Raw genomic sequence first — 144,179 nt, 5'->3', positions numbered from 1 at the left:
AAATGAGAGGGGAAAATGCCTAAGGGTTAGATAAATGAAAAATTGAGATTTTTGTTGCTAACTTGATTACAAATCTTGTTGCATACTTTATGAAGTTGCTTGTTACAAATAATCAGATTGATTTGCACAGAAACAAAAAGATTTCAGTCAGCAAAAAGAAAAGATGTGCGAGTGAAAACACTGTGACAGGGATTATTCCAATGGAACTGGTTTGATGGTGGGAAATAAAATAACCATTTCACTCAAATCACTGCAATCCAAATTATCTAGTAGTTCTGATTTTTACAAAAATGAAAAGGTATTCATTTTCCTATCAAGACAAAATGACTAAGATTGTGAGTCACCTAAGGACTTTTTGAAGATCTTCGATGTCAAGACTTCCTGAGGTGAATTTGGTCTCTGAATACTCTGATCTTGGAGTGCAGATTCCATGATGTTTAAACTAGAATAGAAAGAAGCTTTGTATTAAGCATTGAAACACTGGTGCGGGCCAGTGTGCAATCTCAGCCTGCTTACTTGGCAGTGGGGAGGCAGAGGTAGAATCAGAGAATGACCAAGCTGCTGTGGTTTTGTGAAGAAAATATTGAATCAAAGATGTAAATGGCGGAGAAAGGCATCACTCAGCACAACGTATTCAGGGCAGCTGAGGAGGTGCCTCACTACTTAGCTTTTGGTCCAGCAATGCTGCACTCACCAGTATCTCTACCATTTCCCACATATTGCACATTTGCCTTTATCCCATCCTACAGCCATCATAACAGGTTTCCCCTTGTTCTTACCTACCACCCCATGAGATCCGTATCCAGCAGATTATTCTCTCCAACTTCTGCCATCTCCAATGGGATCTTACTACTAATCACGACATGCCCTCTCCCTTCAACCCACTCCCCCAAAACGTTCCACACGGATCATTCTCGGCATAACTCTCTTGTCCACTCAGCCCTTCCCATCGATCTCATTCCTGGAATTTATTCCAGCAAACGTGACAAGTGCTACAACTGCTTTTACACCTCCACCCTCACCACCATTCAGGGAGCCTAACGGTTGTCCAGGTGAGGTGACACCTGTTACCCATTGCTCCTGGTGCAGCCAGGAGCAATCAATGAGACCAGATGCAGACTGTTAGACTTCTTTGCTCTGTTCAATGTTTCACTTCATCTACCCTTAACTCTTCCACCTTTCCTCTCTTGGTTTCATACTTCACCCTCCCCCCCCCCCACTGAAACACATTCCCCACTCACTTGGTCTCACCTATCACCTGCCAGCTTACTGATCTCACCTATCACCTGCCAGCTTACTGATCTCACCTATCACCTGCTAGTTTATCTTCTTCTCCCCACACCTTCTTATTCTGGCTTCGTCCTCCTTCCTCTCCAGTCCTGTTTAAGGGCCTCGACCCGAAATGTCAACTGTATTCTCCTACATGGCTATATTGGAAGCCTTCCCTGGTAATGCTTTCCAGTCCTTCTTCCACTATATTGATGATTGCATCCATGCTGAGCCCATCAATCTCATCAGTTTTGCTTCCAACTTCCATACTGCCCTTAAGTTCACTTAGTTTATTTCTGACACCTCTTTCCACTTTCTCAATCTCCCTGTCTCCATCCCTGGAGACAAACTGTCAACCAACATTTTTTATAAACCTGATTCCCACCGCTATCTAGACTGTACCTCTTCCCACCCTATCTTCTGTGAAAATGCTATTCCCCTTTCTCAGTTCCTTTGTTTCCACCACATCTGTTCCCAGGATGAGGCTTTCCTTTTCAGGACATGAGGGATGTTCCCCTTCCACCACCACTGATGTTGCCCTCACCTGCATCTCCTCCACTTCTTGGACATCTGTACTCACCCTATCTTCACCCCGCCTAAACAGTTCCTTTTGATTTTACCTACCACCCCATGAGCCTCCACATCCGACACATCGTTCTCCACAATTTCCACCATCTCCAAAGGGACCCTACTACCAAACACATCTTTATGAGACACCCCCCCCCCCCACCCTGTTCTCTACTTTTCACAGGGATTGATCTTTCTGTTTTACACTTGTCCATTCGGCCTTCCCTACGAATCTCCCTCCTGGCTCTTGTCCCTGTTAGCAGCCAAAGTGCTACACCTGTCCATTCACCTCCTCCCTCAGCTCTATTCAGGGCCTCAAACGGTCCTTCCAGATGAGGCAACACTTCACCTGCGAATCTGCTGGGATCATCTACTGTGCCCGGTACTCCCAATGCGGCTTCCACTACATTGGTGACACCTGTCATAAATTGGAGCACCACTTCATTCGGCAGCTCCAGCCAATCTGCCAAAAGCAGAAATTCCCAGTGGCCAAACATAAAATTCTGATTCCCATTTCCGTTCCAGCATGTTGGTACATGGCCTCCTCTTCTGCCATGATGAGGATTCTCTCAGGGTGGAGGAGCCTCATCTTATATTCCATCTAGATAGCCACCAACCTGTGGCAGGAATATCAATTTCTCCTTCCTGTAAAATAAATTCCCTCCCCCTCCCCTCTTCTTCTATTCCTCACTCTGGCCTCGTACCTCTTCTCACCTGCCTATTACCTACCCCTGGTGCCCCTTCTCCTTTCCTTTCTCTTATGATCTCTTCTCCCCTCCTGTCAGGCTCTTCCCCATCCAGCCTTTTACCTTTCCCACCCACCCGTCTTCACTTAACACCTTCTAGCTATCCTCCTTCCCCTTCCCCCATCTTTTTGCTCTGACATCTTCCCCCTTCCTTTCCAGTCCTGAAGAAGGGTCTCAGCCCAAAATATTGACTGTTTGTTCATATCCATGGATGCTGCCTGACCTACTTGAGTTCCTCCAGCATTTTGTGGAGTTCCAGCATCTGCAGCATTTCTCATGTTCACGATTTGTTCCTCCAGAGACGCTGACTTCCTCCAACATTTTGTGTCTGTTGCCCAACATTTCCAGCATCTCCAGAAATGAATTGAATTGAATTGACTTTATTTTCTTACAGTCTTCACATACGTGAGGAGTAAAAATCTTTATGTTATGCCTCTGTCTGAATGTGCAATGTGAAAATTATAGTAATTTGTGATAAATAGTATGTACAGTAAGATATACAACAGAACGGTCAATATAGCTTAGAAATACAATTGTGTCAGCGTGAATTAATCAGTCTGATGGCCTGGTGGAAGAAGCTGTCCCAGAGCCTGTTGGTCCAGTACCGTTTCCAGAATGGTAGCAGCTGGAACTGTTTGTGGTTGAGGTGACTCGGGTCCCCAATGATCTTTTTGGCCCTTTTTATGCACTGTCACTGTAAATATCCTGAATAGTGGGAAGTTCATGTCCACAGATGTGAGATGCGCTGGGCTGTCCGCACCACTCTCTGCAGAGTCCTGCGATTGAGGGAAGTACAGTTCCCATACCAGGCAGTGATGCAGCCGGTCAGGATGCTCTCAATTGTGCCCCTGTAGAAAATATTACAGAATCTCTTATGCTTGTACCCATCCTATCCTTTCCTCATCATTAAGCTCTTCCAGCCATGACATCTTCTTTTCTCATTCTCTTCTTCACTCCCGTCAGATCCTTTCTGCAAAACAGTGACCAGAACTGCACAGGATTACATAAGCTATATCCTAACTACTTGAAAAAACACTTTGAGTACTTCACGGATTTCAAAAATAAATTAAGAGATACAGCATCTCGGTTAGAAATTAGCTTGTGTTGTGCTCTTGTTTTATTGAGTGTCCAAACAATAAAATAGCTTAGGAGGAAAACCATTTCTCCTACTGTTACCTTTTCTGGCTCGTTAAATTATCATCCATATCAGAACCTATTCCTCCCCCTTCCCAGCACTGAGCCTCTGTGCCTTGGGTTGTGTTGTTCTATTCAGTGACCAGGAATTCTGCTGTTTTACAAGATTGTTGGATTAAAATTGTACTGCACAGCATGAATTATTAATATATTTGCATGATTTTTATTTTTGTGATCTTAATCAAGGCCTGAGTTAAATTAATGGCTAGAAGAATTTCTAACAAATTCCATAACTTGTTCATTATTAATATCAACAGCGCAGAATCAGTATGTCTCTTGGCACATGCAGTCCAGCTGACCAGGCAGAATTAATTCCCTTTTAATATCCTTGAAAATTATATATAAAGAATCGCAGCTAACTTTGAATGGCTTTATAGGTTCTGCTCAGTTGCTTTTATTAACCAGTACTATTCTATCTCCTTAACTGGAAGCCAAAATCTAATGTGAACAGTCAGAGAAAGCAGAGGGTTATCCAGCACTTCATCCTCTACCTGGAATAAGAGCCTCAGAATGGTAGCTCTGTTGACGAGTCAGAAGATTGGTATTAGCTTATTATTGTCAGATGATTACTATTGTCAGTGAAAAGCTTTTGTTTCTGTGCCACCATTTCCACCCCTAAGTACTTCAAAGTAAGAGGAAAACAGAATGCAGAGAACAGCACAGCAACGTGGCAGTCCGCACAACGCTTTACAGCACCAGCTGCAAGATTGGCGCTCAGTTCCTGCCGATGTAAGGAGTTAGGGTTAGGGTTAGCAGTCACATTCTCCCCGTGACTATGTGAGTTTCCTCCAGGTGACCCGGTTTCCGCCCGCGTTCCAAAGACGAACCGGTTAGGTTTAGTAAGCTGTGGGCAAGTGATGTTGGCGTCGGAAGCAGGACAACACTTGCAGGCTGCCCCCAACACATCCCAGTGCAAGCGATGCATTTCACTGTATATTTCAAGATCAAAGATTGTTCAGTGTCATTTCCAGTACACGAGTGTAAAGAAGAATGAAATAGCTGTTAATCTGCTCTGATGCCACACAGAAATAAACACAATAAGATAAAGAACACAATAATAATAAGTAAACATAATAAATACATATATCTAAGATAAATGTAGATAAATTGATAAAAAGATGTTGACGAGGATGGGGTGTGTATGTTTTGATGTACATTTGTCAAATAAATCTAAAATAATATAGTGTTATAGTTACAAAGTAAGTGCAGCGCAGGTAAGCAAGTAAATTTACAAGAGCTATGACCAAGCAGAATGGGAGATCAAGAGTTTAATTTTTAGTGTATGAAATGGTTTATTCAAGAGTCTGATAATGGCAGTATCTAAGCCATCCTTGAACCCGGTGGTATGATCTCTCAAATTTTCATATCTCTTGCCCTATGGGAGGGGAGAGAAAAGCAGAGAGGAGGGGTCTGAGATTATGTTGGCTACTTTGCCAAGGCAGTGAGAAGTAGATATAGAGTCTGTGAAGGAAACATTGATTTGGAACACAGGAAAAGACCATTTAGTATGATTGTCATTAAGGTCAACACAAGATTGTTGATTAAATGGCCTTTCCAGTGCTATACCGTTTCATGTGCTGTTGGAGCTGCATTTGTCCAGGCAACTGACGAGTATCACACTGTAGCCAGGGCTGATGTTCTACTATGTTTTGTAACAGTTTACACTCCTTTATCTTCATCATCCTTTTGTAATGGCCTCCATTTCCCATCTATGGCTACATTAGCATGGTGTAGCATTATGATAATGTTTCACCATGTCAGTATTGCAGTATCTACACTGGGACTCTACCCAATACTAAATCACCACTCATAAATTGGCAGATTAATTATACTCCAGGTTATGAAGGAAAGCATCCATTGTTACTGCCAATATTAGCACTTAGAAGCCACAGCTCCACACACAAAATGCTGGAGGAACTCAGCAGGTCAGGTAGCATCTAAGGAGGGGGAATGAACAATTAATATTTCATCTGTTCATTGACATTTGTCCAGAAAATTGTGTGTTACTCAAAATATCCATCATCTGGAGAATCTTCTGTGTGGCCATCCATGTTTACTACTGCGGACCCGTTAGATAGATAGATAGACAGATACTTTATTGATCCCAAAGGAAATTACAGTGTCACAGTAGTATTACAAGTGCACAGATATACAAATATTAGAAGAGAAGTAAGGAAGAATAAGAAATGAGTACTTCAAACAATCTCAACAGGAGGGGGTCATCCATTCCCTGGATACAGGTTGACTCATTATAGAGCCTAATGACTGAGGGTAAGAGTGGCCTAATATAGGGCTCTTTGAAGCAGCACAGTTGTCTTAGTCTATTACTAAAAGTGCTTCTCTGTAAGGCCAAGGTGGCATGCAGAAGGTGAGAAACATTGTCCAGAATTCCCAGAATTTTCTGTAGGGTCCTTTGTTCTACCACAGTCTCCAGTTTGACTCCAATAACAGAGCCAGCTTTTCCAATCAGTTTATTGAGTCTGTTGGCATCACCCACATTGATGCCACTGCCCCAGCACACCACCACATAGAAGATTGTACTGGCAACAACAGACCATTATCTCATAGGGTCATACACATGGAAACAGGCCCTTCTGACTTTGAACAATGGGCTATCATGCATTTGCCTCGATTTATACTAATTTAGTCAGACCAATATCATATCTTTCAATGGAATGCAGAAGAAGCTGAAAATCAAGGAAACTGCAAATGAGTTCTGTTGAACTGGTAACATTAGCTTTGTTTCTCTTCCCATAGATGCAGCCTGATCCACCGAATATTTCCAGTATTTCTGTTTTTAACACAGAAGAAGCTATTATGTGAAAGACATCATATAAATTTTGCAGTGAGCTGTGAAAGAATATAAGCATAGAAAGGTTTTTTGTAATCTATTGGGAAACGAATGTGAAAATAGGTTATATGATAGATTTCAACACATAACGATTAAGACAGTGCCTCACTAGAGTAAGGTGCCAGTATTAATTGTCTGTTTGCTATTGCTTATTTGACAGGGCTGATGCACCACTCTGTTCTCTCTTTCTCACCCAGAGGATGGTGGATTCAAGCACGATGACTGCATTCGTGATTGAAGCTGACAAGTACGAAGAGAACAGTGCACCAGTGTAGCATGCCCACAACTCACTAACCCTGACCCGTACATCTTTGAAATGTGGGAGGAAACTGGAGCGTCCATAGTGGTCACGGGGAGATTGTACAAACTTCTTACAGGCAGAGATGGGAAATGAACCCTGATCAGTGATTACTGAGGCATTGCACTAACCACTGTGCTGTATACTGCCCGGTAATCTATTTGCTTCCAGAGACCTGTCAACCTCTCTCTGAAGCTCCCACCACCACCAAGGCTAATGAAGTAATTCATCCTCGTAGCATGGTGGTAATATTGCTGGATAAGGTAAGCACAGGCCTGATTGATAATCCTGTGAAAAAGTGCTTGAAGAGCAGTTTGTGATTCAGCATCCAGTTAAATGGATTGGATTCTGTCATTCACGTTATGAGGTGTTTGTGGTTGATCCTTTTTTTGATGCTATTTTGGCCATTTTGAATCATGGCGGCCTGCAGATAATGAACACTGAGCCGAACGGAATATGCCTGGGCTCTTCCAATTTTACGCTTCATGTTCTCTGTTTTACACTTGTATATGTTTGTCGCCCTTTGCACGATGTGTTACTTTTTTGCATGAGGGGGCTGATGTTATTTTCTTTGAATGGGTTCTGTAGTCAGTCCTGCCGAAGAATCTTAGCCCAAAACGTCGATTGTACTCTTTTCTGCAGATGCTGCCTGGCCTGCTGAATTCTTCCAGCATTTTGTGAGTGTTGCTTCGATTTCCAGCATCTGCAGATTTTCTTTGTTTCCATGGTTTTTCTTAGTTTCTTGGCTGTCTGCGAGGATGATGAATCTCAAGGTTGTTTACTGCATACACACTTTGATAATAAGTGTACTTTGAACTAAACGGTCAGTGTGCAGTTTGTATATTCTTCCTGTGATAGTGTGGCTTTCTTCTGGGTGCTCTAGTCTCCTCCCACATCGCAAAAATGCATGGCTTGGTGGGTTAATTGGCCACTATATTATCCCTTAAATGTAGATGAGTGTAGAACATGAAGGCAGTTGATTAAGATATTGGGAGGACAAAATTAGTCACAGTAGGAATAATATTGAAATGGGTACTTGATGGTGGATTGACCACATCTACAAGGATTGTTGATGCGGGAAAGCAGCATTCATCATCAGGGACCCCATCATCCAGGCCATGTGCTCATCTGGCTGCTGTCACCAGGAAGGAGGTACAAGAGCCTTCGGCTGCACACCACCATGAATACTTATTACCTCTCAACTATCAGGCTCCTGAACCAGTGTGGATAACTTCACTCAGCCTAGGAATGGATTTATTCCACAATCTATCTACTCACTTTGAAGAACTGTTCTCAATTTATTATTTATTTATTTATTCATTTATTATTAATATTTTGTCATTCTTTAAAATATTTTGTTCAACTTGTTGTCTTTTTCACATTGGCTTTTTGTCCACATTTGATTGTGTGCAGCAATAGAAAGATCAACAGAAGGATGAATAGAAGGATTGATTTCATTGATTCAGTTGTGTTTCTTTGAACTGAGTGTGAATGCCTGCAAGAAAATTAAACCCGGGGTAGTATATGGTGGCATTGATAATACATTTACTTTTAACTTTGGAGTTTGATCTGTACTCAATGAGCTGAATGCTATATTCCTCCATGTTTGTGGAATGTGGAATGGATAAAATTATTGTAGGATGCATAAATGAATGTAGGATATATATTGTAGGATGCAAAAACTCGATGGGTCAAAGGATCTGTTTCGAGGGGTCGAAGGGACTCTAAGCTGTAAAGTCTATGACTCAAAGAAGCAACAGAACCGATAAGGTCCACAGGTCATGATGGACTTCTCTTAGATATGGGCTGTCTCTACCTGCGGAATCGAGGACAATGATTTAAGACCATATGACCATAAGACTTAGGAGCAGAATTAGGCCAGTCAGCCCACTCCATCGTTGCTGATTCATTATCCCTTTCAATCCAATTCTGATGCTTTCTCCTCATAACTTTCGACACCTTATTAATAAAGAACCTATTAAACTCTACTTTAAATATATCCAATGACTTGGCCTCCATAGCCGTCTGTGGCAATGAATTCCACAGATTCCCCTCCCTCTGGCTAAAGAAGTTCCTCCTTATCTTTGATCTAATGGCACATCCCTCTACTCTGAGGCTGTGCCCTCTGGTCCTCCGCTATTGGAAACATCCTCTTCATGTCAAATTTATCTCAGCCTTTCAATATTTGATAGGATTCAATGAGATTGCCCCTTATTTTTCTAACATGAGGAGTCCCGTGTGGGTTATTGATGATTCAGAGAGTCAGTAGTAACATGCTTCTGTAACGGTTGTTCATTCGGAAAGTGTACTTCAGTGACAAACACAGACATTGTGGGAACTCAGGAGACTCTTGTAACTGATAAGCAATCTCATAACTCTTCCATTGCCTGTGACCAAAAGGGATTCATCACCTTGTACAAGATTCTGAGAAAGCAGTTCCAATGTGCCTAAACCATTAACCTACTCTTACTTTCCTTGTGCTGATGGATCTGCTGTCTACTTTCAGCATTTTCTGTTTCTGCGACTGATTAGCTGCTCATTCAGCCCATTGCCATTTGTGAAATCTTGCTGTGTGATAAACAGCTGTCACAGTTTTCCATATGAGACGGAGACAGCACCTCAAATTGTTTCACGGTACATGAGAGACGGCTCTTGGAAATGTGACGAAGTGCCGTGCCAATGCACGTCTCTTGACTGCGAAAACAATCTTCTCTAAATCTGACCTGCAGAAAATTGGCATATTTTGTGTACAATATTTTGATGTCATTACCAAAGGGTATTTTTATTATATGGACTATAAGCATGTACCACATGGCATTCATAAACATATAAAATGGTCAGACAAATTTCCAAATGACATAGAAAGGGCAATTCAAATCTTTGAGTCTATGGCAGCTCATTGAGCAATCCTGGTCCTCTGCTGGAGTCATAGGGTCACAGAGAAATACAGTGTTAAGACAGGCCCTTGCCTGTCATCCATGCTGACCAAAGTGCCCACCTAAACTGATCTTATTTGCTTGTAATTAGCCCTTATCCCTCTAAATCTTTCCTATCCATCTACTTATCCAAACGTCTGTTAAATATTATTATTGTACCTGCCTCAATTACTTTCTCTGAAAGCCCATTCCATATATACGCAACTACCTATGTGAAGAACTAGTCCCTCAGCGCCCTTTTAACTTTTCTCCGCTCACTTTACACCTTTGCCCTCTAGTTTTTGGTTCCCTTTCCTTGGGAAAAAGACTTTGTGAATTCACTTGCCTATCCCTCTAATAGTTTTATATTCCTCTCTAATCTCATCCTTCAGTGTTCTATTTCCCAAGGGATAAAATACTAGCCTAACCAACTTCTCCCTGTAACCCACACTCTCAAGTTCCGGCAATGCTAATTCCCCTGGAAGTTTATCTCTTTTCCATATTTTCTTGATCTTTGCAACAATAGGAAGCTGCTGAACAAGAAAGGATGAGAATTCACCTTAAACTCCCTTCAAATTAGAATTTATCCCTTAGCGAAGTAAAAGCATGTCAAGGTGATTGGCAATCAGACTACATTTGAGTTAGGGAAAAGAAAACGGTTGACGTGAAAGGCAGTAAATGTTTGGTCAAAGATGTCAACTTCAGGGAGTGAAGTTGAGGGAGGGGATTCAAAGGCTTGAGTTTAATTCATCTGAACACATGGTTGCAAATGTAGAAGAAAGAGGAGAAGAAGAGACCAATACTGGGGGAAGGCAGAAATCTCAGAGAACTGTCGATAACAATTCGGAAAACCCTGACAGTGTGGTCATGAAAGGGTTTATGTGCAGTTGTTGGGAAGTTAATTTTGCTGAATCCAACAGCTTCCTCTTCACAATGTCTAACTAGGTTTATTTTCATGTCAAAACCTTGTCACAGTTCATGTTCTAAGAGATGGACGATCTGGAAGTTAAGCAGCGGCTCACAGCCAGATCTGTGTATGTCACTGAGAGGTGCTTCTGCTGTGTGTGGAAGTTATAACATCAATGTCATGCCCAAGAGCAGCATGAAGGAGATTCCCAAGAGCAGTACACATTCCTTGCTTGAATCTAGAGTCCTAATTTTATCCCAAATCCAAACATAAACTATAATTTCCAGCAATATTGAGCAGTATCAGTTTGCATGATTGATATTTTTTATTCAAGCATGGGATCTGGGCAACAAACGCAAGATGCTGGAGGAATTCAGCAGATCAGGCTGCATCTTTGGAAAGGAATAAACAATTAATGTTTTGGGCTGAGATCCTTCACCAAGACACAATGATGGGTCTTCGCCCAAAAACATTGACTGTTCATTCCTCTCCATAGATGCTGCCTGACGTGCTGAGTTCCTCTTGCACTTCATGTGTGTGTTACTCTGGATTTCCAACTCTATAGAATTTCTTGTGTTTATGGAACGTGGCCATCGTGGCTCTTGGTTTCAGAGAGTCGCAAGACTTTGTCCAATGTTTCTTAAAGAAATTGTGATATGTCTCCACGGCAGGTTGACGTGGAGAGTAAATTGTGGTTAGAATTTATCCCATAAATTTTCTGCCCAAAGATGAGAAAGAAGAGGCCACGGACCTGGGAATTCTATTTTAGGAGCCTTGGTGAGTTGCTGTACGACCTTCTGTAGAGAGCACAACTGTTGCATTTAGTATTGGAAGGTGTCAATAATTCTAGTGGAATGGAACGTCAATTATACAGGTTGCTTTGCTCTTGGTGGCGTCAAGATGTGACTGATAGCTAGAGGAAAGTCTTCTAGGCTATTCACATATTGGAGAATCTCAGGTTCTGACCTGGTCTTGAAACTGTAATAACCATATAACCATATAGTCCAGCAAAAACTTCTGTTCAGATCAAATGTGGCTGTGGTCTTCTGAAATGTGAGACAATTCCAAAATGTAAGCTATCCAATGTCACAGCGCTCCACAGCATCACATAAAACTTCAACCTAAATTCCAGTGCCTTGGAATCGACAATGAGACCTGAACCAGGAACACAGAAATGACCTCAGGAATGAAAGCCAGCAAATGAGCAGCATTGGATATCTGTGGGTCTGTACATGATGGAGCTTAGAAGGATAAGAGTGAAATCTACTGAATACTGAAAGTCCTAGATGAAGTTTTGAATTTTTGAATTTGAATGAAATGTTATTTCAGTCAGTACAAACATAACAAAAAGCATCATTTTCAATGATGATTTCATAAGACAAAATTAAATAATAAAAATCTTTAAAACAGACCGATAGGGTGTAGGCTGAAGCTACAGCTTATTACGCCTACCCCTCTTACTTATACAAAAAAATATCTGGCATCAATCATCACGTCAAAACAAAAAATTTCATAATCTTTTAACACAAAATCCAATTCCGAATATCATTTATTTACATTACTCCCATTCATTTTAAATCATGTATTTTACATTTGTTCATTAAATTATTTTTAAATAATTTTTTTAAACTTAAGTGTGGTGCATGTTTTTGAATTCTCACTACAACTGTTCCATAGATTCACCCCTCTGACAGAAATACAATGATTTTTTACATTTGTTCTTATCCTTTGTTTTTGAAATATACATGCTCCTCTCAAATCTTGTTGACTTTCTCTCATTTTAAACAATCTTTGGATACTTTGTAGTGTTATGAAGGTACCACAGCTCTGAGGGGCCGAAGGAGCGGGAGCAGCCCCCTCCTTCCGGAGAATCGCAAGATTGCTATTAATTCGGGACTCGGAAGTGAGAGACAATGCAACGGTTTTGACCATTTGTTCTTAGAGGCACCTGTGTCACGTGCAAGTCCCGGCTACGTGACAACTACCATGAACCTGAACACCCTCGGGCCATGTGGGGGTGGAGATTGCATCCCCCTACTTTGATGGACAGCTACAACTCTGCAAGTAAAGATAAAAGCGGACTGCAGAAGGCAGTAGCCTAGCGATGCACCAGAGGAACTTGCTTGCTCAACGCTCCCGGGAGAGCTGGAAGCCACTCAACGCCACGTGTGCTCCTAACTCCTTTGCCTGGGGAGTGGGTGGCTGATAATACCGAGAAGGACTTCGAACTAACAACAGGGAAACCAACGCTCCCCTGATTTTAACGGAGTGGTCAAAAAGATACGGGCAAGTCTTCTTTTCGTTCTCACCGATCCCTCTAAGACACGTGAAACCCAACAATTCCTCAAAAGACTTCTGAATGACTCTTTAGATTTCCAATGGACAAAAAATATTATCCCCTAGACAACAGCCAAGATTAATGATGATTATGACTATACCCGGGCTTTAGATTTCGTATTGGTGATGTGCATTATCTGAATGTTTGCATTAACCTTACTTTTGTGCCCCTGTATAAATAAAAACGTTTGAAAATAGTGACATCAGACTTCAACAGACCTCTCTATCTTTGCTGGTAAGTTATCCAGTTACGGGATACGTAACAGTAGTAACTGTCCATTTTTTAAATTTTATACATAATTTGTATTATTTTAAAATCTAGATAAAGTGGACGTGGAGAAGATGTATACATTAGTAAAAGGGTCTAGGAAAAGAAGGTACAACCTCAGAATACAAGGATGCCTCTTTAAAACAGAGATGAGGAGGAATTCCTTTAGTTGGAAGGTAGTGAATCTGTGTAATTCATTGCTACAGACAGCTGTGGAGGCCAAGCCATTCTGTAGAGATTGGTGTTCTTGATTAGTAAAGACTTCAAAAATTGGGGGAAATGGAAAATAAAACAGGCGTGATGGAATGATAGAGCAGACTCAATGGTCTGAATGGCCTAATTCTATGTATGTCCCTGGATGGCAGGATGGAGATATGGTACTACCCAAGTAGGTGTAAGGCACTCATTCCCTTTGCTAGCCTGCTGGTCAGTGTTGGGTAGGGTGTAGCCCTGCTTAGCCCCTGATCAGGGTCATGTAAAGCCATGGGAGCAGGTGGTGGATGGTCGATGGAGCATCTGGTGCATATTGCAGATCTTGGCTTTACGACCACTTTCACCGAGCAGACACTCTCTGAGAGTATTGATAATGGTTGGGGTCACCCATCTTTTAAAAACTGCACAGAAGAAGGCAATGGCAAACAACTTCTCAAGAAAAATTGACTGAGTGAGGTAGTTCTCTTTTGGAAGAGGACAGCGAGGCTTTGAGAGGAAGTGTGGTGGCGGCCATTTTCAAATTGTCCAATTGCGTCTCAGATCAGAATTCTGAGAGGCGGGACTGTGCAGGCGCATGAGGAGTCCTGGGAAGGAGGGAAGATATAAAAAGAACGCAGCCTTAAGAAGCGGGCAGCGGAGTGCACTGGGAGCAGAGTGTAGGGCTTGGGCTCAGGGGGCATAGGCGGAAGAGGGCACAGTAGGCTTATCTTTTAGTTCGTGTTATTTTTCAGTTATTCGGGAAGTATGAGTGTGAGGGCAGCTTGTTGTTCTCGGTGTCGGATGTGGGAGGTCCTGGAGTCTCCGAGCCTCCCGGACGTCCACATCTGCGCCAGGTGCTCCGAACTGCAGCTCCTGAGGGACCGAGTTAGGGAACTGGAGCTGCAGCTCGATGACCTTCGCCTGGTCAGGGAGAGTGAGGAGGTGATAGAGAGGAGTTACAGGCAGGCGGTCACTCCGGGGCCACAGGAGGCAGATAGGTGGGTCACGGTCAGGAAGGGGAAGAGGCAGGTACTACAGAGTACCCAGTGGCTGTACCCCTTGACAATAAGTACTCATGCTTGAGTACTGTTGGGGGGGGACAGCCTACCTGGTGGAAGTGACAGTGGCCGGGCCTCCGGCACAGAGGACGGCCCTGTATCTCAGAAGGGTAGGGATAGAAGAAAAAGGACCATAGTAATAGGGGACTCAATAGTCAGGGGTTCAGACAGGCGGTTCTGTGGAGGTGATTGGGAGTCCCGGATGGTAATTTGCCTTCCTGGTGCCAGGGTTCAGGACGTTTCTGATCACGTCCAAGATATCCTGAAGTGGGAGGGTGAGGAGCCAGAGGTCGTGGTACATGTAGGTACCAATGACATAGGTAGGAAAGGGGAAGAGGTCCTGAAACGAGAGTATAGGGAGTTAGGAAGGCAGTTAAGCAGAAGGACCGCAAAGGTAGTAATCTCGGGATTACTGCCTGTGCCACGCGACAGTGAGAGTAGGAATGGAATTAGGTGGAGGATGAATGCGTGGCTGTGGGATTGGAGCAGGGGGCAGGGATTCAAGTTTCTGGATCATTGGGACCTCTTCTGGGGCAGGCGTGACCTGTTCAAGAAGGACGGGTTACACTTGAATCCTGGGGGGACCAATATCCTAGTGGGGAGGTTTGCTAGGGCTACAGGGCAGACTTTAAACTAGTGAGATGGGGTGGGGGGGGGGACGGGAATCAATTTGAGGAAACTATGGGAGAGGAGGTTAGTTCACCAGTAGAGCAAGTAAATAGACAGTGTGTGAGGGAGGAAAGGCAGGTGATGGAGAAGGGATGCGCTCAGCCTGAAGATGTAGGGGAGAAGAAAGAAAAGGATAATAAATTTGAATGCATTGTTAGGGATGAAAAGAGAGGAGCAGGCGGAGAGTATCTTAAAGGTATCTATTTTAATGCTAGGAGCATTGTAAGAAAGGTGGATGAGCTTAAAGCGTGGATTGATACCTGGAATTATGATGTTGTAGCTATTAGTGAAACATGGTTGCAGGAAGGGTGTGATTGGCAACTAAATATTCCTGGATTTAGTTGCTTCAGGTGTGATAAAGTAGGAGGGGCCAGAGGAGGAGGTGTTGCATTGCTTGTCCGAGAAAATCTTATGGCGGTGCTTTGGAAGGATAGGTTAGAGGGCTCCTCTAGGGAGACTATTTGGGTGGAATTGAGGAATGGGAAGGGTGTAGTAACACTGATAGGAGTGTATTATAGGCCACCTAATGGGGAGCGTGAGTTGGGAGAGCAAATGTGTAAGGAGATAGCAGATATTTGTAGTAAACACAAGGTGGTGATTGTGGGAGATTTTAATTTTCCACACGTAGACTGGGAAGCTCATTCTGTAAAAGGGCTGGATGGTTTAGAGTTTGTGAAATGTGTGCAGGATAGTTTTTTGCAACAATACATAGAAGTACCGACTAGAGATGGGGCAGTGTTGGATCTCCTGTTAGGGAATGCAATAGGTCAGCTGACAGATGTATGTGTTGGGGAGCACTTCGGGTCCAGTGATCACAATAGCATTAGCTTCAATATAATTATGGAGAAGGACAGGACAGGACCTAGAGTTGAGATTATTGATTGGAGAAAGGCTAACTTTGAGGAGATGCGAAGGAATTTAGAGAGAGTGGATTGGGTCAAGTTGTTTTATGGGAAGGATGTAATAGAGAAATGGAGGTCATTTAAGGGTGAAATTATGAGGGTACAGAATCTTTATGTTCCTGTTAGGTTGAAAGGAAAGGTTAAAGGTTTGAAAGCACCATGGTTTTCAAGGGATATTAGAAATTTGGTTTGGAAAAAGAGGGATGTCTACAATAGATATAGGCAGCATGGAGTAAAGGAATTGCTCGAGGAATATAAAGAATGTAAAAGGAATCTTAAGAAAGAGATTAGAAAAGCTAAAATAAGATACAAGGTTGGTTTGGCAAATAAGGTGAAAGTAAATCCGAAAGGTTTCTACAGTTATATTAAAAGCAAGAGGATAGTGAGGGATAAAATTGGCCCCTTAGAGAATCAGAGTGGTCGGCTATGTGTGGAGCCGAGGGAGATGGGAGAGATTTTGAACGATTTCTTCTCTTCGGTATTCACTAAGGAGAAGGATATTGAATTGTGTAAGGTGTGGGAAACAAATAAGGAAGTTATGGAACCTATGACAATTAAAGAGGTGGAAGTATTGGCACTTTTAAGAAATTTAAAAGTGGATAAATCTCCAGGTCCTGACAGGATATTCCCCAGGACCTTGAGGGAAGTTTGTGTAGAAATAGCAGGAGCTCTTACGGAGATCTTTAAGATGTCATTAGAAATGGGGATTGTGCCGGAGGATTGGCGTATTGCTCATGTGGCTCCATTGTTTAAAAATGGTTCTAGAAGTAAGCCTAGCAATTATGGACCTGTCAATTTGACATCAGTGGTGGGTAAATTAATGGAAAGTATTCTTAGAGATAGTATTAATAATTATCTGGATAGACAGGATCTGATTAGGAGTAGCCAGCATGGATTTGTGCGTGGAAGGTCATGTTTGACAAACCTTATTGAATTTTTTGAAGAAGTTACAAGGAATGTTGATGAGGGTAAGGCAGTGGATGTAGTCTATATGGACTTCATCAAAGCCTTTGACAAAGTTCCACATGGAAGGTTAGTTAAGAAGGTTCAGTCGTTAGGTATTAATGCTGGAGTAATAAAATGGATTCAACAGTGGCTAGATGGGAGATGCCAGAGAGTAGTGGTGGATAATTGTTTATCGGGATGGAGGCCGGTGACTAGCGGGGTGCCTCAGGGATCTGTTTTGGGCCCAATGTTGTTTGTAATATACATAAATGATCTGGATGATGGGGTGGTAAATTGGATTAGTAAGTATGCCGATGATACTCAGGTAGGAGGTCTTGTGGATAATGAGGTGGGTTTTCAAAGCTTGCAGGGAGATTTATGCCGGTTAGAAGAATGGGCAGAACGTTGGCAGATAGAGTTTAATGCTGAGAAGTGTGAGGTTCTACATTTTGGCAGGAATATTCCAAATAGAACATACAGGGTAAATGGTAGGGCATTGAGGAATGCAGAGGAACAGAGAGATCTAGGAATAACAGTGCATAGTTCCCTGAAGGTGGAGTCTCATGTAGATAGGGTGGTGAAGAAGGCTTTTGGAATGCTGGCCTTTATAAATCAAAGCATTGAGTACAGAAGTTGGGATGTAATGTTAAAATTGTACAAGGCATTGGTAAGGCCAAATTTGGAATATTGCGTGCAGTTCTGGTCACCGAATTATAGGAAAGATATCAATAAATTAGAGAGAGTGCAGAGACGATTTACTAGGATGTTACCTGGGTTTCAGCACTTATGTTACAGAGAAAGGTTGAACAAGTTAGGTCTCTATTCATTGGAGCATAGAAGGTTGAGGGGGGATTTGATCGAGGTATTTAAAATTTTGAGAGGGATAGATAGAGTTGACGTGAATAGGCTGTTTCCATTGAGAGTAGGGGAGATTCAAATGAGAGGACATGATTTGAGAGTTAGGGGGCAGAAGTTTAAGGGAAACACGAGGGGGTATTTCTTTACTCAGAGAGTGATAGCTGTGTGGAATGAGCTTCCTGTAGAAGTAGTAGAGGCCAGTTCAGTTGTGTCATTTAAGGTAAAATTAGATAGGTATATAGACAGGAAAGGAGTGGAGGGTTATGGGCTGAGTGCGGGTAGGTGGGACTAGGTGAGTTTAAGAGTTCGGCACGGACTAGGAGGGCCGAGATGGCTTGTTTCCGTGCTGTGATTGTTATATGGTTATATGGTTAACTCGTGTGACTCACTGCAAAACTTCACCACTTTTAGGACCATTCAGCTAATATTACAAAATAGGTCACTGACCTGCAAATGAAGACACAATGATGCATGAAGTGAATGTATTTGATTTCCTATCTTGTTGCAGTGTGTTTTATTGCTTGTCAAATATGATCCAGAATGACATTCTGTATAGCTGCCCTATTTTTCATAACTCAAAAGCACCATGCCTTTGGTAACAGCTTGCCTTCTAAGTCTAGTAATGAAAGCTATTTCCCCAGATTGATAAAAGTCCATGCTAAATATCGTTAATCCATGAGTACAAATGGAGACCATGGAAAATGAGGTTAAGACGGATCTCAGGAGACAAGAGATTATTGATTTGAGGATGCTAATCAGAAATGTTGGATTTGTCCCCTTTTCCACGGACGTTGCCTGACCTACTGAGAGTTTCTAGCACTTATTTTTCACTTCAGACGGCACGAAGTCTTTCTGGCTGCATTTCTGACATTAACTTTAATTTATGCGGTATCTCTTGGAGCCTTGAAGCATTTTAGAATTAATGAATTACTTCTGAAATGTAAGCGCAAACAAAATGTCTTGAGACTTGGAAAACACAAATAGACATTTGTCAGCTCTGACTCACTGGGACCCTCTCGACCCTGAGGCAAAGCCTGTACTATAAAATCCAATTCCGTAGGCTTGAGAACAAAATCCAAGGATGACATTGTGGTGCAATGCTGAGGGAGTACTGTGCTGCTTGAGGTGCTGCCTTTCAAGAAAAAACATCTGCTTTCACAAGTTCCATGAAACAATTTCAAGAAAGAGCAGGAGGCTTTTCCCTAGTGCTTTAATCAATCAACATCACTAAAACAGATCATCTGGCCATCTCCATTTTGTCACCAGTAGGAACGACAATCAGCACAAAGATTAATCCTTTTGTTCCAGCTTGTCCATGATGACTTGTACAACTTGTCCTGTTTGTCTGTGTCTGGCCCATATCCCTCCAAACCTTTCCTGTCCGTGTTCTTGTCTGAATGCCTTTAAATGTTGTAATTGTACCTGCCACTACCACTTCCTCCGAGAGCTCATTTCCTTGACCCACCACCCTCTACATGACACAAAATTGCCCCTTAAGTCCCTTCAAATATTTCCCCTCTCTCTTTAAACCTACGCACTCTAGTTTTAGAACCCCTTGCACACGGATAAAGCCTGCTGCTATTCACTTTATTTATGCCTCTCATAATTTTCTAAACCTCTGAGGTCATCCCTCAGCCTCCTGCATTCCAGGAGAAGGAATGTCCCAGCCTATCCCATCTCTTCTTGTAGCTCAAGATCTCTTGGATCTTTTCAGCTTAATGACTCGCTTTCACCTAAAAGAAAAGAAATGCGAACAATAATCCGGGTAACTCGTTGTATACCAAATTGCTGCTGCGCATTACAAAAGTTACTGCAGTTCAAAGCTGTTTCAAAACCTGTGAATCAGTTTGGAACGTCGCATGATACAATGGAAATTCAAGTCTTCCTTTCTGTCTGAAAGTAGAACAAGTTCTAGAGATAGACAGGGATGAAGTTGTGAAGTGATTTAAGAATTAACTTATTTATACATTGGATGCATCAATGAAACTTACGAATAATATGTTTGAGTAGAGAGTCGTTCTGAAGCTCAATAAGCACACACTATATCCTGTTATAGTGATTGAGTGGCCGATGATCCAACCAATCAGAAGAAACAATGTCCTGAAGTGAACTACAGATCCCATAATGCAAAATGTTCTTCACCACTCATTCCAAGTTTGAATCTTGTGGTGATTTAGGATATTGTCAGATAACACCACCTTTACAATAATGAATGCACATAAGAATCAAAGGATTTATACACTTTTAGTTTTGTTGCCTGGTGCTTGAATAAAGGATTCCACAAACTTTTCTCCTTCATGCAGTTGCACAGAAAAATAAAAGAGAACTTTGCATTTCTATTACAATATTCAGCTACCTTAAAGTGCAGCCAGCATTGCAGTGTTGAGAATATAGTCACCAATTTGCTCAAGGATATGACAATAGGATAATGTTTAGGTGGCATTTGTTTGGGATAGATACCAGTTAAGATATTGGGGAGAGTTTTCTCACTGCTATCAAGGGATCTTTGGCAAGATAGCTTCATGTTTTTTTTGAAGAGCCCAAATTATTATTATTTATGGTTGAAGCCAGCTTGTATCATCCACTGGCAATGAGTTATTTCTGAGACCTTTGACTGTGAAACAGCTAAAGGCAATGAGGCCAGCTTTTAATCAAGCTGTCCATTTTTTAACTAGATCTTGCAGAGTAATAAGAATGTCTTTAAACATTTAAGTCAATTGATAAATTGGAGAAGATAACCATAATATCTTTACAAGGAGGTTTCTACTTTTAGTTCCTGAAGGTGATGGCTCTAAGCCAACAGCGATCAATGCAGCACGATACCATTGCGTTGTCATTCAAGCCAAACAGAATGTGAAGTATCAAGGGCATCAAAGCTCAAAAAGTTCTAAGTAAATTTAATATCAAAGTACATATATGTCATCATATACATTCCAGAGATTCATTTTCTTGCAAGCATACTCAATAAATCCATAATAGAATAATAACCATAACAAAATCAATGCAAGACTGCACCAACTTCAACTTCAACTGGCGTGCAAAAGACAACAAACTGTGCAAGTGCAAAGAGAAAGAAATAATAATATATTGAGAAAATGAGATGAAGAGTCCTTTAAAGTGAGTTGTGGGAACTTCTCAATGGTGGGCAAGTGAAGTTGTCCCCTTTGGTTCAAGAGCCTGATAGTTGAGGGGGAGTAACTGTTCCTGAACCTGGTGGTGTGAATCCTGATGGTGCGAGTATCTGTTGATGTGAGGCAGCAGCCTGAAGGGGGCATGTCTTGGGTGATGGGGGTCCCTGATGTTACTTTCCGGGATAACCTTTCATGCAGATATGCTCAATGATGGGTAAGGTTTACCTGTGATGGACCGAGCCATATCCATTAATTTTTGTAAGATTTTCCATTCAAGGACATTAGTGTGTCCATACCATGCTGTGATGCAGCCTGTCAACATATTCTCCACTGCACATATATAGAATTTTGTCAAATTTTAGATATCATGCCGAATCTTCACAAACTTCTAAGGAAGTCAAGGCGCTTCCGTGCTTTCTTCGTAATTGCACTTACTTGCTGGGCCCAGGACAGGACTTCTGAAATAATGACACTGAGGAATTTAAAGTTGCTGACCCTCTCCACCCCTGATCCTCCAATGCAGACCGGCTCATGGACCTCTGGTTTCCTTTTCTTTGAAGTTAATAATCAGTTCCTTGAACTTGCCAACATTGAGTAACAGGTTGTTGTTATCACACCACTCAGCCAGATTTTCCATCTCCCTCCTATATGCTGATTTGTCACCACCTTTGACTTAATGATCATTATTGCAAATAGCTGAATTGTTAGGATCTTTTTCAATCTGAATGGCAGAAATTACTCTGAGCTCAATCCATAACAACAAAACAATTCCATCTGTGAGTTAGCTTCATGTGGGGTTTAGTCCAAAAGGAGCTGGAAGGTGACCATGGATTTGTCCCTTTGCAAGAGGCAATCAGGTTATTGGTCAAATTAGAGACACAACAGACTGCAGATGCTGGAATCCAGCAACATTCAAGATGCTGGAGGAAATCAGAGGATCAGACAATATCTCTGGAAGGAAATGAACAATTGACATTGACCCCAAATGTCAACTGTCCATATCTCTCCACAAATATTGCCTGAGCTGCTGAGAGCTTCTCCTATACCCTGGTTGTTGCTATTCATCAAGTTTTGTAGATATGATGAACCATCAGGTAAGGTCTATAGCCTTTAACTTGGAGTCAAAATCAGCATCAGAATCAAGTTTATTGACACTGACATTTCTTCATCAGACTTCAGACAAGGGAATTAAATACAGCATCTCCAAGTTTGCGGATGACACGAAGCTGGGTGGCGGTGTTAGCTGTGAGGAGGATGCTAAGAGGATGCAGGGTGACTTGGATAGGTTAGGTGAGTGGGCAAATTCATGGCAGATGCAATTTAATGTGGATAAATGTGAGGTTATCCACTTTGGTGGCAAGAACAGGAAAACAGATTATTATCTGAATGGTGGCCGATTAGGAAAAGGGGAGATGCAACGAGACCTGGGTATCATTGTACACCAGTCATTGAAGGTGGGCATGCAGTTCCAGCAGGCGGTGAAAAAGGCAAATGGTATGTTGGCATTCATAGCAAGAGGATTCGAGTACAGGAGCAGGGAGGTTCTATTGCAGTTGTACAAGGCCTTGGTGAGACCACAGCTGGAGTATTGTGTGCAGTTTTGGTCCCCTAATCTGAGAAAAGACATTCTTGCCATAGAGGGAGTACAGAGAAGGTTCACCAGATTGATTCCTGGGATGGCAGGACCTTCATATGAAGAAAGACTGGATCGACTAGGCTTACACTCACTGGAATTTAGAAGATTGAGGGGGACCTTATTGAAATGTTTAAAATTCTAAAGGGATTGGACAGGCTAGATGCAGGAAGATTGTTTCCAATGTTGGGGGAGCCCAGAACGAGGGGTCACAGTTTAAGGATAAAGGGGAAGCCTTTTAGGACCGATATGAGGAAAAACTTCTTCACACAGAGAGTGGTGAATCTGTGTAATTCTCTGCCACAGGAAACAGTTGAGGCCAGTTCATTGGCTATATTTAAGAGGGAGTTAGATATGGCCCTTGTGGCTAAAGGGATCAGGGGGTATGGAGAGAAAGCAGGTACAGGGTTCTGAGTTGGATGATCAGCCATGCTCATACTGAATGGCGGTGCAGGCACAAAGGGCCAAATGGCCTACTCCTGCACCTATTTTCTATGTTTCTATGTTTCTTGTTTTGTAGCAATAAAGTGCAATACATAAAAGATACTATAATATGTAATAAGGATTACATAAAAATAAATAAGTAGGCGAAAAAGAGAGCAGAATAGTGAGGTAATGTTCATGGGTTTGTGGACCAATCATTAGTCTGATGGGGAAGGGGAAGAAACTTGTTGCATTAAGTATCTATCTTACCTGTTCCTCGAAAGCCACCACCCCTGTGCAGGTGATTGGCCTGTTTAAGGAGCATTGCAGCCCCTGACACCAGCTGCCATTTAAGTGATGACATCACGATACCGGTGGAACTTAAGTCACACTCTCTTTTCGCTCTCTGGGTCTTTATTGGGCTGTGGGTTGCAGTGCCATGGAAACAGTAAACAGTGAAGATATGCAGCAGTAAAGAGGGCCTGGGTGCACAGTCTAGATAAGTATTTGCCACTGTGTGTACATTCAGTGTGTTTGTCTTGTCCTGCCGCTTTGAGTGAACATACAGATTAGTATTGTACTGAGTGTAACTTGAAGTGTTTACTGAATATATAGTATCTGTATTGTCCTGTAAATAAGATGATGAGAGGCATTGATCGTGCGGATAGAGGCGTTTTTCCCAGGGCTGAAATGGTTGCCATAAGAAGACACAGGTTTAAGGTGCTGGGGAGTAGGTACAGAGGAGATGTCAGGGGTAAGTTTTTTTACTCAAAGAGTGGTGAGTGCGTGGAATGGGCTGCCAGCAATGGAGGTGGAGGCAGATATGATAGGGTCTTTTAAGAGACTTTTGGATAGATATATGGAGCTTAGAAAAATAGAGGGCTATGTGTAAGTCTAGTAATTTCTAAGGTAGGGACATGTTAGGTACAACTTTTTGGGCCAAAGGGCCTGTATTGTGCTGTAGGTTTTCTATGTTTCTATAAAAAGCTAACTTACTTACCAGTGGTGAATGTCTTCTATCGCCACTCCCTGAACTCACAAAGCTGATTTCACACATCAAAACTCTTCCTAAAATAATGAGTGTGTGCACACAGGCTCCTGTATCTCCTCCCTGATGGTAGTAATGAGAAAAGGATATTTCCTGGATGGTAAGAATCCTGAGTGATACTCTCTTGAGGCGTCACCTATTGAAGATGTCCTCGCTGTTGGTGGGGGGGGGGGGGGAGCTAGTGCCCATGACGGAGCTGGCTGACTTTGCAACCCTCTGCAGCTTTTACCAATCCTGTGCAATGTTGCCTTCTTACCAGTTGGTGATGAAACCAGTTAGGATACTCTATATGGTGCATCTGTAGAAATTTGCTGGAGTCTTTGGTGCCATATCAAATCTCCTGAAACTTCAAATGAAGTACAACTGTTGCTGTGCCTTCTTTGGAATGGCATCAATATATTTACCCCAGGACAGATCTTCAAAGATGTTGACACTCGGGTAATTGAGGCTGCTTACCTCTTCCACTGTCATCCTCTCAATGAGAGCTGTATTGTGGTCTCCCAACTTCCCCTTCTTGAAGTGCCCCATCAATTCCTTGGTCTTACTGTCACTGAATGTAAGGTTGTTATTGTGACACCACTTAGCTAGCTGATCTATCACACTCCCATATGCCTCCTCTCCACCATCTGAGATTCTGCCAACAACAGTTGTGTCACCTGCCTATTTATGGATGGTGTTTGAGTTGTACCTAACCACACAGTCACAACTGTAGAGAGAGTAGGGCAGTGGGCTAAGCACACATTCCTGAGGTGCTCTTCTGTTAATGTCAGTGAGGAGGAGGTATTGCTTCTGATCTGCGCTGACTGGAGTTTGTAGATGAGGAAGTCAAGGATCCAGTTGCAGAGGGACCCCACTGGATGAGTTACAGAGGCCTAGGTTTTGAAGCTTGCAGATTAATACTGAGGGGATGGTGGTGTTGAATGCTGAATTGCAATCAATAAACAGCAACCTGATGTAGAAATTGCATTTGTACAGGTGGTCCGAGGCCAACAGCAGAGTCAGTGAGATTGCATCCATTGTAGACTTATCATGGTGGCAGGAAAATTGCAACGGGTCCAGGTCTTTGCTTAGGCAGGAGTTAATTCTAGCCTTGACCAACCTCTCAACGTACTGCATCAGAGTAGGTGTGAGGCCATTGGGTGATAGTCTTTGAGGCAGCTCATCCTGCTCTTCTTGGATACCAGTATGATTGATGCTTTTCTGAAGTAGATAGGAACCTTCAAATGAAGCAGTGAGGGATTGAAAATGTCCTTAAGCATTCCAGCCAGTTGGTTGGCAGGTTTTCAGTGCTCTGCCTGGAACACTATCAGGGCCTGATCCCTTGCAAGGTTTACTCTCTTGAAAGATGTTCTGACGTTGTCCTCAGAGGGAGCTATTACAGGGTTGCTAGATGCAACAGGGATTCAGACAGGTAAGGTTTTATTCTCCCTTTCAAAGCATGCATAAAGGGCATTCAGCTCATCTATGATTCAGTTCTCTCCACTTGTCTGACAGAGCACCATGCTAGCAATTAGCAAGGTGTTCAATATCCTTCGGAGGAAGTAGCCAGCTTAATTGGCAGCCTGTCCAGCATGCTAAATGTTTGTTACTTTTGCTACCAGTGGCCCGTGGCTGTGGTATACATCATGTACCAAATACATGCTAGATCCCTCACCTTCACCTGTGATCTTCACCATCAAGAGGGAAAAGGGCAGCCGAAGCAAAGAAGCACCACCTTGTGTTCAGGTTGCACAACATCCTGATGGACAAATACCACCACTGAGTCCAAGGTGTAGAACTCCTGACCCAACAGTAGGATTACCTTCACATCAAAATATTACATAGAAATCTACAGCACATTACAGGCCCTTCGATCCCACAATGTTGTGCTGACCATGTAACCTACTCTAGAAACTACCTAGAATTTCCCTATCACATAGCCCTCTATTTTTTAAGCTCCATGTATCTGTCTAAGAGTCTCTTAAATGACCCTATTTTATCCGCCTCTGCCACCTTTGCTAGCAGTGCATTTCACACACCCACCACTCTCTGTGTGAAAAGCTTACCCCTGACATTTCCTCTGTACCTGCTTCCCAGGACCTTAACACTATGCCCCCTCATGTTAGCCTTTTCAGCCCTGAGAAAAGACCTCTGGCTATCCACACGATCGATGCTTCTCATCATCTTATAGACGTTGGAAGAGCTTGGCTAGAAGCTGAACTCATTCTGGAGTGCAGAGATTCAGTACTGGAACTGAGATGATGTCAGGTCCTATTGCCTTTGCTGCATCCAATTCCTTCAGCCATTTCTTGACATCACAGTGAGTAAATCAAATTGGCTAAAGATTGGCTTCGGTGACATGGCTCACAACCGCCTGCTCAAAAGCAATAACGGAAAGACAATAAATGGGCTGATGAGTGCCAGGCAGATCCAGATCCTGAAAAATAAATTTTTAAAAAACTTTGAAAGCTACAGAAAATACCTAGGGATGCTAAGTTAAAAATTAGATTGCCAAAAGTGTTGTACACACTCCATGAGAGCCAACCTATATCTTGTACCACTGCCAAGCAGTGCCATAAAACCCTCACTCACTTCGAATTTATACTTCAGCAGAGAACCTTGATGCTTTATAATTTGCACTTAATGGAACAGTGCTGACATCCTTTATTTTGAATTCATTCCAGAATATTTTACAAACTATGAAAGGACAAATGAGATAAACAATGCTAGTATTTCAGCAATGACAGATCGCAAAATTGCTGCCATTTTTCACCAAGCCTTTGCAAAGAAGGAAAAGGAAGATAGTATTGGTTCTCTTGTGTTTAAGATAGTATTGGTATTGGTTTATTATTGGCAAATGTACCAAGATAGAGTGAAAAGCTTGTCTTGCATACCATTTATAAAGATCAAATTCTTACGTGGTGCATTGAGCTAGAATAAAGTAAAACAATAACAACACAGAATAAAGTGTAAAAAGGCATCAAGAAGTACAGAACTACAAGATCATGATGGGGTAGATTGTGAGGCCCAGAGTCCATCTTATCATACAAGAGATCCATGTAAGAGTCTAATACAGTGGGATAGAAGCTGTCCTTGAGCCTGGTGGTACTTATAGGCTTTTGTATCTTCTGTCTGATGGGAGAGGGAAGGAGCGAGAATGCCTGGGGTGGGTGGAGTATTTGATTATACTGGCTACTTTACTGAGGCAGTGAGAACTCCAGACAATATATGGACAAACCAGCTAAACAGCGATCCATGCAAATGCCTTTAAATTTGCCTCCAGGGACTAAATGCAAGTAATCCCATCATTTCTCACAATATTGGCAATTTTAGTTTTTTGTGGCACAGCTGGTTGAACTACTGCCTCGTAGAGTCAGTGACCCAGGTTCAATCTTGACCTGAGGTATTCTCTGTGTTGTGCTTCTCATTACAACATGGGTTTCCTTTTCAGTGCTGCAGTGTCCTCACACAGCCCAAAGTGCCTATTGTAAACCATCATTAATGTATGAATGGGTGATAGAATCTGAGAGGAATTGATATGGGGAGGATAAAAAATGAGATGAGTTTTAATGGGTGATGGAAGATTGGGACAGACTCAATGGGCTGAAGGGCCTTGTTATATGTTGTATCTCTGTCTGGCTCTGGCTTTCCTAATAAAGTGGTTTGAAGCTCCAATGTAGGCTACATCATTTCAATGTCTCCAGCAGACAGTAGATCACACCACATGGATCTGACTGATGTTCCAGTAAGAAAGTTTCCAATTGACATCATAACACCATTGATTCTGAAAATTGCAAAGTTACATTTCATGATAATGAATAACACACTACTCTTTGTGCACTGGAATGCCTTGTCTTAAAGTACGAATTATGCCTTTTGACTATTTTTTATTTCAAATATTGTGCTTCACTGAATGTACACAAGGAATTACGGCACTTTGTATTTAAAAGATGGGTTGAGTGCCAAAGATTCCTGGTACGTGTATTCTTATTGCAATCACTGGTCTTTTATTCAAGTTTGGTGCTGGAAACAGTGCAATCTTACTTGCATCAATTCTAAACAAGGAGTCAGAAGGGTAGGGGTTGATGTATTAAATCCTTGTACCAGCCTTTTTTGTCAGCTGATGTTTGTTCCGGTAAGGGAATCCAGAACCAGTGGAAGTTTCTCAAGAAAATAAATCAGACATTCCATGAGGGATTTCTTCTCTATAAGGATTGTAAAGCTTTGATGTTCTCTACCCCCAGGTAGTCGTGGCTGCTGATTAACTGAGAACTTTCATGGCTGCATTAAGCAGATTTTTGAATTGTTGGGAAATGACTGACAGGTTATGAGGATCACCCAGGAATGTAAAGCTGAGGCTAAAGGCTAGATCAGCCTGGATTTTATGGAATGCCAGGTTAACTTTTGGGGGCCGCATGGCTAAATCCCGCTGCAGTCCTAATGTTCTTGTGCCTGAAAGAGTAGAAGAGACAGGAACTCCCATCATATTTGGAATGTACCTGAACGGGCAAATGACTGGGTGAAACCCACAGGGAGAGTTGGTAAGTAGCATTAATTTCAATAGCTTTCACTGGACTAGGAGGAGAATATTTACTACTGCCTGTTACACCACTGGTGGTCAGAGCACCAATGAAGTTCCTTCACCTCTGGCAGTTTTCACTGCTGTCAGTCATGCAGGTTGTAGATGGACAATCAGAAATTCTGTCGCACTCAGATGTAAAAAGCTTCTTCATTGCTGTTTCTGTGACAGTTCTGTTTTATTAGTCAGGGTTATCAATCAACTGGTGGACCTCTCCTAGTCTGGCCTCTTTCCTTTTTCCTTTGACCTGTTTGGCATGGGTGCATCTGCCAAGAGCCAAAGTAGAAATCCCTAACTCCAGCCGACATAGCTCTCTGGGTCATTACTGCACGCAAGCCTCCAAACCACGACAAAGTTGTGGTCCTCTTGGAAATGGGGCAAACATGAAGAGTCAATCATTCATAGGATTATAACATTATACAGTGGACTGATACACAAGACTATGTAAATATACTGTACATTTCACAAAGGTAAAGAAAAGTTATGGCTCCTACATATTTTAGTTAATAAATGCACTATCAATCATGTTTTGTGCACAAGTTCATATATCACTAGAGCACCTTTAAAACCTCTGTACAACAGCACTGACCACTTTAAACACCTTGTACAACAAATAACTTTTTCTTTGCTTTATTTGTGTATTTTTCTTTTCAGAGTTAGTAATTATGTTTAATATGCGGGCTGCACAACACAATCCTCGCTGCTTTGATTTGACGTAAATGACACATTGTTTCAATATACATGTGACAATAACGCTAATTGTTTTTATAGTTTCTGTTGTCTCTGTGGATGTTGTGAATCTGATGCTATGTGCCTGTGGTGCTGCACCTGTGCATGTACGTTTATTTGTGCATATGACAGTAAACCTGAGCTTTCAAGATTCAAGACTAAAGCTTATTTGTCACGTTTACACGCTGAGGGAGTGCTGGGGATAGCCTGCAAGTATCACCACACCTTACAGAGCCAGCACAGCATGCCCGCAATGCACAGCAGAACAACGCAGAACTCAGCAAGCAATCACGAACTTTGACTTTCAGATCAGCTCAGCGCACATCGAGGTGCAGTCACTGTTGTACTGAGAAAACACGGCAGCCGATTTTTACAGTCATGGGGGAGAGCAGATAATGTTACAGATTTACACCCTTCTGAGAACCAGCACCTCTGTCAGCACCACGTCCTCGTGAATGGTCCCAGAGTGTTGTCAGTAATTTTTGTTCTCAGTTTTCTGGAACAGGGACAGCTTGACTTTCCTTTCAATGATTTTATTGCACAGGGACATGAGGCATTACGAGTTAAGGTTTGTTAACAGGTTGATAATGATATTGCAACATTACATGGAAATATAAATGTTTTATTAGTGGCAGGGTTAGTCAATACAACAATGATTTCCCTTGCTATTAAGGAAGCATATTCCAGTAAATGAATCTTAATCTTTATGGTTTCCTTGTTTTCTCATTGCACCGTCTACCCCAGCTCGTAAAACATTAAGGAGAATGATTTGATGGCTGTGTGACTCTTAGGACTTGTCAGGTACTGGTTCCAGGGTTTTTTTTTCCTTTGGTCCATCTCGTTGGGAGGTGAATGTATAATTTGAAAGTTGCAAGTTCCATTATTCCACTCCCATTCAAAAGGCGAGGGTAAGAGTTTGAGTGGCTCCTACATTTGTGAGCTGGAGTTAGGAGTGAGTCGCTCGGCTGGGCGTACTTGTTCTCCTCAACTACAATAGTTAACGAACAGTTTAAGTTTTATTAGTCACTTGCACATCAAAACATAGACGCGTACGGTGAAATGCGTCACTTGTGCCAACGGTCAGCACTGTCCAAGTAGGTGCTGGGGATAGCCTACAGGCGTCACCATGCTTCTGGCACCAACATACAATACCCACAACTTACTAACCCTAACCCGTACGTCAACGGAATGTGTAAGCAAACCAGAGCACCCATGAATTCCTGGGAAGACTGTACAAAGTCCTTCTAGACGGTGGTCGGAATCGAACTTCAATTGCTGATCATTGGCGCAGTTATAGAGTTAGGCTAACTTCTATGCTACCATACCATTCCTAGTTACAGGATCATAGAATTATACAGCATTGAAAGAGATCGCTCGGTCTGGCGTCCATACCGTCCAAGGTGCCTTCCTGAGCTAGTGCCATTTACCTGCATTACACACCTTCTGAGCCTCTCCTATCAATATCAGGAGAGCTACTCTTTCATTTCGGGAGGAGAGATGAAACATCTGAGCTTGTTTCAAGCCAGTCTAACTTAATTTCAGCTGTGGCTCAGTGAGTGGCATTCCTGCTCCTGATTCAGATCTTGCAACGGGCAGTCAGAGGTGTCTTTAAAACCAGGACAGCTAGTGGAACTCCTGACTTACGACTCCACTGATCCAGGTTCAGTCCTGTGTGGGGTCTTTGCATTCTCCCTGTGACACTGGGCATTGAGAAAGCAATCTAAGTAGGCACAAGTGTGATGGGTAATGAGGACCTGGATCTTGGACAAAGATCAGCAGGTTTTTGGATTACTGCAAGTTTACGGAGGGTGGATCGAGGGAGGCATGAAACTCATAGATTGTCAGTGCAAAGGCAACAAAGCCTGGCTAAGGCTTTTAGCGGTAGGTGGGGTGACATAGGGGCAAAGTTACTGGAGTAGAACAGGCATGGGCTTAGATTTGGAATGGATTTCTAGTCCAAAGCCATCACAAGGTCTAATATATTACTGGTACTCACTGCACTGCACATAATGGCCAAGGTCCATACAACCAGCTTGTCACAGTCCAGTGGAGTTTATTCATGCAGATTTGAACATTGCTCGTAGCTGAACTGTTACAATGAAGCATTGACTTCAATGGCATGTTGCTTAGCATAATACTGTTACACCAGTGGCCCGGGTTTAATTCTGCCATTATCCATAAGGAGTTTGTATGTTCTCCCCATATCCACATTAGTTTCCTCTGGCTGCTATGGTATTGTCCCACATTAGCTTTCTTAAAAGCAAAAAGTGGCACAGCAGGTAGTGTAAGTGCCGCACTGCTTCAACGACCCAGGTTCAGTCCTAACCTTTGATGCTGTCTGTTATTTTAGTAGTAGGATGTCCCGTTAAAACAGAGATGAGGAGTCAGAAGGTGGTGAATTCATAGAATTCATTGCCACAGATGCTGCGGAGGCCAAGTCATTGGGTACATTTAAAATAGAGGTTGATAGGTTCTTTATTAGTGAGGACATCAAAGGTCATGAAGGAAAAGCAGGAGAATGAGGTTGAGAGGGATAATAAATCAGCCATGATGGAACGGTGATAGAGACTCAATGGGCCAAATGGCCCAATTCTTATTTTCCATAAATCTGAATCTTTTGGTCAATGAGAGTAAACCAAACACTTTATGCAATCAGTTTACTCCAAGCTCTGGAGTTTTAAAAATAGTAACTGTAGTCTGTCACTGGTGTACCTTAAGGTTAAATATTTCCCACTTGTTTGCAAGGTATGCAGGCTCAGTAATTCATTGGTTCTGACTGTTGCCTGTTTTCCCAGAACCAAGGTTTTTCTTCTTCACAGTTGACTGTTGGTCTCAAGAGTTGTTACTGCCAACGTAGTCAATATTTCTTCCTTTATGTGCTTATGTGCTGAGATTCCTCACTTTCCAACTGAGCCACTGAGATACAAAGTGGAGTGAAATTGATTGCTGCCTGACCGATTTCCCACGTGAGTCTTTTGACAGGTATTTCACTGCTTTAACCCAGGCATCTAGTTATCTCTTATTACCATAGCAACAGCTAGTTCTGCTGCCTGCTGATGAGGCCTTGGATGCCAAGGGAGATGTTCTAGAGTGGACCCATTGTTTCTTATCTCTCTCCCACAAATGGCTGCTGTCTTGTTGTTTTCAATTTATTAGGTCTCTCAGACCCTGGGTCCCTTAAAAGCCAGGCGTCTCCCTCCTGACAGAGAAACCTTCTTTGCAACTTTGTTTCTTAAATCTTAAGGAAATCCAGCTTCAGCTTGTACTTCTCAATTTAGTTGCCAGAGATAGATAGCTTCTCAAAACAATTCCTGATTGATAACTCTCTAATCTTAATACTGGAGAATATGCTTCTAATTAAGTTATTATCAATGTGTTTACTTATATTCTGCTAATGTTCTCAGAAAACTTCACAGACCATTAAGCATCATTAAGATTATTAATTTGTTTGTTTGTTTGTTTATTTAGTGATGTAGTGCAGAGTAGGCCATTCCAGCCCTTCGGGCCATGCCACACCAGCAACTCCACAACCCCGATTAACCTCAACCTAGCCATGGGACAATTTACAATGACCAATTAACCTACCCTGTACATTTGTGGACTGCAGATGGAAGCTGGAGCTTCTGGGGAAACCCACGCATTCCACGGGGAGGACATTCAGATACTCATTACAGATTGGTGCCAGAATTGAACTCCAAACTCCAGAGAGCTTGAGCTGTAATAGCTGTAATTAGACTATTCAAACTAAAAACCCTGTCATCCTTTCTGTTCTGGGATGGTCTCAATTAACCCTTTGCTAGCCACCTTAATATTATTTCATTTATTTTCTTTCAATAACCTGTGTACCAGAGACATTTTATTCCATTGTATTTCAAAGATCTTTAGCTGCAAGGCATACACTTAACATTATGGTTTACATTGTGGAATATGCGTGTTCTCCCTGTGACCATGTAGTTTTAACCTGGGTGCTATGGTTTTCTTCCATTCCTCAAAGACTTGCTGGAGGATTAATATCTGATGTGAAATATTCATGGTGTAGGGCAAAGGCAGGAGCGTCAGACAATGTGTGGGAGAATGGACAATGAGAAATCAATGGGGAATGATGGATTTGCTTTGAGGGCTAGCATAAACTCGATGAACCAAGTGGCTCCTTCCATCTCAAGTGTACGGCAAGAGGAATAGCAGAATAGTGATTCTTACTGGTGAAAGTCATGAATGATAAGCGACTGTTATGACATTCTATTTGTGTAACATCTGTGGGTTTCTTTAGATTCAACTGATTAAAAACAAGAGTAAAAGAATTGTAATGGGAACATCTCTTATTGACATGGTAACTCTCAGCCAAGCAGTCACATCTGACATAATACACCAGAGCTAAGTAATATTATTATGGTCTAAAATGCATACTCCTGTGCTGTGCCATTCTATTCTCTCTAAAAGATGTGGTTTGGCCAATGGTCAATCGCTGGGCTAACAATTGAGAAGCCTGGAGAAGCAGCCTAGGGACCCAAGTCCAATTTCAATCACAGCAACTGAGGAATTTAACTTCTCCTGACCTGCTGAATTCCTCTAGCTTTTTGTATGTTTTATTCTGGAATTTCCAGTATCTGCAGAATCTCTTGTGTTTATGATTTATTATTAAGAACCTCTCTGTTTCACTAATACCTTCTGGTGGAAGAAATTTTCTATCCACATCTTGTCTGGACTATGTAACTCCTCACCCACCTTCCATGCTTCACTTTCAAGATCAACTCTGAAAAGGCTTAACAAGTAACAACAGTCTCCTTCTCAAAAAGCAATCAGAGATGGCGATAAGTGCTGTTCTTGTCCTTGACACTTAGAAGAAATGAATTTGAAAAAAAAACAGTTTTCTCATAATCACACTGGTGTTTATCTGAATTCCCTGATCCTGTGGCCTTGGTCATTTTTGTATCTGAAGCCCTCAATAACCACTGAGGTCTGTCTACATTCTGCTCCTCAAGCTCTTAGTCAATGATAATGCTTCACCATAGGCCATTGGCTGCCAAGTCCCCTTGCTGAATTTTACTGCTTCTTTCTTCAACTTCAGAAAGATTATTCTTAAAACCCTCCTCATTTTTGGTTGCAACTCCAAAATCTATGAACTACCTTTGGATGTTTAAATGATATCAAAGGTGCTGTATGAATTTTCAATGCATTGTAAGGATTAGGTATCAAGGATGAAGGATTAACTTCATTCACCATATGCATTTACATGTGTTAGGAATTTGTTGTGGTGTGTTGGCATGACATGCAACAAAAAAAATAACTTTCGACAATTATAAAGAGTGAGGAATTATATAAAAATAACTTTAGAAATACAGCAATGGAATAAAATGTATTTAACTACATAAATACCAGCATATATTTACATTGTAAACATTATAAAAAGAGGTTTAATATGGAACACTGCAGTGCAGTGACTGAGGTAATAGACAGGGTATGGGGAGGAGTAGCTAACTAGAATGGTTGAGCACATGGGGAAGAAACTTTTAAGATGGTGTGATTCTTGTTTTATTAGCCCTATAACATTTCCCAGAATGGAGCTTTTGGAAAAAGCATTTTGCTGGATGGGTAGTACTTGCAATGATTTTCCTGCCCCCTTCTTTGTCCTGGATACATACCTGTAATGATAGTAGAATGACCTTTTCTGCTGCCTCATACCCAATTTTCAATAATATTTCCCAAACTTGCAAAGCGCATTTTCCACAGGTCTAGCGTTGAAGTAATGTTAGCATTAACATTTAATTCAGACATTCATATTTGAATAACGTGAATTCAGCCAGGCTGATTACATCATTGTTACTTGAGTTCAGGGCTTCTTTTAAGCTGGATCCTCAAGGAACCTCAGGCAAAGTAAAAGGGAAGTTCACAACTCAGAGGTGGCTAGATCTTTATGGGCAATTTTCCTTAAGGTCAGGGGTACTATCACGTACTACTGCTGCAGAAATCAGGCCACTTTTATATGTACTGTTTTTAAAAGGAGTCAGAGTAAGAAAGTGGGGGGTGGGGAGGAAGAACCACAAGGTGATTGATGAAACCGGTGGGGGTTGGGGAGGGGTGAAGTAAAGAGTTGGAAAGTTGATTGGTGAAAGAGATACAGTGCTGGAGAAAGTGGGTATCTGATATGAGAGGACAGAAGGCCATGGAAGAAAGAAAAAGGGGAGGGGCACCAGAGAAAGGAGGTAGGCAGGTAAGGAGATAAGGTGAGAGAGGGAAAAGGTTGGAGGCTACCCAAACAGAATATAAGGTGTTGCTCCTCCAACCTGAGTGTAGCCTCATCGCAACAGAAGAGGAGGCCATGGACTGACATGTTGGAATGGGAAAGGGAAGTGGAATTAAAATGGGTGGCTACTGGGAGATGCCGCTTTTGCTGGAGCGCGAAGCATAGGAGCTTGGCGAAGAAGTCTCCCAATCTACGTCGGGTCTCCCCGATATCCAGGAGCACCAGATACAGCATATGACCCCAGCAGACTAACAGGTGAAGTATGTATCGCTTCACGTGGAAGGACTATTGGGGGCCCTGAATGGTAGTGAGGGAGGAGGTGTAGAGGCAGATGTGGCACTTCTTCCACTTGTGAGGGTAAATGCTAGAAGGGAATCAAAGAGCCCTCCCAACCAAGACTTTCTCTGTCCTCCTCTCTCTCATTGGTCAGAAGATACAAAAGTCTGAAAGCGCATGTCACCAGACTCAAGCACAACGTTTATCCCATTGTTATCAGATTCTTGTACGATTAGATGGACTCTTGACCCCTCAATCTAACTTATTGTGACCTTGTACTCTATCACTTGGGTGCACTGCACTTTTTTGGTAGCTTTTACGCTTTATTCAGCTTTTTTATTGTTCAGTGTTGTTCTGCTTCAATGGGCTGCGTAATAATTTGACCTGTATGAGCAGTACGTAAGACAAACTTTTCATTGTATGTTGGTCATCATTAACATCATAATGTGCTGTGTCGTGTGACATGGGCAATCATGGTAATTTGTCTTTAACCTGAGCCTTGCCTGTGAAGACACCCTTCACGCTGTTGATCTTATTCTTTTCTCTATCCATGGCCATGATTGTTCTTGACAAATTTTTTGACAGAAGTAGTTTGCCATTGCCTTCTTCTGGGCAGTGTCTCTACAAGGCGGGTGACTCCACCATTATCAATACTCTTCAGAGATTGTCTCCCTGACGTCAGTGGTCACATAACCAGGACTTGTGAGTTGCACAAGCTTCTCATATGATAATCCACTACCTGTTCCCATGGCTTCATGTGACCCTGATTGAAGGGCTAAGCAGATGCTACACCTTGCCCAAGGGTGACCTGAAGACTAGTGGAGGGAAGGAGCACCTTACACCTCCTTTGGTAGAGATGTATCTCCACTCTGCCACCCATTTTAGTACATGTGATAATATTAAACCAATTAATTAATCCATCTCTGGGAAATTCATGGCCTGAATTCTGCAGGAATACCTAAGTGACAATGCTTCCCACTGATCATAAAGAAAATTGCTCAGGATGAAGTAGCCACCATTTTGATGTGGACTTCCCTTTCTCCTTGTCTGCTTCTTTAAGGATCTAGGTCAAAAGAAGCCTTGAACTCCAACAACAATGACATAATTAGCCTGGCTGAACAGTCAATCACACTGGAGAATTCTTCTAGACGGCAAAGCAGGAAAGAAAAACAAATAATTTAGTTAATTAGCAAGGCGCAAAAAAATTGGAACATGTACAAGAAGTTAAAATATCAAAAACTTCTTAAAGAATAAAAATGTATCTTGAAAGATGTGCAAGAAGGAATTACATACTGGTGCCTAAAGTTAATTTTTAGGTCCAGAGAGTATGGATTAAGATCCCAATTAGACCTCATAGAGCTCAATGGCTTCTGAGCAATGGTGTGCAGCCTTGTACATGATACCTGGGCATGGGAGCAAGGATTTTCTTTTTAAATTACAGTTTTTGATTGGTCAGCCAACAATTTGGGTAAGAAAATTTTCTTCTTAATAAAAACACGTAATGAGAACAAAATCAGAAAGCCAGTTCATTGCTTCCAGCCACCTTGAAAAAGAATTAAGTGAATCTCACCATGTGAACTTGGCTGAAAGATATGGGAATTGCTAAGAGTTGATGCCGTATAATTTTTACTTTAAATCCAATATTATCTTCTAAAAAAGTCTTTTAAAACCATCATAGAAATTTAATTTTAATGAAATATTAATCTCCTTGAGTGCTGATGGGTTGTGCACAGAGCCTAGGAGAATATTTCAATCTTCCCTAATGTACAACGTTTGATAAAATTAAATTTCCCATTTACTTATGTGGTTATCTCAATGCAATGACATTGAAACAAGCTTGATGAGTGAGTATTCTTTTCTGTAGGCAAAACTTAAACTAAATTAACTGCATATAATTGGTACCAGATGTTCTGTGTTATGAGGGAAGACAAGGAGAAAAGTACATTTATTGGGAGGCTTACTTTACCCCTAATGCACAATAATATATTATCAATTTATGTTTCAAAGGCTAGAGTAGTGACTCCACTCTCTACAGCTTTTATTGTATTATGCTTAACGACACCTTCTTTAAGACCTTTTAACATACAATCTGTCTAAATCACTGGCTGCAAAGGCAGGCCAGAGTTTGGATGCTCCGATGGCTGGATCATTTCCTAGCTCCCCAAAGCTTCTACAGAGGTGCATCTATCATCAATGATTGCCACGATCTTCTTGCAGCTACCATCAATCAACAGCTACAAAAGCTGTAAGTCCTAGACAACCAGATTTAAGTTCAAGAACATCTACTTCCCTTCAAACATTGGGTTATTAAACCCTGCTGCACAACAGTTACCATTTCCTCGGTGTAGCAACACAATAAACACTTCGATCACTACAATGAAGTTTTTTTGTTTTCTGTTTTCTCTTTCTTGTATAATTTCATATAATTTATGTTTAATTTATGTCTTCCTTGTGAATGCTGTGGCTTTAATGCCACGTGCCTATGTTGCTGCTGCAAGGAATATTTTCATCGCACCTGTGCATATATTTACTTGTGCTTGTGTCAAACTTCACTTTGACTCCAAATTTGAGTTTGGATCAAAGCCACTTCAATCTCCCATCATCCTTGGGGCATAGTCTCACTACTATATGGATAAAGATAGCATGATATTTTCTTTAGCCAGAGAGTGGTGAATCTCTGGAATTCATGCTACATGGCAATGGAGGTCAAGTCATTCGGCTTATTTATTTATTTATTGATACAGCAGGAATAGGCCCTTCCAGCTCTTCGATCCTCACTTCCCAGGAACCCCCAGCAACTCTGAATTAACCCTAATCTACTCATAGAACAATTTACTATGAGCAATTCATCTACCTGGTACGTCTTTGGGCTGTGGAATGAAACTGGAGGACTGGGATAAAATCCACAAATTACACAGGGACTCCTTACAGGGGATGCCTGGTTTGAACTCTGTACTCCAATGCACTGAGCTGTAATAATTGCTACACTACCATGGCACTCCATTTAAAGAAGAGATTGATAGGTTCTTGATTAGTAAGGATGTCAGAGATTATGGAGAGAAGACAGGAAAATGAGGTTGAGAGAGATAATAAATCGGCCATGATGGAATGGCGGAAAAGACTCGATGGGCCAAATGGCCTAATTCTGCTCCAATGTCTTGTGGTCTTATAGTCTTATAATGAGAAGTGTGATTCTGTAGCTTCACTTAATTTAGGCTTTTGATAACAACTCCTACACAACTCTATTTTATGCAAATCTCTGAACTTTTGAGAGCACCTAAAAGTGTCAGATCATGGGTTGAAATTTTGAAGAGAGGAAGGGCAGATGATTGAAATATAAAAGGTCCTGAAGGTTCCTGACAGTATGGATGTGGCGATGTTTAATTGTTGTGAAAATCTAGTACTTGGAATCACTTGGGAGGGGTCAATAGTAAAGCATGCAGATGAGGGATTAATTTTCTCTCAAAACTATTAAGTTTTGCCTTGACGTGGAGGACTGAGATATGGAGAGAGATTGAGGAGGCTAGGACCTCTGTCCATTTGGAACAATGGAGATTAGAGGGTAATCCTACAGAACTGTATAAAATTATGAAAGAAATAGATGGGAGGAAAGCATCCTTTTCTTGTGGCTGGGGAATCAAGAACCACTAGGAAAAGTTTTAAACTGCGATGAGAAAGATTGACTTGCACCTTGAGGGGCAACTTTTTCACCCAGAGGGTAGTCAGTATATGGAATGAGCTGCCTGAGGAAGTGGTTGAGGCAGGTACATTATATCATTAATCAAGTAAAAGGTACTTAAAAATAAGTACATGGTTTGGAAAAGTTTGGGGGATATAGGCCAAATGCAGACATATGGGACTAGCTTAGGTGAGAATCTTGGACTGCCTCTTACATAGCTGGGTGAGGAAGTTATAAATTTCTTGAAATTATGACTCAGAGATGTGAGTCTTGGCAACTTTTTTCCTCAAAGCTTGGAGTAATAGAGGACAACAGCACTGAAACAGGCCCTATGGACCATACCAAATTGTTGTTCTGTTAAATTGTATCAGTCTGCACCTGGACCATAGCCATCCATACCCTCCAACACATGCACTCACGCAAACTTCCCTTGAATGTTGAGATCAAGCCCGCACCCACCACTTCCACCAACAACTCACTCCACGTTCTCACCATTCGCAAGAGGTTCCCCTTAAGTATTTCACCTTTTGCTCTTAAACTATGACCTCATTCTGGAAGGTACTAGAAGAAGAAACCTTCAATATTTGTAAGAAAAAGATAGTTAAATTGTCCATAAGCAAGTGGGGGAATAGGCTAAAATATATTCGAGGTTGGATCCTCAGACCTGCTACAATGGCAGAACTAGTATGAAGATTCAACTGTTCTATGACTGTAAGCTGATATGCAGTGGATTCTGCCCTCCGTACAGCATGCCAGCACTGACCTGGATATGGTACACAGAGCAGACCTTGTTGGAGTCAAGAGGAAAGTACGGATGACAAGATGACCTGCTACAGTACAAAGGCACTGCTCCTCAACCCCCAACACACCCCTTGGGGCATTCTGACACCACTCCTCAACCCCCATCACACCCCTTGGGGCATTCTGACACCGCTCCTCAACCCCCAACACACCCCTTGGGGCATTCTGACACCACTCCTCAACCCCCATCACACCCCTTGGGGCATTCTGACACCGCTCCTCAACCCCCATCACACCCCTTGGGGCATTCTGACACCACTCCTCAACCCCCATCACACCCCTTGGGGTATTCTGACAACCTGCAAAAGGAGAAGTTGGCAGCAAAGATTTGTCTCCTATAAAGCTATGAGGCATGTAATAGCTAGCAAACACGACTATTTAAAATCTAATAGCTCTGAGATGAATAATTAAAACAAATGGAAATTATTAAGCTAAAAATTTCAACTGAGGTTACATGACAGATAATGGAAAACTAAAATAACGTCATTTAAGGCATTTCCCTTTTGTTTCCTAACCTACAAAGCCGGAACTCTTATTGCATTCAGTAGGTTCCAAGGATGTCAGATCTATTCCAGCACTGGGTTTATGTGGAGTTTCCAAGAAATGATGGAAAGGAACTCCCAGGGACTTTGTCCTCTGGGCTCCATGCGGAAGTCCAGGAATGAAAGAGAGTGTACTAGATGGTCCAGTAGCTAGCAAACCCACAAAGGTCCAGGGCTTGCTGAAGTTTAAATAACCTAATGTCTTTGAATATTATTTAAAGTGGAGGGAAATGGAGTCTTAATCAGCAAGCTGTGAGTTGTGGGGTGTGGCACTGTGGATAGATCAGCTACTCCTACTCAAGCTGTGGACGTGACTCGGCACATTGCAAAAATCAGCCTCCCTTCCGTAGGCTCTGGAAACATTTCCCACTGTCTTGGAATAACAGCCAACGTAGAACCCTTTGCACCCCGATCATTCTTTCTTCTCCCACCCCTCCTACTCGAAAGAAGATACAAAAACCTGGAAGTATATACTACCAGGCTCAAGGGCAACTTCACTCCTGCTGTAATAGGACTATTGAACAGATGTCTCGTACAATAAAATGGACCCTTGATGTTGCAATCTACTTCACCTTGGCCTTGCAGCTATTGTCTGCTTTCAGTGAATTTTCTTCGGTAGCTGTAAGTCTCTATTCTGCATTCTGGTATTGTGTTTCCCTTGAACTACCTCAATATATTGGTATGATGAAATAATCTGTATGGATGGCAAGCAAAAATTCACCGCATCTCAGTACAGGTGACAATAATAAACCGATTATGACTCCAAGCAGCAGGATTTCTCCAGAACTACATTTCTCTTATTAAATGCCCTATAACTTATCCACCTGGATAAGTTGTATGTTCAGCATTATAAGTAGAATCATTGGGTAGCATCAGAAGCCATTCAGACCTTTGACTCTGTGCTGGCTCTTTCGAAGAACAACCAAGATTGAACTGCTTTTACATTTTCCATGAAGTCTCTTGGGAATTTTTTTCTCCTGCAATCATTCATTCTTGCATGGAAATGTATAATATTATTTATTATTATTGAGAGCTTATCTAATTCCTCTTTGAAGGTTCCAATTGAATCTGTATACTAATGCAAGTGGCCCAGTGACAGAGGCCATCAGTTGCTTGAATTAGGAGCTGAATATCTACATTTTTATAGTGGAATTTCTATCAGAATGAGAGAGAATATGTCTCTCCTAATAAGATTTGCAGTAATAAAAATCCAATTGTATTCATGGGCACACTCCAGATCTCATTCATATGAAATCAGAGATTAGACTTTGTATTTGAACTTGTTTTATGGTTAATTGTAATCCAAGGCGGAATGAAAAAGGAACAATTTTATAAACAATATGAGGGTCAGCAAATAACAGTCTCCACTTCTAACCTTTATAATCACTCTGGGAAATTATGTGCACAAAAGGGACATCTCTAAATTGCAGGCAAGAATTTTGATATATTAAACTGAGGGAACATCTACAAAAGCGTACCTCTGCATCTCATAGAATGAAGATCTCAGGAAATTTTCCTCTGATGCTCATTTCCTCTTATAGAAGCAAATGAGTCTTAAAGAATTGCCACTTAGAGAGTTAAACAGCTTTATGAAATGTGTTTAGTATTTTTCCAGGGGTTTCTTGTTCGAACAAATTTCTTGCAGTAGCTAAATTTGCCTTTCTAAGTGAAAAAGCTAATTAGACACAGATCAAATTACAGTATGTAGCAAAAAAAATTCAATACGCTTTAAAACAAACATTTTTAGAATTCAATTAGAATGAAGTTTGCCTTCCCTGGGGTAACATTATGCCTGTGGTGGCAGATATAGTAGAACAGTGGTTAACTGACAAGGCCGGCATCCGTAGGCCTGATTTAACGATCCATACGCAACTGTTTAAGCCCCTCCATTGAAATAGGGGATTTTAATTTCAGTTAATTAAATAAATAATTCTGGTAGTAAAGATTAGGATCAATAATGGTGGCTGTGAGTGTGTTGGATTGTAGGGATCATGGCTGGGTCATTATTAAACCCTCCCAGCCAGTAATGAATCCAGGCCTTTGAATGCAATCTCACAGGTATGACCCACTGAGCAATTCTGATTTTCTTTAAACTATAGTCAAAGTGTGAATTTCCTTTCAAGGCAGAAGAGAAGAAATGGGAGCAGTGGTAGCCAATCAGACCTGAAGTCAGCTCCACCATCCAATAAGATCATGGCTAATCTGGACATCTTCTTTCTGTTAGTTCAAATATTCATTGGCTGTGCCTCCATTGCTCTGTAGAGTAGAGAATTCCACAGAAAACAAAAATCCTTTCCATCGGAATATATGCAGACGCTTTACAGCACCAGCAATCACTGATTGGGGTGTGATTCTTGCCACAGTCTGTAAGGAGTTTCTACATTCTCCTCTTGACCATGTAGGTTTCCTCTGGGTGCTTTAGTTTCTTTGCTCAGGCTGAAGACGTACAGGTGAGGGTCGGTAAGTTCCAGACACGCGTGGCAACATTTGTGGGCTACCCTGAGCACAAGCCTCTGTTGGTCATTGATGCAAAATGATACATTTCACTGTATGTTTCAATATTTCAGTGTATATGTGACAAATTGATCTAATCTTTAAATGCTGATTCTTTATTCTGAAGCTACAGTCCCACTAATGTCTGCGTAATGTTTTTGAAAGGGCTACTACATGCTAGCTCATTATATCAGGTTAGTGGAATGATGGAGGCAAACAGCTTTGTGTGATGAGCACCTTGCTGAAGATTTGGGGATTATAATAAACTGTTTCTTCTGACTTAATGAGGAAGCCTGTCAATGAAGATTTACTGCAAATACGTTGTGATCAATATTGCGCTTGTCTTTGGATAGTTTAAAGGAGGAAATACATTCTGTTGTGCCTGTGTTCTTGGTGAAGAATGCAGTCAGAATGGTGAATAAACACAGGAGAATGATAAGAATTCTGCATCTGCCCCATCCCTGGATATGACTGAGAATATATAAGAGGCTTGGAAAACAAAGCATCTATCTGTCAAATGATCAGATATGTTTCCAGATTCCTTTAACTCATAGCAAAACATTAAGCCACTCAGATAGATCAAGAAGCTTCATTGATTGGATCAAAGAATTCTTGTTCCCCTCTCTCAGGGGGAGCAGAGGTGATGACTGCAACAAAAATCAGGTTAGACCATTTAATAATGTTTCATGTCCTCCTTGTGACCTCTGCCACATCTATAAACTTGGGCTAGGACTGACAACACATGACAGGAAGAATCTAAGTGTGTCTTTGGCAGGAATAGGAGAGGGGTGCAGGTCAGACAAGTTATCAGTGTAGCTGGGATCATTTGAGAAAGCAGTTAAAGGCAGAATTGGATTAGTTTACCTCCTGGTGTTCGTGGCCTGTTTTACAGTTATCTGTCACAGGATTGACCATTTCTGCCCAATTTCTACTACTTCAATGCACACTTAGATCACAGTGTGACAGTACAAGTTACAATTAATCGTGACACCTTCTCCAACTTTCAGCAGGAAATTAGCACACCAAAAGCTGGAGGAATTCAGTCAGTCAAGCTGCATCTATGGAGGGAAATCGAGAGTTGACATTTCAGGTTGGGACCCTTCATTTGGATTGAAAGATGGAAAGGAGATAGCAGGTATAACAAGGTGTTGGAAGGAGTGGATCTCACCTGCCAGCTTGCCCTGAAACATCGACTGTCCATTTTCTTTCACAGGTTTGAGTTCAAAAGTCAGGAAGTTACGTTGCAGCTTTATAAAATTTCATTTAGGCTGCATCTGAAGTACTGCATCTAGTTCTGGTCCCCCCACCCCCATTATACGTAGGAAAGATGCCGAGGCTTTGGAGAGTTTACAGAAGAGGTTTACTAGGATGCTACCTAGGTCCAAGGGCATGTGCTATAACACAAGGTTGGACGTTGTTGGTGTTGTTTTCTCTCAAATAGTGAAGGCTGAGGGGAGAGCTGATTGAGGTTTATACGTTTATGAGAGACAAAGACAGAGTAGACAAACAGTGTTTTTTTTCCCAAAGTTTGAAATAGCTGATACCAAAAGGCATGTACTTAATGTGAGAGTATGGAATTTCAAAGGAGATGTGAGGGGCATTTTTTTTTACACTGAGAGCAATGGTGCTTGGAATGCACTGTCTGGGGTGGAGATAGAGTCAGATATATTAGTAGTTAATTTTGTTGGTCATTTGATTGCCAATTTAATTGATTTAACATAACATTGTGGGCTGAAGGGCCTATTACTGTCCTATACTGTTCTACATTCTATGATTCTGCCTGACCCACTGACTTCCTCCAGCTTCATATTCTGGCATCTGCCATCTCTTTTGTCTCCATTTCAACAGTGAAGGTTGAGTAATTCAACAATCTATCAGGAGCGATCTTCAGTTACTGTCAGATCTGAACTTTCCAGAAAGAAAAGCATCCTTCAATTGAAAATCAGAGAGAAGATGAGGCCCTGTTATGAGGAGGAGTGGTGGTGGAAATGGATGATTGCTCTGATTAGGAACTGGGTGGTCTTGGTCAACCAGGTGATTTTATGATGAAAAGGCCTCAAGATAATAGGAAGATGGATTAAAATAGATCTGAGGAATGAAAATGCACACAAAGAGTGATGAAGGAAATTCAGACTAAACTTCAAGGCATGGAAATGTTTACACCCTTTTGAGGATCCCAGGTAAATGCTGACCTTTTCCCAGGGTCTCCTGAACATTCTGACTCATTCCCAGGAATTCCCCATGAATATTACCTCTTCACGGGTCTCAGTTTAAAATTTATCACATTCATAGGGACTGCTATACAAAAAGGTGCCAGATAAAGGCCAGCAATATCTTGAAGGATCCCACCATCCTGCTCATGGACTGTTTGTCACACTCTCATCAGGGAAGATGCCATGTAGCATCCATACCATGACCACAAGACTCAAAAACAGGTACTTCCCTCAAGCCGTCAGGCAGACGAACACCTCCATCCATTAACCCATCCTACTACCATGACACCCACATCAGCCACCCCTCTCCACAGCTCAACAGCATCCTTCATTCCCTAAGCACTGACACTTTGCACTTATACTCCACACCTCACATCTACAGTATGCTGACACAGTCATTGTCCTACTTAGTTTTCACATGCCATGCTGCTACCCTAGAAGAGTTCCTCTTGCCAAGAGCGATTTTATCACTTTATCATTTCCTGTCAGTCACCTTATGTTCAGATATTCCTTCACCTAGTGGCAGTGTTTATGTACATAGTACATAATCAGTCTATGTAGAGAAGCTAATCTTATATATATCCTCAACAGCTATCTGTTCTTTGTGTTTTATAGCATTGTTTTTATATTTATAGTTATTATGTTTTATGCTTAGTTTGTTTATTGCATGCTGCATTGAATCTGGATCAGTCTTGTTATCCTTTACACTTGTGTACAAGAGAATGACAATAAACAATCTTGAATCTTGAACGTTCTAGCATCTGGGAAGATCAGCGTTAAACAGCGAGACAACCCCAGACCCACAGACAAGGAGCCTGTGTAAATACTAAACACTTGTAAGTTAGTTACTGCCTGGTACACTGTCAGTGTTAAGGGCAGCAGCAAAGGTCCTCCATTTCTGTCTGTCCTTGGCTATCTTCTCTGTTGTGCCCCAGGTGTGGTGCAGGGTCCTCACTTCTGCCACTACAGTATGGCACCAAGTTGTCTTTGTTCTCCTGTGTTTCCTCCACCCTTCAGGGGTCTAATGAAGTGCTATCTTGATGATGAAGTTGGCCTCTCTTTTCATCACATGCCCAAACCTTCTTCAACATTTCCTCATGATGATTGTGGCCACGTCCTCTTGGTGACAGTGAAGGAGTAGGGCATGTTTGGAGATCTTTCTTGGCCAGAAAATATGGAGGATGTACTGGAGGCTCATGATGTGGAGTAATGATTGCTTGGCTAGGTCATCAGGGCTCCCAGTAAATACCAACACATTCCCGAGGACCTCATGTAGTTACTGACAAACTGAAGATCCTTCATGTTACTAGAGACCCTATAACTACTGACAGTCTCCTTGAAATTCACTGACAAACTCCATGGACCCACTGTAAGTTTTGACACAGGTTCTCCTGAAGAAAATCACCTATAAATATGGTCACATTTTCAGTGACTGCCTATAAATATTGTCTAGCAAGGACCTATACTTCCATCCTATAAGTACTGGCACATTCCCACAGTCTCCCTGTATATATTGACTCATGCCCAGGGGTTTTCTGTATCTTCTCAAACACTCCAAAAGATCCACCATATACCGGCACGCCATCAAGAGCTCTCAATAAAGACTGGAAAATCTTAGGGACACTCCCCCACCCCTCCGTTTTAAATATGAATACATTTAAAGGGTCCCTCTTTCAATATTGACACACACACACACAAAGGGACATCTTTAAGTGCTGGAATAGTTCATAGTAAACACTGACATGTTCCTACAATACCTTCACAGGGACTCCACGTAAATATGGATGGCATGCCTGTAATTACAAATGCATTCTCAGGAACCTCTGTACAGACCATTGCAGTTACAGGGACCATCCCCATATGTACTGACATACTCCCAGTGTCCCAGTAATACCAGATGATTAAGGGCTCCTCTATAATTAATACTGCCTTCCCAAGGTACAGCTATGAGCAGCAAGTCATTGCTAGGGTCATGTGCTTAAAAGCAGGCACACCCCCAGAGACCCTCAGTAAAGAATGAAATGCTCACTAGTACCCCCTGTAACTGCTGAATCACTCCTTGGTCCCCTGTTAAAACTGATATACTGATAGGGAGAACCCATATTAACTGAAGTCTCACTTCATCTTTTTTTGCCTGTTACATCATTGGTACTTAGGGCAGCAGTGAAAGTCCTCCACCTCTGGGGGCGTTCATGGCTTCCTTCAGCATGTCAGTAGCTTCCTCTCGGTCTATTGTCAGTTATGCAAGTCCCATGGGGAGTCTCAGGAATCCCATCGCACTCAGATGTAGAAGGATTCTTCATTGCTGTTTCTGTAGCAGTTTTGTTTTACCAGTCAGGGTTGTTTGCCCTAAGCTGAACCCCCAAACCTGCAGGACCGGCGGACTGCTCTTAGTCTGGCCTCTAACCTTTGACCTGTTTGGCATGGGTGATCCTAACAAGAGCCAAAGCATAAAGCCCTGACTCCATCCAACATGACACTCCAGGTTATTGGGATACACAATCCTCCAAACCAGAACAAGGCTGTGGTTCTCTTGGAGGTCCAATATGGATACCCCGTAAAAAAAAAAATAAACTCTCAAATACACACACACACACACACACACACACACACACACACACACACTCACACACACACACACACACACACACACACACACACACACACACACACACACACACACACATATATATATATATATATATATATATCACCTGCAACAGTATCTGGGACCCACTGAAAGCTCTGGCACTTCTTGTGCCTCTCTCAAAGTACTACTCTACCATGGATTCCCCTGTAATTGATATTTCCTTGTTTTAGGGACAAACCTTAAATGCATACACACTGCCAGAGGAGCCCCAGTAAACACAGGGGCACTACTGTAAATATTGAGTTACTGTCAGGAATCCCCTGCAAACACAGGCACTCTCAGGTGTGACTCGTTCCCAGGTTCCTCTGTATATATCCTGACACACCCTGGTGGTTCAGTTATATATTCAGATATTTTCTCGAGTCCTGCTGTGCCTACGGCCCTATCTACAAGCACTATCTCTAAGTACTGACGCACTTCTAATGCTCCCTGTAAACTCTGGCAAATGTGAGGGAACCAAAATAGATACTGACTCACTCCCAAGATCCTCTGAGAATATGGCTCGGCACCATCCGTAAGTACATCGATATATTCAGGCTCCACCTAATAAAATAATGACTCTCTTGGAGTTTTCATACAAGTATCGTTGGACTCCCAAGTACACCAGCAAATTTAGACTTAATTTTGGGAAGCTGCCCGACAAGTACTGAAACTGTCCCAGACACTCCTTCCAAATATGGACAAAACCAGTGACTCCTTGTAAATATCAGCCATTTTAGATGAACGTTTCAGTGCCCTCACCCACTTCCCCTCTAAGTACTGACATTCTTCTAGTAAGGTCCTGTAAGCATTGATATGCTCCCAGAAGAACATCTGTAACTATTACACCCTGGAAATCTCTGAGGTATTTGTGCTTTCCTGAAACAGAATAACATCCAATGAATTTTGTCCAAAATTCAAAAACATTCAAGCAAACTTAATCTGATGAAATGGTTTGCTTTGATTTTGTAGATACACAGCACAATGTATAACTAGAAGTCAACTAAGTCTTCAGGGTAATTAATAACAATTGAATGATTGACATAATTGGTTAGGGGTCAGCAAATATCTAGCAAATCAAACGCTGAAGCTGTTGGCAACAAATGATTAATCTTATCAGGATATTGATTTAAACTTAATAGCTCGATGTTCCGTTTCGCTCATAATCAATGGGTCACCTAATTAATTGTGGACCTGCAGACCAATCCTGGCTTCAGGGTATCTCACTTCTCACTCAGCTGTAGAGAAGGAGGGAAAAAGAGTGTGCTGTTGGGATAATAATGGACCTGGAACAGCCCAAAATTATGCAACCACAGAGCAAAGATATTTAAGGTACCTTCCTCAACCAGATCAGAGCTCCCATTCTACAAGGTTTAGTGGTGAGTAAACAGATAATTAGGACTTTACTTATTTTATGTCCTGCAACCCCAATCCTCAAACCTCAATGTAGTCTTTGAAATGGCACCTTTTTTCCATATTAATTATCTCCAAACTTTCTGTACAGCTGTACCAGATCTCTTCTCCTGCTTCCCATTCCAAATCTTAATCCCATTTTAGGCCTCTCCTAACCTCCTTAAGATGAAAGTCTTGATCTTTTCCCACTACAATCTGTTCTTGAACACCCATGATCCACATTCCAATTGAAGATACTATCTGAAACGCAAAGTCTACTACACAGAATGCCTTGGATTCCTGTGAGGTAATTTTTCAGACCTGACTGTCATCATCAATCTAAGCCAGGAGTTGCTTTGGGTCAGGTCTGGCCTATCAACCATAGCTGGGCCTGGCTTTTTAAGAGATAATTGCTGGGAGATATCCAGGTAGGCTTATCAAGATCCTGCAGTGCATCTCATTAATAGCAAAACTGTAAATAGAAAGTATATGTTTCCCTCTGGTAAACAGAGTGAACACATAGGGTGACAAAACATCAGTCTAGTAATCAGCTTTGTCCTTCTTAGTATGGAAGTTTCTTAAATGATATTGGGGCTGCACCCATCCAGATAACTGGCAAATATTCCATAGTACTCATGACTCGTGACAGATTGGTATAGAGTTGGTAATCATAGGATATCCAACCCTTGCTCTGTTTCTCTTACAGGCATTTATGGAGCTGGTCTGGTTAATCTTCCAGTCAAAGGTGATTGCAATGACTAGGGATTGGTTGGGTATTGAAAACCTTGACACTCTCTGGCAAAGCAATATCTAAGAGAAGGTCAAGAATTCTACCCTATGTGGTCAAGTTGGTAGAACTCAGAAATAAGTGACGGTGATCACTTTGTTGGGCTAATACTGATGGCATTTCAACAAGATGATAATTAGAGGATCAAATATATGAACAAAGCACCAAAAGGTGTAAGAGGTAGAGTGTTATAGCAATAGGAGATCCCTCCATTCCCAACATTGACTGAGGCTGACTTAATGCAATACACCTAAATAAGACAGAATTTGGTAATTGCATTATAAACTGTCCTACTAGAGATGAGACTTGACCTTATCAGAGGTATGAAGCTGAGCTTGTGGTGGAAGCATTAGTGGGAGAACACTTTAGTAACAGTGGCCAGAACTCACTAAGTTTCAAAATAGCCATGGAAAGCAATAATATTGGTTCTTATATTAAGATCCTAAACTGAAGGGAGGTTGATTTCAATAGCATACAGAGAAACCTGGCAAAAGTAGTAGATGCTTAAAGTTAAAAAAAAAGTAACGGACAAATGGGTGCCTTTTAAAACAGAATTAGAAAGAGTTCGGAATTAAAATGTTCCCAGTAATAGTGAGAGGCAAGAATGGGTGACAGATAGGATTGATCAGGGAAATGTAAAGGAAACAAATAGCAGGTACAGAAAATGGAACTGAGGGAGTCTATTGAAGAAGATATGGGATGCAGGAGAGAAGAAATAAATTCGGAGGCAAAGGCAGGCAATGAAATATCCTTGGCAAGTAAGGTTAAGGTGAATCTCAAGACAGGAGTGACAGGGGAAAGACTGGTATCCTTTGGAACACCTTCGTCAGGAAGTAAGGGATGTCGGAGAGGTTGAAATGAATACTTCTCATCTGTATTCACCAAGGAGAATATTCTGGAAGACTACAAGCTTGTGGAGGGATACTTATGTTATTTGTATCAGGTCAATATTAAGAAGCAGGAGGTCTCAGAGGTCATGGAAGACGTGTGCCAAAAGACTGTTGTTCCTTTATTTAAGAAATGCAGCAAGGGTAATACAAGTCACTGAAACTTATCTCAGAGGCAGAGAAGTTATTGGGATAAATCCTATTGGAGAGATCAATGTACATTTGGAAAGATATCGGCTGATCAGGAATAGCCAGCATGCCTTTGTGTGAGGTTTCATTCGTTTAACTGACTTTTTTTTGAGGAGGTAACTAAGAAGGCAGGGCAGTAGACATTGCCTAAATAGATTTTAGTGAGGCATTTGTTGAGGTCCAAATAGTAGGCTGGTTCAGCAGGTTAAAACACATGGGATCCAAAGTGATCTGGCTAACTGAATCAAAAATTGGGTTGGTTAGAGAAGGAAGTAGGTGGTGGTGAATGGTTCATTTTCTGATTGGAAGTCTGTGACCAGTTGTGAACACAGAGATACATGCTGGCTTGTTAGTGGCTTGTTTGTGAATGTAGGAGGAATAATTAATTTGTTTGCAATTAAATGAAAGAAGGTGATGTTGAGGAAAGTGAGATATATTGTCCAAGGCAACAGCAGAAGATAGATCAAATGGAATGTTGGCCAGATGGAATTTACTCCAAATATGGTAGGGCATATACAGTAAATGGCAGAGTCCTAACGAAGATTGGTGAACATATGAATCTTGAGGTTCAGCGTCATGGTTCCTTGAAAGTGGCTATACTGGTAGACATGATGGTGAAGAAGGCATACGACATGTTCACCATCAAAGGACAGGGAAAATAAAAGTTGGGACATTATGTTGCAACTTTACAAAACACTGGTTACATAGAGCATAGAACAGTACAGCAAATTACAGGCCCTTTGGCCCACTATGTTGTGCCAATCCTTTAACCTACTTCAAAATCAATCTGACCCTTTTTTCCTACACAGCCCTCCATTTTTCTTACATCCATGTGCCTGTCTAAGAGTTGCTTAGATGTCCCTAATGTATCTCCCTCTACAACCATCCTTGGCAGCATGTTCCATGCACCTACCACTCTGTAAAAAAACTATCACTGATATACCTCCCATACTTTCCTCCACATACTTAAAGTTATAACCCTTATTTTTAGCCATACCTGCAATACTGTGTGCAGTCCTAGTCGCCAAGGTATAGAAAAGATGTGATTGAGTTTGAGATAGTGCAGAGAAGGTTCATCAGGATGTTCCCTGGTTTATATGACTTTAGTTATGGGGAGAGCTTGCATAGGATGGACTTATTTTCTCTGGACTCAAGGGGCTTGAGAGGTGAGTTGACAGAAAGGTGTAAAGTTACAAGAGGCCTAGACAGGCTAGATAGTCAAAAGCTTTGCATCATTGTAGGGTATCAAAATCAAAAAGTCACAGGTTTAAGGTGAGAGGAATGATTTTTTTTACAGGATATGAGGGTAAAGTTTTTTTTTAAACAGAGCAAGGTTGGTATCCAGAACACGCTGTCAGAAGAGGTGTCAGAATATCAATGCTTAAGAGACACTTAGGTAGGAACTTGAATTAGGCAAGGCATAGGAATATAGACCTAATGCAGGCAAATGAGTTTTGAGTAGATGGACAAATGCTCAGAATCCTTGAGTGGGCCAAAGGCCTGTTCCTGTGCTGTACGTCCATAACAAAGATGCTTCTTCCTTTTCCTGAACGTCATTTCAACCTAGCAAGGCCTGCTTGTTATCTAAGTGGTTTTCAAGTGGAGAGTCTGTGGAGGATCCAGCTCCATCACGTCAGATAAGATAAGATGGCGGCGCATTCAGATGCAGCAACCACTCCATCTCTGGGTCTAATACTTTGTCCATGTCCCGTACATCTTTATCATAACTGGGAAACACTGCTGGTTGTGAAGTATGCTGTGCGCAGCAGTTCTACCATGCCAGTGAACAGCAGGACTGCAGAGGAGCTCTGCAGCTCGGGTTTACTGTGCACAGCATTGCCAGCATCCACAGGAGACGCCTTCAAAAGCGTTGTGCAAGAAAGCGAAAGAGAGGGAAGTGTGCTGGGATTCAGGATCCTGGTCTGGAGAAATGTTGTCTCATTTGGCAGTATACATGTATATAGTTAAATGATAATAGACTTGATTTGAAATGAACAGTATTTGGCTACCAGTGAATTTGCAATAGGTTGACTGGGGATAATTAGGCCAGGTTGCAGCCCCGAGGAATATCTGCAGTGATGAAGAATAAGATTGATTATTTCAGCAGCCACTTTCCTTTAGGTGAGCTATGACCAGGCAATGATGTTTTATTCTAACTCCAATTGACCACAAATTTAACAGGGTTCTCTGATGCCACTCTTGTCAAATGGTGCCTTGGTGTCAAGACCAGCCTCTCATCTCACTTCAGCAAGTCAGCCCTTATAGACCAAGACTCCAATGACTTTTGGAACTAACTAATCTTGGCATTGGTGAGAAGTTGATTCAAGAGTTAATACTATTCCTTTACCAATAAAGATTAGCTTTATTTGTCAAATGTGCATCATACCATCAGAACACTGAAATTTGTTGTTGGCCTGAAGAAACTACAGTCTATTCAAGGACAGGGGAAGAAGACAAACCTGTTGTCTTTGTTTCCCCCCAGTTTGTGGACTCTGAACTGATTTTTGCTCTTGGACAATCTAATCAGAGGAAAATCGAGAAGCCTCAGGTAATGACCTGCTAAACCTGAGACAATTCCTTAAGGAGTAACTACTTATTATGTAAAATGTCAGACCTATCAAAGAAGCAACCTGTAATCTCATTAGACTCTGACTGGGTTGCCTCATTTAACTGGTTTGGACCGGTCAGAGTTGAAAGACACAAATGCACAAGGCTGGGGTGGGTGGAGCCATGAAACGATATTAGTTGTAGCCCTGTATAATGACCAGTAAGATGGTGACCCAGGTATGTCAGGTGACCTTGAGCCAATGGGATGGAGATCCACTAGTTCAATTGATGAGGAACACTGTAAGAGTCAGGTGCTCCAAATACATAGCGGCGATAACTCTCCAGCAACCAGAGACCAACCATCGCGGATAAGGAGGACCCCGTGGACACATGGAGATCAGGAGCACAAGGAGTGCCTGGCCAGTGTAGACTCCTTTCCTGGGTAATACTTTTTCTCTTCACTGACTGCTCATGGAGGGTTTGAGATTCTAGTAGGGTGCACACAGGTAGTTGGCTTGTGAACCCAGGTGCTTTATAGTTGAGCCAATAAAGGTTACTTATCGGAAAATACAGATTCTCTGTGCCTCACTGGTATTAATAGCAAGGGGTGATTCTTGTTACAGTATTGCTTTCCGTCAATAACTAACACAGTCTGAAGATGTGCTGGGGCAGCCTACAAGTGTATCCATGCTTCCAGTGCCAACGTAGCACGCCCACAACTCACTAACCTGGCTCGAATGTCTTTGGAAGGTGGGAGTAAACCAGAGCACCTGGAGGAAACCCACGTTCACAGGGAGAACGTCCAAACTCCTTACCAACAGTGGGGAGAATTGAACCCCGATCAACAATCACTGGTGCTATAAAGTTATTGTGCTAACCACTATGCTACCATGCCACCTATTTCCTCCCTCATTCCACTGTAAATAACAGGTTTGGGCTTCTCTTGCAGATGCCAGAATGTAGTTGCCAAAGTGGTTTAACTGAGTTGGACATCTCACACCCTCATCTTGCCGACATGGTGCTTTGTTTGGCCTTTGATTGTCATGGCCCGGTCCGTGGACTGCTCATTCCAGTTATTTCCTTTTCCCCGTGTTCCGTTGGATGCCTTGATTAAGGCATCTGATCTTCATTTCGAACCGGCAGCATAAAAGGCTCTGGGCTACAGCTACTGAGTTGTCTGGATCATCATCAGAAGTTCATCACTGGTAACCAGTAGCTGGTGTGGCTATGCTTGTTTTGAGCCGCTGGGAATAAGGGACCGTCTTCCGAGCCTGAGTCAAGTCATGTTCCTGGGGTCGAGTCGAGAGCCTGCTGTCCAGCTGAGTGTTGCAGGCCATTTTGTCACCACTCCGAGCCTAGATACGAATGGACCTTTGTCGTGTGGTTCTGTCTCCTTGTTGTCTGAGTCCTTCCACCTGAGTAGGTCCGGACATTTGCCACTACTTCGAGTTGGGTATTCTGTCTCCTCGTGGTCCTAGTCCAAGTCCAGGCTCGTGGTCCTAGTCTAGTTCCAGGCTCCATGTCAAGTTCCGAGTCCAAGTCAAGATCCAAGTTCCGAGTCCGAGTCAAGTCCAGGTCCGAGTCAAGTCTGAGTCCAAGTCCTAGTCCAGGTTTTACTGGTTTGTTATCCAAGGTTTACGTCCGTGTTGACATTTTTGTCCTTGCTTCCTTGCCTTCCCAAGTAACTATCAATAAACACTGCTCTGTTTATACTACCCCTGTGTCTGTGTCCTGCACTTGGGACTGCTCCCAACGTAACATTGATGTTAATGTCTCTGCTCATAAACTTGGGTGTATCAATGACATTATTAGTCCCATCACTGTTCTTGTCTATAAATGGTCTGCCGGGTTCAATACCTCTGTACCTTCCTGTAAAATTCTTTCTGAATCAAGTAAAGAAAATTAGTCAGCACATACTCTCCTCAATGTAGTTGTGCATTAGCCTGGGTCAGTGCGCCACTCTCCAGAGCCTGACTTCGATTAATTTGCTTAGTCCAATCGTGACAGAGGCAATTTGTCTGGCAATTGGGCAATAATACTGGTCACCCGATGTCAGGACACTTCTGCAGGTTTACTTTTAATGAGGCTGTGAAAGGCCTGTCACCATAGCTTCGGATGCAAGTCTAGGCACTCGCTGGGGAGATGGAGAAGGATGGAGAATGGAGCAATAGGTGGAGGGGGGAGAGGGAGGGAAAGAAGAAGGAAAGAGAGTAGGATACAGAACAGGAGGAGGGAAAGGAATATAAGGAACAGGACAGAAGGAGAAAACAAGGGGTGAGTCATTTAGTGCACTGCAGACTGTTATTGGACAGTGATTGCAGCCCTCAATCAATACAGAAATGACTAATTCGTGTAGAGTAGGTAAATTCATTTATTTCACGGTGCCAACCAATCAATATGTCAAACAGTGTGGCCCACAGCAGGGCTGGGCACTAACTAGTTTCTGAAAGCTGACACTGCAATGGCATGTGAAAAGGTCAATTGGTGTCAAATAAAGGCTTCTGTCCCGGGAGAATACACATCTCGTTTAAAAAACAGATGGGGAAAAAATGCACATGAACCCAATCACTTCCTAAATTTAGTTACATGGGAGATCATTCTGATAATCAGTTGGACACTGGGGAAATTATTTTTGTGAAATAAGTTGTAACAGATTCATGAATCAAGAGGCATCATGTTGGACTAATGTGAACCTATGAAAGTTGGGAAATGTGAGTTGACCCATCATGCACTGTGTTAATAACATGTGGACTGTGGACATCACAGAGTGTGGGAGAGAGAGAAAGAGAGAAAACAGAAAGATTTAGAAAGGGGAGAAAGAGGAGAGAGAAAGAAACAAATGTAAAAATGGATGGAGAGAGTAGGGAAAGGCAGAGATAGAGGAATTGTGTGTGTGTGTGAGAGAGACAGGTGGGAAGAGAGAGAGGAAGAGAATGTAAGACAGAGACAGAGGGGTTATTTTGAACTTTTGATTCCATGTGCCTCAGCTAGCTTTCTGAAAAACTTAGCCCCATAAAGCTAAGTTTATGTGGCTTATTTGTGACTTATGTGTGACTTAGTTTCATCTTCTTTCCTATTATAGCCACAATTGATACTGCTGTGTTAGCCATTTTACGTACAGTAGATCGTCACACGCAGCAAACGGTACAAACATTCAGTGATAGTATTTCTTTGTGAATACTGAATTCGAATCACTGGCCAAATTGTTTGAGAGAAAGAACAAAGTTAATAGGCATTTATTTAATGGATCAAAAGGTAGAGAACGGTGGAACAACAGAGGCAGGAAGTTAATTCAGAGTACGGGAGACTGGGATGTCCAGCTCAAAATTTTGGTTTGTCATTGTCTGGTAGGACATGTTAGGAATTTGATGAGGCATACTAAGAAGCATTACTTCATTACAATAAAAACGTAAATCAATAATGCAAAAGAGTAATAGGAACAAGACTCAGCTGATGACTCCAAAGGAATAGCTGAACAATACTGCTTGGTGCCTGTAGTTTTGCAGGAATTGCCAGTCAATGTTGAACTCAATATAGGAGTGCATTAGGGACTCTATTTCTAGATTTTTCCTTTGGGGTCACTCCCAAGCCTTCCCCATGAGTGGGTATAGCCATAAGACAGCAGAGATTTGAGATCAGAGTTTTCCTTCTCCTAGATGAGCTGCCAGTCAAGGCTGACCAGCCCCATTTGCCTGAGGCAATTGGGTTTAAGGTGCCTGTAAATGACCTTTGGTCCTTTTCATGTCTGTAGAAATGATTCCGCTGGGCTTAGTAGCTAAGCCACATGTGAAGGCCAGGAGCTGGACTCGGTTGTCAGGGGCTATTTGAGACGCTCGCCATGGGGAGTATTTAATAGGTAGTGGGAGCTTATCCCCACTACCACTTACGACTATAACAATCTTAAGGCACCACTATTGTGATCATAATATGATATGTGTGTACGGCCTAACCAATGTTCAACACAACTTTAAAATGTCTAGCCTTGATGAAGGGTCTCAGCCCGAAACATTGACTGTACCCTTTTCCATGGATGCTGCCTGGCCTGCTGAGTTCTTCCAGCATTTTGTATGTGTTGCTTTAACATGTTTCCTCTAAGTTGATTTCCTCTGAGAAATGATCAAATATGTGTGTTTTGTACTTAATTGGACTTAATAACCAGACTAATGCAAGGAAATATACAAATCTGTCTGGGTCCTGGATCAGAGAACAGAGGCAGAAGAACAACATGCAAGTATTCACTGGATTGATTTGTCCTGTGGGCAAAGAATTGAGCATAAACTTCTCAGTGAGAATGAACCAGTGAGATAAATTGTTTTCTGCAAAGATATTCCACAAAGAAGTGGGGGGTGGGGAGAGAAAGGAACAGAGATGTAAAGAAGGAGATAGAAAAGAGAGGCACAAAGAGATAGATAGATAGAGAGGTGGGGAGAAGTGAGTGAGAGGAGAGAGAGAGGGCATTAGACTTTTGACCCTTTGTACCTTAGTCAACTTTCTGAAAAAAATAACCCATAAAATTATACTAAGTTTAAAAGGATGGGGCATCGAAGAAGTATCCAGTGAAGCAAAGTCCTATCCTTTCAAAACTATTTATTCAATTCATCACATCACTCTTTGGACTTTTTCTACAACAGAATATTAGGTCCTTCTCTAGAGCTACTGAGATACATAACAATGAAAGGAAAGTAAAATCTTCGATCGCTGACACCGTACACATCTTTGCACTGCCGATAGCCTTACACTTTTCAATCATCTGATGACAGAAAGCATTAGGATAATCTTTAAGAAGTCATCTTCACTTCACAAAAAGCAACAACCCCAGATAGCTTCTGAATCACTTTCCAATCATTTTCGACTATAAACTCATTCACATCTTTGGCTGTGTAAGGAAATTGCTTCCCTTGCTGTCAATTTCCACCTACAGTGTGCAATTTTCAATTCAGCTAGGTTCCATAAACAGGAAAATTGCACAATGGGTTTCATTTGCACCACTTCCACAGAGTAGGTTCTTTTCTCATCATTAGCAACAAAGTATTTGTGTCCCTGTTTCTTTGAAGTGAGGTAGTGGGAAAAAAAGGCATTTTTTTTGGTTTAAAGAAAAGACTGGTGCATTATTGTTTGTACTTTACTGTGCAAGGATGTAAACATTGATTATATATGCAATCACGAACACTTTACAGCACAGAAAGGAGACCAGTTGGTCCATTGTACCCACAGTCGAACTTTGTTTCAATTGGACACACTTTCCCTAGAACCCTGCCAACTTTTCCATTCCAAATATTTATTAATTTCCTTTTTGAAATCTGCTGTTGAATCTGCTTCCATGAACTCTGCGGTTCACAACAACTTTGTATTCATAAAGTCCCTTAATCTCAGCTGCTATTTATAGTGTCTTAGAATCAGATAAACATCACAGCACAGAAACAACCCCCTGGCCCATCTAGCGCATGCTAAACTATTAGCTTGCTTAGTCCTATTGACCTGCACTTGGACAATAGCTGTCCATACCTCTCCCATCCCATGTTCCTATCCAAATTACTCTTAAATGCTAAAATTGAACCCATATACTCCACCTCCACTGGCAGCTTGTTCTACGCTCTCACCTCCCTCCAAGTGAAGAAGATCTCCTTCATGTTCCTCTTCAGTATTTCACCTTTCACACTTAACCCACGACTGCTAGTTCTAGTCTCACCCAATCTCAGTGGAAAAAGCCTGCTGAATTTACGTTACACCCTGGAGTTGTCCCTGCAATGATCTTAAACTTGTGTCCTCTTCTTATCGATATTCCTGTTCAGAGTAAACAGCTTGGTGTGGTTTCAAACCTCTTTATCAAAGCTCATTTCTGTTCCAAAGTGAATAGCTTCAGTTTCTCATCAGAAGTAAAGTTCAATATCCTCAACATCACACTGGCGAATCTCGTCTGCCAAGCATAAGCCAGTTAGGCCTGGTTAGAATAGCAATGATTAAGAAGGGGGAAGAAATAAAGATTTCTATTTTGGATGAGGCATTTTATGGCATAGATCTACATTAAGAATATCATGGCATCATTCAAATAGGGACAGTAATCTGACAATATAGACCTGAAGCAAACCACAAATTACTCTATCATTGACCAGTAGAATGGTCTTGACCCAAAACATTAACTGTCCACTTCTCTCCATAGTTGCTGCCTGGTCTTCTGAGTTCCTCCAGTTTCTTTGTGTATTGCATCAGATTTCCAACATCCACAGTCTTTTGTGTCTTTATTCTTCTCTGTGAGATCTCACTGTATTCAAAATGGTGCAATATGAATCTCCATGGAACTGATACTGAGGACTAGGGAAATAATAATGTACATGAAATAATTTTGAAAAACCTAGTCAAGCAACATCTGTAAAATGAGATAAGAGAGTTAATCTTATCTTACAGCAGGTTAGCGTAGTGGTTAGCACAATGTCTCTCAGAACCAGATGTAAAATTGACCGGGTTCGAATCCTGCGACTGTCTGTAAGGGGTTTGTATATTCTCCCCATAACCTCTTGGGTTTCATCCGGGTGCTCTGGTTTCCAAGCACATTCCAAAAATTTAGACTTAGGGTTAGTGAGTTATTGGCATGCTGTGTTGGTGCCGGGAGTGTGGTGAGTCTTGCTCAGCACAATCCTCACAGACTTGTGATGCATTTTGATGTACATATGACAAATTTCCAATTTAAAATGGTGCTGGTGAGACACAGAAACGACATATCAGTGGCAAATGAAACAAAGTATACATCTAAATTCTTTATTAATAACACTGTTTCTGCTAAAATTTATAGTAAGCGTTCACCACAAACAATGGAAAGGCAGTGGAGGCAAGGAAGAGTTGAGGGTCAAAGTGAGTCGAGGGTCGAAGCAACTGTGTGCGAGGTGATATCCAGGCAGATTCGAGATGAGCAGAGATGAGGCGAGGATAAGTTGAAGCCTGTGTACCTAAACTGAAAGTGAGGAAAGACCCAATGTTTGATTGACACCAGTCTAATTTGAAAAAAATGGGGTACAGGTCAAAATGTGGCAGTGGGTCCAGGCCCAGAGCATATTGAAGTGACAGGAGCCAGGCCCAAGAGTGAGGAACAACCAAAAGTTTTGACTATTTAAGCGCTGAAAAGGCAGGGTGTCGGAACTGGAGGCAAGGGTCGGGCTGGTTCTGCACACTGCTCCACAATGTTTACTCGGCTCTGCACTGACCTGAGGCCGAAGCTGTGGTCTGTTTTAGCTGCCCCAGGTTTTGTGTCTGTGGATTCACTTTGATTCTGAATGCTTTTTGCTTACTTTTATTGTTTCCATGATTTGAACATAGACATCTGCAGCACATTACAGGCCTTTCGGCCCACAATGTTGTGCCAACCACGAAACCAACTCTAGAAACGGCCTAGAATTTCCACACCACATAGTCCTCTATCTTTATAAGCTCCGTGTACCTATCTAAGAGTCTCTTAAAAGACCCTATTGTATCTGTCTCCACCACCATCACCAGCAGTGCATTCCATGCACTCACCACTCTATGTGTGAAAAACTTAACCCTGACATCCCTTCTCTACCTACTTACAAGATTTTTTTTCTCTGTACATTGGATGTTTGATAGTCTTTTTTTTAATGGGTTCCTATTGGGGTTCCTTGTTTTGTGGATGTGTGTAAGGAGACGAATCTCAAGGTGGTATAATGCATACGTACTTTGATCATAAATGTACTTTGAACATTGAAATGAAGTTAATCTTTATCTTATGGAATGCAAGGTAGTGCTGTGTAAATAAAAGTTACTTCTTGCGTAACTTTAAAATGAAAGTTTTGGTAACATTTCCATGAAAATACCTGTTAAATTTACAGTAGAAAAACCTGATTTTATTAGAGCAACCTTAAATGGATTTTTTGCGAGAGTATTCGGCCACTTGTGGGCAAGTACAGGATGAGAGGACTGTCCATGCGGGATGCGGCCAGATGCAGAATGAAGGGTCTTGTCCTGAAACATCAACTGCTCATTCATTTCTATGCGTGCTGACTGACCTACTGTGATCCTCCAGCGTTTTGTGTGTGCTGCTCTGGATTTCCAGCTTCTGCAGAATTTAAAATACAAGGAAGTCTGCAGATGAAATTCAAAGCAACACACGCAAAACGCTGGAAGAATTCAGCAGGTCAGGTGGCATCTACGAAAATGAAAAGAACAGTTCGACATACCTGGCTGAGACCTTTTCTTCAGGATTGAAAAGAAAGGAGAAAGGTACCAGAGTGAAAAGGTGGGGGGGGGGGGGGGGGGGGAGGGGAAGGATAGCGAGAATGTGATAGGTTGGAAAGATAAAAGGGCCGGAGAAGGAGGAATCTGATAGGAGAAGAGAGTGGAGCATGGAAGAAAGAGAAGGAGGAGAGGATCCAGGGATTATTGAGCAGAGCAAAGTACTGTACTCAGGCCATGGCTCTTAATCAAGAATGGAGTCCTGGTGAAGGATCTCACCTCAAAATGTCAACTGTTTATTCCCCCTGCTTAGATGCTGCCTGACTTGTTGGGTTCCTCCAGCATTTTGTGTGTATGACTCAAGATTTCTAGCATCTGTAGAATCTCTTCATGTGCAGAATGAAGTACATGTCTTGGAAATGCTGAGGTGATTGTATTTCATCCCTGATACAATTACTGTAAAGTGCTGCATCATTCAATTGCTTTATGATTGGCTGCGAATAATGAAATGACCATGCTCTCTGATTTACAGGTCATTAGGAAACAATTACAGCGCCATTGGCACAATACTTACACAGCTTTAACAACACAAAATGACTTTCACAGTAGATGAGTGGCCAGCAATCACTAACCTTAGCTCACATTAACTTCTGCTATAGTAGATACTGGTATTGGTTTATTATTGTCACATGTACCAAGATATAGCGAGAAGCTTTTCTTGCATACTGCTTATACAGATCAAGTCATTACAAGAGAAAATCTGCAGCAACACGCACAAAGTGCTAGAGGAACTCAGCAGGCCAGGCAGCAACTATGGTAAAGAATAAACAGTCGATGTTTCCGGCCGAGACGCTTCGTCAGGACTTGAGAATAAAGATACCATCCTTGGGCATGGTGGTAGGTGCTTTCAGGCCTTTTGTATCTTTTGCCTGACAGGAGAGGAGAGAAGAAAGAAGGTCCAGGGTGGGTAAGGTAATTGAATATGCTAACTACTTTTCTAAGGCAGCAAGATGTAGACAAAGGCCATAGACAGGAGGTTGATTCCGGTCACATGCAGATTCGTGGCCTCAACACTGCAATTTCTTCCGGTCACATGAAAACCTTTGTCATACCAAGCCATAATGCATCCAGACAGAATGATTTCTATGGTGCATTGATAATACTTGGTAAGTTTTGACAAGGAAATGCCAAATTTCTTCAGCCTTCTGAAGAAGTAGGTATATTGCTGAGCTTGTTTGGCTATGACATCAACATGCTTGGGCCAAGGCAGGCTATTGGTGATGTTTACACCTAGGAACTTGAAACCTCAACTCTCTCAATGTCAACGTAGACAGGTGCATGTGCACCATGCTCCTTTCTGATGTCAACGACCAGCTCTTTTATTATGTGATATTGAGGGAAAGTTTGCTGTCACAATGCCACACCATTAAGCTCTCTTCTCTATCTTCTTCCTGTACTTCGTCTCATCATTATTTGAGATGTTGCCTGCTCCGATGCTTTCATCTGCAGACCTGTTGGTGGAGCTAGAGCGGGATGTGACAACACAGTCACAGGTGTAAAGGGAGCAGGGTAGGGGTCAGAGGACATAATTTTGTGGAGGACCAGTGTTTAGGGTGATTGAGGCAGAGGTGTTGGTACCTAACGTTACTGATTGCTATCCATTGGTTAGGAAGTCGACAATCCAGTTACAGAAGGTGGCTTTGACTCCCAGAGTCTGGAGTTTGGTGATGAGTTTGTTTGGAATAGTACTATTGAAGGCAGAACAATAGTGAATAAACTTCTCAAGTGTTTAAGATGCCTATGAATTTCCTATGGTCAGAAGAAGCTGAACCTTTACCCAGAACTAGAACAAACCTTTGATCTGTGGGAGTTTGATGAGCTGAGATTGATATCATCTCTCTAAGGTGCCTCAATTTTAAAATTCTCACACGTTTTCAAATCCCATCATTATCTTTGAAATCTCCTCCAAGAATCCAAGGAATTGAAGCTCAAGGACATAACCAAATTTAAAAATTTAAAATTTAAAATAAAAATTTAAAGACACAATCAATAGCAGCCCAGTCTTCAGCAGGCTTAGCCCTAACCTATCTCTGCTTTAAGATTTAGTACTTCTTAGAGCCATAGAATAATATAGCATAATAGATCCTGAGGTCCAACTGCTCCATGACAATTTAAGCTTGTCCCATTTGCCCACAGTTATCTCACATCACTCTAAACCAGGGGTCCCCAACCATTTTTTTATAACATGGATCAATACCGTTAAGCAAGGGGCCAGTGGACCCCAGGTTGGGAACTCCTGCTCTGAAGCTTTCTTATCTATGTACCTGTCCAAGTATCTTTTAACTGTTGTTATTGTACCAGTCTCAACCATTTCCTCTTGATGCTCCCAGTACACACCACACCTACATGAAGAAGTTTCCCTTCAAATCCCTTTCCCCTCTCATCTTAAACCTTTTTGGTTCTCTTTCCCTGGGAAAGGACAGCATTCATTCACCCTTCATGGTTTTATACAGCTCAATAAGGCCACCTCTCAGTCTCCGACATTGCAGTAAATAAAATTGGAGCTTAACTAGCTTCTTCCAAAAACTCAGACCCTTGAGTCCTGGCAACATTCTTGTAAATCTTCCTCAATTTTTTTGGCTTAATCATGTCTTTCCTCTCAGAAGGTGATCAAAAATGTGCACAATTAGACTTAAATCCTACAAATGACAAAGCTTTGGGTCACTCACCTTACTGAGCAAAGCAGGCCTTTCTCCTTGCTCTTATGAAGCTTTATAATCACAATGCAAATGGAGGTTGTTGTCTCTTCGGCCTCAGCTACTGCTGCTAGGATAATTCCTGGCAGCTTTTCAGAGGAGATGGGAGATTCTACAGCTGCTGTAAATCTTGAGCACAGTGCTGGAGGAACTCAACAACCCAGGCAGCTTCTATAGAGGAGAATAAGCAGTCCATGTTTTGGGCTGAGAGCCTCCATCAGGACTGGAAAAGAAGGGGGAGGAAGCTAGAATAAGAAGGTGTGGGGAAGGAGAGGAATACCAGCTTGGAGATGATAAGTGAAATCAAGTTCAAGTTGAAGTTTATTGTCATTGAACCCTACACGTATATACCGCCAAATGAAACAATATTTCTCTGAACCAAGATGAACATGGTACATGTAGCACACATAGCACATGAAGTAATACTGTGGTAATATTACCTCAAAATAAACAAATAATAAAATGCATTTATGATACAATTTATGAAGTGAGTAGTACAAAGCTACTGGCACTTTGTACGTAATGAGACCCGGGTAGTGGCAGAGAGTTCGGTAGTTTCATGACCTGGGGGAAGTTGCTACTTCCCATCCTAACAGTCCTTGCGCTATAGCCTCCTGCCTGATGGTATGGGGTCAAAGAGATTGTTGGACAGTTGGGAAGTTAAGGGTCCTGCATACTCAGTGCTCCCAATAAACATCTGTGATGGGTGGAAGACAGACCCTAATGATTCCCTCAGCCGTCCTCAAAATCCTTCATAGTGACCTACCCTCAGATGTCTTGTAACTCCCACACTAGGCAGAGGTGCAGCTGGTCAGAACATTCTCAATGGTAATGCTGTAAAAATAGGTTTGAATGGTGGGGAGGGAGAACGGAGCAGCTCACTCACCACAGTCCCCTCAGGAAGCGGAGATGCTGCTCTGCTTTCCTGTCTAAATAGGTAGTGCTGAGAGACCAGGTGAGATTGCCCATTATGTACACTCCCAGAAGCTTGGTGCCTCAGTTCTCTCCACGGAGGAGTCATTTGTGTACAGTGAGGAGTGGTCAGCCTGCACCTTCCACCATCATCTCTTTGGCCTTGTCCACGTAGGGACTCAAGTTGTTGTGCTTGCATCATTCTACCAACTGCTCTACCACTCCTCTCATCATCGTTGTTTATGAGGCCAGCCACCGTTGTGTCATCAGCGAACTTGATGATTTGGTTTGATGCAGTGCAGCCGTCAGCAGTGTGAACAGCAGCATGTTGAGCACGCAGCCCTGGGAAGTGGGCGGTGTGTCAGTGCTCAGCATGATAACTAGAGATGCTTCTGTCAACATGGAATGTCTATGGCCTTTCTGTTAAGAAGTCCAAGATCCAGTTACAGAGAGAGGTGTTGAGGCCCAGTGAGAACAGTTTACCCACCAGCTTCAAAGGAATGATTGTATTAAATGCTGAGCTGTCATTGATAAACTGCATCCTTACATATGAGGCACCATCTTCCAGGTGAGAAAGGATGGAGTAGCATGCAGAGGCTATGGCATCATCAATGGACCAATTTGAGCGATAAGCGAACTGGACAAGGTCCAATGTAGCAAGAAGGTGGGATTTAATGTGATCCATAGCCAGTCGCTCAAAGCACTTCATTGTTGTTGAGGTCAGTGCCACTGGACAGTAGTCATTAAGGCAGGTTACTGTCACCATCTTGATCAAGTGCAAGTGGGTGGGGGAGTGAGTGGATAATGTGAGAAGATGAGAGATGATAGGTGGTAGAGGTAAAGAGCTGAATAAGAAGGAATCTAATAGACATGTTGGTGGACCATGGAATTAAAGGAAGGAGATGAAGAACCACAGAATTTTTTGATTTTTCTGTGGCATTCACTCCCAAACCTTCTCAAGGGAAACAGTATATCTAGGAGTGACATTTCAACCTGAAAGTATGGAGAGCAAAATCATGGATGCCCATTTTCCACAGTCAACCAGATGCCAACCATTCAATGTAAAGACTTTAATGACACCAGTTCTACTCAAGTGCTTTGTTCATATGGATACCAGCTTGAGCCTCAAATAACCATAATAGCCAGTTGTGATGTTGGTGGACAGCTAAACTGAAATTCCCTGCTCTTTGAAATAGTGCAAGTAGGAGCTATTCTATTTGCCTAAGGCAGGGGTTCCCAACCAGGGGTCCATGGCATAAAAAGGGTTGGGAACACCTGGCCTAAAGCAACAGTTTAATGTCTCACATGAAAGACAACATCTAAGACAGTGCAGCATTTCCTCAGTAAAAGAATTTTTTTTTTTGAAAAACAACACACTCCATCCAGGTTCTGTGAACTTTGTGGGAGCTTGATGTGCTTCTTGTATCATAGTAGTGACTCCATTTAAAAACTACCTCACTGACTCTAAGATCCTTTGGGATGTACCAAGGTAACAAATGGCGCTGAAGTAGTTACATAAAGTGAGGAGCTTCGTGAAGTGCGGAAGGTGATAACGTTGGTGTGTGTCACTGAAAATAAATGGAACTCTTCTGGAACCTTTATCCCAATCCTCATAGGGGGATCAGAATTGGAGAGCGTGAGCAATTTCAAGTTCCTAAGTGACAGTATCTCTCTGGATCGAACCTGGACGCAACATATTGATGCAGCTGTAAAGAAGGAAAGACAGTGGCGATATTTCATATGGAGTTTGAGGAGATTTGGTTTGTCAACTAAAGCACTTGAAAACTTCTGCAAATGTACCATGGAGAGCATTCTGACTGGCTGCATCACTGTCTGGTATAGGGTGGGGGCAGGGGCTACTGCACAAGACTAAAATAAGTTCCTAAAACTTGTTAAGTTGGTCAACTCCATCTTGGGTACCAGTCTCTGTAGTATCCAAGATATCTTCAAGGAGCGGTGCTTTAGGAAGCCGCGTCCAACATTAAGGATCCCCACCACCCAACACATGCCCTCTTCACACAGTTATTGTTGGGAAGAAGGTACAGAAGCCTGAAGGCACACATTCTGATATTCAGGAATAGCTTCTACCCCTCTGCAATCCGATTTCTAAATGATCATTGAACCCAATAACTCACTATTTTTTTATTTCTGTTATGTCTGCACTATTTATTTTAACTTAACTATTTAATAGACATATATATACTTAATGTAATTCAGTTTGTCTTTTTTCTCTAAATATATTTATACATTGTATAAATTATTGACTTAAATTTAACGAATGTGTAATCAGTATAAAAGCATGTTTATTTCAGATCTTAAACCTCTATTATTGTAAATTGGAAGCCCTTGGTTGGAAACTTGTAGAGAGGAGGGCTAGTTTTACTAAAGAAACCAGCATCAATTTCATATAAACACAAGAGATACTGCAAATACTGGAAATCATGACACACACATAAAATGCTGGAGGAACTCATCAAGTCAAGCAGAGTTTATGGGGGCACTAAACTATTAATGGTTTAGGCTGAAACCCAGCGTTAGGACTTCTTTCTGTCTCATGACTCCAATGATCAGAGTTTGATTCTAATTTCTGCTGCTGTCTGTGTGAAGTCCTTCTGTAACAGTATGGCTCTGCCCAGATATTCTAATTTATCTCAAGTGTAGATGAGTGATAGGAGAATGAGTGGGGTATTAATGGGCATGCATTAGAGAATAAGTTCTGTGGACGTACATGAGGGGATAGGATTGCTCTGGGAGACAGTCTAGACTTTTTGAGCCACGTAGCCTTCTGCTATGCTTTTGGTAGATAAGATATTGAGAAATGTATGGACATTGTTCTGACCCCTACTCAATATTTGTAATACATTATCAAATCATTGTCAGAATGCTATTTGTGGGATCCAACTGTGCACAATTTGGCCACTGGGTTACTTTTCCACTATTACCAAGGAACATAAATTTCAATGTAAAATGATCTAGTGCTTTCCCAATGTAATTGACGAATGAACTCTTCTCGGGTTCTCAGCCGAGTACAAGCTTTGATTTTAACCGATGTTTCAATGACAAACTCTGCTGTCTACAGCAAAGTTTCCGCTGCTCCATTTTGTTTACAATTGAATTCCAGATTTTACTTAGAGCAAAGTCTTCATCTTGGAAGTTTGGTTGATTTCTGAGCTTGGCAAAATGTTTGCAGACATTTTGGCCCCAATCAAGAAGCCATCATCAGAGCACAGTTGATTTCACAAATTTCAACGAGTTTTACATTGGGTGTAAAATCATTTAGAGTGTCTTAGGGTTCTGAACAATGGCACACATGGCATTCTACTTTTATTTTCAAAAGTATGTGAAAACACTGTAGACAGAGGTCCCTGCTGCATCACTGTTTGGAATATATATATATATATATATAGATACTTGACAAGAACCGGGATTACTCTGCTCAGCCAGTGGGTAATCTTCTGTCCTAGTACAACCTAGACAATATTTGCGAGAAAATAAGTAACCAGCACCCAACATAAGCAGAGTGCACTGTGCCAGTTACAGATTATCCCCAGATTGTATTAAGGTTCTGTTACTGTTAACTCTTCATAACCTGAACACTTGTTCGTAAGCACAAGTCGGTGTTCATAGCTGGAGAGGACCTGTAACTGGCTGCAGAATGGCATTGAAATACTGGGGTAAGTAAGATACAAGAACAAGGAGTTAATGGGTCCCTCAGAATCTACATCTCCTTCACAATCACCATCAGCACAGGTTCAGCACAGGGCTGGACTCCTGCTCTATTCTCGTTATTCTTATGACTGTGAGACTAAGTAAAGCTCCAATGCCATATTTAAGTTTGCTGACGACACCACTGGTGTTGGACAAATCAAAGGTGGTGATGAATCAGCACGTAGGAAGGAGATAGCAAATTTGGTTGAATGGAGCCACAATAACAACCTCTCACTCAATGTCAGCAAAACCAAAGAGATGATTATTGAATACGGTAGGAGGAACCTGGAAGCCCATGAGTCAGTCCTCATTAGGGAACTGGAGGTGGAGACGGTCAGTAACTTTAAGTTCCCTGGCATTATAATTTCAGAGGATCTCTAAGGAACCACACATAAGTGTCATTACAAAGAAAATGCATCTTTACTTTCTTAAAAGTTTGTGAAGATTTGGCATGTCATCTAAAACTTTGATAAACTTCTATAGATGCACAGAAAGTATCCTGACTAGTTGTATCAAGCTCTGGTACAGAAACATCAATGTCTGAGAATGGAAAAGCATTCAAAAAGTAATGGATACAGCCCAGTAACAGGCTGCAGAATGGAATTGAAATACTGGGAGTAAATAAGATACAAGAACAGGAAGTTAATGAGACTCTCAGAACAAAGGTCCTCCCCACCATTGAGTATATCTACAAGAAGAGCTGCCACAAGAAAGCAGCATCCATCATCAAGGACTCCCACCATCTAGGTCATGATCTCTTTTTGCTGCTGCTATTAGCCTTAGGTCTCACAGCACCAGGTTTGGGAACTATTACCACCCTTCAACCAACCATCATGCTTCTGATCCAGCATGGATAACTTCACTCACCTCAACACTGAACTTGTTCCACAATCTGTGAACACACCTTCAAGGGTACACAACTCATGCTCTGACTATTATTTATTTACTTGCAGTATTTAGTTATTATTTTTGTTCTTTCTTTGTATTTGCACAGTTTGTCTTCTTTTGCATGTTGGCTGTTTGTCAGTCTTTGTGTGTAGTTTTTCATTGATTCTATTGTATTCCTTTGTTTTATTGTGAATACCTGCAAGAAAATTAATCTCAGTATAGTATATGGTGACATAGACTCACTCAATAATACATTTACTTTGAACTTTGAATTTTGCACCCAGAATGAATAAAAATAATTGCCCGAGGTTTATTTGCCATTAAAACAAGAATTGGACAGGAGGCCTTATCAAACAAATAACAGAAGAAGGTGGAAAAACATGAAAGATTGTTTAGTTTGAATTATCCAGGAATTTTACTGGACTGCTGGTCATAATGAATAATAACCAAATTCAGAAGTGATGTTGGGATCTAAGGTAATTGTGAAATAATCTATGTCCCACTGTACATGACAAACTTTTCTTCCCTCCTTTTTCATCCCAAAGCTTATGGCTTAAGATGAGTTGAATATAAGAACACATAAAAATAAAGGCCATTTAGCCCCTCAAGAATGCCCAGCCTCTTAATATAATCGTGACTGATCTGTCCAAGGTCTCACTTCCTTTTGTGTGCTCATAGCCCTGAATTCCTGATCTGTCAATAATTTATCTATCTCCTCTTTAAATATCTCCAATGACCTGGCCTCTAGAAATGTCCAGGGTACAGAATTCCACAGATTCACCACTCTTTGAAATGGGTTCTTAAATACCTCAGTTTTGAACCTTCTCATCTTGTAACCATGACCCTCATTCAAGACTCTTCTAACAGTGGAAATATCTCAACATGTAACCTGACATGTCCCCTTGAGATCTGAAATCTTTAAATAAGATCATTTCTCTTTCATCTGAACTTTGAAGAATACATATACAACTTCCTCTGATAGGACAAGATCAGGACAAATTAGCTGATTGCCTTTGAAACTCTGAAGATCCTGAGTATCTATTTTCTACTGTTCATAGTTTTTTCCGCAGTGGAAGCTGAAATTATTATCCCCACTGTTCATCCCCAGCTTGTCCATTCTGCTGTAGGTCCTACACCCACCATTCCCACTACTTATGCCTTTCAATGCACACAAAATGCCAGAGGAACTCACCAAATCAAGCAGCATCTATGGAGAAGAGTAAACAGTCAACATTTCAGACTGAGACCCTTCCTCAGGACTCCGCTCGAATCGTTGACTGCTTATTCCTCTCCATAGATGTTGCCTGTCCTGCTGAGTTCCCCCAGTATTTGGGGGAGGGGGGGGGGGGGTTGCTCCGGATTTACAGCATCTTTACTTACTCCTAGGTTGGTATTTCCCATCATTTCTGAGTTTGTTATTCCCACTGAACATTGCAAGAAAAATTGAATGATTTCCAACAGGTCTCAGTTCAGTTGATATAGAAGTAAACCTAGGCTTGGTGAGCGGCCTAGTCAAGGGGAAGACAGCCTCTGACCTGGCCAAACTTAAGAAATCTTGTTTGGTTGGATGCTGCGTAATGTATTCCCCTGTTACAAATCAATACTACTGAATAACAAACAGTACACAATATGCAATTACATGATTGAGCTTTATAATTCTTAATTTGACTACAGGGTTAGTAAAGAAAACAAAAAAGAAAAAGAAACCCTCCTGATGAAGGGTTTCGGCCTGAAACGCTGTCACTACCTCCTCCCATAGATGCTGTCTGGCCTGCTGAGTTCTGCCAGCATTTTGTGTTTTGTATAAAAGAAAAAGAGTCTATTCTCATGGAACAGTCTAATGTGCAATGTTGGAGCTCGTTGTTTTCCTGCCTGTTTATTCTCCATCGGTTTTCCCCCAGGTTTCGACTCCCGACCCCATTCCAAGTCCACTTCATCCTGCAGTCTATGGCTTCCCCATTCTGGCATCTTCTCTCTCCATCTTCCGCTGAACCAAAAGCCTGTGAAACCTTCGGTCGGGCTCACATGAAGAAAAACTTCTCCCCTCATTGGCCAGCACACATTCCAAAGCCCCTGTTATCTCCAGTCATAACCCAAACACTGCACTACAGAGAAGCCATTACTTTAGCAGGGAATGGCATAGAAATTAAAGTAAAAGGCAGACTTGAATTTCTGTCACAGTCTCCATGGCTTCTGTATGCCCCAATACATTTCACAGCCAATGAGCTACCTTTGAAGTATTGTCTCTGTCGTAGTGGAGTGGTGTGTCAGCATGGAGTTTATAGAGGAGCTGGTGTCAAAGCAAATGATGCAATGTTCTGGATGGATTTTGGTGTGAGTGCTGCCACTTCTCTGTACTGTGACCTCCAAATTACCTCTTCAATTAACCAGCCAGAGACAATTTACCCGGAGCTTAACTTTGCATAATTAAGAAGAGGCACATTAATGCTCAAATTAAAGCTCAGCTGTTTTGCCTGGCCAAGGATGAAGCTGCAGGACAACACCCAAGGTGCCCAAGAAGTGATCCCAGATCCCTGGCTGAATGTTTTGGTCTTCACTCAATGGATGGAGTGGGATTGAATTCATTTCCCAGTCTCTAATTGACTGTGAACGAAGTGGTTTGCTGGGGACTTAGATTGTAGTTAAGAATCAGCCACATTGCTGTGTCCACAACCACACACAAAGACTGGGAAGGAGAAATACATTATCCAATTTGTGTATGCAAAAAATGTCACACTAAACATTTTATGGTAATGATATTTCCTGGATTAATAGAGATTCTATCCTTGCCCACAAAGTCTACATTAAAGCTTCTATATCATCATCAAAACATTCACCTCAAGTGATACATAACACTTGATAGCTCTTTGTATTAACATTTAAAACATTTATTCACTGGAACCCCTGTTGAGTCATGGCTCCAGGCACTTTGCTGTTAAGTGAGAAGTCGTGAATTGGATTGGCACAAAAAAAATTGCAGTAACTATCAGAAACAGGGACGGAGCTCTGGTTGTAAAGCTCAAAGAGTAAGATAACTCCAGTTACAGATTCTGATGACTCTTAATTTTCAGAGGTCACAACTCATCCCAGTCACACAGGCTCCTTTTACCCTTTGCAGCTAAGAAATCCAAACATCCTTGTGTCCCATGGCTGTCCCATGAGGCACCTGCAACCAAGGTTCCTTGCTATTGGTATTGGTATTGGAATTGGTTTATTGCTGTCACATGTCTATCAAGATACTGTGAAAAGCTTGGCTTGCTAGCTATCATAGAGATAAAATTGTTACACAGTACATTGAGCAAGAATAAGATAAAACAATGTTAATGCAGAATAAAAAACAAAAAACACAAAATACTGGCAGAACTCAGCAGGCCAGACAGCATCTATGGGAGGAGGTAATAACGACGTTTTGGGCCGAAACCCTTCACCAGGAGTGAAGTAACATGGGATGGTGCGGGGGGGGGGGGGGGGGGATAAGAAGTGGGGGGAGGGATAAAGTAGAGAACTGGGAAGTGATAGGCTGGAGAGAAATGGACTGGGGGAAGGTGGAGAATTATGGGAAATAAAAGAGAAAGAAAGGTAGGGCTGGGGGGAGAGATTATAGTGAGGGGGGAAAAAGAGAGAGAGAAAGAGAACCAGACTAAAATAATAGATAGGGATGGGGGTAAGGGTGGGGGGCAGGGGTATCAACGGAGGTCAGTGAGTTGGATGTTCATGCTGGCAGAAAGGAAGATACCTATTGTAAGTGAACCAGGCAAAGATGATGAGTACTCTCAAACTTGATGAAGCTCAACTTTTCTTTCGCATTCTGGACAAACATTGAAGGGAAAATGGTGATCAAATCTCAATTACTGGAACACTGGCCCCTATGGAAGCACCATTGTCAAAGACATGTAGGAGGCTACCTAGGCGGGAGATAACGTACTGCGGTAGCCTCCTTCCTGCCGGCATGAACATCCAACTCACTGACCTCCGTTGATACCCCTGCCCCCCACCCTTACCCCCATCACTATCTATTATTTTAGTCTGGTTCTCTTTCTCTCTCTTTTCCCCCCTCACTATAATCTCTCCCCCCATCCCTACCTTTCTTTCTCTTTTATTTCCCATAGTTCTCCACCTTCCCCCAGCCCATTTCCCTCCAGCCTATCACTTCCCAGCTCTCTACCTCCCCCCTCCCCCCACTTCTTATCCCCCCTCCGCCATCCCATGTTACTTCACTCCTAATAAAGGGTTTCAACCCGAAACGTCGTTATTACCTCCTCCCATAGATGCTGTTTGGCCTGCTGAGTTCTGCCAGTACTTTGTGTTTTTTGTCTTTTTATTTATTTCCAGCATCTGCTGATTCACTCGTGTTGCCTTTTAATGCAGAATAAAGTGTAAAAGCTGCCAAAAGCAAGGCTTTGGGCCTACTCCAGGCTGCTCTCTGGTTTGGATCTGAGGACTCATTTTTGATTCAGAATCCTGTTGTTCGCTTCAATGGTTTGCGAGATTTGTTTTTTTTTTGTTCCCTTTCACATCAAGTGTTGGTCTTTTATTTTTAATTTTTTATTCTTTTTTTCTTTTAATTGGGTTCTTTTGGATTTTTTGCTTTATGACTACCTGTAAGCAAGCAAATCTCAAGGTTGTGTAATTTATACATTCTTTGATAATTATTGTGCTTGAATCTTGCAAAATGTATAGTGCAGTTAAATAATAAAATGCAAGATCACAATGAGGTGGATTATGAGGTCAAGAATCCATCTTGTTATACAAGAGGTCCATTCAAGAGTCTAATAACAGTGACCAGTGTTCTCATAACAGAAGCTGTCCTTGAGCCTGGTGGCATGTGCTTTTCAGGCCTTTGTATCTTCTGTCTGAGGTGGCAAGAAAAGAGAATGCTGGGGTGGGTGGGATCTTTGATTATACTGTCTGCTTTACTGAGGCAGTGAGAACTATAGACACAGTTCATTGAGGGGAGGCTGATTCCTCTCATGTGCTGAGCTATATCCACTATGCCCTGCAGATTCTTATGGTCATGGGCAGAGTAGTTGCCATACTATGTTGTGATACATCTGGAGAGTATGCTTTCTGTGGTTTATCGATAAAAAGTGATAGAGTGGATGTTTCTAGTAGTCAAGGTTGGGTGTTACTCAGATTGAGGCTTCGATACTTTACGAATGTAGTAATTGACTAGGATGTGGACACCAAATTTGCTTATTACCAAGTAAATGGGTAAAAATCTAGAAAGTACAGTATAACATAGGAAAACATAGAACTGTCTATTTTAGCAGGTAAATAAAAGCAGAGTATATTATCAAATAGTGAGAGATTGCAATGCTCTGAGATGCAAAGGGATTTATTTGCAAAAGGCTCCTGTACAGGTACATAGGCAAATAGGAAACTAAGGGAAACTGAATACAAAGTAGAAAGATATTAGTGAACCACATCTGGAATGTGGTTTGCTGTAGTGGATTCATTTAAGAAGTATGGTAATATGTTGGAAAGAAATTTTACCAGGCTAATATCTGGAATAAACCAATTACCTAATAATGAAAGGTTGCACAGGCTAGATTTTATCATTGAAGTTAGTAGAGTGATGGGGGACTTTATCAAAACATATAAGATCCTCGGGTGTATTCAATGGGTGGATGTGAAGAGGATGTTTCCACTTGTAAGAGAACGTCCAAGTGTTCACTATTTAAAAATTGAGGGGCCGGCCACTTAAAACAGAGGTGAAGAAAAATTTCACAGAGGATCATCAGTCTTTGGAACTCTCTTCCTCAAAGGGTGTAAAGGCAGTGTTTGACTATTTTGAAGGCTGAGGTAGATAGTTACCAAGGTGGATACAAGTCTCAGTCAGATTGGACATGATTTTATTAACTGGTGTCTTCCTCCTGCTGAGAATTCATGCATTTGTAAATTTGCATGCTCTCTACTGCACAAAAATTGCTACACATTTAATGTTGTTCATTGGCTATAAAGTTGGGGCTATCAATGGTGAAGTAATATTTCTGTGTTTGCAAACTATGCCACTGAGTTTTAAAAAATGTGATCTATGTTACGGGCATTTACTGGTAAAGCTAGTATTTGATGTTCATGATTAATCAACTAAACTAGGATCTCATTGTGTTACGGTAATGAATAGGTGAAACACTTATAAACACATTCATAATTAGCCACAGGGTTGACAGCTCCAGTTATTTGTAGATTTCATCATGTTAGCTCTTACGTTGGACAAGCCCAACCTCCTTGTCTCCTGCTGGTCACTCAACAATATCTCTTGCATATCTCTGCCTTCCCTATCTAATTTGAAAGTGAATGGTAACTTCAGTAAATCACTGAATGATTCATGATTGGTTAGTTAAACAGCGTTTGGTTCTATGCCCAGTAATTTTATATCTGAATGATTAAAGTTTCCAAAGAATACGGGAACTGAAATATTGTTTCTCTGAAAATGTTCTCATTTTATCTGATAGTTTTTTCTTCCAGCCATGGCTAAATAATTAATGTATAATTCCTGGAGACTGTGGACTGTTCATGGTTGGGTTTGTAATCTTAGGCAGCCATGGTACCTTCTCTCCAACCATGCAAAGTTTGATCTAAAATAATTTGACTGCATCTCCAGTAATCCATCAGTTAAAATGATAAAGTTTGGAGATGACACTACTGTCAGAGGTGATAAATCAGAGTACCACCAGGAAGTAAACAAGTTGGTGTCTTGGTACAATCACAACTTGGAGATGTATGCCCTCAAGACTGCAGAAAAGCATATTGACTTCAGATGGAATGTCTCCTCTTCATTCACTCATCATCAACAGTACTACAGTTAGCATCGTTTCAACAATCATGTTCCTGGGCATCAGTATTTCACAGTATCTCATGTGGGAGACCCATATCTCCGTCATTAACAAAATGGCTCAGCAGAGGATGCACCTCTTGTGAACATTACTCACCTAGCAAGCTGGCTTTTCCAAAAGCTCCCTCTGGAATGTGCTTTCCCGCTATTAAAAGAAAAGCATCCCGCTATCTTAAAAGTTTTATCCCCCAGGCAGTTAATCTGATCAACCATTCTAGTTAGGACCCATACCTCTCTATTTATTACCACAGTCACTGCATTCCACTGTTGACACTTTAAACTACTTTTTATAATGCTGTTTCCATTGTAAGTACTTGCTGATATTTATGTGCAGTATTTATGCACATTTTATCACATAACTGCACTTCTAAATTACTTTTTATTAAATTCTTTATTTTGTATAACTGTTGAATGTTGTTGTTTTTTTGTATGTTGTGCCAACACACCACGGCAAATTTTCTAATACATGTAAACACATCTGTGGAATAAAGTTGATCCTTGATCCTTGGTCTTTGATGTTTCCACATTCTACCATAGAATACAACGTAAACCAATGGCAAGCCAAAGCCAGCTTGCTCTCCATGAGCCTTCCTCTGCAGCAATATCCTGCTTAAGGCATGGTATTAGAGCAGTTGAAGCATCTACTTTCAACACACATCAGAAAATGTAAGTTACAGCATGCTACATTTGATGATACGTACAATGAACAGTTGGCAGAGATAAAACAGCATGATCATAGTGTGAAACATATCAGGGCTGAAAATTATGTGATTTCTGTCCAATACCTTCTCACCACTCCAGGCTTCCTGCTTATTAATCTCATTTTTGGTATCTTGTTTCATTTGGCAAATGCTTCAGAAAGTGTTTCAAAAACAAATCTTCTTGTAAAGGAAGAAGACAAACTGAATTCCAAAATGTACAATACAGTCATTCACAGAAAACCTCTCATAAACTTTGAATGAAAGGTACCCAGCAATGGAGGGTTCTCCTTGATAGATCTCTGGTGTGGTTATTAGAAAAGTCAAATGGTTGTTCAACTGTGTCTAAACTCCTCATTCCAGAATACAGGCCCAGGAATTCATTATGGACATCAGAGAGATGACATGAGCTCTGAGAAAGTCTACTAATTGGAACTGTTTGAAATAAATTAATTTAGATGTTCTGTATGTGGGAAGAAGGGGGGAGAAAGAGAGAGAGAGAAAGAGAACAAAGGGTGTGTGGGAGAAAAAAGAGAGAGAAAATGAGAACAGAATAGAGAACAAGAGAGAGAATGAGAGCTGGAGAAAGAGATTCAGAAAGAGAGAAAAGGAAATTGTATCCTCCATTTTCCAGATGTGTATCAAAGGCACCTTTACTTTTGAACTAATTTCATAAGTGTGTACACTATAAACATGAAAAATTCTGCAAATGCTGGAAATCCAGAGCAACAACACACATAAAATGCTGGAGGATTTCTTCAACACAGGCAGCATCTATGCAAATAAATGAACAGTCGACGTTTTGGTCTGAGACCTTTTCTTCAAGACTGGCAGAAACTGATGCATTCAGGAACGTATAGACGAACTTATATCCAATGACAACTCATTGTCAGCACAATAGTAATCATAATTAACTGAATTCCAGTAGCCAGATTTCAGTCTGCTGGCTGAGAACGATCTTTAAAAGCTTATGATTGTTAAGCATCATCATTTAAAAAAAAACTAAGTGATTTGGATTATCTTCCACAAGGGCCTTCCGCTGTCAGCTATGGAATAGAAGGTAACTTCCAAGATCTTCACCTCATCCTGGTGGAGAAGCTCATGGGTTCCTGAGATCTGTCTGAGCTTGGACAATGAGTGATCCAACCAAAACCTCAACCTCAATGGCGGAAGCTGAAGCTGGAAGTCAAAGCAGAGGATGGCTGTCACAGTGAAGTTGCCTTGCGTTCCAGGCCCCGACCCTGACCTGTCAATAACTGTGTGGTGGCTGCCCATGCATCAGCCTCCCCACTTTCAACAAAGATGTTATCCATTCAGCGAACAGCCTCTTAGGAGAACAGCATACTCAATTCGAGTGAGTGCTCTACTACAAGAGAAGGTGGCCAGAAATCTGTGAGTTCAAGTTCCATGCCAAAAACTTGAGCTTACAAACATTGGCTGAAGCTTACGACAGAGCTGATGAAATGTTGCACTGCAGGAGGGCACTACTGAGGGAATGCTGGACAAGCAATTGTCTCTGACAATCCTCTGAAATACATGTGAAGGGTGCAGCAGAAGTACTCTACAGAAAAGCAGAGGAATTCTCCATGAAAACTATTTTAAAATAAGGAAATTATTTTAAGTAGGGATAAGGTGACTTTTTTTCTTAAGGGTCTATGAAACTCTCATCCACAAAGGACAATGGAAGCAGTGTCCTGAAATACTTTTAAGAGGTAAATATATTTATGATAAGCAAGGAGTTGAAAGGTTATCAGGAAAGTGGATCTCAGTTTACAGTCAGATTAGCCATGATCTTGTTGAATAACAGAGCAGAATCAACTATCTGATTGACCTGCTCCTGCTCCTAATTCTTATGTTTGTACCTTGGGTGAATGTGTATTTAATTTTTGCCATCTGTCCTGACCGGTTGTATCAGAATCAGAATCTGGTTTAATATCACCAACATATGTTGTGAAATGTGTTGCATTTATAGTTTGTTCTGGCAATTTAAATGCACACAAACATAAGAAGATGCAGGTGACCATTGAATATCATTTTTTCTTGTAAAAGTGCACTTATGTGTTCACACTAGTAATGCTAAAATAGCTGCCTGTGTCTTTTAGAGAAAATGGTGATGTCATTTTACACAGGTGGAGTAGGAAGAAGAGTTACCATGTTCTAAAGAGAATGATGTTTGAGTGCTTTTCCCAGGTTTGGTGAAGGAAGGTGAATAATATCTAATAATATCCATGTAAATTTGTTTGCACTTGTTTGTAAATCTAGACCATCGGTAATTTGACATGTTTTGCATGTGGATGCTTTAGATTTTCATGAGGAAGGTATCAGCGCTGGATAGCATGGTTGTGTGAAGTTCCCTTATCGGCCTTGTAAGAGTCTTTTTAGTAATTTAAACTTCAAGGCAATATATTGTAAAACTTATTGTAAAAGTTTATTTTTGTTGTTCTTTATTGTTTCATGACTGAGTGGGAATGCACTAATCTCTGTTTGCATAGCGAGAGCAAGAAGAACTCGTTTCAGGGTCTATGTGTTTGGAAGTTAAGCACATGTGTGCCAAAGTGAGTATATCTCTTAGCTGAAATGAGATGTATTTATTCATCTTTTTGATGTTTGTACAAGGTACAGGGTTGGGGGGATTCTAATGTCGTTTGTATTCGGTTTTTTTTAGAAATGCCACTACCGTATTGGTTTTGTATATTTTGTTCTATTTATTTCCATACTGCATACGCAACAAGGGTATGGCCTGAAATTAAACTGAGATTGTAACAGCAGGAACTATGATTTTTAAAAATAATTTTTGATACCCTCTTTCTGCATTAAAAGATCTAAAACAGATAAAGGAATTAAAGACCTGAAAAAGTATTTGTGTATTTTTCCCCAGGCTACGAAATAAATGTCACCACATACTATCCACAGGTTCACTTTCTTGTGGGCATTTGCAGTAATTACAAAGAAATGCAATAGAATAAATGAAAACACACACAACAAATACAAACAACCAATATGCAAAAGTCAACAACCAGCATATATGACAAAAAGAAAAAAGTAATAATAATAAATAAGCAATAAATATCGAGAACATAAGTTGTTGAGGCCTAAAAGTGAGTCCAAAGTTTGTAGAACCTGTTCAGTGTTGGGATGAGTGTAGTTATTCCCTTTCGTTCAAAAGCCTGATAGTTGAGGGGTGAAAACTTGTCCTGATTCTGGGACTTGAGGTTCCTGTACTTCCTTCCTGATGGCAGCAGCAAGAAGAGAAGAAGAGAACATCGCCTGGATGGTAGAGGTCCTTGATGATGGATGTTGTTTTCCTGAAACATTTACTCCTTGTAAATGTGCTTGATGGTGATACCCACAGGTATTAACAAGATTGGGATCCCTGAGTAGATAGAAAAGTCCCAGACATGTCGATCAGGCTAAATTGGCTAAATTGGCACAGGAACAGAGGACCTATTCATCTGAATGGTAAGAAATGGCTGTAAGGAGAAAGGAGAAAGTGATTTACACGTTTTAATTAATCCAATTTGTTTCATGTTTTTAATTATTTAAATTTGTTTTTGAGTTTTTAAAATTATTTAAAGGTTTGAATTTTTTATTGAATAAAATAGCTTTTTTTGAAGATTTTTGAATGTGAGACAAAGTCAGAAACGTTTAAGTCCTTGAAGCCTTTGACAGCTGACTTAGCTGAATTTGTGCCACTGTCAGTAGTCAGTTTTCTTTCTTTTGCCATTTTGTGTTTGCAATGAGCACAGGCTTCCCTATATGGCTGAATCATACAGTGCAATGCATGTTCTCTAAATAGTGCCTCACCATTTAGAATCTAGATCTAATTTATTGGCAAGAAAATGTTGGGAGATCTGCAGAATCTGACTAAAATGCCTGGCAACAGCATAGGTTTTAAGGTCTGATCATGTAATCTGTACCTGTGAAAATATTCTGTGAATTACTAATTTCATACTTTACCTTGATTTAGAAATCAAAGAGAAAATTAAAAGAGTAAAGTGTAATTAAATGAAATGTCAGACACTCTACAATAATTATAGAAAGCTAATGGATGCCAGGCAACGTTATTAATGGAAGATTCTTATCACTTACAGGGGAAAATCTATTCCACTAAAAGATATACAATACACAGACAGAAGCATTAAGAGATAATGTTTAACATCCAAATTCAAACCTTTAACATCTCAAATAAAAAACGAATGAGGACGTGTACAGTGTACTTACATAGCAACTAGAAGATTGAGATGTAATGAAGTTTCTTCTGTCTGTAAGTTTTTGGATTTCTCTATATCAGAAAGCTCTGGGTGCTCAGTGATGAAGTATCTTCAAGAATGAGACAAACAGATGGTTTGAGATTAATATAATAAAGGGACAGGAATTGAGTGAGATAGTGGAAGTTTAGACCAGAGGAGCAACCTGTATTCTGGAGCTTGAATGTTGTGCAATGATTTGTATTGGTCAAGTAGCCAATTTAGATCTCTCCCCTATCTATTCCATTCACCTTGATGTTAAAAGTGCAATCTCACCGGTTGTTGCATTTCGACCTTTTCTGTTCAAGCGATTCAACCGATTCAAGATCATTTAATATCATTTCCAATATACAAATATAAAGGAGAACCAAGTAATTGTTACTCTGGATCCATCAAAACAAAAACACTATGATAAAGATTAAAAATCACAATAAATATAAATACACAAGTTAGCTTATATACATAGATTATTGGTGTGCATAAGAAGTATTGCTGGCCACAGGAATGTCTGTAGTTAAGGTGACTGGCAGGAAATAATAAAGTAGCGATGGTAGAGGGTGAGATAGTGGGTGGAGGTGTTGATCGGCCTCACTGCTTGGAGAAAGTTAACTGCCTTTGAGTCTGGTTGTCCCTGCGTGGATATTTCTTAGCCTCCTCCCTGATGGGAGTAGGACATACAGTGAGCATTAGACATTTGGTAGAGACAAGAACTAACTTCCGTTTAGAATGCTGGGGTATTAAAGTACTGCACTGCCTAATGAGCATGGACAACCTGCATATTCCCATTTTCATTGTGGCAGCCATTGACAAATAGGTCATGAGGATACAAACTACCAGTTGGCATGACAAAGATGTTACTCTTGAAGTACCAATTCATGTCTCCAAATTTTGTCACTTTCATTTGATAATAGCTAGTCTGGGCTTTACCCATGCAGTCATTGGCAGTAAAGACACATTTGAAGAGGTTGTACTCTCTCTATCTTCTTTATCATCACTATATTAACATAATATGACATTGAAAAGCAATGAATCTTGAAGAATATACTGTATGTGTCCATTATATGACTAACGTTCACATGGCCAATGCCAAGGGGCAAAATTTTAAGGTAATTGGAGGAAAATATAGGAGGGTTCTTTACACAGAGTGGTTGATGAATGGAACACCATGTGAGACATGGTGGTGGAGGCAGATCAGATACGATACAGGCATTTAAGAATTCCTTTGATAGGCACATGGGTGATAGAAAAATGGAAGGTTATGGAGGAAAGAAGTGTTAAATTGATCTTGAGAAGTTTAAAAGATTGGCCTGACATGCTGAACTGAAGGGCCTGGAGTTTGCTGTAATGTTTTATATTCTGTGTTCTAGTCCCCATAGTAATACTGGGTGTTTTCTTCTCTAAAGAGGGAAAAGTCCAGAAAATATAATGAAATATCATAGAAGGCCAGTCCTTCCAGAACTAGCATTCTTGTGCGACACTGAGAACATGCCACATTGCTATCAGAGCACCACACACAAGATGCCGGAGGAACTCGGCAGGTCAGGCATCATCTATGGAAAGGAATAAACAGTTGATGTTTTGGGCTGGGACCCTCCGTCAGAACAGGAAAGAAAGAAGGAAATGCGTGAATAAAGAGGTGGGAAGAGGGGATGAAGAAGGATAGCTAGAAGGTGATAGGTGACGCCAGGTGGGTGGAAAGATAAAGGGCTGGAAAGGAAGGAATCTGATTGGAGAGGGGAGTGGAGAAAGAGAAGAAGGAGTTCTAATGCTGTTGATGAGCCTGCATGAAAGCAGAAATTCACTTGTTGCTGTGCCCACCAATATCTCCCCCACAGCCATTAAGTTTTCTCATTGACCTCATTACTAGATCAAGCCCTGCTTGAAAAGCAGCAGAGCTCAGCAATGAAAGTCCTCTGCCTTGAAATGATTTAATAGAATACGGAGCTGCATTTCAGTGAATCTTTTGCAAACTCATTTCTAGTAAATGTCTTGAAAAAAGTTTAATACCAGTGTATGATTTCTTTTTAACTGGTCCTATCAGTTCTGGCTTTACTGGTGAATAAAGATTTCAACCTGTGGTTGACAACTGCTGTTTGATATATCTGGCCACGTGCTTAATCATTATCGGGGATTCAGTAACATAGCCAAGTCCAGGTAACAACTCTCATCTTTTAGTTTTATGTTGGAACAAGCAGCAAAATCAACCAATTACATTTGGACTGTTTACCGCCTCAGTGTTTAAATGAATAGTTCCCATCAAACCACTAATACGTTTCTGATTGCCAGTTAAATCAAGAGTACAGAGTTATTGACTGCAAACTGGGAAAACAGCCCCTTGGGAATTGTGTTTCTGGGTCTTTATATTTTTAATTCCCAGAAAAGGATTTTTTTCAACAGCCCAACACTGCTGGATGGAGATATCCAGCTTTCTGTGCAGAGTGACCTTGCCAGATATTGTAATCAGACCGTCCCTGTTAACTGTGAACATTGGGACGTGGGGCAGAGGCAAGAACTAATTTTTGTTTGGGTTGCTGTGTAATTAAAGCATGGACCTCATCTCCTTGGTTTGATTCCCCACACATAAAAGCCAGATATCAAAACAAAGCTGGCATTAACATTATGAAGTAAACAGCTATAAACTTACGTCAAGAAACAAATCATAAACAAATTCTCATCCACCAATTACAGTGAAAATGTTGTGAAATTCAAGCTGCATTTTCAATGCAGAGCATTAATTGAAAGCTGATTCATCTTCCTCCAAATGTTGAAATTCGGATAGCACCCTTTAACAAAACACTGTCTGTCCTCAGCTTGTGCTGCCCAAGCGAAGTTCATTATAATGCCTTGGGAATTTCACAGCCCACAAGTATTTAACTTCAGATTAACCTGCTGCTCCCATTTTTATGGACAGCCCACACTGGCAATGATTCTACTGATGTTTTTTATACCTATTTTCCATCGGTTATCACATAACAAACTCCTTTTATCTTAATCCATCAGCACTGCCATGTCTTCCCTTTCTGCCCCTCTGAATCGATATCAGATCATCCTTTTAGATCCATCTCCACCAACTCGGATCAGCACTTTGCAAGGAGGATGAGGACGCTTTGGGGAGGGTCCGGATGAGGTTCAACAAGATGTTGCCCGGATGAGGAAGTATTTGTTATAAGGGTGAAGGTTGGATTGTCTTCTCTGGAGACATGGGGGGAGGAGCCCAAAGCCTTATTAGTTCATTATATTAGCAGACATGGAGCACAGCAGCTGGAGCAGTCTTCATAGCCTTAGCGCCATGGAGATGTCCACCACAGAGAAGGTGCAAAATTGCCCTGGAAGAGGATTGAAGATTGTGGAGAGCGAGCAAAATCATCTCTCGTCTCCGATCTGGGCCAGCGTTTAAATTGTTTAAACAGTGCGTTGTACCTTGCACTAGGATGCAGGCACCACTGTGGCAAAAGGCCGCGGGTCTAGACTGAGCCATGCAGTGGCCATGCTCCAGTCCCAAATTCCGTCGCCCAGCCTGAAGCCACTCTTAATCTTCTCAAATCAGATGGGCACCCAAAGCGATCTAACCTTGCTTCCGGGCCAGGTGTATGGGTATTGGAACTCCATTTGCAACATATCATCTTGGCTCATCCCCCAAACTCACCTCACTATTGCACACCCCTTCACTGTTTGCGCCAATAATTTAACACAATTTACCTCAGGAAAGGTATTTTAAATGACGTCTTTAGTCGAGTTTCTTAGGTTTTTTGACTACCAGAAGCTGTCTCATTTGTTGGGTAGCCTCATCTTAATCAGAAGCGAGCCCTGAGTTTCCTTTAGCTCATTGGGTCTAGCATTCCTTAAAAATCACCCAGGCCCTTTTCTCACATTCCCCTTAATCTCACTGAGTTTTGCTTCTTGCAGTCTTTAAAATCACTTTATTCACTGGAAAATAAATTATATCCCAGTGTAACATCTGAAAAGCATCAAGTTCAGATTATGATGTGTATTAGTGGGTGTAGTATACACTAGTCTGAAAAATCTGCCTGTTCAGTATCACCAAAGGACCAAGGGTGCTGGATTATTGGAGTTAAGCAGCTTCAAGCAAACAACACACATAAAATGCTGGTGGAACACAGCAGGCCAGGCAGCATCTAAAAGGAGAAGCACTGTCAATGTTTTGGTTCGAGACCCTAGTGCTTCTCCTTATAGATGCAGCCTGGCTTGCTGTGTTCCACCAGCATTTTGTGTGTGTTGTTTGAATTTCCAGCATCTGCAGATTTCCTCGTGTTTGAGCTTCAAGCAAAGTCATGTTGCAAAGTCGGGAGTCAAATAATTCACAGCAAGATTCTACAGGTGACAATGAGATGCAGGCCAGATAATGGGGTAGAAATGAACCATTATTCAGTCAAGTTTAATGATGTCATTGATAGATCTGAGTTTTGAAAGCAAAATACAATCTGCAGTCACTCCTACATAGGCACAAATGGAGAGAATTCTAGCCTGAGCAGTACCTATTGGCTGAGGAGTAAACATTAAGCTGGAGACCAGGAAAAAATTCCCCAGACAAAAAGGACTAACCTGTCAAGAAATCTTTGTTTACTATCTCATCTGAAATCTGCTATCAGCCTGCACTAATCAACTAAGACTTTGGAATGAGCTTCAAAGTTCAAAAAGTTCAAAGTAAGTTTATTATTAAAGTACATATATGTCACCATATACATTGATGAAGTTCATTTTCTTGTAGGCATTCTCAATAAATCCATAAACCTTAATAGAATCAATGAGTGACTGTACCAACTGGAAGTCCAACTAATTTGCAAAAGGCAACAAACTACTGATACAAAAAGAAAGAAATAATAATAGCAAATAAGTAAACACCAAGAACGTGAGATGAAGAGTCCTTGCGAGTGAGTCCATACATTGCGGGAACATTTCAGTGACATGGCAATTGAAGTTAAGTGAAGTTATCCCCTTTGGTTCAAGAACCTGATGATTGAGGGGTAATAACCTGGTGGTGTGAGTCCTGAGGATTCTGTACCTTCTTCCTGATGGCAGTAGTGAGAAAAGAGCATAACTTTGGTGGTGGGGGTACCTGATGATGGAATCTCCTTTCCTGGAATAACGCTCCATGTAGATGTGCTCAGTGGTGGGAACGGCTTTACCCATGATGGACTGGGCCATATCCACTACTTTTTGTAGGATTTTCCATTCAAGAGCATTGGTGTTTCCATAACATTCTGTAATGCAGCCAGTCAATAAACTCTCCGCCACACATCTATAAATGTTTGTCAAAGTTTTAGATGTCATGCAGAGTCTTCACGAACTCCGAAGGAAGTAGAAACACTGCAGTGTTTTCTTTGCAATTGCAATCTCCCTCCTACTGGCTGATTCATCACCTCCTTTGATTCGCTCTACGATAGTGGGGTTGCCAGCAAGCTTGAATATGGCATTGGAGCTGTGCTTAGCCACCGAGTCCCAAGTGTAAAGCAAGGAAAGCAGGTGGCTGAGGGAGATTGTGGAGGAGATATTGTTGCCAATCCAAACTGACTGGGGTCTGCAAACAATGAAATCCAGGATCCAATTGCACAACAATGTATTGAGGTCATAGTTTAAGAACTTATGATTAGTTTTGAGGAGATGATAGTATTTAATGTTGAGCTGTACTTGATAAAGAGCATCCTGAGGTATGCATCTTCACTGTCCTGATGTTCATGGGTTGAGTTAAGAGCCAATGAAATGGCATCTACTGTGGACATGTTGTGATGGTAGGCAAATTGGAGTGGATCCATATTCCTCTCAGGCAGGAGTTGATATAGTTCATCACCAACCTCTCAAAAGCTCTTCATCACTGGGATGCAAGTACTACAGAATGATAGTTATTGAGGTAGGTTACCATGTTCTTCTTGGGCACCGGTATAAGTGAAGCCTGTTTGATGCAGGTGGGTAATTCAGACTGCCAAAACAAGAGGTTAAAGATCTCTGTGAACACTGCAGCCACCTGATCAGTACAGGTCCTTAATACTTGGCCAGGTACCCATCTGGATCAGATGCTGTATGTGGGTTCACTCTACTGAAAGCTGCTCACATGTCAGCCTCTGAGACTGAAGTCACAGGGTCATCAGGGGTTGTGGGAGTTCATGATGGTTCCTCTATCCCTTGACAGTCAAAGCGAGCATAGAATACATGATCTCATCTGGAAGTGAAGCCCTGCTGTTACCTATGTTGTTTGATTTCACTTTATAAGAGGTGATAGCATTCAAACGCAGCCACAACTGTTGAGCAATCTTCATTGATTCACGTTTAGTCCAGAATTGCCACTTCACGCGCGAGATGGCTTTCTGAGATCGTACCTGGATCTCTTGTAACCTTCTTGGTTGCCAGACTTGAATGTGTCTGATTTGGCCGTCAGCATTTTGAGGATCTCATGGTTCATCCAGGGCTTCTGGTTGGGGAAGACTCTGAATGATTTTGTGGGGACACGGTCATCTATGGCTGTTTTTATAATTTCTGTGACAACCATGGTGATTTCATTCAGATCCAGAGATGACTCCTTGAACATGGCACCTAGCATTCCCTTAGCTGTTCTTCTGCTTCCTATAATTATTTCTTTGTTCACCTAACCTCTGGAGCCTTCTTCTTTAGCCTTTGCCTGAATGCAAGTAGAAGAAGGACAGCCAAGTAACCCGATTTCTTGAAATGCAGACCAAGCATGGAATGATATTCATTCCTTATCTTAGTACAATAGTGAACTAGTGTGTTGGGACCCTCTGGTGCCATGGGTAATTGGGCAGGGATTTCTTCAAATAAGGCTGATTGAAATTCCTATGATATGAAATGCGTCATGATGGACTGTTTCTTGTTTGCTGATGACATCATGTAGTATCTCAAGCACTTGAATGTAGTTGTCTGCTGATGGTATTACATAGTCATTGCAGTCAGGATCATGATGGAGAACTGCCTTGGTAAACAGAATGGATGCTATTTGATTGTTAGGTTTTCAAGGTCACAACTCCTGCCTCAGAGGTAAGAACACTACCCATACTGAGTTACAGCTAATATCTTAAGGTCCACAGGCATGAAGCAGTGCCAAACAAAGTGAGAGAACACTGCTTTTTAAATTTCTTTAATCGGATCTGAGCTCTGTAGTCAGTTTTGTACATGGTTCTAATTTAAAATGGTCCAGCTGAGATCTGTCGCAGTAAGAATCAAATTAAAGACATGGAGCTCCTCGGATACTAAGACAGTGCATGCTGCACCAAGGGCAAGACATGGGCTGCATTGCATTGAGATGTAGAATTGTTATTGTTCTTGTAGTTTAACTTTCCTATGCTTGATTGCATTTTTATCTAATCACCTATATACATGTCATTGTTCACTGAATTTTCAAGTAATTATAGCACAGTTGCTTCTGTATTTTTCTAGAAACTTCTTAGTTTTCAGTAGCAGGTATCACACCACTTGAGTCTGGCTATTTTATAAGCTAATTGTTACCATTGGAAATTTGTTATTTCTCGTCTGAGTATGAGATAACCTTGACTGTTTCCTCAAACTTTTCATTATTGACTTGGTGTGTCTTTCTTGTTTGTTCCTTCCTACTGTAACTCTTAATAAAACAACAGCATGCAATAAGTTTTATGCCTTATTCTTGACTTCCAAAGTACCTTCAGATCATGAAAACATCAGGATTCAACAGCAGATAAGTGGGAGGTAAGATTCTAGCTACATGCTATCCAGCAATGACTGTCTCCAAACAAATTCCTACTACTTCAATAGTATCACCATCACCCTGTTCCCCACCATCTACCTTGCTGTTAGCATTAACCTCTAGATTTAGTAATCTTCAAAGGAAAGAGCTGAAGGAAGAGGTTTGGACGAAATGAGGCGATGAATTAAATATAGTATTGTTGCCCTTAGAGAGGTAAATGAGAATGGAAAATTAGTGGGTGTGATACATGGAATCAATGTGCTCAATGTGTAGATTTTCATTGATTCTATTCTATTTATGTGTTCTATTGTGAATTACTTGCTTACTTGGGCCCTTAGCTCCCAGTGGAACATAGGCCATCCAGGACCTTGCATCTCCATCGTTCTGTGAAGATGATGGCATGGTTGGAGTTCATCGATGTTTCTGTAATCCATTATCCACTGTGCAGGGGATTCGCCTACACACTTTCACCGGAGCCCTGTTGGCCAGCTTTACCCTTTTGCACCTCTCATAATGGGGATGTAAGGTTGAACTTCCTGAGGCTTCTGCAAGAATCTCAGGATAGTATATGGTGACATATACATACCATGAGAATAAATTTAATTTTGAACCTGGTTTACTGCCCTTTATAGGAAGTTATCGTTCATGCAAGTTCACAAGAGGTGTTTTGCTTTACTGAAGGTTGGAATGAGTATTGTAAGATCACTTGACATTGAACGCAATATTCCATTTCTGCCTCCAATTGTGCCTTAGACGAAACCATACACTCCACGTTCTGATTATTACATCATCCCAACCACTCCACGCTGAAGGATTTGTCTAACACCTCTTTATGTTAAGACTTTCCAAACCTCTTCACTGAAAGCTGACTCAGTCTTCGATTCAAATCCAAGGGCACCATCCAAAGCATTCCTTCTCTCCACTAGCTGCAACTGTAGCTGCATTATGAAATTGCAATGAGGCTTCTCAGTGATGTTCCTTACCTCTTAGATCAGAGAACTGCTAGCACGAAAGGCCAGAACCTGCAGCTGTCCTCCATCACATACTAAGCTGATGGGAAAATATTGCTGTTGCTTTATTGTCATTGGGCTTGGAATTTGCCCGATGGTGCTAAGAATACCTTCTCTAGAAGGACAAATCATGTCGAGTTTATTGTCAGTGAGGCACAGTTACAATGACAATCTTGTTCGCAGAGGTATAACATGCAGGTAGTTACAGGCAGCACACAGGAAATAATTTATACATAAATTATACAAGACATTAAAGAGAGAGAGAGAGAGACAAAAATAAGAGTGCCTGCATAAGACCTTTGTGCAAAAGGAAAAGAAACCAGCTGAGACAAATCCATGGAAGTGCAAGTGGTGGTCTGTGGCCATACAGCTTTGAAGGTCACCACTATTTTCTTCAGGACAAGAAAAAGTAAGCAATAAATGCTTGTCTTGTTGCAATGTTCACAGCACCATTGATAATCATGATTTCTATACTTAGTGAGTGTATGCTGCATGTGAACTATTTTGGGATGTTTGTCAAAGACATAACAAGTAGCTGTCTACACAAGTAATTCTACTCCAACTGTAGCAATATGCACAAAATGCTGGAGGAACTCAGCGTCTGTGGATGGTAGTTACCAGTTAACATATCAGCTGAGAACTTTCATCAGGAGAGGAAAGGAAGGGGTCTGGAGCCAGAATAAGATCATGGGGAGGGAAAGGAGTAGAGGTTGGCAGGTGATAGGTGAGTCTCTATGTGACTCCCTTGTCCACTTGACCCCCTCTACTAATCTTCCTTCCGGCACTTATCCCTACGAGTATGCCAAGTGCGACACTTGCCTCTGCTTCTCTTCCCACATCACCATTCAGGACTCAAAACAGTCCTTCCAAATGAGGTGATACTTCATCTACGAGCATGTCAAAATTATTTATTGTATCAAGTGCCCCTGTTGTGGCCTCAACATTGGTTACACCCGACATAGATTGGGGACCACTCCATCATATTCTTTCACATCATCCACTGCAAATGGCAGGATATCCCCCAGTGATCAACCATTTCAATTTGACTTCTCATTACAATCCTGACATATCTATCCATGGCCTCCAATATTGCTACAGTGATGAAACACTCTGGTTGAAGGAGCAATACCTCATAACTAGTCTGGGTATCCTCCAACCTGATGGCATGAACATAGATTTCTCCAACTCCTGGTAATTTCACCCCCTCCCACCCCTTTCTCCTTTCTCTATTCCTGTTCCACCCTCTCCCTTTCTTTTCTCCTCGCCTGCCCAGATTCACCCTCCAGTTCTCTTCCTCCTTCCCTTTCTTCCATGGTCCACTCTTATTAGATACTTCCTTCTTCAGCCCTATTCCACCTATCACCTCCCAGCTTCTTAGTTCACCCACCCTCCTTCCCCCTCACCTGGACTCTCCTATCACCTGCCTCTTGCATACCTTCCCACTCCTTAGCTTGTTATTTTGGCTTCTTCTCCCTTCTGTTCCAGCTTTGATAAAAGGTCCCTGTCCGACACGTTGACTGTTCACTCCTCTCCACAGATGTTGCCTGATTTGCTGAGTTCCTCTAGCAATGCTCAAGATTTCCAGCATCTGCAGAGGATCTTGTGTTTATGTTATTCCAACTGTTTTTCCTCTGCTTTTAAATATTAGTATTCTTCTAATAATATTTAATAATTCAATCAGGTCCAACTGTTAGCAGCAATTCTGTAAAAAATAAATGGTTTGTGGAACACAGCAGGTCGAGCAACATTTATGGAGGCAGAGGGATGGTCGAAGTTTTGGGTTAAGACACTGCATTAGGACTGTTGTATGAGTTCATTCTCTGGTGCTGCATCTCATCAACAGCACAGAACTCAAATGGGTCAGTACATGCAGCATTATCACTTATCGACAAGGTTGCTTTTGGAATCTGATATCCTGCAGGATTATTGTGGAAAACTCTCAAAAGCAGGTCATAAGCACAAGTGATTCTGCAGATGCTGCAACACAAAGTGTCGGAGGAACTCAGTAGCTCAGGCACCATCTATTGAGAGGAATAAATAGTTGAAAGATGAGAGGTGACCTGATAGAGGTGTATAAGATGATGGGAGGCATTGATTGTGTGGATAGCCAGAGGCTTTTTCCCAGGGCTGAAATGATTGCCACAAGAGGACACAGGTTTAAGGTGCTGGACAGTAGGTACAGAGGAGATGTCAGGGGTAAGTTTTTACTCAGAGAGTGGTGAGTGTGTGGAATGGGCTGCCAGCAACAGTGGGGGAGGTGGATATGATGGGGTCTTTTAAGAGACTTTTGGATAGGTACATGGAGCTTAGAAAAATAGAGGGCTACGGGTAACCTGAGTAATTTCTAAGGTAGGGACTTGTTCGGCACAATTTTGTGGGCCGAAGGGCCTGTATTATGCTGTAGGTTTTCTATGTTTCTATGTTTACCCAGTCCAGTGTTTCAAGGTGCCTCCTGCCCTTGTCCTTCTTGTCAGTAGAGGCTGCGGGCTTGGAAGATATTATCAGAGCAGTCTCAGCGATGAACTGTAGTGGTGAAGAATGCTTGGGGTGGTGAATCAATGGCTGCTTCTTCCTGAATGGTGTTTATCTTCTCTAATGTGGTTGGATGGGAATGCAAATAAATGGTTGTCAGATGCAGAAACAATGCAGCTTGTTTCGTGACAGGGATACAGGAAACTGTTGTAGCATAATGATAGAGGCACAATGAGTAGATTAAGGCTCTTTTCTGCACCCCTCCACCCCCCCCCCCCGCCATAAAAGGGTTCCTAACTGAGATAATAAAGGCTCTGCTTTTAACATCAAGTGATTGAAAAGAGTCTATTAATCAGGCAGCTGCCTGCTAAGACTTCAGATGGTTTTGCATGCCTGGGGGGTTCAGAATTAGAGACATGGAAAGCAAGAATTTCAACTAATTAAAGCAGAATGAAGCTGAGATTCAGTGGACTCTGGCTTCGTTAAGCATTGCACAGCTTTCCATCCACATCTGGTCAATGAAGGTTAAGTAATGGCCATTAGCAACGTTACTGTAATGGGGCAGACAGCTGTTGTTATATTTTTGCAAAATTATAATGGCGCTAGCTGCCTTTTGGGAAAAGTAACTTGCTTATAAGGCAAAAAATGCTAAGTCAAGCTAGCCTTTTTGACATATCTTGTGTTACTCTCCAAAGAGCTGCAGAGAACCAATTAAAATTAAAACCAAGACATTTGTGGATGCCGTTTCATCTGAGGAGCAATTATATATCAATTGCACTTGAGAGCTATTCATGAACAGCTAACTCATTAAACAAACAGCCACTTCACAAAGCAACAAAATCATGCATTTATATAGCACCTTCAGCAGATTAAAATGTCCTAAAAGTGACGTTCAAACAAACTATACCATTGTGCCAAAGGAAAACAGTGGATTTTAAAGCTTAAGAGTGAAGGTTCAGTTGAGAAGTAGTGAGGTTCACGCTTGGACATTGCCCCACTTGTTTCAGTCCAACTCGTTCTTCCCTACAGAGTCATGCAGCACAGAAACAGTCCCTTCTGCCCCCTGGTACATGCCAAACAGGCTGCCTCGTCCAAGCTAGTCCTTCACACAGCAGATGGCCCATAACCCTAACACTAACAGTAGTGCCAGCTTTGGCCCACAACCTTCTAAACCTTTCCTATCTAAGTACCTGATCAACTGTCTTTAAAAGTTGTTATTGTGTGATGGCATTAGTTTTACTGTGCGCAAATCCTTGAACTCAAGTGGGGATTTTAAGCCCTAGTGAGGGTACCCCTAGAGGGTTTCTAGGGGTACCTTCACTAGGGAAGTTATACTATACCAATCTACTCTTAAAGATTAGCTTACTTCCCTGTGTAGTCTCTGCAGTGAGGTCTTGCTGCCAGTACCCAGTAGTTAAGTGGTGGGTTCCCCGTCCCCTCCACCAAGGAGGAGATACTTCCAGCCAAGAAAGTAATTTAAACACAGTTTGTTTCATTTTTTGATGATACACATTTAAAGTTAAACAAATAGTTTAGAACACACATTTAAAACTCACAGAGATTTTGTTGATTTACAAAAGATTTCCAAATTGCAAATGATTTATAAACTGCAAAGGATTTTAAGAAACAGATGTAATTCTTATGAACTAAAAGAACATATAGTACCAACAAGCAGAAACTGAAAGTAGAGGAATTAATTCTATTTCGTCTTTCTGTCATTCTCCTTGTCATTCCAAACAATCCCCAAAACTTTCTAGCTTTTATACTGTTATGCTACTAGTTGACATTATTTGATTGTGACAATTTTCAGATATCTTTGCTGAGTCAAAGCAATTCATACAGATGGTTTAAAGTTTCTGGATATAGAGATCTCAGACACCCAAAGTTAATGCTGTGAGGGTTGACTCTCTGTGTACACAAATATCCCAAGCATTGATTGATTCAATCTGTGATGATGTTCGATGTACGAAGTGAGAATATAAATCCAGCCTGGAGCCTTCCTTGATCTCTATCACAAAGATCCAAATAACTTAGCTGTAGGCCAGTTAACATAACCCCGTTGTCTTTTGTTTAGCTAATGCAGACAAAAACATCTCACAGCCACTTCACTTAGTGAACCAGATCTCTTGAGTAGCTAGTCCCTGTGCTGTGGGCCAGTAGCCTGTACTCTGTAGACAGAGCTGTTAGTTCACAAAGCTGTCCTTTTAACTTCAGACTGATTATTGTCTGCAATGCATATTAAAAACTGAAGACTGTGTCTTGTTTACAACAAGAAGCTGAGCAAGGAATATTGTTTGAAAGTTTAAATTTGTTACAAACAACCCTGACCCTTTCAAAAGGCCATGCAGCTGCGCTAGAAAGCTGAGGTTGACAATAAGCCTGTTGAGCCCTGGAACCATCGACTCCACCCAGATTCTACTACCACTGATTTGAATTAGGGGCAACCTGCAGGAACCATCAAGTGCTTTTGGGATATGGGAGCACCCAAAAGAAACAGTGCAGCCCCAGGAAGAGGCTGCAAACTCCACATAGTTGGCACTGGAGGACAGGATCACTGGAGCTTTGAGATAGGGCACTACCAGCTGCATCCTGTACTGCCCTTTGAATGGCATTCAAGTTTAGGCATTCAATAATGTTTCCACAGGACACCCAGGAGGGAAAGATCTCCTTCCTGTTCTTTGGGTAATGACTCTGGCTAATAAAGAAATGGCCTTTTAAAGAACACAAGAACATAAGAAATATGATTAGGAGTAGGCCATTTGGCCCATCAAGCCTGCTCTGCAATCCAATAAGATCATTACTGTTTTCTCAACTGCTGTGGAAATTCACTCTTCGAAGGTGTAGAGGAATTAGTGGGATAAGTGGGAGGTTTTCTGCCTTTGAGTTAAAGTCCCTTCCACCAGGAATACTCTGAAATAAGAATATTTGGAGAGTCATCTAAGCCTATAGCAGTATTGTGGCATTTATGACAACTTACCAGTTCATGCTTCAATCAAGGCGCACTACAACTCAACACCAATCTAAATCATAGCCTCAGTGACATTTAAGCTATTTTGTATTCAGCAACTCAGGCTCTGCACAAAAAAAACCTCACATTGAAGCTGCCCGCAGGAGCTGTTAAAGACCTGACCAGTAGTTTGTCCATGAAGCAAGTTTCCCTGCCTATTACAAAAGAGTCATCTTCAGTAACAGGAGTCCAGCAGGAACGAGTGCATCGTCTGCCAACTGAAGTCAAAGCCCGTACATTCGGCTTAATTAAATCTAATGGGGCTAAACCAGTGTGAGGAAGTGTATGAACACCAGTACAGTTGTGTTCTTGCTTAGAGCTGGCAATCAGTGATAAACATCTCCATCCATGACAATCACAGCTACAGTGGCAGTGTTAATAATTTAAAAAGCTCTACCTGCCTCAGGCACAGTTGTTTCATCCATCCTTCTTTTGTCACATATTATCATCATCTGGATGCGATATTAAACCATGACTCCACACTGGCCTCTCTGACAGACATGAAATCCTTTTACACTATATTGAAGAAAAGCAGGGGAGATATTTGTGGCCAATGTTTATGGTTCACTTACAAGCACTGAAGAAAAAATTAACCAACATTATAAATTCTTGCGTCTAACTTAACGGGTGCATTTCCAACAAAAAAAAACAATATCAGAAAGGTTAAAGAAGCAAATTGCAAAGCATTTGAAGGCCACCAGCGGTGGAAAGGTAAACATTACATACCTCTCTTGATCTCATTCCATTTTCATTTGGCTCATGTTTTCCCCACTTTCCCAGCGGACATGCTGGAAATAATCTACTGGTCAGGCAGCATCTGAGGAAAGGCCAAAGTCCTGAAATCAGAACTGAGGAAGAGACAGAGTTAGAGATACACCTGACCCCTTCTGATCCACAAGCCACTGCCTCCCAGTACCAGTAAACCTACTAACTCGTACGTCTTTGAAATGTGGGGGGAAAGCAGAGCACTCAGAAGAAAACCCACATGGTCACAGGGAGATTGGACAAACTCCCTGCAGACAACGGCAAGAATTGAACTGAGGTTGCTGACGCTGTAATAGCTAACCATTAAGTTGCAGAGAAGCTGGTGGAAAGGATGACTAGGACTAATATATTACCTGTGATCAGGTGAAGTCAGAGTTCCTATTGGGATCAGATTTAGAGCCATTCAGCTGATAAGTTAATGCCCAGAAGGCTTCAATGTGTCTAGTTGGAACAGTGGATGCCATTTCTCTAGGACTGGCCCAGTGGCTATCTGCTTTTTCCAACACACAGGAGACCAACCCTGAACACTGAATGCATTAGAAGAAGGTTGTTCTTAAGACCATAAGACATAGGAGCGGAATTAGGCCATTTGGCTCATTGGGTAGGTTTTGTGATGCCATCATGGCTGATTTAGTGTCCTCCGCAACCCCATTCTCCTGCCTTCTTCCTATAACATTTGACATCCTTACCAATCAAGAACCTATCAATCTCCACTTTAAATGTGCTCAATGACTTGTCCTCCACAGCCATCTGGTGCAATAAATTCTACAGATTCTGCTAAAGAAGTTCTTCCTCATCTCTTCTTGACTCTTTTTGAAAGGGTTGTCTTTATATTCTGAGGCTGTGTCCTCTCTTCTGAGACTCCTCCTCGCCCCCCCCCCCACTATAGGGAACATCTTCTCCATGTCCACTTTATTAGGCCTTTCAATATTTGATAGGTTTCAATGAGATTTCCTCCTCATTCTTCTAAACTCCAGAGAGCACAGGCCCAGAGCCATCAAATACACCCTTTCATTTCCAAAATTAGGTAAGGGGCCCAAAACGGCTCACAATATTAGTGTGGTCTGACCAATGCTTTTTAAAGCCTCGGCCTTCACCGTGAAGGACTGGAACATTTGCCCAAATGGTTTTGTTCCAGGCTAGCAAATTTTGACTGCTATCATGGAGATAATTTGCAGTGTATCCTGGAATCCTAACCTGGATGTGTAACAGTAGTAAACTATTACAAGTCATTATCTGCAGGAGGAAGTTTGCAGAACCAAGGGAGAGAACTGCAAATGTTGAAGTACCTGTGTCCTCTACAAAATTAACCTGGATGCTAATGAGACGAGTCGTAATTGGCTTTCGAACAGCAACCAGTCATAATCACAAAGTATTAATAGAAGCTATTATTGACTGCTCAGAACACTGCTTTTTAATTTCTGGTATTTTAAAGTTAATTTATCAAACTGATGGATTGCCCTCAACCACACGGGCCCCTCCCCCATTTTCGACAGAAAAGGCTGCATTTACTCAAAGAAATTCAAATACTTAAGCACAGTCTGCTGCTTACTGAGAGGAAATGGCCTCCACAAGCCGTATAACAGATTCCATTTTAAATTTCAAGGTATGATGCATTCTCAACATTGCACTTTCTCAAGTTTGAAATGAAAAATATTAGTGTGCTTGACCTTATACTGCAAAAACAACTCGGGTAATGATGATCAATGCCACAGCTGTTACAGAGCATGGTGCTACCCAATTCAGAGTGCTCATCAATAGTTACATGCTGCACGTTTCCCGTCCACCGGTGCAATAGCTAAACAAGCAGTCATGAATTCAAAGCAACATTGATTTACAAGAGATCTCCAAAGCTTATGTTTTCTCCCCAACTAGGATTCTTTCATTACGTAAATTTGCTTCAGTTGCTAAACAGCGAATTAGAGTTGTTAAAATGACATAAAGTGTGTAGAATCTAGGTATAAGATGAAATACAACAGTTTTTAGGGAATTGAGCAAGTTGGATTCAGACCTGGCTTTGGGTGCCAACGGTGTGGGAGCTCTCAGTAACTACGTGTGTTTCCTTCAGGGGCTCTAGTCTTGCCCCAGAATTCCAAAATATTGTGAGCAGTTTTGGGTCCCTTATCTACAAGAGGATGCGCTGGTGTTGGAGGAGGTCCTGAGGTGGTTTATGAGAATGAACCCAGGAATGAAAGGGTTAACATATGGGGAGTGTTTGATGGCTCTGGACCTGTATTTGCTGAAATCTATGAAACCACGCTGGTTTCATTGGCTGAGTGAGTCTTGGGAAGACACTCTCCAGTACCGCCAAACCCGTGAGATTGAGACGGCCCTCCCACCCCAAACTCCTGTTTGTGTAACCTGCTACCCTGTTACAACTCGGTGCCATGAAACAACAGACAGCACATGACCTGCGATTAAAGGAAATATATTTACGAATCTCAACTGAAGGATTAGTAAAGAAAAGAAAAAAACAAAAGGGGCCTATTATAAGGAAACAGTCAAACGTGCAACAGTTGGAGTTTAATTCACCGACCCTCAGCCGATCTCGGTGCCTAACTCCGTCAAATCACAATCTCCCCACCAGGTCATATCTCAAGATTGGTTCCCCCCAGCATCTTCTCTCTCCATCTCCCGCCAAAAAAAGACCCAGCTCACATTCCAAGGTACTTGTTATCTCTAACCATAACCCAAACACAGCTTCTACAGAACCACCATTACATTAGCAGTGAAACTTTTCCCAGGGTGTTACATCTAGAAAGATTGGGAGGAGGGTGGATGTCATTGAAACTTACTGAATATTGAAAGGCCCAGACAAAGTGGATATGGACAGCATGTTTCCAATAGTGGGAGAATCTAGGGCCAGTTAGCATAGCCTCAGAATACAAGGATGCCCCTTTAGAACAGAGAGGGAGATGAATTTCTTTGCCAGTGGGTGATGAATCTATGAAAATCTTTGCCATGGACAGCTGTGGAGGCCAAGCCATTGGGAATATTTAAAGTGGAGACTACTAGGTTCTTGATTAGAAAGGGCATCAATGGTTAGAGAGAGAAGACAGGAGAATGGGGTTGAAATGGAAAATAAATCAACCATGATTGACTGGGAAGGAAGAGTCAATAGGCCAAACAGCCTAATTCAGCTCCAATGTCATATGGCCTTATAGACACGTGAGATGGTAGGTTAATTAATAACAATAACTATGATTCAAGAGATACTGTAAATTAACGTGGTAGTGTTGTGGGGTGGAGATGATTTGACTGTAAGAAAAATAACTTAAGGATTAGTGTAGGACTAGTGTGATGGGTTTGGGTTGTCTTGGTGGGTGGGTTGAGGTGAAAGGGGTAGGGAGAGGTAGCTTCTTCTGTGCTGTATGACAGACAGACTGAGTCCATTCAGGCTGATTGTCTTCACACAGAGCTCCAGACACTTCCACCATATCTGGTGTTCCCTTCAACATGGCAATGTTCTGCTCAACCAATGCCTGTGAGAGCATTTGCCTCATCCAAACCACTCTCAGCTGAAAGTAATCTCATTTTCATTCCCCAAAGGATTTATGAAAACTAAGAAATGAGATTCAAGCAGCCATGATTTCCGTATGTCATTGATTTGAAGAACAAGAAGGGTGAATGTAGCAGAAACAGATTTATTAATGTAACCCGCTTTTTGACTAGGCTCCAAGGAATGACAAGTAAGATTAGATTAGATTCTATTAGTTGAATAAATTAACTATGTTCATCAGGTAATTGTTGTAAAACTAAAGAAAAGTAATTATAAATATTATAGTAGACCAGATTAATCTACAAGTCTAAGGCATTAGCCCACATTAAGTACAATAGTATCATCTTGTTTACTTGTGCTTATTATGAGAGCTCTTTCAGCATTAAAGATGCTGCAGGGCTTTGGGGTTTAACCAGAAGTTTAAACAGGGAGACAGAAACTAAAAAACTCAATTTAGAATAAAGTGAACTATTTACTGTTGACTGAGAACAATTGAACAAACTCAGGGTGATCGCAAAGAGCCAGGAGCAAGAGATGTGAACCGTGGCAATTTGTTTAATAGGTGGGCAGGCAAAGAACATCGTTTAAGCAGAGAGGTATTAGAGAAAGCTGTTCCATAGATAGACCTGTGCACTCTTATGCACCAGATGCAGCAGAGCTCAGGCATGGTGAGAAATGCTGAAATGGTCAAAGCAGGAGAATGGAGTACAACAGCCAGGAATTCAGTATATGGCACTGCAGTGTGTGTTGGAAGCTTTTCAGGAAAGATTCACTAGGCTGATTCCTGTGTTGATTGAGTAAGTCAGGCCTGTTCTCATTGGAGCTTTGAAGAAAGGGGGTAGTGGTCTTATTAAAACAGTTAAGTTTCTGACTGTGTGATGCTGAAAGGACATTTTCCCTCATGGGGGAATCCAAAACTAGTAGACACGGTTTCAGTCATCCATTTAAGATAGGGGTGAATCTCTCAGAGGGCTATGAATCTTTGGAATCTTCCAAGAGCTTCAGAGGTTGAGACCTTTGAAAATAATCAAGGCCAAGATTTTCAGACTATGGAGACTCAAGATTTATGACAAACAGAGAAGAACGTTCAGGGTAATGCTTCATCTCCAGCTAAAACGTTTACCTAGCCTGAGGTAAAGATCAAAACAGCTGTGAACTTATTGAATGGTAGAGCAGAATCAAGGGTCCACATACTTACATTCTCTTGTGACACTGAAGGAGGGAATCTGTCTGATCAATGCCAACTCTCAGTACATTCCCAGCAGTACTTTGAAATTTATTACCTCATACAATTAGCAGTCTATATTAGTGGATTGGTGGTGTAGAAACTCTAACTTCCCAGGAATTAAAATGTCATAATACTTGTCATGGTCCTGGCACATAGTTGCATTCACAAGGGATCTGTTTTATCCTCGTTACTTTCTTAGTAGTGTAAGGAGGCCCAGTGTGAACTGACTCCCAAAGAAACTTCCAGAGATATGCATTTGAAAGTATTCTGACTAGTTGTATCATGGTTTGGTACAGAAATTCAAATATTATTTATAGATTCTTTGAATAATAAATTTACTTTGAATATGCAGGAATGTACAAGGCTGCAGAGAGTAGTGGATTCAGCCTAATACATCACTGGCACATTCCTCCCCACCATCAGAAGTACCTCCATGAGACACTGCCTCAAGAAGGCAACACCTGTCATCAAAGATCCATACCATCCAGGCCAAGCCATCTTCTCACAGCTGCCAGCAGGCTGCAGGTACAGAAGCACCTAAGTTACAGAGAAAGGTTGAACAAGTTAGGTCTTTATTCTTTGGAGCATAGAAGGTTGAGGTGGGGACTTGATAGGGGTATTTAAAATTATGAGGGGGATAGATAGAGTTGACGTGGATAGGCTTTTTCCATTGAGAGTAGGGGAGATTCAAGTGACATGAGTTGAGAGTTAAGGGGCAAAAGTTTAGGGGTAACATGAGGGGGAATTTCTTTAGTCAGAGAGTGGTAGGGTAGCTATGTGGAATGAGCTTCCAGTAGAAGTGGTAGAGGCAGGTTCAATTTTGTCATTAAAAAAAATTGGATAGGTATATGGACAGGAAAGGAATGGAGGATTATGGACTAAGTGCAGGTAGGTGGGACTAGATGAGAGTAAGCGTTCAGCATGGACTAGAAGGGCCGAGGTGGCCTGTTTCCATGCTGTAATTGTTATATGGTTATAAGTCCTGCATGATGAAGTTCAAGTACAACTACTTCCCTCCAAACACTTGATTCTTGAACTAACCTTCCCAATCCTAACCATTACTTCAATATAGTAACACGGTGGCCACTTTGACCACACTGCACAACAATTACTTTGATCTTTGTTCTAAGTTTGTTCTTTCTTGTATAATCTTGTAAGATTTGTGTTTCTGTTTTTCTTGTGAATGCTGTGTATCTGGCTCCTTAAGGTTGTTATCGTCAGGGACAGCAGTGGGGCTAAGCTCCCACTATTGTTACGTACCCCGTAACTGGGTGTCTTACCAGCAAAGATAGAAGTATCCGTTGGAGTCTGGTTCTATTTTCAAAACAGTGTTTATTAGTAAAACATACCAATCAATATCAACAATGCAAATATATAGATAATACTCGTTAGCAATATTAAACCTAAAAGTGTGGGTAGAATAACAATCAATAATAAACAAGCTCTATCGTTGTCTAGGGGATAATGAATTATCATGGGAAAGTATGAAGTTCAGTTCAGTTCATGTAGGCTGAGGTAGTTGTTGGTTCTTTTGTTGTAACCGTTGGAGGGAGAGAGAGAGAGAGAGAGAGAGAGAGCGAGCGAACAGTGACAGCTATAGTCAGTCAAACCTTCCTTTACGTTCTTGATCCGTCGATGTGTTGTTGTGGCCACTCAGGTATGACCCCTCTCACCTTTAACTAGACCGTTCTTCTATGGTGGACTCGTCACCCAGGCAAGGGTGAACACACACAAGTCCCCACCGGCCTCGCTATAAACACTGTGAGTTAACATTGACCGATCCTTCGTTTGGTCTCCGATGCCCCACACCTTCTCGTGGGTTCCAACACTTAAGCAGTGCTCACTGGTGTGTCTCCTGGTGTGTCTGAGGGTGTCTCCCCAGACCTCACTTTTATCCCCACTCACGGGGTCTCAGGTGTCAATCAGTTTTGAATGGATTAGCCCATCAAACCAGCCCACTCCAGCTGTCCACTGAGGAATTTTAATGAACAGAATGGTACCAAGTAAACAGCCCTCTCCGGAGTCATAAGCCTTTCAGGAGTCATAATATAGTGGAACAACAAGTCTCTCTCTCCCAGTGTTATCTCTCCCTTATCTGAAGCAAATGTTCCAGTCCCAGTATGTTTTTCCTTTTGTCTCTCTTTCTCTTTCATTAGCAGCGTGGTAATAGTAACAGTTTGTAATTCACCCAGGGGAGGGGACATGGGCAACCCTGCACCCTTCTGCCCATCAGAGCTGTTCATCCTTCATAACACTACCTACTAAATGACCCCAGTGGTGTGCATCTCTAATAGCTTCTGACAACCAAGTCCAGCTTTGGGCTTTCATGTGTGGCTTTGCCTCTAAGCCCAGCAGCAATGTTTCTACTGACTGGACAAAGGGGCAAAGGTGGGTTACAGGGACCTTAAAAACAGCTGCTTTGGGTAGATGGGGCTCATCACCCGTGGTTAGCAGATCATCTAGGAAAAGGAAAACTCTGATTTCAAACTTCCGTGAAGCTATACCCACACAAGGGAAAGGCTTCAGGAGTAAACCTTGAGGAACAATCCAGAGCTGGAGTCCCTAAGGCAGTCCTACATTAAGTTTAACACTGACTGGCAATGCCAGCTCTCTGCCGTTCCTTTGGATACATCAGATGCGTAGAGAGGGGGAGCCTGCTACATGGGCGCAGCTTGCTCTCCATATTGTACAGCCCTGCTTTGTGTATTACGTAGGCAGCTGGGATGCAATATCCATACAACAGGGGGCCTCTCTTACTCTGCCTGATGCTATGTGCCTGTCAGCCTGCTGCAAGTAATCTTCTTATTGCGTCTGTGCTCACATGCAGTTGTGTATATGACTTTGATTGTGGCTTTGACTCAGACCTGTCGAATTTTTCCAAGTTTTGTCACCCTGCCTTTATTAGCCAAATAACCCACCAACCAGCTGATTAAGTGTGGGAGGTGAGTGGAACCAAAGGAAACCCACAAGAATGTATAGACACCTAGGGACTGCATTGGTGATCAGGATTGAAGCAAGTTACTGGAGCCATGAAGCAGCAGTGCCAGCTGCAGAGTCTCCATGCTGCTCCTGCATCCTACTTTCTAATCTTACATTTATAGGTGTTTAACAGCTGATGGGAAAGGGACTGGTTGCTGTACATCTCCGTCAGGAACATCAACCCAGCTGCAGTGAGTACTGTTGAGCCAATGTTCAAAAAATTCGAAGTAAGTTTTATTATCAAAGTACATATATGTCATCATACACAACCCTGAGAGTCACTTTCCTGTGGGCATACTCAGCAAATCTATAGAACAGTAGCCAGAACAGGATCAATGAAAGATCATCTAGAGCGCAGAAGACAACAAACTGTGCAACTGCAAATATAAATAAATAGAGCATGAAATAACAAGATACAGAGGATTATCAGTTGTGGTAACATCTCGATGGCTGTGCATGTGAGTGTAGTTATCATCTTTTGTTCAATAGCCTGACAGTTGTGGGGTAGCTACTGATCTTGAACCTGGTGGCACAAGTCCTGAGGCTCTTATATCTTCTATCTGATTGCAGCAGCGAGAAGAAAGCATGGCCTGGATGATGAAGATATCTGTTGGTGGATGCTGTTTTCCAATGACAGTGCTTCATGAAGATGTGCTCAATGGCTGGGAAGGCTTTGCTCATGATGTACTTGGCCAAATCCACTACCTTTTGTAGGATTTTCCATTCAAAGGTGTTGGTGGTCCCTCACCAGGCCATTATACTATCCACTACACACCTATAGAAGTTTGTCAATGTTTTAGATGTAATGCTGAATCTCCACAGAACCCTAAGAAAGTAGAGGCACTCCCATGCTTTCTTTGCAACTGCACTTATGTGCTGGGTCCAGGACAAGTCCTCTGAAATAGTAACACCCAGGAATTTAAAGTTGCTAACCCTCTCCACCTCTGAATCTCTGATCATGACTGGCTCATGGACCTTTGGTTTCCCTCTCCTGAAGAATATAAGCAATTCCTTGGTCTGCTGACATTGAGTGAGAGGCTGGTGTTATGACACCACTTAGCCAAATTTTCATTCACCCTGAGTGGTGTCATAGCAACAACCTCTCACTCAATGTCAATAACGTCAGGTGGGTAACTTCACTCAAGTCTGAACTCATTCCATAACTTTGTACTTACATCAAAGGTCTTGACAATTCATATTTTCAATATTATTTATCATGCTTATTTTGCACATTGGTTGCACGTTAGTTATTTATTATATCTTCTTTTGCATGTTGATTGTTTGGCTGTCTTTGTGTGTAGTGTTTCATTGATTCTATTTGTATTTCTTTGTCTACTGTGAATGCCAACAGAAATTAATCTCTGTTACTATATGGTAACATACTATATATGTACTTTGATAATAAATGTATTGTGAACCTTGAACTCAGGCTTTGAATTTTGATCCTCATTAACAAACAACTTCCTGATGGGAACTCTATTGCCACATGTTGTGCGGCTGTTCAAAAAGCAATCCCAGTGCCTTGTCAAGGGCAGTTGAGCATGGGATGTTAAATATTTGTCTTGCCAGAAGTTCACACATCCCACAAAATAGTAGGACAATCATGGTTGTTCTTGTTTTGTGAAAGATCCCACAGAGAATGAGAAAGAATGTCTGGACAAGGGGAACTTCACTTCAAACACTGTGGATGCTGGCACCCGCAGATCGTAAGTCACACACTATTTGGAAATAAATCGCATGTCCTTCATTGTCATTGAATTGAAAATGGGGAGCTCTTCAGTGCCTTCAGCATAGAGATAGTGGTAGTTCAAGTCAACAACAGGTATCACATTCTCAAAGGTAATTAGACTGTTCCACCAATGTCCACTTCATGCAAACAAATAAAGAGTTAAAAAACTCCTGCATTCTCTGGATGTGAGGCTGTAGCCAATGGACCTGAGTTGCCAATGTACAACCAAGTAATCGCAAGCAGGACCCAGAGTAGTGTGAATGAGTCAAGTCCTCATCTTATGAACAGATTTGGGGAGGGCAAGTTTGTTGACTTGCTGGACTCCAAACTCCTGGTGTCAACACGTAAGACCACAAAATATAGCAGCAGGATTAGGCCATTTGGCCCATCAAGTGTAATCCACCATTTAATCATTTTCTCAAGTCCATTCTCCTGTTTTCTTCCTGTAATCCTTACTAGTCAAGAACCAATCAATTCCTGCGTTTAATACACACTGTCTTAGCATCCATAATCCCCTTTAAAAATGAACTCCACAGATTCACCATCCTCTTCAACTCAGTTCTAAATGGATGCCTCCTTATTCCAAGTCTGTGCCCTTGGATCCTAAACTCTTTCACCAATGAAAGCATCCTCTCCATCCCCACTCTGTCCAGACTGGTGGGACTTCCTTGCAGGGAAATAACTGCTAAATCCAGAACTAAGTTAAATCTAGTACAGAAAATGAAGCCCCACTCATTTCAGTAGGGATCCTAAGCCTGAAATTATGAGAAAAAGTGAAAGGATGTTTTTCAAAAAATATTTAGTGCTTTAATTATTGTTTAATGGTTTTTCAGTTTTTTAAATATAAGCATTATTGTTTTAAAATAATTTAATTTGAAACACCATCTTGACATCACTTCACTTCTTTATGACTTTTATGTTTGTTTTTCATCTTGAATGTAGTTCAGGAACTGTTGGAGACTGCGATTTCCAATTTGGAGATCACTTTGGTGTTTCTATGCTCTGCAGTCTCCAAGAGGATTCTAGGGGGCAGTGTGAGAAGGCTACGGGACAGGGTGCAAACTGATATTTGACTCAATTTCACTGATTAAAGCTTCCATTGTTTGCTGATTAAAACGATGAGGGAGATTGAAACATCGAGGTGAATGCAGAGGATGAGCGCCAGCTACCTGCCATTTGATCACTGGTGCTATCGCTCTGCTACGGAGAGGGGAGACTACCTTTTGATCGCTGGCAAGATCGCTCGGCTATGAAGAGGGTAAGGCCTGCCGCTGTGCTAGAGAATGCTACCCAGGTTTTTTATGTTTTGGATATGGACTTGGACTATAGTCTTTTTCAGTCCTACAGTTTTTCACTCGATTTTTCTCTTTTTTGTGTGCGTGTGGGAGGGGGTACTTGGATGTCGATGTGCCTGTTCCATTTTTGTTCATTTTTCCATAGGGTAGATGATCTTTCCTTCTTCTTTTTTTCTTTTTTTCTTTCTTGGTTTCATGGTCATCTGGAGGAGCAGAATACTTTGTATACTTTGATAATAAAATAAGCCATTGAACCTTTTGAATACAGTTGAATGTTGGAGAGGTTGAGGACTGTTAAAATCACATTAAGCTTTCACAACTGGCAATGATCTGCCACAAACATTGCCTTCTATCAGTCTTTGTCAGGGGTAGAGCTTCACACTATGCCAGTCACTGCCTGAATCTTGCTACAGGGTTCAAGGCCTCAGACAGTCAGTGAGATGTCCTCTGACTGCATCGGATGAAGTATGTATACAGATAGGCAGGGGTCATTGTCAGTGACTTTGTACAGCAGAATTGGGTTGGGGTCACCAGAATCAAGCTCTTTCTGTTGAACCAATATTAAAGTTGTAAATTATTGAACACCCGAATTAGAAGCAGAAGTTGGCTAACTCTTCCAGCAAGTTCCTCCTTCATTAAAACCATAAGATAAAGAGTTAGAATTTAGCCCAGTCTGCTCTGCCATTTGATCATGGCTGATTTATTTTCCCTCTCAACTCCATTCTCCTGCCTTCGCCATGTTACCTTTGACGCCTTTACTAATCAAGAACCTATCAAACCTTCACTTTAAATATATTCAATAACTTGGCCTCCACAGGTATCCATTGCAATGAACTCCACAGATTCAGCAGCTTCTGGCTAAAGAAATTCTTCCTCATATCCATTCTAAAGGGGTTCCTTTTATTCTGAGGCCTGCCCTCTGGTGCTAGACTCCCCCACTATTGGGAACATCCTCACCATGTCCAATCTACCTGGACCTTGATTAAAATCAAAGTCAGCATCATGGAAGAAAGATTAAAATACTTTGTATTAAGCACAGAGAAAATTAAATAAAAGCTCTCAGAATGAGAAGTGATTAAAATATTGACAATACAATTATCTAGGTATCTACTGTGCAAGCACACACAAGATTGGAAATAACAAACTATCGCATTTATTCTGGTCTGGAGGAAGTTTCACACTAATGGATCGGTGAGATCGATGTTGTCTTGTTTCCTTTAATAGTGAGCCAGTTGGTAAATCTATTGCCTCCCATTAGACCAGAATTAGCACGTCAATGACTAATGTGATCACCCCATATAGCTTGTTCCGAGTGCAAATGCAGTCCCAAGTCATTTCCACCAGATTTGTCAATAGTGGTGTGTGTTCAAGCAAGGTATGCTTTGTGACTGTTTCGGCATGAACTAGTTGGACCAAAGGGGCTGCTTTTGTGTTGTTTAACTGTATGACTAGAAACCCTGTGATGGTGTGAGTTTCCTCTGAGTGCTCTGGTTTCCTCCTACATCTCAAAGACGTACGGTTTAGTAGGTTAATTGGTCATGAGCGTGTAACTGGCCAGCAGGGGTTCATGGGCCAGAAGGGCCTGATTCTCTAATAAATAAAAAACATGGTATACCCTGCAAATGCAACTCCTTTGGCTCAGCTGCCAAAACCAAGACTTTGTTCTGTATGTTTCTAAGCTACAGTATAAATAGTTAACACATGTACTACAAAAATGCCCCACACTGACCATCTCCGACAGGGGAAAATCTAACTGCCTACTCTAGATATTCAGTAGCATCGGCAGTGACTAGCTTCTAGCTGGCATTCTGTGAACGCGATGGAGGATAAAGCTTGTGGCAGTGCTTTCCCAGCTGTGTAATCCATGTGCCATTTCAGTATTTTTAATGTTTTCGACATTCAATGATATTTAAAAGTTATCCAAATTAAAATCATTTCAAATAATGGCTTTTTAAAAAAAAAGTTGATTAATAATTCATAACCACATTTCATGAAATTATGTTAATAAAAATAATGTTTGGAGTAATTACCTCATGAAGCCAGGCCCAGAATCTCCACTGTCAATATCTTGAGCATCAGCATTAGCTAGAGGCTCTACTAGACCAACCATCAGTGCCAAGCGTTGAAGTGCAGATCAAAGGTTCATACACTGTAACAAATGTCTCACACTCTGGCACCTACCATCACTAGACAACAAGTCGGAAGCTTGATGGAAAATAACCAGTTCCCTGAATGAGTTCAGCACCAACATCACTCAAAAATGTTGACACCTCCCAGGTCAAAGCAGCCCATTTACTTGAGGTCCCCACCCTAAATATTTATTCCCTTTAACACCAATACACAGTAGTTGCAGTTTCTACCACATACTGCAGTTACTTTTCGAGGCTATCCCAACAGCTTCAACTACCTCACTTAGGAGGACAAGGGCGTTCATTGTACTGTAACACTATCGCCTTCACTGGATCTTCATTGTTGTTGGATCAATGTGTCTTTTTATTATGTAATTCTCTGAAATGCTGCTGTAAAACCACAAATTTCACAACATATGTTGTTCAAAATAAACCTGATTCTGACTTCTTCTCCAAAAACATATGGAGCACCTTCACCAGAAGGACTGTTATGATTTATAGACAGCTAGTAAATACTGGCCTTGCTCGCAACATCCAGATTGCAAAAAGCAGAGAAAAGTGAAAAACGATTGATTTTAATGCTTACAATTAAAAGTGTTCCAAAAATACACAAATAACATAGCAGATTATGACAAGGATAGTTTGGACCCAAATGCTGGAGTATCTGATGCAAGGATCGAGACACTGTATCAAAATGGACTGAGAAATGAAGACAAAACAAATGCTAGATGATCAGGTGATCTTCAAATACTCAATTCTTGGCGCTCAGAACATGATTGCCAATTAAAGGTGGAGATATGTCTGTACCAAAGGAGGTATAAAGCCTATGCTAGCCTGCAGATCACCCTTGGACAAAGTGTAGCACCTGATTAGCTTCCTTTGCTCAGGGTCATGCAAAGACATGGAAGCAAATGTTGGATGGTTGCATGTGCAGTCGGTGCATATCACATCCTGGCTATGCAGCCGCTGAAACCAGGCAGACAATCTCTGAAGAGTATTGACAATGGCTGGGGTCACCCGTCTTGTAAAGACACTGTCCAGAAGAAGGTAATGGCAAACCACTTCTGTGGAAAAATTTGTCAAGAACAATCATGGTCATGGAAAGACCATGATTGTCCACATCTTACAATATAGTAAATAACAAATGAATGATGTAATGTGAAGAATGATAGAGAAAAGTTTATTTTTATAGTTTTTCAAACAGAGACACTCTTCATTTGCCATACCATTCCATGTACAGAAGTTAGTGAAGGGTATTATGCATATCTTATCATATTTTGACCATTGTTACTAAGTCTAACTTTACAAAAACCTATTAATCACTGTTGTAAAACTCTAGCAACATACACAAACTGCTGGTGGAAATTACAGTTCAGGCAGCAACTATTGAGTGAAATAAACAGTTGACATTTTGAACAGAAATCCTTTATCAGAACTTCATCTTGTGGCTCCTTTATAAATCTCCTGGCCTGACCAAATAACAGACTAAACATTTTGTTCATATGCAGTTGGATGGATCACGCTTAGGCAATCACAGGTATAGCAATATAATAGCTAAATTACTGAATTTGTAGCCAGAGTTCCAGATAACTGATCCAGAGAAATGAGTTCAAATCCCACAAAGGCAGCCAGGAAATATAAATAATACCTAGATTATTTTATAGAAAAGGCTTATAATTGAACTACTGGAATGTAAAAAAAAAGCACCTAATTCAATAAAGTTGTGTAGGGAAGAAATTCCATTCTGTTTACTTGGCCTGGTCCATAAGTAACCCTGGACCCACTCATGTGGTTGACTCTTCACTTCCAGGTCAATTAGGAGTACACGATAAAATGGTGCCACTGCCATTGTGAAAACAAGAAAACAAAAGACATAAATGGTGTAATATACTTGTAAGTTTTCTCTCCATATGGCATACCTTAATGTGAAACTTCAGGCTCTGAGCAAGAGCCATTTCATTCACAGCAGATTCCAACATGTATCAATGTGATGAAGAGCCAGTTAAATCACTTCAGCAGTATTGCAAGTTGAATGGTTAATAATGATTTTGTAGGACATGTGGACTTTTCTGTACCAGTAAAACCCCTCTGATATCCAATTATCTGCTGTAAGATTACGTAGAGTAGGTCTTACCACTCACTCTCCCTTCCCTTCCCCCCCCCCACCCCACCAAAACCACCATCTGGTGCTCCTGATGCAGCCTCCTCTACATTGGTGAGACCTGACATAGGTTGGGGGACCACTTTGCCGAATACCTTCACTCCATCTGCAACAAGCAGGATTTCCTGGTATTCAACCATTTTAATTCCAAACCCACTCTCATTCAGATATGTCAGTTTATGGCCTTCTCTACTCCATAGAAAAGGCTTGCCAGAAGGGCAGTGTTATGATAATTGTGGGGGATTTTAACATGCGAGTGGATTGGGAAAATCAGGTCGGCACTGGATCTCAAGAGAGAGAATTTGTAGAATGTCTACAAGATGGCTTTTTAGAACAGCTTGTTGTTGAGCCCACTAGGGGATCGGCTGTACTGGGATGGATATTCTGTAATGAACCAGAGGTGATTAGAGAGATGGAAGTGAAGGAACCCTTAGGAGGCAATGATCACAACATGATTGAGTTCACTGTGAAATTTGAGAAAGAGAAGCTGAAATCCGATGTGTCAGTATTTCAGTGGAGTAAAGGAAATTACAGTGGCATGAAAGAGGAACTGGCCAAGGCTGACTAGAAAGGGACACTAGCAGGAAGGACAGCAGAGCAACCATGGCTGGAATTTATGCGAGAAGTGAGGAAGGTGCAAGACAGATATATTCCAAAGAAGAAGAAATTTTTGAATGGAAAAACGATGCAACAGTGGCTGACAAGAGAAGTCAAAGCCAAAGTAAAAGCAAAGCAGAGGGCATACAAGGAAGCAAAAATTAGTGGGAAGACAGAGGATTGAGAAGTTTTTAAAAGCTTACAAAAGGAAACTAAAAAGGTCATTACGAGGGAAAAGATGAACTATGAAAGGAAGCTAGCAAATAGTATCAAAGAGGATACTAAAAGCTTTTTCAAGAATATAAAGAGTAAAAGACAGGTGAGAGTAGATATAGGATCGATAGAAAATAATGCTGGAGGAATTGTAATAGGAGATAAGGAGATGGCGGAGGAACTGAATGAGTATATTGCATCAGTCTTCACTGAGGAAGACATCAGCAATATATGGACATTCAAGGGAGTCAGGGAAGAGAAATATGCGCAGTCACAATTATGACAGAGGAAGTACTCAGGAAGCTGAATAGTCTAAGGGTAGATAAATCTCCTGGACCAGATGGAATGCAACCTTGTGTTCTGAAGGAAGTAGCAGTGGAGATTGTGGAGGCATTAGCTATGATCTTTCAAAAGTCAACAGATTCTGGCCTGGTTCTGGAGGACTGGAAGAGTGCAAATGTCACTCCATTATTTAAGAAGGGTGCAAGGAAGCAAAAAGGAAATTATAGACCTGTTAGCTTGACATCGGTGGTTGGGAAGTTGTTGGAGTCAATTGTCAAGGATGAGGTTACGGAGTACCTGGAGGCATATCACAAGGTAGGCGGAACTCAGCATGGTTTCCTTCAAGGAAAATCCTGCCTGACAAATCCTGCCTAGTGCAAATTTTGAGGAAATTACAAGTTGGCTAGACAAGGGAGATGTAGTGGATGTTGTGTATTTGGATTTTCAGAAGGCTTTTGACAAGGTGCCACACCTGAGGCTGCTAAACAAGATAAGAGCCCATGGATTTACAGGAAAGTTACATATGTGGATAGAGCATTGGTTGATTGGCAGGAAACAGAGAGTGGGAATAAAGGGATCCCATTCTGGTTGGCTGCCGGTTACCAGTGGTGTTCCACAGGGGTCTGTGTTGGGGCTGCTTCTTTTTACGTTGTATATCAATGATTTGGATTATGGAATAGATGGCTTTGTGGCTAAGTTTGCTGATGATACAAAGATAGGTGGAAGGGCCGGTAGTGCTGAGGAAACAGAGAGTCTGCAGAGAGACTTGGATAGATTGGGGGAATGGGCAAGAAGTGGCAAATGAATTACAATGTCGGAAAGTGTATGGTCATTCACTTTGGTAGAAGAAATAAATAGGCAGACTATTATTTAAATGGGGAGAGAATTCAAAGTTCTGAAATGCAACGGGACTTGGGAGTCCTCGCGCAGGATACCCTTAATGTTAACCTTCAGGTTGAGTCAGTGGTGAAGAAGGCGAATGCAATGTTGGCATTCATTTCTAGAGGAATAGAGTATAGGAGCAGGGATGTGATGTTGAGACTCTATAAGGCACTGGTAAGACCTCACTTGGAATACTGTGTGCAGTTTTGGGCTCCTTATTTAAGAAAGGATGTGCTGACTTTGGAGAGGGTTCAGAGAAGATTCACTGGAATGATGCCAGGAATGAGAGGGTTAACATATGAGGAACGTTTGACCGCTCTTCGACTGTACTCTTTGGAGTTTAGAAGAATGAGGGGGGACCTCATAGAAACATATCGAATGTTGAAAGGCATGGACAGAGTGGATGTGGCAAAGTTGTTTCCCATGGTGAGGGAGTCTAATACGAGAGGACATGACTTGAGGATTGCAGGGCGCCCATTCAGAACAGAGATGTGAAAAAAAATTTTTAGCCAGGGGGTGGTGAATCTATGGAATTTGTTGCCATGGGCGGCAGTGGAGGCCAATTTGTTGGGTGTATTTAAGGCAGAGATTGATGGGTATCTGAGTAGTCAGGGCATCAAAGGTAATGGTGAAAAGGCGGGGGAATGGAACTAAAGGGAAGATTGGATCAGCTCATGATGAAATGGCGGAGCAGACTCGATGGGCCGAATGGCTGACTTCCGCTCCTTTGTCTTATGGTCTTGTAATGACAGGTTGGGTGAGCAACACCCCGTATGCCTTCTGGGTACCCTCCAACCTGATGGTATGAACTTTGATTTCTTTATCTTCTGGTAACTTTACCCCCATCCCCTTCACTCTTCCTCCATTCCCCACTCTGTCTCCCTTCTTACCTCTCCTCTTCTCCTCACCTTACTATCAGCTCCAGCCTGTGCCTCTGCTCCTTCCCTTTCTCTCATGGTCCACTCTTCTCTCCTATCAAATTCATTTATCTCTTCAGCGCTTTACCTTTTCCATCTATCACCTTCCAGCTTGTACCCCTTCCCTCACCTTCTTATTCTATCTTCTTCCTGCTTCCTTTACAGCCCTGATGAAGGGTCCCGATCTGAAGGTCAACTGTTTAATCCCTTTCACAGATGCTGCCTGACTTACTGAGTTCCTCCAGAATTCTGTGTGTGTTGCTTCTACTTGAACTACTGGAATGTAAAAACTCATCCGGTTAATACGTCCTGTAAGGAAGGGATTCTCTTTCTCTTGATATGGTCGAGACCCGACCATATGGTTGACTGCTTACTGATTTCTCGGTCAACTAAGGATACACGATAAAATGGTGCCACTGCCATTGTGAGAACAAGAAAAAAGTAAGACATTTAAGGCGTTATGTACTTGCAAGATGTCATCCTGCCCTAACTACCTCACCGTGATTTGCAGCCACTGAAGTACTTTTGGGCACTGTGGGAAAGCCATTCCAACAAGGTTCCAACTCGTATCAATGCAAGGAAAAACAGTTAAACCATTTCAGCTCTAATGCAGATTGAATGGTAAGTACAGTTTTTTAGGGCATGTGGCTTCATTTTTTTGTACCAATCAAGCCTCTCTAACATCCAGTCATTGTTGTAATATCCAATACAGCAGGTTTTACTATTCAAATCTTTCTCTCCCCCTCCACCCCCACCAACGATAGTTTTCAAAGTCTTGAACTACCTCCAAATTAAAACTATGTGGCTAAAGCACTGTGGCTAAAGAGCACTCTGTACTCCTTCCTACAGAGGTAGAACTTTTGAAGCATTGGATACCAGACAGCTTGAAGACAAAAATTGATTTCAAGCATTGCTAACAAGAGAAACTTTAGTTCAAGAGCAAAGCACTGTGAATAATGGAAATCTGATTATAACAGTCCTGTATATTGTGAGAATTCTAGTGTTAGCTAAACCATAAACTGAAAAACACTAACCCGATGAACATTATCTGTTGGGCAAAGGTAGCTGGTAGCCAAGAATAAATCTTGATTGTTAAGTCTGGGCTGCCTTGAGATAAGACATCCTTTACACTTTTAACAAGTGCAGAGTTAACCGCTCCAAAAGTTGAACAGGCCGTAAGCAATTCATAAGTATGTCTCAAGGAAAGAAATGGGAGTACAAGAGGAACACAGTAACAGAGTGCAAAATAAAGTGTCACAGTTTCAGAGGAAGTGCAGAGCAGGTAGACAATAAAGTGCAAGGTTTGTAGCAATCATGAACAAAATGTGGATACATGGGTCCAGTGGTTTAGCTTGACAGTGTAGAAATCTCTTGGTAATTCTCCCATCAGTTAGGCTACTGTAAGTGACTGAGACAGACTCTGAATAGAATTTATTTCTCACTATCCTCCACTCACTACATTTCTCTAGGAAATCACCTATCCAGAAGCATCATGGCTTAGTATGGGAACTGCTCAACTGGTTAGTATGGAGACTGCAAGAAAATGTAGAGAGTTGTGGACACAGCACAGCGCATCGTGGAAACCAACTTCTCCACGGACTCTATCTACACTCCTCACTGCCATGATCAAGCAGCCAATGTAATCGAAGACCCCATCCTTCTTTCTTCTCTACAATTCCATTGAACAGAAGATACAAAAGCCTAAAGAAAAGTTACCATAATGCACAAAGACAACCTCTATCCCATAAGATCATAGGGCCAAAAGATATAGGAACCGAATTTGGTCATTTAGCCCATTGAGTCTGCTCCAATTTTTCATTATGGCTGATCCAGTTTCCGCTCAGCCCCAGTCTCCTTCCTTCTCCCTGTAACACTTCATGCCCTGACTAATCAAGAATCTATCAGCCTCCACTAAAATATACCCAATAACTTGGACTTTACAGCTGTCTGTGGCAAAGAATTCCATATCCCGCTGTAATAAGGTTATTGAATGGTCCCCTAATATGATAAGATGGACTCTTAACCTCACAGTCTTAGCCTTGCACTTTATCGTCTACCTACACTGCACTTTCTCTGTAACTGTAAACACTTTATTCTGCACTCTGTTACAGTGCTGCCATTGTACTCTCTCAACAAGCCTGTGTGATGCAATTAAAGCCATTTGCCCAGTTAACCTACTAACCTGTAAGTCATTGGATTCTGGGAGGATACTGGAGCACCAGGGGGAAACCTGCGCAGTCACTGGGAGAACGTACAGACTCCTTACAAGCAATCAAGGGAAACTGAACCCACATCACTGGCACCGTAATAGTGTTACACTAACCACTATGTTACTGTGCCACCCACTTGATCTGCAGGGATGCCATGCAAAACAAAGGTTTTAATATACCAGTACAACTGACAATAGTAAACCAATTTACCAATATTTAAGGTTTGTTGTTGTAATTTCTGCTCTTTACTAATAGTCTGTGTGAACTGACTGCAAACAAACTGTTTGCAAGGTGTCAAAACTTACTCAATTCCAATCTGTCATCTGAAACAGTGGTGTTGATAAACACTGTTATAATCAGCTTTTCCCCAGGTTGACTAAGACTAAAGTGTTGTGTATTTAATATTTCAGTATTATTTTGAGTAATCTTGTAATTATGTTGTTGATTAAGTATTCTTTGTCTAAATATAAGTGATTTGCATACATCATTTTGCTACTATGTGATATGTGCACACCTCGCTTAAAATTAAAGACAAACTCATGACTCACATCTTTTTTTTATTGATATACAGAGCAGAGCAGGTCCTCCCAGCCCTTTGAGCCACAAAGCCCAGCAATTTAGCAATTTAATCCCAGTTTAATCACGGGACAATTTATAATGGCCAATTAACCTGCAGACAGGTACATCTTTGGACTGTGGGAAGAAACCAGTGCACCCATAGGAAAGCCACACGGTCACAGGAAGAACATACAGGCTCATTACAGGCAGCAGTGGTACCTGTCGGCTCTGTTGTTTTCCTTTGAATTAGTTTAATGTTTTGAAGTCAGAATACATAACATAAAGGGTATAAGCATAGCAAAAAGAAGTCAACTAAAGACAGAGATGTAGATACATGAACATTTCAAGATTGCGATTTGGCACTAATCTGATCGTTCAGCGAGAGAACATATCTGACAGGGTAAATTCAGCCCAAGAGTCTCAATTAACACCTGATGTTAAAGATATGAAAACCAGGAGAAATTCAAGTTCTATTGTTGGTTCATCATTCACAACTCTGTCCCTGATGATCAGCACGTTTTGCTTTATTTAGCTCAGGTCAGTATAACGAGTCCAGATGACTTCACTGGGAATACGAGTTTGCAACTGTCATTGAGTTTGACAGAACAATGACATTCAATTATCTCAAAGAGTAGGTACCAAATCTTCTTGTGTTAAATGAGTATGTGTAAGGAGCTTAGACAGCTTAAATCTTTATAATATTTGTGTGCTGAGAGCGAACCAGTCTCTGTCTTGGTGTTCAGATTCAAAGAATGGAATGCTCTACAGAAATTAAGAGAGATGGAAATTGTTGCCAAAGCAAATAAATATAACCATATAACAATTACAGCACGGAAACAGGCCATCTCAGCCCTCACCTAGTCCCACTGACCCGCACTTAGCCCATAACCCTCCATTCCTTTCCTGTCCATATACCTATCCAATTTTACTTTAAATGACAATACCAAACCTGTCTCTACCTCTTCTACTGGAAGCTCGTTCCACACAGCTACCACTCTCTGAGTAAAGAAATTCTCCCTCGTGTTACCCTTAAACTTTTGCCCCTTAACTCTCAATTCATGTCCTCTTGTTTGAATCTCCCCTACTCTCAATGGAAAATAAAGCATAAGCACATGAGATTCTGTAAAATGCTGGAGGCCAGGCAGCATCTATGGAGAGGAATAAAGAGACAATGTCTTGGGCTGAGACACTCGAGCAGGACATTGAATATAAAGCACATTGTTTTCACTATTTTGCTTATAAAACTGGCCCAAACACCACAGTTTACTTGAAGAGAAGTCAAAACTTCTGAGCCTTAAGAAGACTAATTTTGAAATAAAGGCGGAAACATAAAAGACCGGAGACACAAAAGAATCTGCAGCAACACACAAAATGATGGAGGAATTAAACGGCTAAGGTAGTAATTGTAAAGGGAAATGAACTGTTAACATTTTAGGTTCAGACCCTTCCCTCCTGAAAACCCTCCAGTGTGTGCAAAAGACTTAGTAAAGGGAGGACTTTCCAACAGAATGGCTAATATTTGACACTCACCAACTGTTATTAAAGTCTGACAGTCTCATCAAATGTTCAAAAGTTCAAAGGTTCAAAGGACCAACTTAATGTCAGAGAAATGTATACAATATACATCCTGAAATGCTTTTTCTTCAGAAACATCCACAAAAACAGAGAAGTGCCCCAAAGAAAGAACGACAGATAAACACAAGAACCCCAAAGAACCCCACAGCTCCCCCCCCCCCACATGTAAGCAGCAGCGAGCAACAATTCCCCCTCCCCCACCGGCAAAAAGCATGCAGTGGCACCGTCACCGAGCACCCAGCGTGAGCAAAGCAACAGAAAAGACACACATTTGCAGTTACCCCAAAGACTTCGCATTTCATCCGGCATTCGGCATTCCACAGATTCTCTCTCTCCCTAATAAGGGAGAAGGAGGTGTCTCCATTTTTCACCATTGACTGGGGAGACATAACAAACACTGGTGTATGATGTTAAAAGTCCGCTACGTCGCTTTTTCTGAGCTTCTGCCCGAAGATCGCAAAGATCTGGGTCTTAGGGCCCACAGAAGATATCCTGACTCCCCTGACATCACACGTGTCTCTTGCCGTGACACGAACCCTCGACCAACCCATCTTCCAGAGACCCGAGATCTTAGGCTTCCAAACTTGAGCCAGACTTTCAGGCCGAACTTTTAGCGTACTGCCAGTTATGGAACCCCGAGAACGGGTCCAGTTCCCGCAAAGAACTGAAATCAGTGTGTTACTCCAGGCTAGGGTCTTCAAAAGAATCTTGGAAGGAAAAAATAAAGATATTAAAGATGGAAGTAGAGCTGTTTCTGAAGATGCAAGCACAAGAGTTGTTGTTTAGTGCTATCTTATCTTTGCCCTGCCTCCTTAAGTCATTATTATTATTGCTGCTATGCTATTTTGTGACCTTGCTGTGCCAAAATTGGTTACAGTGATACAACTGTAGAATTGTATTTAAAAAAACCTTATGATATAGACTGAGGTGTGTTATGTCTAAATTGGCCAAGAAAAGAGACAGCCAACCTAGAAAGCACAATTAATATTAGTGTGGAGAGAGTGATCCAGTCTCTGCAGTTTCCAGTTGTTCAAGTAAACTCCACTTACCATTTAAATGTGATGAGATCATCCATCTCTACAACCGTTTCAGACAGAGAATTCTGAATTCCTACATTATCTGGAATGAGGAAAATTATCTTTCCACATCTCTCCTTTGTACCAATTTAAATTTTCCCCTTCTTATGTCTACAAAAAGAAATTGGTCCTTCCTGGTTACCTTATATTTTGATAAAATTAAGTACCTCATTATATCACCCCTCAACTTTCTCTGTCCAAGTTCATTCAAATTTTCTGCATGGTTAAAATTTTCCCGTCTTGACAGCATCCTTATATATCTCCACTAATCCTCGCTCTTGCAATCACTTCGTTCCTAGAGTTTCCAGTTACAACAGTTAATTGTTCTACATAGGAGCACTGTAAAATGTGCTGGAACTGCAACTTAAAAGCTGTGGCCACTTTATTAGGTAGACATGGACACATGCTGGTTAAAATGCAAATCTCTAATCATGTGGCAGCAACTCCATGCATCCGAAGTAGTGCAAAAGGGATTACTAAAGTAACAATAGCAGAATAGATAAAACATTGTTCATGAGTATACCTGGAGTTTTGTTAGTTACATATGTACACCTGTTCATTAATATAAATATCCAATCAGTCAATCATATGGCAGCAACTCAAAGCATAAAAGCATACAGACATAGTCAAGAGGTTCAGTTGCTATTCAGCCCAAGCTTCAGAATAGTGAAGAAATCTGATCTAAGTGACTTTGATTGTGGAATGATTGCAGGTGTCAGATGGGGTGGTTTAAGTATCCTGGGAATTTCAGGCACAACAGTTTCTAGAGCTTACAAAGAATGGTGTAAATACAAGACAAAAATGAGCTTCTAGTGAGTGGCAGTTCTAAGGGCAAAAATGCCTTGTTAATGAGAGAGATCAGAAGAGAATGGGCAGACTGGTTTGAGCTGACAGGAAGGTGACAGTAAGTCAAGTAGCCATGCGTTACAACAGTGGGGTACAGAAGAGCATCTCTGAATTCACAACATGTCAAACCTTGATGTGGATGGGCTGCAACAGCAGAAGACCATGGACATACACTCAGTGGCCACTTGATTAGGTACAGGAGGTACCTAATAAAGTGGTCACTGACTCTATGCTGGGATGGCCTGAAGTTGTATAGGATTTATTTAAAAAGGAAGTCTCTCCCTTGTTTTGCCTGCCAGTTCTCTCTTCACTGTTGCTGAAGAAAGTGATAACCAATTCACTTGAAGCAGGTGAGCAATTTCACTATAATATTAGAGAGTAGAAGGTCAAACTAATGTGCTAAATTTACTGTTGTTGCCTTCTCTTTAGGGCTTTGTACTTAGAATATATTCTTAGTCAAGTACATTGGGACAATCAGTGGCCTTGAAAGGTGATTTATAAATATATCTTCTTTCTTGATAGCTATATAAAATTTAATAAGATTGATTTTACATCTTGCACAAAGTGGGAGCAACGTGTATTTTACCCAATTTATTATTCTGAGCAACTGGCCACGTAAGGCAAGGTACACAACTTTGATGCTGATTCTAGCTCACTGGCAGTTTAAAGTAGTGTCCTTTAGTGTGTGCTCAAGATTAATTACCCAGATTTCAATACTGGGTTAAAATCAGACTGCAGAGAAACTAATTATTGATCAGGCAATTCAACCTGTCATAAACAGTATAGACATCATAGTGGTAATGCTGGCCAGTACTTTAATCAATATGTTGTTTGAAGCATATTTAAAATATAGATCAATTAAACAATTGTCTTCTGCACCATGTACACAATAAGACTTTAAAACAGTTAAAACATAACCAACAATATAAAAATTATACTATATTAATTGCACACTATACTTTTAATACCCTCAACACTCATAATATAGGTTAAGTACCCCTTAACCAAAATTCCAAAATCTGAAAGCCTTTGAAATCCAAAATTTTTTGAGCACCGACATGACATCGCAAATGGAAAATTTCACAAGATGCTGGGAAGGTTCCCAGGTGATGCATTGGTCCCTGCACACCACTGACACTTCTGAGAGTGTCAGTTGATGTATACAACAGTATACATCAGTATGATCAACAGTATACAGTTGATGAAAAATAGAAAAACCGGATAAAGTGAAAAACGAAGATCTCGATCGTGTATTTAAAGGGTGGATTTGAAAGCATCAGAAAGGGTGGATTCATCAGCATCGGAATGATGCCATTCCTGCCATTTAATGGATTGCTGATCATGAAGCAAGCAAAGATCTATCACAACAAACTGAAAATGGAAGGAGTTGTTTCATGCACAAGATTATTAAACATATTATACAAAACCACCCCAATCCATGCCATCAAGCCATGGAACAAGCGGCTGTTTGAAATCAATGATAGATATGAAGCCTACTGCAGTGCTGGAACCCAGTAATAGATGCACTTGGGCTGTTCATTCAACTCTGACGGTCTGTTGAGGACCTCACTCCATCATGTCAGACTGCGCTCACACAGAGAAAAGTTCATTCTGTGAGCTTCATACCAGCTGTACATAAACTGTATATGAATGTAAATGGATTTCGTGTTTAGACTTCAGTCTCATCTCCAATCTATTTCAATATATAAATGTAAGTATTCCAAAATCTGAAAAAATCCAAAATCCAAAACACTACTGGCCCCAAGCATTTTGGAGAAGGAATGCTCAACCTATACTAACTTGGTAGATGGGAAATGATTGATTCAATAGGACTTTGACCTTTGTTGCTATGGGGATTAGGAGTTTGTCCTCGGCTAGAGAAAGGCTTTCTTTCCTGTCATAGCTCCTATATATAAAAAAGTCTATTAAATTTGTCCTTGACATTGACCTCAATTAATTCACAAAGAGTTACAATAAAGTAACGAATGGCAACAAACCATTCTTTGACTTACCCTCTATCAGATGCTCCTCTGTTTTCTGTTTATTCCACTAATTTAGATTAAGATACCATTTATATTTCCCCACTGAAGCACACACATGATGCGTGTGCTTTGATAGGGAACATCCAGATGGTAGCTTTTGGATACAACACATACAAAATGCTGGAGGAACCCAGCAGATTAGGCAGCATCTATGGAGGGGAATAAACAGGCCAAATCCTTCATCAGGACTGAAGGGAGAAGAAGGAGGATAGGAAGGTGGGAGGGGAAGGAGTACAAGCTAGACGCTTTTGGATGTAAATTGACCATTTATTTGTTGCTGGGATAAAATCTTGATTCTCCATGCCCAACAACATGTAGGAATGCCTCTGATACAACAGTCATATCTCATAAAACATAGAACATAGTATAGTACAGCACAGTACAGGCCCTTCAGCCCACAACGTTGGGCCGACCCTTAAACCCTGCTTCCCACATAACCCCCCACCTTAAATTTTTCCATATACCTGCCTAGTAGTCTCTTAAATTTCACTAGTGTATCTGCCTCCACCACTGACTCAGGCAGTGCATTCCACGCACCAACCACTCTCTGAGTAAAAAACGTTCCTCTAATATCCCCCTTGAACTTACCTCCCCTTACCTTAAAGCCAGGTCCACTTGTACTGAGCAGTGGTGCCCTGGGGAAGAGGCACTGGCTGTCCACTCTATCTATACCTCTTAATATCTTGTACACCTCTATCATGTCTCCTCTCATCCTCCTTCTCTCCAAAGAGTAAAGCCCTAGCTCCCGTAATCTCTGATCATAATCCATACTCTCTAAACCAGGCAGCATCCTGATAAATCTCCTCTGTACTCTTTCCAGTGCTTCCACATCCTTCCTATAGTGAGGCGACCAGAACTGGACACAGTACTCTAAGTGTGGCTGAACCAGAGTTTTATAGAGCTACATCATTACCTCACTACTCTTAAACTCTAGTCCTTGACTTATGAAAGGTAACACCCCATAAGCTTTCTTAACTATCCTATCTACCTGTGAGGCAACTTTCAGCGATCTGTGGACAAGTACCCCCAGATCCCTCTGCTCCTCCACACTACCAAATATCCTGCCATTTACTTTGTACTCTGCCTTGGATTTTGCCCTTCCAAAGTGTACCACCTCATACTTCTCCGGGTTAAACTCCATCTGCCACTTCTCAGCCCACTTCTGCATCCTATCAATGTCTCTCTGCAATCTTCGACAATCCTCTACACCAGGGGTGGGCAAACTTTTTGACTTGTGGGCCACAAAGGGTTCTAAAATTTGACAGGGGGGCTGGACCAGGAGCAGATGGACGGAGTCTTTTGGTAATACACCTCATAAGAGAAAATAAAATATCATGGGATATTTAGAAAACATGTGCTTTAATTTCAATTGAAAATGAACAAATGCATTACAACAAAATATCTGTCTTTGAAGTCCCATGGTATTTAGCTATTTATTGAAATGACTTTTAAAACACTGAAAATTAATTGAATAAAATACAGCTTTTTTTAATAGTAACAGTTATTATTTTAAAGCACTGAAAATTCTGTTATCCTTCAAGATATTATCATCATCACTCTCCTCCTGCCTGTCTTTATTTCAAAAACGGTAGGAGATGCAGGTCTACTTGTCCTGCTCCTTCTTATTCAATTGTCCCCTGTGCCAAAACTCAACAACGACCAGCACAAGGACAGAACAGTGACAGCGCACCAGTATGCGGAGCGTGTTATTTGATCTGGAGCGCATTTTTTATTTTGAGAACATACGTGCACCTGTGCACTACTCATGTCCATCACTTAACAGAAATGACATGTAACATGTAAGGCTTATTGAAAAAAATATTTTCAAAAGCATTTTTTACATAACACAACGAAGAAACTTATTTTTAATTTCAGTGGGAACAGTGTTGTTGGGTCTCCCTTTTTAGCCAGCGCATCAAAGTCTGGATTTAGTTTTGTTGTGGCAATGCTCAGGATGGATCTGAGGTATTGGTCAGTTAACTTGAATCTGTGGCTGGCTTTGTTGATGTTCATGACGCTGAATGCCTGTTCACACAAATAGGTTGAGCCGAACAAAGAGTAAAACGCAAATGTGGAGTAATACGCTGCACCTCAACAAAGGTCAATGTGTTGTGGTGTGCTACATGCAGCACTAAAATTATGACACGGAGTCGGTAACTGCAGTCGAAGAAAAAAACTTTATTCGAAATCCCCAGCCTCACTTTTAAACCTCCCTCAACCTGCCCCCCCCCCCCCCGTGGCACAGAGGCTCCAAAGCTCTGTGCTCGCAAATCCCCGCAGGCTATCTGCCTTAGCCGGAACGCTGGCTAATTGTGAGCCGGTTCGGATGTTCCAGGAAATGGGTCACCACAAATGTATATAGAGTGCGTCATCTATTGGGAAAACGCCAGAATTGCGGGGAAAAAACGTTAACAAGGTTTATTAATATAATTTCATCAAGTTCTGCGGGCCGGATTAAAAAGCTTAACGGGCCGCATATGGCCCGCGGGCCGTAGTTTGCCATCCCTGCTCTACACTATCCACAACAACACCAACCTTTGTGTCATCTGCAAACTTGCCAACCCACCCCTCTACCCCCACATCCAGGTCATTAATGAAAATCACGAAAAGTAGAGGTCCCAGAATCGATCTTTGTGGGACGCCACTGGTCACAACCCTCCAATCTGAATGCAATCCCTCCACCATGTCCCTCTGCTTTCTGCAGGCAAGCCAATTCTAAATTCACCTGGCCAAACCTCCCTGGATCCCATGCCTTCTGACTTCCTGAATAAGCCTGGAGAGTCTCACCACCCTCTTCCCATTAAATATCTAGGGATGGACATTAAATACTGGTCTTCACAATGCCATCAATTTTCCACCAATGAGTGCATTGGAAATTGAATTATTTTATTATTCCCACATGTATTGAGAGGCAATGAAAAGCTTGTATGGCATACTGTTCATACAAATCAATCATTACTCAGTGCATTGTGGTTGAGACCCTTTGTCAGGACTGAAGAGGGAGCCCTATAAAGAAGGTGGGGGGAGGGTGGGAAGGAGAAGGCTGGTAGGTATCTTCGCTTTGCCGGGAGTTCAGTGAGACCCTTTCTCACTGTTCACCCTCTATGATCTCCGCCTCTCTCCGACTCTTCGATCATGTCCTGACCCAGACATGGTACTACTGGCACATCTCATTTTTGGGAATGTGTCTCCCTGCTTCCCCTCCCCCAACCCTTGATCTTTCCTCTGATTGGTTTTTCACCTGGCACCTTCCAGCCTTCTCCTTCCCACCCTCCCTCCACCTTCTTTACAGGGCCACTGCCCCCTCCCTCTTCAGTCCTGACGAAGAGTCTCAGCCTGAAACGTTGACTGCTCGTTTCCATGAATGTTGCATCCCAGCTGTCTGTCTCAGTCGATATGCAAGTCAGGGCAGCACGATATGAGGAGTAATCTGTTGCTCACAGATCAGTTTCCCCCTGTCCACGCTGCCGAAGAACCCAAAGGAATGGCAGAGACCAATACAATTTGACCCATACAGTGGTGTCATAGGAGTTGCCATTCTCCAGCTCCAGATTTTTTCTTGGGGTTTACTCCCAAAGCCTTCTACATGGGTGGGTATAACCACAGGGCTACAAGGCAGTGAACATTTAAGATCAGAGTTTTCCTTCTCCTTAATGAGCAGCCAGCCACAGTTGATGAGCTCCATCTGTCCAGCCATTGCAATAGAGAAAGGTTAAAAAGTCAAATGTTTTACTCATCTTGATAATAATAAAAAAAACAATACCAATATAACAGTGCAGAATAAACTGTAACAGCTACGGAGAATGTGTAGTGCAGGTTAACAGTGGGGTGCTGTATCATAATGAGGTAGTTTGTGAGGTCCAGAGTACATCTAGGGATTTACTTAATAGTCTTAAGCATGGTTAAAGCTGCCTTTGAGGCTGTAGTATGTGCCTTTTGTCTTTTGTATCTTCTGTCCAATGGAAGAGAAAGGAAGAAAGGATACACAGTGTGGGTGGGGTCTTTTATTTTGCTGGTTACTTTACTAAGGCAGCAAGAAGTATACAGAAGTCCATAAAGAGGAGCCAATGGGATTCCACCACCAAGCACATCTTTCCCTTCCCCCTCTGTCTTTTTGTATTCCACAGGGATCGCTCCCTAAACAACTCCCTTGTCCATTTGTCCCTCACCACTGATCCCCCTCCTGGTACTTATTCTTGCAAGTGGAACAAGTGCCACACCTGCCCCTACACTTCCTCACTCAGTCCTTCCAGGTGAGGCAACACATCACTTGTGAGTCTGTTAGGGTCATTTACTGTGTCCAGTGCTCCCTGTGTGGCCTCCTGTACATTGATAAGACCCAACGTAGATTGGGAGACCGCTTCGCCGAGCATCTACGCTCCATCTGCCAGAACTCGTGGGATCTCCCAGTGGCCACCCATTTGAATTCCACTTCCCATTCCTGTTCCGATATGTCCATCCATAACTTCCTCCATTGCTGTGATGAGGCCACACTTAGGTTAGAGTAGTGGGCACCAACCTTTTTAAGCCCAAGATCCCCTACCTCAGCCTTAGTGAAAGGCAAGATCGATTAGTTACATGTATGCGCACCGGGCAGAAAAGACCGGAAGTAAAACCCCACAACCCGGAAGTAGAAATAATGTATAAACACCAGTGATACCCACCCTTTTTTGCACCCCCAACCGGTTTAATATTGACAATATTCTTGCGGACCGGCCGATGGGGGGGGGGGGTGTTAAACACGATGGGAATACAGCAATACTCAAAGCAGGTTCCTTACGTCCAGTCTTTTCTGCAATTTAGTTCTCAGCACTTAGCTTCTGTCCTGCTTGTTCACGTTTTTTCTGCTCACAAAACTCAACAGGTTTGTCTCTCAGTGCAGGGTGCTTGGACTCAAGGCACTGAAGCAGTTTTGAGGGCATCATTGCCTCATTAGACAGCCTCCGGGCCCGAACTCCAGCCTCCCGACCACCCGCCGCCAGCCACCTGTACCAGGGTCGTGACGGTCGCAGTCCGGAGATAGCGACCGACCGAGCGAGGAGAGCGACAGGACGCCCGCACGCCCCCCTTGTAGGATGTATCGGCCGAGAAAAGTTTGTTTCAGTAGGTCACAGCGAGGTAGCTGCTCTGCTACTTACGAAACGCTGAGCCCGAATTAGGTCGTCCGCAAATATTTTAGCACTGGGTTCCCCATGAACATTCGGTGTGCTAAACAGGTTCAGAGGCGGCGCCCATCTGTCCGCACTCCAGGCCAGGAGCAGCGGCACTTCCCGCCGGCCGCGCTCCGGGCCAGTAGCATCAACACTTCCTGCCGGCCGTGCTCCGGGCCAGTAGCATCAACACTTCCTGCCGGCCGCGCTCCGGGCCAGTAGCATCAGCACTTCCTGCCGGCCGTGCTCCGGGCCAGTAGCATCGGCACTTCCTGCCGGCCGCACTCCGGGCCAGTAGCATCAGCACTTCCTGCCGGCCGCACTCCGGGCCAGTAGCATCGGCACTTCCTGCCGGCCGCACTCCGGGCCAGTAGCATCGGCACTTCCTGCCGGCCGCGCTCCGGGCCAGTAGCATCGGCACTTCCTGCCGGCCGCACTCCGGGCCAGTAGCATCAACACTTCCTGCCGGCCGCGCTCCGGGCCAGTAGCATCAGCACTTCCTGCCGGCCGCACTCCGGACCAGTAGCATCAGCACTTCCTGCCGGCCGTGCTCCGGGCCAGTAGCATCAACACTTCCTGTTGGCTGCACTCCGGGCCAGTAGCATCAGCACTTCCTGCCGGCCGTGCTCCGGCCCAGTAGCATCAGCACTTCCTGCCGGCCGTGCTCCGGCCCAGTAGCATCAACACTTCCTGCCGGCCGTGCTCCGGGCCAGTAGCAACGGCACTTCCTGCTGGCCGCACTCCGGGCCAGTAGCATCAGCACTTCCTGCCGGCCGTGCTCCGGCCCAGTAGCATCAACACTTCCTGTTGGCTGCACTCCGGGCCAGTAGCATCAGCACTTCCTGCCGGCCGTGCTCCGGGCCAGTAGCATCAGCACTTCCTGCCGGCCGTGCTCCGGGCCAGTAGCAACGGCACTTCCTGCTGGCCGCATTCCGGGCCAGTAGCATCGGCACTTCCTGCCGGCCGCACTCCGGGCCAGTAGCATCAGCACTTCCTGCCGGCCGCGCTCCGGGCCAGTAGCATCAACACTTCCTGCCGGCCGCGCTCAGGGCCAGTAGCAACGGCACTTCCTGCCGGCCGCACTCCGGGCCAGTAGCATCAGCACTTCCTGCCGGCCGCGCTCCGGGCCAGTAGCAACGGCACTTCCTGCTGGCCGCACTCCGGGCCAGTAGCAGCGGCACTTCCTGCCGGCCGCACTCCGGGCCAGTAGCATCGGCACTTCCTGCCGGCCGCGCTCCGGGCCAGTAGCATCGGCACTTCCTGCCGGCCGCACTCCGGGCCAGTAGCATCAGCACTTCCTGCCGGCCGCGCTCCGGGCCAGTAGCAACGGCACTTCCTGCTGGCCGCACTCCGGGCCAGTAGCATCGGCACTTCCTGCCGGCCGCGCTCCGGGCCAGTAGCATCGGCACTTCCTGCCGGCCGTGCTCCGGGCCAGTAGCATCGGCACTTCCTGCCGGCCGCACTCCGGGCCAGTAGCAGCGGCACTTCCTGCTGGCCGCACTCCGGGCCAGTAGCAACGGCACTTCCTGCCGGCCGTGCTCCGGGCCAGTAGCATCGGCACTTCCTGCTGGCCGCACTCCGGGCCAGTAGCATCGGCACTTCCTGCCGGCCGCGCTCCGGGCCAGTAGCATCAACACTTCCTGCCGGCCGCGCTCCGGGCCAGTAGCATCGGCACTTCCTGCCGGCCGCGCTCCGGGCCAGTAGCATCGGCACTTCCTGCCGGCCGCACTCCGGGCCAGTAGCATCAACACTTCCTGCCGGCCGCACTCCGGGCCAGTAGCATCAACACTTCCTGCCGGCCGCGCTCCGGGCCAGTAGCATCGGCACTTCCTGCCGGCCGCGCTCCGGGCCAGTAGCATCAACACTTCCTGCTGGCCGCACTCCGGGCCAGTAGCATCAACACTTCCTGCCGGCCGCACTCCGGGCCAGTAGCATCAACACTTCCTGCCGGCCGCACTCCGGGCCAGTAGCATCAGCACTTCCTGCCGGCCGCGCTCCGGGCCAGTAGCAACGGCACTTCCTGCCGGCCGCACTCCGGGCCAGTAGCATCGGCACTTCCTGCCGGCCGCGCTCCGGGCCAGTAGCATCGGCACTTCCTGCCGGCCGCGCTCCGGGCCAGTAGCATCGGCACTTCCTGCCGGCCGCACTCCGGGCCAGTAGCATCAACACTTCCTGCCGGCCGTGCTCCGGGCCAGTAGCATCGGCACTTCCTGCCGGCCGCACTCCGGGCCAGTAGCATCGGCACTTCCTGCCGGCCGCGCTCCGGGCCAGTAGCATCAACACTTCCTGCCGGCCGCGCTCCGGGCCAGTAGCATCAACACTTCCTGCCGGCCGTGCTCCGGGCCAGTAGCATCAACACTTCCTGCCGGCCGCGCTCCGGGCCAGTAGCATCAACACTTCCTGCCGGCCGTGCTCCAGGCCAGTAGCATCAACACTTCCTGCCGGCCGTGCTCCGGGCCAGTAGCATCGGCACTTCCTGCCGGCCGCACTCCGGGCCAGTAGCATCGGCACTTCCTGCCGGCCGCGCTCCGGGCCAGTAGCATCAACACTTCCTGCCGGCCGCGCTCCGGGCCAGTAGCATCAACACTTCCTGCCGGCCGTGCTCCGGGCCAGTAGCATCAACACTTCCTGCCGGCCGCGCTCCGGGCCAGTAGCATCAACACTTCCTGCCGGCCGTGCTCCAGGCCAGTAGCATCAACACTTCCTGCCGGCCGCACTCCGGGCCAGTAGCATCGGCACTTCCTGCCGTCCGCGCTCCGGGCCAGTAGCATCAACACTTCCTGCCGGCCGCGCTCCGGGCCAGTAGCATCGGCACTTCCTGCCGGCCGCGCTCCGGGCCAGTAGCATCGGCACTTCCTGCCGGCCGCACTCCGGGCCAGTAGCATCAACACTTCCTGCCGGCCGCGCTCAGGGCCAGTAGCATCGGCACTTCCTGCCGGCCGCGCTCCGGGCCAGTAGCAACGGCACTTCCTGCCGGCCGCACTCCGGGCCAGTAGCATCGGCACTTCCTGCCGGCCGCGCTCCGGGCCAGTAGCATCAACACTTCCTGCCGGCCGCGCTCCGGGCCAGTAGCATCGGCACTTCCTGCCGGCCGCGCTCCGGGCCAGTAGCATCGGCACTTCCTGCCGGCCGCGCTCCGGGCCAGTAGCATCAACACTTCCTGCCGGCCGCGCTCCGGGCCAGTAGCATCGGCACTTCCTGCCGGCCGCGCTCCGGGCCAGTAGCATCGGCACTTCCTGCCGGCCGCGCTCCGGGCCAGTAGCATCGGCACTTCCTGCCGGCCGCACTCCGGGCCAGTAGCATCAACACTTTGATGCACCATCAATAACTCACACTGAGACGTAGGCGAGATATCGGCTTTTATTGACTGGAAGAAGGAACCAGGAGTGAGTGTCTATCATACAAGGTCCTGGAGACTGAGGCCGATCTTCAGGCCGCAGGTGTCCTTTATACAGGGGCCTGTGGGAGGAGCCACAGGAGCAGTCAGCAGGGGCGTGTCCCGACAGGCACATAGTTCACCACACACTTCCTGCCGGCCGCGCTCCGGGCCAGTAGCATCAACACTTCCTGCCGGCCGCACTCCGGACCAGTAGCATCAACACTTCCTGCCGGCCGCGCTCCGGACCAGTAGCATCGGCACTTCCTGCCGGCCGCGCTCCGGACCAGTAGCATCGGCACTTCCTGCCGGCCGCACTCCGGGCCAGTAGCATCAACACTTCCTGCCGGCCGCGCTCCGGGCCAGTAGCATCGGCACTTCCTGCCGGCCGCGCTCCGGGCCAGTAGCATCGGCACTTCCTGCCGGCCGCGCTCCGGGCCAGTAGCATCAACAATTCCTGCCGGCCGCGCTCCGGACCAGTAGCATCAATACTTCCTGCCGGCCGCACTCCGGGCCAGTAGCATCAACACTTCCTGCCGGCCGCGCTCCGGGCCAGTAGCATCGGCACTTCCTGCCGGCCGCGCTCCGGACCAGTAGCATCGGCACTTCCTGCTGGCCGCGCTCCGGGCCAGTAGCATCGGCACTTCCTGCTGGCCGCGCTCCGGGCCAGTAGCATCAACACTTCCTGCCGGCCGCGCTCCGGACCAGTAGCATCAATACTTCCTGCCGGCCGCACTCCGGGCCAGTAGCATCAACACTTCCTGCCGGCCGCGCTCCGGACCAGTAGCATCAACACTTCCTGCCGGCCGCGCTCCGGGCCAGTAGCATCAACACTTCCTGCCGGCCGCGCTCCGGACCAGTAGCATCAATACTTCCTGCCGGCCGCACTCCGGACCAGTAGCATCAGCACTTCCTGCCGGCCGCACTCCGGGCCAGTAGCATCAACACTTCCTGCCGGCCGCGCTCCGGACCAGTAGCATCAACACTTCCTGCCGGCCGCACTCCGGGCCAGTAGCATCAACACTTCCTGCCGGCCGCACTCCGGGCCAGTAGCATCGGCACTTCCTGCTGGCCGCGCTCCGGGCCAGTAGCATCAACACTTCCTGCCGGCCGCACTCCGGGCCAGTAGCATCAACACTTCCTGCCGGCCGCACTCCGGGCCAGTAGCATCGGCACTTCCTGCTGGCCGCACTCCGGGCCAGTAGCATCAACACTTCCTGCCGGCCGCGCTCCGGGCCAGTAGCATCGACACTTCCTGCCGGCCGCACTCCGGGCCTGTAGCAGCGGCACTTCCTGCCGGCCGCACTCCGGGCCAATAGCAGCGGCACTTCCTGCCGGCCGCACTCCGGGCCAGTAGCATCGGCACTTCCTGCCGGCCGTGCTCCGGGCCAGTAGCATCGGCACTTCCTGCCGGCCGCGCTCCGGGCCAGTTGCAACGGCACTTCCTGCCGGCCGCACTCCGGGCCAGTAGCATCGGCACTTCCTGCCGGCCGCGCTCCGGACCAGTAGCATCGGCACTTCCTGCCGGCCGCGCTCCGGGCCAGTAGCATCGGCACTTCCTGCCGGCCGCGCTCCGGGCCAGTAGCATCGGCACTTCCTGCCGGCCGCACTCCGGGCCAGTAGCATCGGCACTTCCTGCCGGCCGCGCTCCGGGCCAGTAGCATCGGCACTTCCTGCCGGCCGCACTCCGGGCCAGTAGCATCGGCACTTCCTGCCGGCCGCACTCCGGGCCAGTAGCATCGGCACTTCCTGCCGGCCGCGCTCCAGGCCAGTAGCATCAACACTTTGATGCACCATCAATAACTCACACTGAGACGTAGGCGAGATATCGGCTTTTATTGACTGGAAGAAGGAACCAGGAGTGAGTGTCTATCATACAAGGTCCTGGAGACTGAGGCCGATCTTCAGGCCGCAGGTGTCCTTTATACAGGGGCCTGTGGGAGGAGCCACAGGAGCAGTCAGCAGGGGCGTGTCCCGACAGGCACATAGTTCACCACACACTTCCTGCCGGCCGCACTCCGGGCCAGTAGCATCAGCACTTCCTGTCGGCCGTGCTCCGGGCCAGTAGCATCAACACTTCCTGCCGGCCGCACTCCGGACCAGTAGCATCAGCACTTCCTGCCGGCTGCACTCCGGGCCAGTAGCATCAACACTTCCTGCCGGCCGCACTCCGGACCAGTAGCATCAGCACTTCCTGCCGGCCGCACTCCGGGCCAGTAGCATCGGCAGTTCTCACTGGCCGCATGAAGGTGTCACTGCATTTAGGTGACTGATGACCTCACATGGGTTCAAGTCCAACAGTGGGTGTGACAGGGAATGAGGAAATGTGCAGCTGACTCATATCGTTTCCACATGGCCCGGTGGGTGGGGACCACTGAATTACACTGTGTAGTGTGGGGGAGCTACACGCATGTGCACTGGGCAGGAAGAACGGAACTAAAACCCTGCAACCTGGAAACAATCTCTCAACAGTATTTGTGTATTTATTTTTCATTTTTTTTCAGGATCTACTTGGAAAATCTCAAAGATTGACCGGTCGATCACGATCAATGGGTTGGTGACCACTAGGTTAGAGGAATAACACCTTATATTCCATTTGGGTAGCCTTCAACCTGATGAAATGAACATTGATTTCTCTTACTGCCAGTAATGACCCCAACCCCCCCCCCCCCGCCTCCTCCATTTCCCATTCCCCTTTCCCTCTCTCACCTCATCCCACTAATCAACTTCCTAGCTCTTTACTTCATCCCTCCCTCTCTAGGTTCACCTATCACCTGGTGGTTCTCTGTCCCCTTCCACCAACTTTCAAACCTACTCCTCAGCATTTTTTTCTCCAGTCCTGCCGAAGTGTTTCAGCCCGAAGAGTCAACTCTATTTTTTTTCCATAGGTGCTGCCTGACCTGCTGAGTTCCTCCAGCATTTTGTGTCTGTTCCTCAGATTTCCAGCATCTGCAGATTTTCTTTTATTTGTGGTCCATAAAGCTGGTTTCAGTGATATACTGAGTTGTCTCCACAGCTTCCTTCAGTTTCTTGTGATAACATGAAGAAACAAGATGTGAATTTTCTTTTTTGGAACTAATTTTAATATATCTGGAAACCAAAAGCAGTAAAAAAAAGAGTAATTGGTTTTATATCCTGCCTGGCTATTTTTTTACATGCAGAGCAGTTACCGTATTGAGCCATTATGCATCCAGATGCTTTCTGTGATGCATCAATTAGAATTATTAAGGGTCGATGGGGACATGCCAAATTTCTATGACTTGAGCCTGTTAAATGGTCATATCTCTAGAAAGAATAAAGAATATAAGCAATTCATTTGCACTATTCTTATGGGATTTCATCGTAAAAATTATGGTGCTAGAACTATGATTATCATCAGAAACTGAAGACTAATCTCTTGAATACCCTTCCAAGTAAAACTCTGAAAAAAAAGAAAGACAGGACTAAATGAAAATTTGTATTTTTTTTGTGTACTTATTACCAATAATTAAAATATTAGAGGTGTGGACGATGACAATTTCAAATTGCATTAACAACTCAGAATGAATCCAATTTGGTAATACTGAGATCTTTTAATACAGAATGCAGAACATAGAGCAGTGTAGCTTAGGGCAATTTAGGATGAGCAATAAACACCAAATAAAGAATAAAATGTGATCAAGCCATCTGTACCATTCTTGGTGGGAAATAGTTGCAAAAATCAGTGGTGCCATTTCTATGCTCTTAGGTCTTATGGCTATGTTGGCACTGGAAGCATTGTGATGCTTGTAGGCTGGCCCCCCAGCACATCTCAGACTATTTTGGCCATTGACATAAGCAACTCATTTTACTATATTCTTTGATGTTTTGATGCACATGTGACAAATAAGACTACTCTAATCTAATCTAGCGTGGTGGTAAATTGATTTTATTTTCTGGGTCAGGCCAAGCTAATTCAGCAAGCTGAAAAATGTTCAAAGCTCAACTTTGCTTAATACGTGCAGGACATTCGCATTGGCTTTTTTAAAATGTGGATTTTGCAAATGCTTCCAGGTCTGTTTTGCAGTAAAATATCTGCAACTGCAGAAGCTGCTTTTTCCTGATCCCTTTATTTAATGTACCAAATCTAAAAATGGACTCAGAACACTTATCTCAATAACACTTTTCAATAGTAGGCAGAGTCCATTAAGTCATTTAGAAGGTAAGTTAAGGGAGCCTGTTTGAGAATTATTTACAAGGCAGAAGTGTATGCTCCACAAAGGTAAAGATCTTTCATACAAGTTCAACAGATTTTACTGTGTTTAAAACTACAGGGCACATATCAATGTGATCTTTGGCTCTAGATGTCAGAGGTTAGTGCCTTGAAGTCTGGTTCATGTTAGCGTCTGAAGAAAGTTCCCAAAATTTTGTCATTGAGGCAATTTAGTTTTTCATTCATCATGTGAGGAGAATTGAGAGACTCTAGTGCAGTCTAAACATTTAAGTCTCGGTTAGGGATTTGTCTTCCTATATGTGTCATCAAATATGACTCATGCTGAACTCTGAAGATTTGGTCTGTTAAAGTCAAAGGGGCTGTATTTCAAAGTTGAGTTCACTATGCTTCCCTTAAAAGCTTTTGTGGTTATTACTTTCAACAGAACACAAATTTCAGTTGGTTGTGAATATCAATACACTGACCTAAACAACCCCCAAAACAAAAATGGGCTAATTGCTATGAATGGTTTTCATCAGTGTTTAATGATCAACAGAAGTCCCATCTCACCATCTTCTTGGTCCTGAGGGTTATTTTTATCCCCTTCTCTTTCACACATTCATCTCACTTCTCCATTTCCTCCTACCCTTGTTGTAACTAAGAATAAGTGGACGTATGAAAGTGGCTGCCTCAATGAGAGCTCAAACTTTAGGCGTATTTAAGTGAAAGGCAATTGGGCCCATTACCCATCAACCACCCTAAACTTTCAGCCTTGGCAATAAATACAGGACAAGCTCAAACTATCAGCAGGTCGGGCCGTATCTGTAGTGAGAGAGAATTAATCTGCATGTATGCTACCTGATCCATGCATTTCCAGTGTATGCAGTTTTTATTTCAGAGTTCCTGCATCTGCCACGAGTTTATAGACATAGAGTTATACAGCACAGAAATAAACCCTTCAGCCTAACCCGTCTATGCTGACTAAGTTGTCTACTGGACATCGTCCCACTTTCCTGTATCTCTCAAAATCAACTTGAGGTCCACTAACCCCTTGTTTAATAGGATTGGCCCATGTCATTAAAAAGGTAGAGAATCTCTGCTCTAGACCTTCCCTATCCAGGTACCTCTCGAAGTATTTTTGAAATGTTATTGCCCCAGCCTACAGGGTCTCTCCTTATAGCTCAAGCTTTCCAGTGCCAGTAACATCCTTCTAAGTGTTTTCTGCTCTATTTCCAAGTTTATGTCATCCTATATCTAGGGGACCAGAATAGCACACAATGCAGCAAATGCAAAAGACATAGGAGCAGAATTAGGCCATTCAACTCCAGCATTCCATTTTGGTTGGATTTATTATCCCAGTCAACCCATTCTCCTGCCTTCTCCCTGTAACCTTTGATGCCCTTACTAATCAAGAACTTACACACAATATTTGACATGTACAGCCATGTTTGGCAATGAATTCCACAGGTTCACCACCTTCCGGCTCACAAAGTTCCTCCTCACCTCTGCTCTAAAGGAATCCTTCTATTCGGAGACTGTGTCCTCTGGTCTTAGACTCCCCCATCATAGGAAACATCCTCTCCACATCCTTTCTATCCAGGCCATTCAATGAGATCTCCACTCTTTCTTCTAAACTCCAATGAGTACAGAGCCAGAGCCAAACTTCTCATATGTTAACACTTTCATTCCTGTGATAACTCCCGTGAACTTCCTCTGGACCTTCTCCAACACCAGTACATCACTTCCTCGATAAGGGTCCTCAACAAAGTATAGTACAGCTGTAACATGATGTCTCAAGCAACTTCAACCCCACTTTCTCTACCTTCAAGGAGATATGCACCTGTACATCTAGATTCCTCTGTTCTACAATACTTTCCAGGGCTCTGTTATTTATTATGGAAGATCTGAGTTAGTTTAACTTACAAAACTGCAACACCTCATACTTGTCTGAGTTAAATACCATTTGCCATTCTCTGTGCTGCTGTTAATTAGCCTGCTGTGATTTGCTCCTCAGGTGTAGGACAACTATCGGGGAATCGGGGGAGGGGGTTGCTTGAGTGCACTTATGTTTGAGTAGGTTAAAGAGAAGTTAGTGGGGAAGTGGAATACACAGGAATGTTCTGTGAAGCTAGCATAAACTCAGTGGACAAAATACCCTCCCGTATCATAGAAAACACATGAGAGACTGCACCAATTGAAAGATAGTTCATCACTTTTTCCATGGCAACATGAAATGGGCAATGTTCTTCTAGCTCCAAACTTATAACATACATCTGAGATGTTCATTTGACCATTTCATTTCAAACTTTAGCTGCTGACATTAGTTCCATCCTCCATCATCATATCACCTGACTAGCTTTTATTGAGCTCCAATGTTCATGCCCCATGAACACACTATAAAAGAAAGATAATCCAGACTTTTATAGAAGGGAATAGAAAGAAAGGTGTGCCTCTATTTTACAGCCAATTAAGCTCTTTTCAAAACACTATTTTCAAAGCACTTATTTTTGAAAGCACTCTTCATTTGCAGGACGAGTCTCCAGACATTGTTACAAAGGAATGTTGAGTGAGCTCAGGCTTTTTCTGTTTGGAGTGAAGGGGGATGAGAGGTTACTTGATAAAGGTGCATAAGGTGATAAGAGGCACAGATAGCTAAACTTTTTCCTAGTGTGGAAGTGGCTAATATGAGAGGGCATAATATGATTGGAGGAACGGATAAGGGGGTTGTCAGAGTTAAGTTTGTTAAACAGAGAGTGCTGAGTGTGTGGGCCATGTGGTCAAGAGTTCTGGTAGAGGCAGATACATTAGGGACATTTAAGAAGCTATTGGACAAGCACATTGATGATAGAAAAATTGAGGTCTCTGTAGGAGAGAGGGTTAGATTGATCTTAGAGTAGTTTAAGATGTTGACATAACATTGTGGGCTGAAGGATCTGTGCTGTTCTGTAATATTCTATGTTTTTATTCACACCTTGCTCTGTATTATTGTCTCTCATTTCACTATCTAACTGAGAACAACAAAAATCTCCTTGCCTTACATACCAATCAGGTGACATCCTCGTTGCGGCTTCTTTGCATAAAATTCAAGGAAAATACTCATTGCTACTGAGCTTTAGCATTCTAATTGAAATCCATTAGACAATAATGGACTGGTGCATTTCCTATTTTAATAACTGATCCTCACAGTAAAGTTCCATGGTTGTGTTTATTCTCAAGAAAATGTCCCGTGGTGTTTAAGAAATGATTTAACTTAATTTCGTCAAATGGAAGACCAATCACAGTATGTTCCAATTCATTACAGGATGATTATACGCATGGCGCAATGTGGAAAATAAAGCAACATTTTGATCAGATGCACATAGGTCAAATGAGTGGTGTCACATTGGGACTACATTTCATCTATCCACTTAGCCCTCCAACCTCACTGTGGGATTATAATCCATCAACTCCAATATGTGTTTCAGCAGGGACGGGGGAGGGGATGGTGGAGGCATGCCAAGTAACCAGAATGAAAATGTACGAATTTTGCATGTTTCCTTATGAGCTTCATGACCAGAGTTATCTTCATGAATCATTACCCCTCTGCTCTAAATCACAATGGGTACATGGCACTACTCTTCAGCTGTTGTATGGAACTGGACATTATGCATAACAGAGGCTGCAATTCCTTTGGGATGTAAACCCCCGCGGCTCATTCAATAATTCATTGCCACGTGCAGTTGCGACATGAAATGTAACAAGCACAGCTTTTCAGATCTGCCTGAAACATAGAGAGAAATTTGTTCTAACTGCTAGACACATTATCACAAGATTCAGTCAGTGGCAAATGCCTTAGCTACTCACTTACAGTGTTAATTTCAGATTCTATTTGAGCAGTGAACTAGTGAGTGAAATTATACACTAGGAGATTAGAAACTAAAAGTCACTGATGCTGGGACCTTCTGTGGTTTCTGGAATCATCTGCCCCTACCTGAATTTAGTCCCTCTCACACCATGTTTCCATCTGTCCTGCCCCAGACCTCTGGAATTACTTCCCTAAATCTTTCACCTGTCCCACCAGATCCAGGTGTATAATTTCCAAAAGGAGCTGGGAAAAATACCTGAAGAACTGAGTCATTGAGGGATGTGGAGAAAGTATGGGAGTTTCTAAATTAAGTGCAAATGCTGAAAATCTAGAGCAACAAACAATATATTGAGCATATAATATTTCAGTGATATTTGAAAAATATTGTAAATATGTTGTTTTATGAAGCATTCTATGTTAATTACATAATTTATTATGGTTTATATGTAAAAATACATGAATAATGCACATCATCAAGCCACCAGATCATATGTGCACACTTCACTAAAAGACCTCTCAGCTCTGTGTTTTTCTTTCGATTCATTTTTTGTTTTGGAGTTATAAAACATAACTGTGGTGATGAGGAAGTTTTAAACTAACCTGAAATTAGTATCTACCTGTAGGAGTGCAATGAGACTTCCAAGTTAAGAAAAACGCAGAGTTAAAGAAGCATTGCAGTACTTGTTCTTCGGAAGGGAAGAGACACTTGAGTTAAATAAAAAGGGTAGAAGATTCATAAAATTCACAGGGTCGTAAACAGTGAATACTGATTGATAATCACCTTAAATAAAAAAGCACGGAGATGGCTGGCAATTTTGGAAAGATTGATACATTTGATTGCACAGGAGATGACTTGATATTGTATACTTAGCAAATTGAGCAGAATTTTGAAGCAAATGAAAGCAAATGCCAGTTTTACTGAATGTATTGGGTGGAAAAATATAGAGTTTGTTCAGAGATTTGACTGCTGAAAACAAACCAGTTGAAATAAGCTTTGTTATTATCCTGAAAGTAATCCAGGAACATTTAGAACTGATGCCATTGTTGATTGCAGAATGCTTTAGATTTCATAAGTGGAATCAAATGGAAGGGATGTTCATTTCAGCATATGTGACTGAATTGAAGAGATTATCTGAACATAATCAGTTCAGTGATTGGCTTAATGATGCATTGAGAGATTGCTTAGTTTGTGAAATTTCACAAGAGAGCATTCAGAAATGGCTCCTAACTGAAGCACAGCTCACATTTAAAAGAGCAGTTGAAAGTACTATTTTGAGGGGAACAGCAGATAGAGGTACCATTGAGTTGTAGTCAGGAATGAAAATGAGTGTGAACAAAATTGCAAAGTCCATAAAGAAATCTGCCTGGCAGACCAAATCATGGCCCTGTTGCGGCAGGAGCTCACATGCACCAGACCAGATGATGCATCAAAGCAGGACAAATACAAAGAACGTGTCAGGCAGACAACACTAAACGGATTGCACAGGGAAGAGAAAAAGATAAAAAGTCAAGTTGCAGTTTCAAAAAGAACCCTAATCTGCAAACTGTTGATGAAAAATTTGATAAGAGTGACACAAGAGTGGACAGCCTTGAGATTTACAATCTGAAAACTGACAAAGACAAGCAAATACGAAGTGAATGGCAAAAAATTAAAATGAAAGCGGACACCAACTTGACTCTTTCAGTCATTTCACAAAAAGAGTTTCTAAAGCACTTCAAAGATACTGAACTGAAGCTTGCAGATATCCAGCGAAGAATTTATACCAGAGAAAAGATAATTCCTATAGGAACAACATTCATAACTGTGAAATACAACAATCAACATGCCACATTAGCCTTGTTCAAGGATGGCATTGGAAAACTCAAACATATCAAGGGTAAAAATAGTGTTAAATGAAAATTTTAAACCCAAGTTTTACAAAGCTCGTCTGGCTCTTTATACCATCAATGATAAAGTAGCTAATTAGCTAGATCGCATAGAAGCTGAAAGAAATCTTCCCAAGGCTGAGTGGAACTCATGGGCACTGCCAGTGGTCCCAGTAGCCAAGAAGAATGGGTCTGTAAGGATCTGGGTTGACTTTAAGATTACCATCAATCCAGTACTGAAAGTAGATCAATACCCTCTGCCCAGAATAGAGAATACATTTGCAATCCTTTCTGGAGGTAAACACTTCAGCAAGGTGGACTTAGCTGAGGCCTGCCCACAGATGGAGATAGAAAAAGAGTCCAAATTGCTTCTCACCATAAACACTCACAGACACTCACTATCAGGCTGCCCAGGCACTTGGTGTTACCTGGATGACATCATTGTTATCAATATGGATGACAAGGAATAACACTAAACTCTCATTGTTAAAAAAGAGTAAAAGATTATGGTCTTAGAGCATGACACAAGTGTGAATTCTTTAAACCAAGAATCACATACTTTGTTCACACCATTGACGCATCGGGATTACACAAGTGTGCTGAGAAAATTCAAGCAGCGTTGGTGTCAAGATCTCTGAGGATTTAACCTGGTCCCAACATATCGATGCAGTTACAGAGAAGGCAAGACAACAACTATACTTCATTACGAATTTGAAGAGATCTGGAATCTCACAAACTTCTATAGATATACCGTGGAGAGCATTCTGACAGGCTGCGTCGCTGTCTGGTATCGGGGGGTGGGGGGGGGGCTATTGCACAGGACTGAAAGAAGCTGCAGAGGATTGTAAATTTAGTCAGCTCCATCTTGCATTTGAGCCTACAAAGTACCCAGGACATCTTCAAGGAACGGTGTCTCCATTATTAAGGACCTCCAGTAACTAGTGCATGCCCTTTTCTCACTGTTACCATCATGTAAGAGGCACAGAAGCCTGAAGACACACACTCAGCAATTCAGGAATAGCTTCGTCCCCTCTGCCATCTGTTTCCTAAATGGACATTGAACCCAAGAACACTACCTCACTTTTTAAGTATATATTATTTCTGTTTTTGGAGGATTAAAACTAATCTCTTCAATATATGTATACTGTAATGTATTTATTTATCTATCTATCTATCTATTATTCATTTATTTATTTCTCTCTGCTAGATTATTTATTGCATTGAATTGCTGTTGCCAAGTTAACAAATTTCAAGACACATGCCAGTGATAATAAACCTGATTCTGTTTCTGAAAGAAGGATTTACCTTCTTACTGTTGACTGTTTATTCCCCTCCATCGATACTACTTGACACAATGTATTCCTTCAGCATTTTGAGCATGTTGCTCAAGATTTCCAGCATCTGCAGAATCTCTTCTTATCTTCCTCTCCCCCTACTGAACCTCTTTTACTTGTGAAGCAGATAGAAAGTCTGCATAATATCTTTATCAAGTCTGCGGAGCTGCACTAAGTGAAGTGATGCTTAATCACTTCCTAATCATATCTCATCCATTTTAAGCTGTCACATTGCAAAGCCTTCATCCCCCCCACAGCCCTTTCTTATTTTACCGATGTTTATTTTGAGGTCCATATTCCTGAGACAGAACTCACTGTCCAAAGTAGTGTATGTCGGCTCTTACCTCTTACTAATTCGTAAGATGTGCTTGTTGCTGGCAAAAGCTTGGTTTTATTGTCCTGAGCTAAGATTATTTCAGAAGGCAGTTAAATCAGCGTCATAACTTCATTCAATGTCATGTTGTGTGGGGTTATTCACATGTGGACATAATGAGAAAACTACCTTCCTTTAAGGATGTGAGTGAACCAGATGGGCATTATGACAATCTGATAATAATTGTAACCACAAAACTATGGAACCTTTTTATTTCCAGATTTATTTAATTAACTTAATTCAAACTCCCCTGTTGTTACGCAGGGATTTCTTCCCATATCCCCAGATCAGTAGACCAGGCCATTGATAGTCCAGTAACAGAGCCATTATATTGACATATCCCTCGAGGAGTGCAACAATGGAACAGGAAGCTGGCAGTGCCTTGCTTTTGAAATTATTAGGTTAATGGAGCTGCTATTTTTTTTGTACAACAGCTTTAACTATATCTGTGTGGATTTCACTGTAACTTGGAAGCACAAAACAGCAATGGGAATTTTCAAA

General features: G+C 42.5%; 1 long non-coding RNA gene across 1 annotated transcript; it reads left to right on the top strand.

The window, feature by feature from the left end:
- Positions 1 to 32,329: 32,329 nt before the first annotated feature.
- On the top strand, positions 32,330 to 117,840 carry LOC132379239 (uncharacterized). The gene is made up of 3 exons (XR_009507339.1): positions 32,330 to 32,464; positions 115,769 to 115,878; positions 116,727 to 117,840. It is a non-coding gene; the product is annotated as an uncharacterized LOC132379239 (long non-coding RNA).
- The last annotated feature ends 26,339 nt before the right edge of the window (positions 117,841 to 144,179 follow it).

Source organism: Hypanus sabinus, chromosome 21 (assembly GCF_030144855.1).
Source record: "Hypanus sabinus isolate sHypSab1 chromosome 21, sHypSab1.hap1, whole genome shotgun sequence".
NCBI classification, from domain to species: Eukaryota; Metazoa; Chordata; class Chondrichthyes; order Myliobatiformes; family Dasyatidae; genus Hypanus; species Hypanus sabinus.
The sequence above is the reverse complement of the archived record's forward strand: the minus strand, read 5'-3'. Positions and strand labels throughout refer to the sequence as shown.